The sequence below is a fragment of the Camelus bactrianus genome, chromosome 1, assembly GCF_048773025.1.
Source record: "Camelus bactrianus isolate YW-2024 breed Bactrian camel chromosome 1, ASM4877302v1, whole genome shotgun sequence".
In the NCBI taxonomy this organism is placed as follows: domain Eukaryota; kingdom Metazoa; phylum Chordata; class Mammalia; order Artiodactyla; family Camelidae; genus Camelus; species Camelus bactrianus.
Genome location: NC_133539.1, coordinates 112,143,686 through 112,265,581, shown reverse-complemented (window position 1 = coordinate 112,265,581; position 121,896 = coordinate 112,143,686). Strand labels below are relative to the sequence as shown.

Sequence of the window (121,896 nt, the reverse complement as noted above, 5' to 3'; positions counted from 1 at the left end):
CTCATAGACGTTAAGAAGGTGCTTGCATCGCTCAGGGAAACTGGTTATTCAAGAAATGTTTAAACTATTGCAGTGCACGTAAAGAAAGTAGCACACCCGGTCATCATCTGTCTAAGGAGCTCTTATCCAGGGATGGTGTCTGGCATCATTACTGAGGCCATAAATGAATGAACATGTCCCGTCCTGAAGCCTTGAACTTCTGCACACAGTGACTTAGATCATAGCATTACGGATGAGCATCTGAGACAATGCAGCCTAACTTTCAGTGCACCAGGCTCTCATTAGCTTTGGATGAGAGGAAGACGCAAAGGACTCCAGGCTCTTGGCTTTTGATTTCTTGGCATTTTTTTCACCTCCAAGGATCCTAGAGTCTTGACCCTAGGAGATGCAGATCTGAGAGAGAGGTAAGTGAGTTCTGCCTGGGACATTCAAGGGACTATCTCCACTCAATGGGAGGAGATGGGTCTGGAACTCAGGTTAGAAGCCTGAGCTGCAGATAAAAGCTCGCAACATGCCAGCGCGGTTTACTAGGTAAAGCCACGCAGCACGGGCCCAGGGAGAGCATGCAAGGCGGGAAGAGGCTGTAGGGCAGGACGACCCACCTGACAAATCGCAGGTGATGCAGAGGAGGGTGACCCGCTGAGGGACGGAGTTTGGTAGTGTGAGTGAGGCAGAAGCTGAGATGAGTCAACCCAGAGTCAGGGCTGTGTGGGAAGGGAAGTAAAGCCACGAGCAGAGGGAGAGGCTTGGAAAAAAGGGAGCAGTCAAAGGATTTACTGGCCTTGTAGCCTTGAACCTGTCACTTAACATCCCTCCTGAAACTTATCGTTTCATGTAGAACTGGTCAAGCAGTTATTTACCACCTATCGAGGTGCATGGTTCCCTTTACATCATGTCTTGCACGAAACCTAGGAGTTGCAAGATACACATTTCTGGCAGCAGAAACAAGCAGAGAGGCCCCTCCTCCCATAAACTTCACATTCTTCTTCCAGCTGCATGCCAGACCAACACTAACCACGGTGTACTGCTCCCTCAGGACAGCAGGAATGTGAAAACAGAACAGGACTGAAATCTATTAAGATTCATATCCATAGAAGTTTTACGAAGCTCACAAAGGACATGAGAAAAAAATGAGAATTAAGCGTAGCACAACCCTCAGTCTTTAAATTGCTTAGAGGTTGAATCAAAGTGCTTGAGTTAATTAGAATTTCCTTTTTGGGCGAGAGAACCTAGTTCAACAAAGCTATTCAGTTTGGCTATTGGAAGAGAAACTCAGTAATATATCAGGCTTTGGAGAAAAGTAATAAAACCCACTTATGATCTGAATCCTGAAAACCTCAAGACCCCAATTTACTTAGTCATGGATTCCATTCTTAAAATGTTACGAACACTGCAAAAAGGGGAAAAAATAAAGCCATACTTGTGCTCTTGAAACCTAAATGTTTATCCTCATATTTGTCTGTGTTATTTTAGCCTGGTGCTACAGCTCTGCAAAATAGGAACAAAAGCTTTTCTCTTTCTTTTCTTTTTTTAAAGTTTGAAACACTTAAAAATCCTTTTGAAAGAGAACAGTAATCATAGACTGTTACTGAACATAGAAAATAAGCTGCATTAACTTCTCATGCTTTGAGGTACACAGTTTGTGCTCAGCTACTGTGTAGTTAAAAACAAAAATACCCACATCTGAGTGATGGAGACCTTCTGGAATGCCCAGCACCACTCATCCTTGTTGTAACAAGACTTCTCTCTGGTTCTGAGACCTCCCAGGGTGGTGAGCACTGGCAGAGGGAGTGATGTGGTCTGAATGTTTGTGCCCGCCCAACATTCATTTGTTGAAATCCTAATTGTCTGATGTGATGGTTTAGTAGGTGCGGCCTTTGGGAGGGGCTTAAATCATAGGGCTGGAGCCCTCGTGGATGGCATCAGTGCACTTATAAAAGGAGCTCCAGAGAGGAACCACCAGACGACTGCAGACCCGGAGAGGTGCCTCCCCTGCCGAGCTGCACTGACTTCTAACTTCCAGGACCACGGGCGATAACTATCCGTTGTTTATAAGCTGTCCAGTTTACGGCATTTTGTTATAGCAGCAAATGGACTGAGACAGGAAGGGAGCCTTTCTTGGTCCAAACAGAGAGAAAGGTTAAAATCCTGGAGAGGAAGGCTTTGATTGTGTGTGGTGTTGGGAGGACGGGGCGGGGGAAGGTGCATTTATTCTCCGATGCCCACTGCTGGCACACTCCACAAATGTTTCCATACAACAAATGAACGCATTCTAGTTCCCATTTTGCTGTTAACTTGTTGTGTGACTTCAGGTAAGTGATTCTGCTTGACCCTCGGTTTTTTCATCTGGAAGGTGGGGCCGACCCCTGAGGTAACCCGCATGAACACAGTTCATGAACCCTGAAGCTCTGAGCACCTGAAGAAATAAGAGTAAGAGCTGGCTCTGTTTTGCTAAAATACTAGCAGATATCAACCCTTCAGTGTCAAAAACACTGCCAATATTTTCAGTGTCTTTCTTTTAATCAACAACTTTCTTTAGCTTGTAAAAATACGTGTTCTTCCCCAAAGGCTAAAGCTAATTTCATTATAAAATTTTTAAAAGTTGGTCTGGAATGGTTTTGTTTTTTTGGAATTGAACCTTATTTTATGAAGAAAATCTTGTTCGCTTTGGTTTTAAATAAAATGGAATTTCTAAGCTGCTCCACAAAGACTCATTTTTATGTGTAGTCTAGTAACCTACATTCCTGCTATTAATTCTAAGTTCTGACAACAACTACAGCCACACCTACTGCCACTAGTCTCTTACTGTAATTGATTGAATACGTACTACCTCGCAAGAGCTATGCTCCGCATTTTGTGTATACTCCCTTTAAGCTTTGTAACAACTCAGTAGGGAAGATAGTATTGCTTTTCCACACATGTAAAAAGAGGCTTTGAAACGTTAAGGGACTTTCTCCAGCTAAGATATAATAGAGCCAAATTTTAACCAGGTCTGGCTTATTTAAAAGTCATTGATGTTTCCACTATAACAACTAACTGACTTCAAAACACAGACTTATAGAACAACACAAGCCATCAATAAACTTAAGTCTATATTTATGAATATCAGAAACGTTGATTCATTTAAAAAAGAAGATTCGTTTTAAAAAGAAGAAAAAAGTTCATAATATCTAATTTTTCCAAAAATCCCTGCAAAATTTGCCTCAAATTACCACACTTAAAGCTCTTCCTTTTTTGGTGCAAATTTAATCAAGTCAACAATATATACTCTTTTGACATTTTCTAATTCAAATAATAGAACAGCCTTAATAATACTAAAAATGAATGTTTAAAAAGGCCTCTGAAGAAAACAATGCTCCTATGTACGAATAATCCTTAAAAGATTTAAAAAATAATGACCCCCCCCCATCAGGCATATAAAGGCTGTTTCTGCATTTTTCATCTTTTACATCATATATTCTTACTGATTTCCACATCAACAGGGAATAACTTGTTTTGTGGTAGCTGTTGAGTCTTTCCAGATTCTGCTACAGCTGTTACCTTCTGCTTAAGAATAAATAACTTGTAGTATTAACTCACTGACTGCAGGCAAGATGGTCAAGAAACAGGCAACAGAAGTTGGCTTGAAGCCCTCTGAACACACAGTTGCTCTCTGAAGTTCCAGTCCACACAATAGCAATTTATAGTAGCAACCTCATGCCAGCACAGTGAGAGAAATGTTAAATTTAGCTTATTGGCAGGAATAGCCTACCACAGCTTAAAAGAGTTCTACAGGTTTTAAATAACTTTGAAACATAAACTAATTTCCCACACTTCCTCCTGGGCAGCTTGGAACACGGGCAACTTGACACTCAGCCTACAATTAGAAAGTTTAGAGTGTGTAATCAGAGGAGCTAAAAGACCTTCAAACTGTGAACCAAAGAAATGTGCAGATTGCAGTCAGTCATTCAGGAGCTAATTATTCAGAATCATCCAGTATCAGCCAGAGTCCATCTAGCTAATCTCCTTCCTTTCCTCCATTTTCAGTCACTGATCAGCAAGATGTGCATTTTTCAGGAGTACTTATAAGAATTAAGCTGAGAGAAAAAAAAGCAAACTCTCCCATCAGCTAATAGTTAGGGCTCTAAAACATAGTTCTGGTAAAAAAAAAACTTCGGTAGCAGAGGGATGATACACCAGAATCACCCCAGGAACTGTTTCAACCAACTCATTGGTTTCGTTCAGCTTGTGAACTTTGACTATATGTATCATTTTGAGATGGGCTTTATGATTAATCTAAAGATCTTATTAAACCTTGCTTAAATTATCACAACTCTCGCAACTTTTAAATGAGGGAATGTGGAAGAGGAGAAAGTACTTCCACTCCAAATGCAAACATTTACTATTTCATGTGAAGCTTCTCTTCAGCATCGATTAAACATGCTCAGTGAATTCAACTGATTTACAAACGTTTATGCGGTAGCCAACACCCCTAACATTACAGTCTTGTTTAGTGGTGGTCTTGCTTCTGAGCTGCTCACCAACAGATGATTGGCAGGTTGGCTGGGTCTGAAAATAAAAGAATGGGAGGAAGGGTTGAGCGTACACAGGGACATAGAAAATAATGAGGCTGATTTGCAAGTGAGGATTATGAAAATCAGTATCCTCACCTTAAAGATACACATTGTGAATGATCCCAAGTTTTATCAAAAAAAGAAAAAAGATCAAGTTTTAATGAGGTGCAAGTTAGATTGTGACTCTAAATTATGTCACAGGATAAAAATGTACTTAGAGCTTTAATCTCCTTAGTTTATTTTACTGTCAACAATCATTTTACCATGCCACAGTGCACTTAATTGTTCTAAATGAAGACAACCTAAAAGAAGATAGTGTCTTGGTTACGAGTTCGAGTTCAAGCTTAGTGAATCACATATTTAAGCTAAAACAAAACTGAAACTTAACATTTTGGAAACCTAGGGTGTTTACATAGTTTAGTGGTTTGCCTGACACATTTTGGAAACCAGTCATTGAGTTAGTTCAACAGGCAGTCAACATTTCTTAAAAATGTTGTGTGTGCCACGAATTCAATTTGTGGGGAATCAAGGGCAAGTTTGAACTGGGGATTGATCTGATGAAACAAACGTTTTAGAAAGATCACATATCATGTTAGCAGTGATATGTGGATTATCTTGCAAAAGGGAGAAACCAGAGGCACAGAAAGCAATTAGGGAGGGATGAGGGCTCGGGTCATATTGTGGGGTTAGAAAGGAACGGGCGGGAGAGAGAAATGTTTTAAAGGAATGATCAGTAAGAAGGACTCGATAAAGTTTCATGATAAAGTGGCATTATTGATAGAAACAGGAAAGCTGGGAAAAGGAACCACTTGGAGCTGAGGAGTTGGATTTGAGGCTGGAACAGAATACCTTCAGTTTAAGATGAGGGTAGCTCATTTGAATGACTCCTGGATCGCTCTGATTAACTGTAAGAATCCTGTATGTGTAAGTGCTTCCTAATGGTGCCCACCATAATGTATGCAGTGGTTAGTTCTGAAAGAAGCAGTTTGTTATATTTTTACACATTTCCCTTCTGTTAATTAATACTGGGCAGGGTCTAACATCTATTCCAGAGAGCTGAGATTTAACTGTATCTTTGAAAGCTTTCTTTCTTCCACAATGAACACTGTCTCTATCTTATCAACATGCAGTCAACAGATTACAACATTTCATAGCTTGTCAGGAGATTGAGGGCCACACTTATCTTGCCTCATGCTGAGTTAATCACAGCCTGCCCTCATCTTTAAAATAAGTCACAGAGCCAGCGTATTCAGCTCAGTGTGGATTGCTGAATTCAGAGAATTCACATCTAAGCTTTCTTGTAAACAGGCCGCAGCTCCAGAACCAACAGGCCTATCCGTGGCCATCAGGGTCTGTCTTAATGTCACATCCTCTCAAAATCACTGTCCTCCTGCAACGCCAAACACCTCTGCCACAGATTGCAGAAGTCCTTTCCAGTCATTACGATGTTCGGTTCATCTTTATGTTACATGAGAATAAGCAATAAAATTGCATTTTTTAAAGTATGTGATAAAGAGGAAGCAAGGAGACTGGGAAATGGAATGTTTGATGTTCGATATGTTTAGTTCATAAATGCGAGACTCAAATTTTAAAAATATCTCTGTAACCAATTACATACATACCACAAAATCTAGCTGATTAAATATATCTTGGAGTAAATCAAAAATGTCTTTTTAAAAGTCTTGCTTAAATATTTTCTCCCCCAAAAGTATAAGTCGTATGCTGAGGAGACAAGTAGCTTCTTGAAGGCTGTGCTGGCACCCACAGTTCCCACTACAGTACTCAGTCCATAGGAGGGCGTCCAGTCATGACAGGAAGGGGACGAATTAAGTGCCTCGGTAACAGTCACAACAAATTGGTGACATCTCTACGATGTGATGAAAAGTATGGGAAATAGACTGAATCTGAATCACCTCAGGACATGTAATAGGCATTTTGATTTTGGGGGGAAATATTTACTAAGAGCTGCTTTTTCTTGTGATGTACCTCTTTCTCTTAAAAAACTTGACGAGCATCAAAACCAAACAACAAACTGATCAAACCATAAAAAAAATCCAACAAGCGACTGGTTTGCTTCAAATTACGATGCATCTGTAGAGCTGATTAATATGCAATCATAAAAAATAATGAAAAGCACATTATGATTCACAAACATTTAAATTACAAAACATTATGTATAGTGAAATTCTATTTTTGAAAATATAGATACATCAATTTTAAAATATGTATCCTTATTTATATGAAGGCAAACACCAAAATCTAAAAAGTAATTATTGCTGAGCAATGGGATCACAAGTGATTTTAATTTTTGCTTCTCTGTATTTTAATTTTTTCCATAGTGAACATATGAGAAAAAGTAATAAGAAAAAAATCCCCAATTTTAATTGCTTTCCAGTTAATAAAATATCAATAAGAAAAAAATCCCCAATTTTAATTGCTTTCCAGTTAATAAAATATTACTGCATGCTATTAAATTTCTTCAACATCTCTGATTTTCTTACAACATTTTTGAAAATAACTGCAAATTTACAAAAGATGATAAACATGAAGCCACATTATGAATGAGGAGAAAGTTATCTTAGCAAGCGTGGCCATGGTCAAAATTCTGGAAGATACAGTTTGTCCAGGCCTGGTTTCCAGGGAGATGGAAGATGAATGACAATGACTACTAGCATGCATTGAGTCCTATTATAACCAAATGCCATCCTAACGCTTTATATAAAATAGCTCTAATTCTTACCACATTCTGGAAAAGTTGGAATAATTATCTCCATGGATAGGAACTTACTTAAAGCTATACAACTGTTTAATAAAGTGGCTATACTAGAGCTGACAGGATATCAGTGAGACCAAAGCAGAGCAAATTTGGTCCAAGTAAAGATGGAGAGATGCTAATAAGCACGGTTTCGCTGCATTGTTTCTCCTAATCAATGTTTGGTCCAATACCACTAAGCCAGATGGCTGGTCCTTCAACAGGTGGGGCCACAGTTGACATCACTAACACAACAGATGGAAGAGGGAAGTATTTTGTATGGAGGAAAGATGCATTGAGCTTATCTTGAAGACACACAGATATGTGGGCAACCAGAGTGAAAGAAAGGGGGACACTTGCAGCTAGCTCAAGGAATTGTGCAAACTCCATGGCCTGTCTAAGGCATTCAGAGCTTACAGTGAGAGATGGTAATGGATGGTGGTGTGTCCTGTTTGTAAGCATCATCTGTCAGGTGGAGGGGAGTGTAGGCAATAAAGCCACACCAAATTGCCAGCCATTCTGCTCAGAGGCTGGGCAGTCAGCTAGGTTCATCAGCTCAAGAAGTCACTCCTGGTTCGTCAGCCTACTTCTGTGTCTTGGTAAAATAATAATGAAATATTCTTCTCTTTGGAATTTGTGACAAGTATCTATTTGTCTGTGTATCACGATCTAAATGTGTGTATGTATCTTGCTTTAAATCCATCTCCCTCTTTACAATCTGAATGCCATGAGGCCAGGGAGTTTTGTCTGAGTTATTTGTTGCTGTATTCCCCACACCTAAAATGATTCTTAATACAGATTAGGCTGTCAATAATATTTACTGAAGGCCTGAGTCAACGACGTCATGATCATCAAGTTGGCGCATACACAGCTGTTAACAAGAAGGCTGCCACAGAGGAGATGGCTGTGTTTGAGAACAGCAGTGGTTTATCGGCACAGAAACGACCTCAGGGGATGGAGGTAGGGAAATCAGACATTCCAAGATGTCAGCCAGAAGTCCAGCTGTGGAAGTCACCTGATTCTAGGTTGATCAGGGAAACTACGATATACGTTCAGTTCTATAAAAGAAATAGTGAAATTAAAAGGAAGACTCAAAATGGAGTTTGAGTAAAGGACCTCTTTGGTAAAAGACTGAAAGATGGATAATAAGAATTGACCATGCCAAAAAAAGTTTTTAAAAAGATGTGGAATGTGCCACTAGCTGTCAAACTGTCCCAGTGATTATTTTAACTATAGATTTTAATTTAAATAATATTAGCATCAATTTTAATAGATGCACACTTGCTGAAGTGATTACGGTAGCAGAAAGCTCATTTGGATCATGCCAATAGGTCCAATCAGAAAAGGAACCAGAATGTGGGTTGAGTGCGAGTGAGTGCCAGTGCGCAAGGGAGAATGAGAAGATATCCATGTACCAAGACTGCTGCCTATAGAGAAAGGTAAAGAAGAGCTGGAGCAGATCTTCAATGAATCCACAGCACAATGGGTGCAAAATTTTAAAACTGTGTCCTGGGGCAAAACTGCTCAATATTTCCCCCAAGAGCAGCAGTTTCCTGGTGAGGTGGGGAAGCCACTTGGAGTTGCTTTTACTCTGTAGTCTGCTTATCCTTTGCTGCCTTTCACTGTATCCCTTACGAGTGATGTGGTAGTTATCGCACAGGGTTCCTGGAATTAAGGGGCTCGTCATCTGATGTCTTCAGCAGAGTAGAGGTAAAAGTCAAACTGCAGTGGGTTCAGGGTGAAATAGGATGAAAAGAGCTAGGCTCAGTTAACTGAGAACACCATTTTTTTTTTCTTTCCCTCTCCTTTCTCCCTTTGGAGGTCACCTTGGTCTGCTCTAAGAGTTGAGAGAAGAGAATCAGGAAAAAAAAATCCTTTTCTAAAATATCAAAACGAATCTATGTATGTATATGCATGATGGGGACATTGTGCTGTACACCAGAGATCGACACAGTGTAATTGACTGTACTCTAATAAAAAAATCCTTTTCTGTTAATTTTTTTTAAAGCAGCTAGCACATAGTGATGCAAGGGAAACAACAGAAAATAACCCCACACTGGTAAGATCTTGTGAAAAACGAGAAAGAGACAGGTTAGCAACAGCAGAGTCTTCCAAAATACGAGGCACTGGGCAAGGAATTGCTAACTTGTGGGGTGGCCTTGGGCCAATATCTTAACTTCTCTGACCTTCAATTTCCTCATCATAAAAATGAGAGCATTAGGTTAGAAAAGCAGATCTCGAATGCTTGTCCATTTAAGAATCAGGAATTTGTTAATAAACCTAGTTCTCTAGCCTCAACTCCAGGATTTTGACTTAAAATCCCTGCACGAGGCCCAGGGACCTGCATGTTTTAAGTGAACCCCTCAGATGCTGTGATGCAGCCCTGACTCTGGGGATCCCTGACTGAAAGATACCATGCTCGTGTGAGGCATCTCCATCATAAAAGGAAAGCACCAGAAATGCTAAATGCACAGCGTGTAATTTCTTTTCTCTCTGTTTCTATTTATATAGTCCCCCTGAAATACATTCACAAAGTTTAAAGTAGGAATCATTTCATAAATTGTATAATTTAATCTGTATGCAATTTCTTCTGCTGTGAGTGAAATCAAAATTACACCTTTTTCCCCCTAGAAAATGAGGCTTAAACACAGCATTGCATTCTAACTAAGAAAAATAATTAACTTGTATTCACAAAGTAAAATGAAAAGTTGTCCCAAAATATCATGATTTATGAAATACAAGGTGGAGAGTAGAGTCTGAGAAATCAAATCTAGACTATTTCCATTCTCCTACTGAAAACCTGTTCGAAAAGGAGTGATTATATAATATGCATGCGTATTTGTTGACAAGGCATGCCTGCAGCTCCTGGGGCATCCGGGACTGGATGCCAGCGCTCTACTGAGCAGAGGCAGGAGAGCAGGAGGGGCAGCCCCTGTCCCCAGCTGGCGAGTCAGGCAGCACAGGAACCTGTGAGACCTCACATTCCCATACATCTGGAGAAGACAAAATGGTACCTCAGTGCAGATGCACATTCCCATACATCAGGAGAAGACAAAGTGGTACTCAGGTTTGCACTGTGTCTTTTGGGCAGCTCCTCTGCCACCTGGCATTTTCAGGATTATAGTATTTTATTAATAAAGATATCTTATTTTTCCTTAGTGGCAAAGATGCGTGACTTGATTGCATGACCATTCGGTGCGAACACTCCTTATCCTGTGAGATGATTTGAATCCAAGTGAAATAACGGCACTCATTTTTTTTGGCCTTGAACTTTTTGAAATTCAACTACTTCATGATTCATTTTACAAAGTTTTCCTGCCATCATTCTCCCTGAGCATTTAATCTGTTTCAAATTTAAGTTTACAAGGAGTACAAGAGCTTTGATGGCTCCATATTTATTAAGTGGAGATCAAAGTCCTTCTTTGCTTTATTTTTAGTCTTTTACATCTGCAAGGGATAACATAACATTTCAGATGACAGTTTTTCTTTCCACCAAAGAATTTAGCATGAGAATGCCTTCATTTTCAAGCATCTATTTTTCCTCTAAGCCTAAATGTCCTCCAAATTATAAGCATGCGGCCATCACACATGGAATTTCATTCAGTGTTATATTTCAGGAACACCAGGAATTTAACATGCCATTCTTTATTGCCACCAGATATAGTTTTGTCTCTGTTCTTCCCACAAAGCTCTTTTCCTAGTAAGACTGGCTTCAGGGCTTAGAAAAAGGTTTAGTCAAAGGTTTAGTCTTCCTAAATAGATCTTGTAGAGAAGACAGCTTTTGGTTATGCTGAGTTTGTGTTGCTTCTGTCTGACAAAGGATTATCAACATACTTAAAAGATGGATCACATATGGAGAAAAATATGTAACAGGCAAAAGATTATTGTCTCGATACGTAAAGACCTAAAACTCAGTAAGAAAATGAAAAGGAACTCAACAAAAAAGGGGGCAAAATATCCAAACAGGCAAGCGCAGAGCAGGGAAGCCAAATGGTCAATAAATGTAAAAGGGTACTCCAACTCACCAGTCATCAGAAAAATGCAAACTAAAGCAACAAAATACTATTTCACACAGATCTTAATGGCAAAATGTATAACGTTTAACAATACTGCGTGTAGGCCGGGAGGTACAGAAGCGGGAAATGGGGTAAACGGCCAACAGCCCTGTAATTTGGCACTAAACATCTTGGAGAAAAATTGACAGTAAATTTGGAAATGTCCATAGGCTGTGAGTCAGGAACTCACATCCAGGAATACATCCTAGAGAAACCGCACTTCTCTACAAGGAGCTACAGACAGCGCTGGTTATAACTGCAGTAGTAACTGCTCGTAACGGACGCTGAGAACAAGCCACCTGTGCGTCAGGCTGGTAGCTGCGACACTGGGAAACGATGGAACGTGCGCCGTGGGTAAGGTCTCTGGGTATCAACATGGATATAGAAAAATGACTGAAAACAAGTTATTGAACATTGTGTACTGTTTATAATACTATTTAGTAGATTTTAGGGGAGGGTATAACTCAAGAGGTAGAGCATGTGCTTAGCATGCGTGAGGTCCTGAACTCAATCCCCAGTACCTCCTCTAAAGAAATAATAATTAATAAACCTAATTACTTCCCGCAGGAAAAAAAGAAAAATAAATAATATAATACTATTTAGTGGATTTTAAACGATGCAGTCAGTATATTATTAAATATACATATATAGTAAAAGTGAAAAAAAATTAAATAAACTAAATTGCTGATTATTGCTGTCTGTGGGGAAGGGAGGGCGGAGTGGACTGAAAGAGGACCCGCAGGGCCTTCAACCTCATGGGTGCTGTTTTGATTTTCATTAGAAGATGAAACAAATCAAACAAAATGTTAATATATTTCACTGTCGAGAGGAGAGCACACTGGTTTCTGTTCTATCATTCTTTTTACTTCTCTGTATTTTTGAAAAATGTTAAAAAATGTTAACAAGTAACAGGGGGATATCTGGGAAAAAACTACGGACACTAAAGACAATCCTTTAAACGGTGAGAGTGCCACTTCGCAGGGCCAGTTTCACAAGATGCGATGATATTTCCAAAGCATCCTGAAAATTATTCATTATAAGGATCCAAAAGCAACTACAAGGGCTGTGCTTTGCCCCACAGAAAACTGAAGGACGTCGGGGAAAGATGCAAATCATAGAAATAAAGATATAAAATTTAAGTCTCCTATATTTTGCATCTGATCACAGAAATGATTCCTACACTCTTAAGTAACATACTCAGTTCCCCCAAATTCAAAGACGGCAACCTCTCCCAAAGCCATTCAACTATCAATTTATCTTGCTTTAAGCAACTTGTAACATAGAGCAGTTACTTTAAACCTGACTAAAATATGCGCAAATAAAATAGTACATTCCTTTAGGGCAGTCGCAAACTCCAGGCAGGTAATGTCTATGAATAAAGTGACTGTAGGAAAAAAAAGGAATGAATGGATGGATTAAAAACATGCAATTTATTTAGTCTGTCTTTGATTTTATAATATTGGTAGCCATGAGAACAGAGGGCTATTTCTCTAAGAAAAAAATCAGTGCCAAGTGTTACAGAAAATGGTGACTGACGCCAGGCCAGCACTGGAGCTGGGGCAGGGGTATGGGTTTTATGGTCCCTAATTCCCTTATAATGAGGGGAATACAGGTCCTGCCTTAACGAAAGGGCAGTCAGGCTCTGCCAACTGCTGTCATCACGCACACAGTGTTGTCACATCATCTGACTTTACAATGTAAGCTGAAATCCAGATTTTATGGTAAATCTACTAACATAATTTTAAATTGTTGATTGAAGAAGACTGGAAACAGCTCAACAGTTGAACAGTCATGCACTCAAAGGAATATTACGTGTTTGTAGAAAGGATAAGGAAGCTTTTAAAATACAAAGAGTGCCACGATACATTAAGTAAAAAAAGGTGAGGTGCAAAACAGGAGTATAGTACAGTGTCTATAGTGATGGAAAGGGGAAAAAAGTTATTTTGCTTATATTTTCAAAAAGAAAAATAGAATAAACCAGAATAAATATAGTCAGCCATGAGGGTGAGGTTGGTGGGAGAACAGAACACCAACTGAAGCAAGACTTCTGTGCTTCCCACTTACTATATAGTTTTGACTTAGGAATTATGTGTCTTATCTAAGGAAGAAATTAAATGAGGTCATAAGGGGAAAAGGGGAAAAGAATATCCCTGAATCAAGTGAATCTAGATGAACGCTGAGCAGGGCGGGATGGGGTGACAGCCCGCCGTGAAGCCCACTGGGGGCCTGAAACGCGCACCACGAATGCGGCTCTGCGGTGCGGTGTGGTCAGCCTCCAGACCAACGAAGAGTCCTGACGGAGAAACAGCCAGCCTGGTGAGAAAACCCAGGCCAGCTACCTGATATTAACAGCTTAGTCGTAAATATAGTCCATCCCACATTTAAGGAAAATCCATAATGTGGAAGAGAAAACCAGAGGAACAATATGATATGATCCAGAAGAAAATGGAGGTAATTCTTTAACAGACCAGACCAGACCACTGGCAAAGTTCTGATTAGTAATCCTATAGAGATAGAATGCCACAATCTTTACACAAGCATAAACCAATATGAAAGAAAGCAACCATGAAGAGTTGGGTATTAGAAATGATTATCAAAACAAAGGGCCCACTCAACAGGCAAACACGGTCAGCCCTCCATATCTCTGGGTTCCACATCTGTGGCGTCAAATAACTGTGAGTCGAAAATATTCAGAAAAACCCTCCTACACTGTTGGTGGCAACGTGAACTGGTGCAGCCACTGTGGAGAACAGTACAGAGGTTTCTCAAAAAACTGAAAATAGATCTACCACATGACCCAGAAATTCCACTCCTGGGTATACATCTTAAAAAAACAAAAACACTAATTCGAAAATATACATGCCCCTCAACATTCACAGCAGCATTATTTACAATTGCCAAAGTATGGAAGCCACCTTAGTGTCCAAAAGCAGATGAATGGATAAAGAAGATGCGGTGTATGTATATACAATGGAATACTACTCAGCCATAATAAAGAATGAAATTTTGCAACAACATGGAAGGACTTGGAGGGCATTATGCTAGGTGAAATAAGTCAGACAGAGAAAGGCAAGTACTATATGATATCACTTATATGTGGACTCTGAAAAATACAACAAACTAGTGAATAAAACAGAAAAGCAGCAGACTCACAGATTTTGAGAACTAGTGGTAACCAGTGGGGAGAGAAGGGGGTGGGGATACAGGGATAGGGGACTTAAAAAAGGGTTATTACGAGATTATATAAAATCATGTGTGTGAAACTTTTGAAAATTGTAAAGCATTATAGAATTTAAAGAATCATTCCATTAAAACAATGAAAAAAAAATGATTTCTTTGAAAAAAACTATTCAGAAAAGAATTCCAGAAGTTCCAAAAAGCAAAACTTGAATTTTCCTCACACCAGCAACTATTTGCATAGCATTTTTACATTGTATTAGGCAGCAGAAGCCTAATAAGTCTGGAGATGACTTAAAGTATACAGGAGGATGTGCATAGGCTATGCCACTTTATTAAAGGGACTTGAGCATCCTTGGAGTTTGGTGTCTGTGGAGGGTCCTGGAACCAATCCCCTGTGGATACTGAGTGATGACTGTATATATAGAACATTTAAAGAAACAAAACTGGCTAATGAACATGATAAATTTTAATCTCACAGTAATCAAGGAAATGGAAGTCAAAACTAGGTATTTTTCACCCATCAGATCAGCAAAAATAGCAAGGCTGTTTTAATTATCTTAGTTCAGGCTGCAGTAACAAATTACATAGACTGGGGGCTTAAATAACAAACATTTATTTCTCACAGTTGTGGAAGCTTCTCGTGTTCTCACAGCTGGAGAGCAGAGGAAACAAGCTCTTCTGGTCTCCTCTCCTAAGGGCACTAATCCCATTCATGAAGGCTCCACCCTCACGACCTAACTATCCCCCAAAGGTCCCATCTCCTAATACCATCACTTTGGGGGTTAGAATTTCAACATACAAATTTTGGGGGTGGTACATGGACACTCAGCCCATAACAGTAATCCAATGCTGCATAAACAAATCACTCTGAAAGTGTCTTTAAATTCTCATTCACCAGGTCTCCTGGTTTCTGTGCATTAGGAATTCAGTCATGGTTTGGCTGGGCAGTTCCAACTTGGGTGACTCATTCTTATGAAGCTACAGTCATTGAAGGCTGGACTCGGGGCTGGAGGATCCACTTCTGCTGCTGCCAAATTGCTGCTGGAGGTTGGAGAGAGGCCCCCAGGGAGCCTCCTGGCATAGCAACTGACCTCCTCCTGAGCAAGCAGTCCAAGAAAGCAAGGTTTTTCACAACCAAGCCCCACATATACCACATGGTCACTTCCACCATATTCTATTGGACACAGGCCAGCTCTAATTTAGTGTGGAAGGGACAACACAAAGACATGGAAGCCAGGAGGTGAGGATCATGGGAGGCTGGCTACCACAACAGCAATATTCAGTTCTGGCAAGAATGGGAGGAAATGGGAGCCCTGATAGACTATTGCTGGGCGTGTAAATTGGTGTACCTCATTTAGAGGGTGATTTGAGAGTAGACAGTAAGATTTAAAATGCAATATATCTTTGCATATATTCTATGTGAAAGACAAGTATATAAGGATGTTCACTGCAGTAGTATTGGCAATAACAAAAAAAGAGGGGGAAACCTATTTAAGGGAATGCATAAATTAAGGAATACGATGGTTAAAAAGAATGTGGCAGAGCTATGACTGACCACGGAAACAGCTCTAAGACACACTGTTAAGTAAATAAGAAAATACACTTCCATTTACACGAAAAGAAAAAACCAAATACGTGAATACTGATTTTGAGTGTGTGTTATGTCTGAATATGAAAATTCAGAGGAAAGCTCTAGGAAGACACATGCAAAAATTTTGACCGTTACCTCCAAAAAAATGGTGGCGTGTAGGGAGCGGAGGCAGCATTTCTACTTTATAATATTGTCATTTGAATTTTTAACAAATGGCTTTCATTATGCAAACATTTAAAATTGGTAAAGAACAGACTTTGAGTGACAACCCCAAATGCCCTCTGACATGGGTTTTCGTGGTTAGACTTTTATTTTATTAGATTAGGATAGACAGGTTATTTATTTTAGCTCTTCAGAGGCCCTTTCTGGCTGACTATGGATGCTGCTCCAATTTTGTTGATCTCAGATGATGTCTTTAGAAAATTAAGTGACTAGAGCAAGGTCTCAACCTCTGTTTTCACTTGCGGTGTCGTGATCAGGAAATGGCTGTCAGACACTCAGGTATTCGGCTGCTGGTTCTCACTCAGCCTCTCCGTTTCATGGGCACCAGACAGACCGCCTATGATACAGACCACTATCAGCCAATGAGACACCAAAGTCACTGGCACTTAACAGACACTGAAAAGGTGGCCATTATCAGTTTAGGTCCGTTCTAAATCTCGTATCAGAAATAAAGCACTGTTTTGGTCAGTATAAATGATGTACCCGAACACATACTAAGGGGAATCATGCCAATCATGGCTTGTGTTGGTTTACTCTTTCTTCCCGTGAGTATTTTAGGAAGGAATACTGCCTTGATCAGAGCTTGTCACAAAGTGTATGTGCTTGAACTATGAAATCAAAACACAATTAACTGTTGTAGAAACTTTTTAGAAATTTACACAAATACCAAAGCATATATATCTAGAGTAATCTATTACCACATTATAATTTATTCTCCAGAAAAGCTTCACTATAGTTAGAAAAATCATTGTACCTAATAACAATTTTAGTATCTCCCCAACTTGAACTTTGCCATCAAAGAATCTATATTCATGAAACGTTCATGAAACACCTACTAGAACAGCAGCCCACACACAGGTCTGCAACTCCAAGGCATCCTGACCCTGTGTGAACTGTTGAACCCGGCAGATCAGCAGACACAAAGACCGAGTGTAAGAGCGCGTCTTGCCCATGTTACTAATCCACTGCACTGCTTAGACAGGCCATTTAACTTCTCTGTGTTTGCGCTTCCTCGGTGAAAAGTGAGGCGTCTGGATTAAATTACATCTAACAACGCTTCCTACCCTGAAAGTCCATGACAACATGTTCTCCAGCCCTCCCTTAACCTGAGGCACTCCTTTTCCTTGTAAATCGATCAAAACATCAGCTGTAACTTCTTGTTCATCTTGAGAATGTGATTTCCAGCAAAGGGCTTACTTTAAAAAAAACACTGCAACAAAAAGCAGACTGTCTGTAAAATCCCTCGTGAGGCTAAAGTATAAACCCTTTTTAGGCAGCGAGCAAGGGCAGAAGGCTAACCAATCAGAGCGTGGTTCCAGGACCTGCTGCCGTCACTCCCTCGGTGCTTCGCATCCCCCCTTCAGTCACAACAGGCTGAGTGCTTCTCAAGTAAGACCCCAGGTGACTGCTATAAAAAGTGCAGCTAATATCAGGGCCAGTTTATTGAGGGGATCTGTACCGTCAGCCCCTCTTCACCCTAGTTACTCTTGCCTTACCAGTGTACTGTCACTAAGCTTTACACATTACTGAGAAGTGCCCTGTCCCGTACCTCGCGTACTATTTCCAAACTTGTCTGCATAATAAAGTATTAACACGTGTCAGGTACCCTGGGGTTAAAACTCATGGAACGCATTTAAGAAGTGTGCCGACTACTTTTCTCTTTAACAGTTCAGCTCTATAAAAATATAGGACATTTGAACTTTATTTTTCTGCGTAAAGCCACAGGAAAAATTAGAATGTTTCCTTTCACAGACAAAGTGCACTGAGTTTATTTTTATTACCATCTTTGTAAGACTGCTTGTTGAGCTCCAGGTTTTCTCACGAAGAGTGTTGGTCCATCTGATCATCCAAATACTCACCATGCTCAGACCAAACATCTCAAGACAGGGAAGAGACAAGGCTCTCCAACTTTATGTATTTGGACATTGTATGATTAACTTAAGAGTTTGAAAATTCCAGAAAACTTTCTAATATTAAGACATTACTAAATTTAGATGTACAAGCTACTTTTATAAAAAAAATGTAACTTTTTAGCAAGAAAGTGATCCTCAGCAGAGTTTGACTACAATTAAAAAGAAAATAAAAGACCTCTGTTTCAGGATTTTAGTACATATTCTATAATGCATGTAACTGTTCTACTGAGCTGCACAGGGTGAGAATGTCTGAGAACATACTTTTCTTGTCAGAAGATCTGAGAGCTCACTTTTCAGCATCACAAAGTCTTCGCGGACGGGCTGCTGCCACCTTCATGATGCCAGCACAACACCTTTGCCCACAAACACTTAACAAATATACACTAAATTTAACTGGAGAGGTTATAGAGAACACATACAAAAACTCTTGATACAGTGTATAAATGCTGAATGATGTAGTTACATAGTTTCAAAGTCAAGAATAAACATTTTATTCAATGAGGTAGATAAAAGTACTCAAAAGTAAACTCAAAAGTAAAGCATTTTCTGAAGTGTCCACAGATTACAGATTTATAATGTATTTTTGAATTTATGCAGTCACTGTTAAATATCTTCATAACTCTTGTCTATTCAAGCAGTTTTCAATGTTTAACATACTTATTAAAGATTTTTATTTAGCCAAAGTAACCACTAAGAAGATGTAACGCAAAATAATTCATTTTATTTCTTAAATGACTATGTATTTACAATCATAAAAATTTTCATGCATTGTAACTTATGAGATACTCTACTTTCACATTTATTAAAAATTAAAAATCTTAGGAAATGTAGTTCAATTACTTTTGAAGAAATTAATGGCTGATCAGAGACTGTCAAATTACTATTAGCAGCTTAAGATTTCTTCATAATCATGAATAGCATTTAATCACGAACACCTTCATTTTACTTTTAAAATCATACACTTAACAATTTTCAGATGAAAATCTCATAGTTGGGCAGTAAGACTTTACTCCAAATTATAGTCACATATGTAAGGGAGTTTTTAATTCGAGGTTTCATTATTGTCCATAGTATAAAGATATATTTTCATGAGGGTTACATGATGGATAGCCAACAAGGAAATATGCTAGCAGAGGGCAGCAAACTGACAGTTAAGCATGCACGGGACTGACAGACTACTTTAGAACACGCTAAGTCCTTGATTATGGCCAGCTTTTCTATAATGGTCAGGTTCTCAAAGGTCACTGAATTTTATAATTATCTCTAAACAATTTTCTTCATGGTCGTTTAAGCTTTGTCTAAACAGCTGGGTGTGTTGCCAAGCAACCACACCATCTCCTCTGCTTAATTCTGCTTCCAAAATAACTTCAGTGGCACTGGAAAAATCACCATAGGAGCGAAGAGTTTTATCTGTTAGAGGAAGAAAAATGACACTTTGCTTTTGGTAAGAACATAAAGAGAGAGTTCTGGGATGCATTTTATATATCTGCCTTATAGGTAAAAAAATCAACCCTTAGAAAATAAATAAAAATTATTCTTTATGGAGGAAATGTGCCCTTTGAAAAAGAAATGAGTTTTCTCCTTCCATTTGTGTTCCATAGTAAAAAAACGTTAAGCCATTCTATTACAATGAGGTTATATGGGTTTTAATTTAAACAGTTTTTTTTTTAACTGTAACAGTATGAACTCTAGGGTAAGAAAAACTCTTAACTACATCTCAAATAAGTACAATTACTCTTCAGAGTGTTAAATACACACGTCACAATTAATTCTCCAGTCAAATGCTTACCACCTGTCAGCTGTACTTGCACTGTATCGGATCGCAATTTCCACTGCACTGTTCCAGTCTCAAAGGTCTGACTACTTGTCCTAATGGAAATGTCATCTACTTTTAGGCCGACTGACCCACATTCAAACTTCCAGGAAATGTAAGCATAAGACGATCCTTCCTTTCGGGTTAAATACACCTACAGAGTTGAGAGAAAAAAGGAACTGTCAGAAATAATGAGGCTGTGCAGAAAACACATCCAGTCAAAGTCTCATTGTCACAGGTACTACTCACAGTTATTAAAAATCTGATTTTTCCCACTGAAAAGATTTTTACTTCTAACATCTTTTCATTTTATTAGCAATTTTTCCTATAGCATCTTTTGCTACAAATGAAAGAAATTATTTGAATGTGAGGGCCTCAGTAAGTATCGCTCTGAGGCTCCATGCTGCCCAGGTTCTGGTAAATCACACTGTCTTTTCAATTAATAAGTCCAGCTATTTAAAATGAACTTCATAATGAATCCTGCTGAAAATGAAGAGTCCTTTTAAATGCAGTTAGTTATTCCTTGATTTGTCTTCTTTTCTAAGTCTGGATTTTTAAGGTAAGCTTTCCTCGAATGAGATGGGCCATATCCTCTACACCATGTTGGTACCTCAGTCACTGCTAAGCAACAGTAATGCTTTAAAAGGTAATACCCAGGCCCCCGCTTGCCCCTCTGAAGAGTAAGCTCCCATGCCTTCATCATCAATGCCCTGACCGCTTCAAATGTACTGTTTAAGGCACCCGGGTTTACTGGCTGCCTCCAGCCCATCTTCTCTCACAGTTTAATCGACACTCTTCAAACACTGACATGGAAACTGACATCCATGGCCTTGGTCTTGTACAGGCAATTCCACTCACCCAGGCTCAAACCCCTAAGAACCTGACTGTCTCATCATTTATCCCTAATGCCCAAACTCCCACAATAATCCATGCATTTCTTTGAAAGAAGTCTTGGGGGGGAACCTTTCCTCATTTAGACTGCGCTTATCACCACAGGCAAGACTTTACACTCCTCTTTCTATAACTGTCTAATGCTTCTAAAATCCCACTTCCTTCATATAATTTGCTTGGTCCAGAACATACAGCAAGTACCTGCCTCATGCATTAAACACAAACTATTAGCTTTCATGGTCCTCCACAATTTCATCCCACCTTCAACTGCCAGTATTCCTTTACCCAAATGCGTAACTATTTTATTTCAGGTGTGCTTATATTATCTAACTTAACCAAATCACAAACTCTCCGGGGAAACTGGATTCATAGTTCTGGATTCATGGGATCTAATAAACAGTATTTAAGCACTAGAAATTTGCACATGTGCGCTCATGCACACACATACACACACCCGTTCAGAAACACCTAATCTACTTCTCAGGGGGAAATAACTGGAAGTACATGAAACACATTCACCATGGAAACAATCTACTCATACTATTCTAGTGTTCAGTCACCAAAGAAAAAGTCAATTACTGCTCGCATTCTATTGATATTCTATTCAGCAACCTACAGCTAGTTTTCTTCCAGGTTAAATACGTCAGCTGATTTGAGTTTTTAGAATCAGTAAGCTGGAGATAATAAACCATTAAACAATCACTCTCCAAGGAAAATGACTTAAAAGTCCTTAGACTAGATGTGTATACAGGTCTACTGTTGTTCTGCACAGCAAACCTCGATGTGTGCTACTGTTGAGTGCTTGCTCACGTCCAATCTCACTCCGGCACCTCTGACGCGTGTCCCCACCGCATGCTCCCCTTACAGCTATGTTTAAGGAGAGCCTGGGCTCAGGGCTGCACCCTGCTCCCCAGGAGCTGTCAGGTTCACCCATGCGAAACTACTGGGCACCTGGGACTATCTATAACTTAATTACTCCTCCGAAGGAGTGTTTAGTAAAGGGAGTCATCTGGAACAGATGAGCCAAACATAGAGGTTACTGGAAGAAAGGTGGTTGGAAGAAACTAAAAGACTGGGGGAGGTAATCTTAAGAATTAAACATACTTAAATTTATGCCTCAATATCTACCTCTACGCTTGTGTGTTTTCAGAGCTCAGTAGCTTCAAATGGCCCCTCTCAAAGTGTAGGCATATAATATATGATAGGCTGAAGTCAGGTTAACTTCCCATTTCTAGCTTACCCCAAGAATTGCTTCAATTGTATCAGGTGAGTCTGGTCCAGAATTGTTTTTAACTGTCAGAGGTTTATGATAGCTGTTGAACATGTCTGAGAATTGCTTTTTCTAAGACTTAACATTTTTCAGCCCTAAAGGCATCAGGTTTTTACAACTCTTAAGAAGTTAAAGGATAAGATGGAATTCATCACTGAATTCTTAAATGCTTAAATAAATCTTCAAACCTATTAGGAGCAAATAAAGGTTCTCTTAGACTAAAGAAACAGCATATGGAGATAAATCAGACCCTATTAATACTGGAAATTCATGTCATCTTTTTGATACAATATATTCTGTCTGTAGCATCTTAACCAACTTATTTAACTCAGCATTTTTAGAGATGGTAGAATGTTACCAAAAACAACTATATACTCAGTTTGGTAATTTGAAATGTACCAAAACAACAGGATTTACATAAACCTCCAATTGTGGTCCTGTCTAGGTGTAAAAGCAATGGAACCAGTAATTATAATTTGTTTAGGAGAAAAAAAACCTTTATAACTTCTCAAATAGTCAACTGTTTGGTTTAAAGGGGGAAAAAGCATTTTGGTAACTGGTTGTCCCTAACTCCTTGATTTACCTTAGACCGATGTTTGCCTGTTGGCTTGTTAAATTCACAGGTGTCAGTTACTGTGTGCAGCTCTACATGCTCGGTTCCGAATTGGTGGGACCGCTAAGGGATGAGTGTCATTACCCTACGTTAGCAGTGGTAGTCAATCGCAAGGCATGGTTTCTCTCCTACAGAGATCTATACAGCAGTACCAGCCCCCAGCTCAGGGATCCACCCTGCCCCTTGGTGGCCTCTGTCAGGACATAAAGGCACATCTCAGCCTGTGGCTGGGAAGAAGACCAGCGCACCTCTGGTTTCAGATCTAAGTTATCCTGCTCCACAATGTACACAGGTGATACAGGGCTGTGGCTGTGACCACTATTTTCAAGGTTGAGAACAATCCACAGGTCAGCTTCTTTCTGTATTTCACATTCTCGGGAAGATGTTCACATAAAGATTTTCTGATTACTACCTGCCAGGCTGGTCAGTCCGCTGCTTTGATTTCCTGGAGGTTCAGTTTGTACTGCACTGTTTGAAGTTGTTCGTCAGTATGCGCTTAAAATTCTCATTCCGCTGAGGCTGCTAAGATGAACTCTAATGAAGTCCACCACACAGCAGACACCATGCAGTCAGTCCCTCCTACAGACACCCAGCAGGGTAGCTGGATTTCAGGAAATTTTAATCCAATGCTGGCGAACTGTGTTGCTCATGAATCTTATTTTCGGTTATTCCAATTTTCTTCACTGAGGTCCAATGTGAACACGATCAGTTCCCACTGCACTTAATCTTATTAACATGCCTGCAGGCCCCGGAGCCACCTCTGGATCGCCAGCGTGATCACGTCCTTCCCTTGCCCGAACTCCTGCATGTCTCCTAGTGTGTAACTGCAAGGCCTGACACCTGCTCACCTCTCTAGTCAGCTTCCCAGTATTCTCCCCATATTCCCTCCGACTTCCTCTTCTCCAAATGTGCCAGATGTTTCTCACGTCGGTACTTCTGCACACACTATTTCTCACACCCCAGAACACCCACCCCTTCCACATCCTGTCCCCACACTGAGAAACTCTCTCCTCTAAAAGTGCACTCAGTTATTACGTCTTCTGCAAGGCCTGGCTCGAGGCAGTGGCTCATACTCTGTCTCACACACACCCATATTCTCCCAGCGCCCACCCCACTGATCTGAACAGCTGGTCCACGTGTCTTCCTCCTACACAAGTCTGTGCTCACCTTGGGCTTGCCTCTTAACTCACCATGATGTCCTAAGTGCGGAGCACAGCGTCCGACAACGCGCTCATTTGCTGAATGACTGAGTGACTCAGTTGTGGATGTAATGCCATACACCTAAAGGTGCTAAAATGACTCCAGTGACAAAGAGAATGATGGAACTGCTCAAAAATGCTGAGCATCTAAGAACACCCAAGGGACACAGTCTGCAAGAAGAGAGTATCCATGGTGCTCGACGTAGCCCCCGGCGGGTGCAGAATGTATGCCATAAACGCTCAACCGCTTTCTCATATCCGCCAAGCTTTACTAAACGTTCACCGTACCAGGCACTACGCTAGATCTATGAATACCGAGAGTACAAGAGTGCGCAGGAGAAGCCCGGGAAGTGTTTACAGTCTAGAAGGAGACAGTATAAACAAGCTATTCTCACATGTATTCATAGAATAAACGTCATATGGAGAGTACATGACACAATGAGTCGATTAGGGGAAAAAGGACCTGGGTGGCTGGACCGGAGGGAATGAGGCTTATGCTAAGTTCTAGGAACAACTCTAACCAAAAGGAAAGAAAAGAGGTTCTGTGGAGAGGGGGGCAGGGCAGGACAGCTGCAACGTGGCGAGCAGGGGGAGCCTGGTGCAAGGCGAGGGCGAGGCGGCAGCAAGGGCGGACCCCGAGAGCCTGGAGCGGCTCCTCACTGAGAGCACTCAGGAGCAGATGGGGTCTTGAGAATGTTCTTCTGGCCACAGCACGGAGAACATCTCTGAAGGGACCAGGGCGATGCAGGGAGACTGGATAGGAAGCTATTAACATCACTTTACCAAGATGTTATCACCTTCCTCCTAAAAAGTAGTCTGGTCTTCTTAGCGTTTTATGTTCAAGTCCAGACATCACTGAACAGCACATTTGCTAAGTAGCAAAATGCAGTGAGTGTCTGTGCTGCTGGGAGGCTGCCTCTTCGAGGGGGTACGAACCCGTTCTAAACACCTAAGGGCAGGCTGCATGCGATCTGTCACGACTCCTGCCTGCAGATCACTAAGGAAAGGTGTGGTGGAAATACGCTTCTACTCTTTAGTGGAGTTAGAGACTCCCTAACTGGGGACAAGCTAGAACAGAACCAAAAATACTGATTTAGGTGAAAAATTCAAGATTTAATGGCAATATACTACTTCTGAGTTATCCACTAGTCTCTGCAAGGGTAGTTATGATTCTAGTATTTTTCTTCATTTAGTACAAAATATTTTAACTGGAAATATTCATTCAGCTTTAAAAAAAAAGTATGTAGGCATAAAATTACTTAAGTAGGTGTTGCTTTGTATTTAATGGCCTTCACATCTCATCTACATTATGTAAATCCCCACACGGTACACCCTCTCTGGCCTCGATGATCTATGATGATCTATTTAAAGATCTCAACGCACGCCTCGGACTCCACGCTGCGTGCCTGCTGCTCCCTGCCTCACGAACACCCTCTCTGCTTTCAGCGCCCGCTCCAGTGTCGCCCGCTCCTTGGAGCCTTGCCCAGCTCCCACAGCCAGGTCTAATTACTCCCTCCTGCTGTTTCCATGGCAATGTGCGATCTCCTCATTGCTGCTCCCTGCATCGCGGTTCAGACGGCTCTTCGTGCTTCGGCTTCTCCTGTTAGACTGCGAGGGCAGAAACTGTATCTTCATCTTCTCATCCACGCAGCTGAGAACAGCGCCTGGTGCAACAAGCACCCAGTACACATTTGCAGATGAACAAACTCATCAACAGGACATAGAAGAACATGCCACAGATGAGGCCTGTTTCTAGGCACATCGCTGGTTTCTCCATCAGCACTGGGGCTGGAAGGAAGGCACGCTTTTTCTCCAGTTCAGCAAGCATAGACTAGTCCTTGGATAAATACCATGTCTATCCTGTCCTGCTTTCTTTTCAGAGCAATTTTTAAGGTAACGATAGTCTTCAGAAGTAGTTCATCCTCTCTCAGCAACCACATAGTCAATTACAGACACACACATCTTGAAATTTTAAAATTTATCTTGTTTTACACTTTATGCCCTTCTTTAACTAAAGAAGAAAGTACCTACATCTACAATCTCAATAATCCTATAAATTATTCTTGGCTTACTACAAAAAAGATGGTCAAAATAAGTTTAGAACAAAACACTATGATTAAAAAAAACCACAGGGACCTCACCTTTGTAAGCCTTTTATACTGATTAATGGCTGGTACAGTGATAACCATGCTGTAGATTCTCATATGCACCAGCAGCTGTTAATCTGTGACTCACTTTTTAAATCTATTCAGTGTCTTACAACTGAACAACTTCCCTTCTCACCCTTCACTCAGCAAGTTAAAGCTCCTTATAAGTTCATTCACTCCAATGAAATCTATCAGTAATATGGTTGGCTCTCCTGCGGTCATGCGAAAAGCTCTGAGCTTACTTTTGGTGCGTCTAAGGGGTAGGGCAGTTTAAAAGCAAAGCCTCTTTACTTGTTACAGATGACATGTGACAGTAACATTCAAGTTGTTATAATGAACTACTACACTCCTAGCATCCATTTCTGCTTTATTTTTTAAAACACAGAGAAGAAATGACCAGTATTGCTGCTCGATCATCCACATTCTTATGAAATGAAAGCATGTCAGATGCTCAGCTCTCGGGGACCGTGGACGAGATCTGCTGCAGTCCCTAACAGCCGGCCTTTAGCAGGCAACCAATACATATCTGTGAAGGAACTGGATAAAAATACACTCTACATACTCACGTGAAAATCAGTCACATGAGTTGGTCATACACTTGATTATTTTTCCCCATGAAAGAATTAAATTCTTCTTTGATGAAAATGGATACTTCCTTGATATAAACACACAAATTTCTAATAGACTTCTGATTAAACGTTGGGAGCAGAGTTTTCTTCTCCAGGTTTAAGGATTACTAAAAATAATTCTAATACCAGTTTTCACATTATGCACGGCTGGAAAATGAAGCCAATCTATATTTGTCTGAAAAAATGACTAAGGTTTGAAACAGTTCCATGCATTAAGTTACCATGTTCCAGTCTGTTTCAACTTTTCTGAATATGGACTCCATTTTCCACACACCATTCTCCCATCCAGAAATGGTTTGGTTATTAGTTGAAACTCGGACGTAACAGTTTTTTACAACATTATAGCAAAGGTGGAGCTGTTTAGAAATCTTCTCATTTTCAGAGGGGATGAACACGATTTCTTTACTCTTAAAAAGAAAGCAGAATTAGTTTTTTAATGTAATGGAAAACAGATACATAGAGGCACCACTATGTATAATAGTTAAGAGATTCCTTCAACTTCAAAATGAAAAATCGGTGCCACTGGAAACTGGAAAATATTTTATAGGTTAAATATGATCAGTATGATGCTGACACAGCATCAAACACCACTCAGCAGAAAACAAGAGATGTAAACTGTAGCTCTGGCTTACACTTTTGTGACTTAGTGTCAGCGTGAATTCATTCCTACACCACCACCATCTTTTAACTGGACTACTGCCGTTGTCTCCAAAAGCTCACTCTCCACTTTCAAGGCTTAACCTTTCCACAGAGCAATGAAAGTGACTTAAAAAATGTAAACTGGGATACATCACTTTCTTGCTTAACTCGCTCTGCTGACTTCCCACTGTACTGAAGCTCCAAACCTCTACCAAGGCTCACAGGGCCCTGAAAGGCTCGTCCCCTGCCTCCTTCTCCAGCCAGACCTCTCCTGTCTCTGTGCTCCCACCATGCTACTTTTCCCTCAGTGCCTTACAAGGGTCAGCTCCTTCCTGCCTCAGGGCCTTGGCACAAGCTGTTCCCTCTGTCTGGAATGCCATTCTTTCTACTTTTCATATACTTGATTCTTTCTCATCCTTCAGGCCTCAGCCTAAGGCCACTTCATCAGTGTCCTTTCCTGACAGTTGAAGGTAGGAGAGTGCCTGGAAGGGACAGCTGGACACAATCTTCAGCACGTCTGAAACTGCTACAAAAGCTCATGTCTTACCTTAAAATTCCAGGCAAATTTTGTATTCTACTACAAAATAAATCAACATTTATTTTAATGTAAATAGTCCCCTGAAATCACTGAGTGGCTCTAGAGTTTGAGAAAGACGATGTATCTATCCTGTGTCTTCACGTGCCCCTGACACAACGTTCCCGCCCCTCTGGACATGAGCACAGCAGCACTGCGGGTCAGGCCGTTCCACCTGGTGGGGGGGCCCTGTGCATTGCGGGCTGCTTGGCAGCGCTGACCCACTAGATGCCAGTGGTACCGCCCCTCTCAGTAGTGACTCCCACAATGTCCCCAGACGTTGCCAAATGTCTCCTGGAGGGCAAAATCATCCACCGTTGAGAACCACTGCTCTAGTCTGTGTCAACGTCTTGCTTTTTACTAATCAGTTTAGTAATCAATCAAGGTAATAGATGATGCTTTTTTTTTGTTAAACATTGGGTAGTAGGTATTAAACAATATAGAAATCTCAAATGTACAAGGATCACTAAGTAGACTATAAAACATCTTAGAGCTGGAAAGAGAAGAGTATTTACAAATGTATAAACAAAACGACAATCCCTAGTAGAGCCTGTGATTATTACTGCCGAACAGATAAGGTCAGAAAAAAGCAGTCTATCATTTTTAGAGAGTGACTTTATCACTATGAATTAGTAAACTGCACTTTAAAACAAGCATAGAACAATACTTCCCAGTTCATTTTTTTCTCTTCTTTAGCAAAGATATTTCAGAGCATTGACAATAAACTAAATGGAATTAAAATTTTAAGGTAGCATTATCTACTATTTTTACCAAAATTAACTGATTACTAAAGAGAAAAGAAAAATAAGTGTTACTGAACGTATCATTTATAAACTTAGTCTTTCATGAATTCTTTAAACACTAACATTAGGATAAAACTTTTTTTTTATGAAAATGATATCACCAGTATTTCCTTTTTTTCCGATTGATTTCAAGGTATAGTTCCCTAAATTTTTAGGACTGATATTTTTCAATATACTTTTAAAACGAACATTTAATTCTAAAGACGAGAATCATTTTTTAAATCCATGGTCCTCATATGGTCTCCAGTAATTGAGAAATTTTAGAAATTTTCAAAAGCGAAAACAATCTGGGCAGCACATGACCCAGTTCATATTTTTAAAGTTTAATCAATTTATATGCTACGCAAGAGGAAGCACACCCATCCATAAAAAGAAAAAGAAACGAAGACCTAAATACCCATGTTTTAAATTGAACACAGCTGTGAATTACAGTAGCTCTTTTAAATTGGCTTCATTTAGATTTATACTTGTAACTTGCACTGCATCAGCAGTGATCTGAAATATTTTTGAATTTAGACCTTATAATTCTATGGTTCAACCAATACTTCGAACTGCCAGCTAAAGATGATGGGATAAATTAAAAAGCAAATATAGTTTATTAGGGATAACTCACCCCTTAGGGACATATTTCTTTATTAGAGAAATTCGTTGTCACAAATTAAGAAAAACAAAACTTTGGAACCCTTTGATATTGCTACTGTGATGGATTATTTTCTTCTCAAGCACTTTTCATTACATATCTTTAGACATTTATATTAAATGCTTTTTAGTGAGTCAACTTTAAGCTTCCTAAGGGCAAAGGACAGTCTACTGCACGTCTTTAACGCCCATCACAGAGCACAGTGCTTTTCAGCTAGCCTCTAACTCTAGAAATTACACTTTCATTGTGCATTATTTAATTTCAGGGGATTAATCAAATGATAATATCTTAAAATAAGTTTGACTATGTAATAATACTCACATCAACAATTTCTAGCCAAAACCAGATGTATGCAAGTATATAATAAAAAATAAACATTTTGTTCAGCTGCATTACACAGATTCTATTATTTATCCCACTGCATTTCATCAAGTTTTCACAGAATTGAACAGGACTTCACAACACAGGATATCCAAAAGTTTAAAGAATAAACATTCAACATCATTAGTCAGCACCAAAATGCAAATTAAAAACCACCATATAATAATACTATATACCACTAGATATGCTAACAAGAAAAAGATCATAGGCAAAGATGTAGAAAAATCTCATTTGCTGCTGCTAAGAGTGTAAACTGGCACAGCCACTTTCGAAAACTGTTTGGCAACATCTGAATGTCCTCATACTCCACGACCCAGCTGTTCTGCACCTAGGTATGCACCCACCTGAAACGCATGCACACATTCACTGAAAACACGTCTGTGAATGTTTACAGCAGCACAATTTTTTTAAATTGAAGTACAGTTGATTTACAATGTTGTGTTAATTTCAGGTGTGCAGCAAAGTGATTCAGTTATATATATTTTTTTCAGATTATTTTCCACTCTAGGTTATTATAAGATACTGAATATATCTCTATGCTATATGGTAAATATATATCCTTGTTGCTTTATTATTTTATATACAGTAGTGTGTATCTGTTAATCCCCTACTCCTAATCTATCTCCCTCCCCTGTGGTAATCGTAAGTTTGTTTTCTATGTCTGTGAGTCTGTTTCTGTTTTGTAAATAGGTTCATCGGTACTATTTTTTAGATTCCACATATAAGTGAGATCATATAATATTTGTCTTTCCCTGTCTCATTATTTCACTTGTTCTGACAGTCTATAGGTCCATCCATGTTGCTACCAATGGCAACATTTCATTTTTTATGGCTGAGTAATATTCCACTGTGTGAGTGTTGATGGACATTTAGGCTGCTTCCACGTCTTGGCTATTACAAATAGCATAGCAGCATAGCTTTAAACTAAAATCGAAAAATAATCCAAATACCCAATAGTGATGCGGATAAATTATAGTATATTCACACAGTGGAATATTATACAGCAATGAGAATAACATACTATAACTATGCAGCAATAAGTATGAATCTCACTAATGTTAGGAGAAAAAGACCACCCACAACAGAGTACATCCTATATGATTCCATTTACATAAAGCACAGTAACAAGCAAAACTAGTCCAAGATGTTAGAGATCAGGACAACGGTCACTCTTAGGGGTGAAAGGTAGTGACAGGAAAAGAAATCATGGTTGTTTCTGACATCTGGTTGTCTATTTCTTATTCTGGTTAGGGGGTAACCACAATCTGTGAAAATTTGTTAAGCTGTACACTTACACTTTGTGCATTTTTATGTACTACGGTAACAGTTACACGGCACTAGAAATTTACGTAAGGTAAGCAATGAAAAAACTCTTTTAACTGCTTTGTTAAACTCTTATATGTAATTATACTATGCCAATCAATAATTGGTTCTCTTCAAATGTTTACATTTTTAAACAATTACTCTGAAAAGTTCATGGAAAGGTCATGGCCAATGCATTTTTCTGTACGTAAAGGGCACTGGATAGGAAGTGGGAAAGTGAGGAGATCATCACGCTGTAATGAGTTAAATACCTCTGGACCCGTTTCACCTCGGGCTGCTCTCCACGCCAATGACCCAGATATCCTTCCACCAAGTTCCCCAGGCTTAGGGCTTTTGGGAGATATAAATTCAACAAGCTCCACAATTATCCTCTGGAGAAGTTCTTTTCTTCTGTTTTCTGACAAAGATATTTGCCTCTGTAATTCATGTTTGAAAAAAAGAGTCATTAAAATTAGGGGAATATAGAGGTCCATCTCTAAGTATGAATATAATTAAGGCATTGCATTTTAACAGGATCTTGAAAGAAGTAACCACTTTTATTTTCATACACATAATTATTTGGAAAATAGGACACACACTGTGGAAACTTAAAACAATTTTACCAATTTTATGTGAAGAAATCATTTAACACCCATACTTCCCATGCCTGTGTCAGACCAACTGTCCTGCTAGCAACAGCGAGGGAGGCAGGACACACACACACGACACGCACATACCAACCCCCGTCTGAACACAGCAGAAAGCTACCGAGGTAGCCAGAACTGAGGAGGCTAAGATCCCAAGGGAAGAAATAAACACGTGACCTGAACAGCGCCTCTTCTCCCCAGGAATCTTATTAAGTGGCACAAAGAGCCAGGCACAGAACAGGCTAAAGCACAAAGCAGAATTTGCAGCAGTATTTTCAGTGCTGGGGAGTAAATAATTGGAGTTCAGGGCCTTCCAAGGCTCTAGTAAATACTCCAGGCTTTCAGCTTAGGCTCTCGGAAGGGCCACACACTAGAAGGAAAGTGAAATTCCAGGTAGAATGAAATCCACTTTGAGTCTCAGGCCCTGCAAGGTGATCCTCCCTACTCTAACTGCCTGCCGGAAGCAAAATTCATTGTTTCTTAAATCATGAAAAATAACATGCATCTATATAGTGAAACCTTCAGTGCTGCCGAAGTGGTATAAAATCAAAGCTGAAACTTCCCTTTTGGACTCCCATTCCTATTCCCAGAAATAGTCATTGTTAACAATTTCCTGTGCCTTGTTTCAGAAATTTCCATACATGGACAAGTGCTGAGTGTGAGTGTGTACAATTATATTCGAGACACAATTACTCTGAAAAACAAGGCAACATACTTTTTTTATGTCAAGTATCACATATACTGAAATTCTGTTTCACTAATCTTTGAGATGTGACAATTTAATGCAAAAAAACCCCACCCCCATGATATTTAAAATGAGTCCTCAAAATTTTCAACGAACAGGAAGATATTTAACATATTTAAATGTTTTTGTTTGCAAAATAATGCTACTATTTTAAGAACTTCAATAGGTTAAAAATTGGCTACTCCTGATTAAAGAATTTCAAATGTCCTCTCAAAAATGACAAATGCCCATCACATACCTGCTTATTAAGTCCATTAATAGTTTCTCGAAGTAACTCTTCCTTAATTTCTGTTCTTCTGGAGATTACCTCTTCATGTTTACAAGAATATCGCCAAGTGACATCAACCACCTTGAATTTACAAGATACAAATACTTAACAAGATTGCAATCATCAACCTTAATTTGCTAAATACCTAGAATGTAAGTAATTCTTAAATAGAATTTTAAAAATAGTATGCTTTGTTTAAAACCTGTGGGGAAAAAATTGAAAACAATGTACTTTTTATTCATTTTCTAATGGGTACACTTCCAAGAAAGACTATGGTTATGGGATAAAATTTTCAGAACATTTAGCTGTTTAAAATGTATCTACAAAGCTGATTTCACAAAATTCAACAAATAAAAACTCCATTTTCACTGTACTGAATATGTAAATTATGAATGTAAATGAATATATTATGAACTGATTTTTGACAAAGGTGCAAGGACAATTCAGTGGAGAAAGGATAATTTTTTTTTAACAAACGGCGCTGGAACAATTTGTTATCCATATGCAAAATGATGACTTTCAGTTCAAACATTAACCCAAAATGGATCACAGACACAAATGTAACGCTGAAAGTATAAAACTTCTAAAAGAAAATACAGGAGAAAATCACTGTGGTTTGGGCTGGGAAGCCTAGTTCTTTTGATATAATATCAGGAAGCAAGATCTACAAAAGAACAAACAAATATACAGGACTTCATTAATTTCCTCTCTTCAAAAATCATTGAGAGAATAAAAAGACAAGCAACAGGCAGGGAGAAAGTTTTTGCAAAGCATGTATCTGAAAAAGGACTTGTATTCAGGATACATGAAGACTTCTTAAAACTCAACAATAAAAAAATGAACAACCTAATTTTTAAAAAAATGGGCAAAAGAGGGCAAATGGATGGCAAGTAAGTTCATAAAAAGATGCTCAGTATTGTCCACAGGGAAACGCAAATGAAACTACAACGTGATCCCACCACACATCTATCAAAAGGACTCAAATGAAGAAGTCAGACGACAATGTCAGCAAGGATATGAAGAAACTGGGAATTCACACATACTGCTGGTGAGAATGTAAAATGTCACCATCACTTTGGAAAACAGTTTAGCAGTTTCTTAAAAAGTTAAACATACACCTACCATATGATTCAGTCCTTCCACTTCCAAGCATTTTCCAAAGAGAAAAGAAAGCATATGTCCATTTAAAGATTTGTGCTGAATGTTTATAGCTGCTTTACTTGAAATAGTAAAAACTGGAAAGCACCCAAATGTCCATCAACAGCAAGTGGATAAACAAACTATGGTACATTCACACAATGGAATACTACTCAGCAATGAAATACTGATACATGGCACACATGGTATGAATCTCAAAATAACCCCTCCCCCATCAAAAAGATTATATATGATTCTGTTTGTATAAAACTCTAGAAAAGAAGATGAATCTAGTCTTAGAAAGTCAATCAGGGGTTGCCTGGAGAGGGACGAGGAGGAGGGATAAGGAAGAATCCAAGGAAACGTCCAGGGATAGTGAACGTGTTCACTACCTCGCCTGCAAAGGTGATTTCACGGGCGTATACAAATGACAACATTTATCAAACTGTACACTTTAAATACATGCTGCTTACTTTATGTCAATTATACCTTCAAAAGCTGTCAAAAAAGGAAAAAAAAAATCTTATTCTTAGAAAACATTTTTTTCTCTTACTTCCTACCTCATCTTTCGAAAATGCTATGACATAGGACAGCTTCTTGCCCCACCCTATTTCATAGAGGAGCGGTTTGTCACAGACATCTTCACACGCATCACAGTGCAGCCACCGCTGCTGAGCGGGAGAATAGACTTCTGTCCAGACGTGGTCTACTCAAGTGAGAGACAAGACAGCAACAAAAAAGGAAATAGAAGTCAAGTCTGTGAAGCCAGAATGACTTCCAACAACCATATACAAATGCCCAAGATGAGAACCACATAATACTTTCCAATATTCTAAATTTTAATCAATAAGGCTGAACATTTTGTGGCACACAAAACTCTAGAACACTTGTTTTCATTTCTCTATCTCTTTGAAATCCTTGAAAATGTTTTGGAAAATCTCCTTTAATACCATTTTAGGCTTAATTAAAAACAATGTGGGTTTTATAACTCTAAAAAAGGCAAATATAAAGAACAGCATCAAAAACATAGGACTAATGCACACAGTTTGCTAATGTAAAGGCGTTCATTCCACTTTGAAACTGCAGTCTCTCTAGACCTCTAAGATGCAGACCAGCGAGCAGTCCAACAGAGGATCTCTGGTTACTGATGGTCTACATCTGACTGTAAGGGAAGGATAACTATTAAGTGAAGGTTTCATTTCATCCTAAGAAAACAAGAGAAATGCGAGTAAAAAAATCTAAGGAGAAGGAAACCCATTTTAACATGTAAATGACACAAGTCATAACTAAATAAATAAGAGTAACACGAATTTCATATGGTTTTCATTATATTTTTACTGTATACTGAATTAAGATTACTAAATCTTTTACACTACTCTCTACAAAAGTGAAGATTTCTACAGTACATTATTTCACGTTACTATCCATATAGAAACTGCATTACTAACAATGTCATGATAAACTGTTAATACAAGAATGTTTTAGAGTGAAGGGCCAGGCAAAATGCTAGAGGTACTACAAACATCCTGTGATTTCCATAAAAAAACCTGTGAGGCCACTATTACTGTCATTTTACAGAAGGCAAATGGAAACTCAGACTGACGAGACCAGACGGTGACAGACAGAGACGACACGGCCGGACCGCAAGCCCAGTCCCTACGTGTGAAGGCCTCCCGTCTCAGCTCGCAGCACATTCGCACCTGTGTAGTCCCACACGTAGCGCGCCTCGAACCCCAAGGCTCGGCAGCACAGCATGAAACAGTTGGCCCACTCGCCGCATCGTCCACATCTTGTTTCCAGAAGTTTCTCAGGATTATTATACCTGGTTTAAAACAACAACAAAAGCTCTGATTCATTATCAAAATCAAAACTTTGAAGAATTCCTATTACCTTTGTGCTAAACAATAGTACTTCTTAACTTCATATTCTTAAATAGTAACTAAAGAGCCTAGCATACACGAGGTACTGCGCTAGACTCTGGGGTGGAAATGATTACACAGTGGTACAGCCTTCAAGGAGTTTACAGTCCTGAGAGAGAAGGAAAGAACACAAGTAACTTAACTACATGGCAGGAAGAGACCCAAACCATACAGCAGGTGAGAATCAGTGTCACGGGCGCGGGGCTGGGGGGGTGTTGGATTTGAGCTGGACCTCGAAGGGAGGCGGGATCTGGACAGGCAGAGGGTCTCCAGGAACTAATCTGCTGTGAGCATCAGTATCACTCTAGTAAGTGGTATAATTAGCTCACTGTATTTAAAAGGCTAACAACTTTAACAAACCACTCAATAAAGATTTTAAAGCTTCGCTGAACTCAATTTTACTTAAAATACTATTTTTCCTTCTAATGATCATTTTGATTGAAATTTTATTCTCCTGAACTAAAGGTGCTTGCTAAGTTGGAAGCTGTTTTTTGAAATGTGTTTGCAACATTCTTTTAACAAGTTACTCCAATTATAGAATTATCAGCTGAAGAACATTAAAGTTTTGCATATTGTGTTGAGAAGGATTTGGGGCTGGTATGCAGGAAAAGTGCCCGGCTAAGCAGAGGTGTCGGCCACGAGCTTGGTCAGGAAGGAAACTGTTTCATGAGAGAACTGGCTCTGCAATGACAAGGTGGTCTTACATTAAGCAGATGCTCTTGCCTGAGCTGAGTTAAATGAATTTGTAATTTAAGTAATGTAGCTACTGGAAAAAGTTGTACATTCACATGAAGAAGTAACAGCAGACTTAGAGCATCCTATGCCTCCATCTCCTGTACACCACCTGTGCCAAGGTGAAAGGTCAGCTAATAGTGTTCATCCTCCCAGCCCTCTACAGAGAACAGCTTACAGAGACAAGCAAATGAAACTCTAAATAAATCAACATCTTTGCTGGCCTGTGCCCTTTCACGCTGCATTGTCAGTCCACACCCAACTGCCTAGCGTTTATGAAGAGGAATTTAATTACATATATTTTTTGTCTTCAAATTTTTGCAAAGTGCCTGTGAAAATGTATGCTGAGCGATGAAGTAACTTGCAATGATTTCAGATAATAACTGGATATTGGATTCTGTTTATCTTAGATTCTGTATATCACAGGACTGATTCCTGGTTAAGACAGAACTGTCCCTGAGCCCCCAAAATTGGATATTTCAAAAATGATCTCTTCTTGCCTGGTGATACAACCAAACTTTAGAAGCATTGCCAGTTAAGAATATCTGGTAAGAGACCTGTAAATTAATGGATGGAAAAAGGTAATAGAAAAGATCCAATTTCCTTAGTTTAAAATTTAGATGAGGGTAGGTTAGGTTGGTGGGGGACACATCTAATTAAAACAAATTTTGTCCTTAGAAAGAAAATACAGTGGAATTCCATGATACTACATTTTCACCTTCTGTATCTCCATCCTTCCACATTTCCATCTGATGACTTTAGGGACAGTATTGTATTTACTATCACAATGATCAGTATTACCATTTTAGCATTATATTATGCGCTGTCAGTATTGCTATCCAAGTTATCAAAAAGTTAAAATTTATGTATTAAGGGAAGAGAAATATAAGATTTACAGCACTAAACTGCTAGGACTACATTCAATTTATATTTAAGAGTCAACAAACATTTCCTATAAAAAGCCACAGAGTAAATATTTAGACTTTGCAGGCCTCATGGTCTCTGTCTCCAGTGATCAAGTCTGCCATTATAATGTGAAAACAGGAACAGACTGTAAGTTAATGAAGCAGCATGGATGTGTTTCAGTAAAACTTTATTTACAAAAATAGGATGTGGGCTGGACTCAGCCTGTCAGCCATAGCTTGCTAACCCCTGTCCTGGAGGAATACATTTCTAATAATTAAAATGAAGATTAAAAAGTTGATTTAATAAAGATTCTCTCCTAACCATTCCAATAAGAGATTATTCTGACTTCACTGTCCAGGGGACACTCACCTTGGGAATCGGTTGCTGAGCTGACACACGTCACAGAAATGATCTTCTACTCTGTTCGCACCCCACTTCCGCTCATCATCATTGGGGAACAGTGATTCACCTCTGGACTTAGTCTGGCCACCACATTTATTGCACACAATGTCATTCACCCAGTGAAAAAATTCTTCCTTAAACCAGTGTAAAAGCTCCAGCAAAAGAAAATCCTCATCATTTATGTTGGTACCTGAGATGTTAAGACAGAACCAAGTTAAGATCTAAAGCTGAAAAAACGAAAAACATCATACATACTTTCTTCTCAAATATGAAGCTGAAATACATGAATACAAACGATGACCTAAAGGGTCTTTAGAGATAAGATGCAGACAGAATTGCCAGGTGCCGCGAAGCAGGCTGAAGTGCAGGGACACAATCCACGGCACAGTCAGCGCAGTCGGGCTTGATCACCGCATCCTCCACCTGACACCACTCGCTCACAAGCGAGCCGGACACCAGCGCCTCTCAGGGAACTACCATCAGCTGGGAACTGATCCACAAGCACGCGGGAGGTAACAAAATAAGTCTGATTTTGAAAAACATTTTTAAACGACTATATTAAATTTGTTATTAGATATATACATAAGTAAATATGAAGCCACAAAATTACAGGCAGAAATCACAGAATTCTGGACACTTTAGAAATCATCCTATTAGCTTTTTTTTAATTAGTGGTTCAACTGTACAATATAATTCATCTATGAATACTCACCACAAAACACATAAAAGCACAACCATGTGTACACTATATGAAACAACCCTAGCAAGTAAGCATGACATATAATATTATATCCAGTTTATCAAATAAAAAATTTCTCTCAGCCGTATGCTAGACCATGGTATCTCTGGGAAGAAAGAAAGGAGAGGGGAAAGAATCTGGGAGGCATATAGAGGGGGCTCTCATTCCTATCTTTAATATCTTATTATTAATAAGTAATAAAACACATATATGAAGGAAATATATGGCATAATGTTACAATCTAATAAAGTCTGATGCTGGTCACAGGTGTTTGATATACTCTATTTTTATATTTATGTTTGAAATATTTCAAAATAAAAAACTACAGAGAATATTAAAAAGCCAAAAGTATATTATGTTCCTGAATGGGAACTACTGAATATTCTCAAGTTGTTAACTCTCCATAAATTTACTTGTACTTTAATGCAATCTCAATTTAATAAATATTAATAAATAATAAATGAAATGAATTAAATAATAAAAAATAATTTTTCATAAAATTTGACAAGCTAACTGAAAAATTCATGTGAAAGAGAAAATGCACAAAATAGTCAACACAACTTCGAATAAGAATGAGATAAATTTGTTCACTACACATCAAAATATATTACAAAGTTCCAATAATTGAAATATTGTGACATTGGTAAAGAATAGATAAATAGATCAATGAAACAAAGAGTCTTGAAAGACAGATTTCTAAAAGATACACAGTATTTAATAAAGTTAGCCTTTCAAAGTAGTTCAATAAATGGAACTGGGACAAGCAGCTATCCAAATATCAGATCTCTACTCCATTCATTCTAATACATATGTGTGTGTGTATATATATACACACATATACATACACACAAATATATAAATACTATATACAGAGAGAGACTATTATAAAAGTAATAGTAGAAATTTATGTTTATGACTTTGGGATAGAAAATGAAACACAATTATAAAATCAATAATGGGAAAAAACTCATTTTCTTACATTAAAACTTATAACTTTTGTATTTCAAAAGATACACTAAATGAAATTAAACAAAGAACACTAGGAGAAAAAATATATAATGTGTCTAATAAAGAAAAGTATCCAGAATATATAAAGAACTTCTATAGATCAGTAAGAATGTTAACAAAGCCATTAGAAAAATTAATTTAAGTCCACAAAAAAGTTCAATAATTTCTTTAAGTGGAAGCAAATACTCTCAGACACTTCTGGTACACACTGGAAGGTTGTCTGTTCGGCAGGGATCCACTGCAGTATAAAAGTACCACACAGCCTTGACACTTTTGTATCTGTCCCAGGGAAACAACTGTTCATGTATGCAGGCAAGCTTTACAAGAATCTTCACCGCAGCAGCTTTCAGAAGAGAGAAGAGTGGTAAACAACCTGGACGTCCGTCAGTGGAGATCTGCATAAACAGCGAATGCACACCGTACAGCACAGGGACAGGGGATGACTTCCAAGACACAATCAGTGAAAAGCACCAAGGAGCTGAATATACAGGAGATGATAAATTCTCTGTAAACCCATGCAACTTATTTATTTTTATAGATAACTATTTATGGGTGTAAATACAGAGGAAAAGATATGAAAAGGAACACATCATGTGATAACCGCTGTCACTAAGCAAGAGGGGGAGCAGAACTGATTGGCAGGAAGAGTTTCGCTTCCCTGCATAACAAGAAACTTACCAACAAAGAGATATTCATAAATGTTAGACTGAAAATGAACTTTTAGAAATACAGCACTACCGCCTTCTCCACTCAGTCCCTACAGCAGAGTGATCTTAAAAACGCAAGGTGGTTATGTCATTTGAAACCCTCCAGTGGGTTTCTGTCTCACTCAGAATACAACCCAAAGTCTCTCCTCTTCTTCTCTCAGCTGGCCCCTGGGGTAGGCTGAAAATGGCCCCCCGAAAGATATCCACATTCCAACCCTTATAGTCTCTGAATGTACCACCTACGGCAAAAACAAAACAAAACAAAAAGTCTTTGCAGATCCAAGGAAGTTAAGGATTCTGAGATGGGTTTGAGACGGGAGGGATTATCTGGGATTACCTGGGCGGGCCCTAAATGCAGTCACATGTATCCTTTGAGGAGGGAAGCAGTGGGAGATCTCAAACAGAGGTAGATGCCAAGGTGGAGGAGGAGACTTGAAGATGCTGGTCTTGAAGAGTGCAGAGAGCAGCAACCTGCTAAAGACTGCAGGTGGCCACCAGAAGCTGGCAGGGCCAAGGAAAAAGTTCTCCCTCAGGGCCTCCAGGGAGCGTGTCCTGCCGACACCTTGATTTTGGCCCAGTGATACCGACTATGGACTTCTGGCTTCCAGAACCATGAGAGAATAAATTTCTGTTGTTCTAAGGAACCAAGTTTGTGATAATTTGTTACAGCAGCCAAAGGAAACTAATACATCCCTTTTGCCCCTCTGACCTCTTTTTGTCGTGTTCCTTCCGCCACAGCCTTAACGCCCTCCTTGCCATCTTTAAACATGGCCAGCTCACTCCCACTCAGGGAGCCTTTGCAGTTGCCAGTGCCTCCACCAGAAGGAAATCACTGCTCTCAAGAGAAGCCTTTCCTGACAAGCCTCAGCAAACTGCACCCTTCCTAATCGCTCTCTGTTCTGTTGCCAACTTGTCGTCCCAGCCTTCTCACTACCTGCCATATGTAAGTAGCTCTTTTTGGCTGTCCCATCTGCAAGGACTTTGTTTTGTTTGCTGCTGAATCTCCAAGAACTGGAGTTGTGCTTGATACACAGCAGATGCTCAGTAAATACGAGAATGAAGGATAGAAGAACTGAACAAACAACCTCATACTATTAGTCAGACTCACTGCTGTTCACCAAGTAGTCATAATCAAGATGGGAAAGGAGGGGAAGGGAGACAGCACACTTTGGCTTCCATGCACTTGTACCCCGGGGATACGGCAGCCACTGCCCAGCTGAAGGAGGCCTGTCACGCAGAGAGGGAGGCCCACCCGACGGTCAGTGTACCTGGGCTACACAAGGTGCTTAATTACGGCTCAGAGAAATTACAGTGGGGTCCTGGCTGTACAGGATAAGAGCTCAGAAAGCTTAGAGATATGGGGGTGAAAGGAAAGTCTGACTTAGATGCTAAATTCTGTGAAGATAATATTTAAAGCGTGTAGAGCATATTTGTAAATTATCATCAAGACTTCAAATTAATAAATTTAGCATCTTCAAAAATACCATACAAATATAAATAGATTTCTGGTAACTTTTCAATGACAAAAATAAAATTAAGAAGTTTAAGCCTTAACTTCATCCTATGAAAACCACAGACATTGGCACAAATAGAGGGAGTAAGAAGAAAACCGGTAAAAACATCAGAAGAGGGAGGCCCATCCTTAGACACATCTTTAAGACTCAATATTCTGCCTCCCAGGTCTCCATAAAAATCTAGTAAGCCAAAATGTATTTTGTTATCATTTTTCCAAAATGACAGGGTTCTTTCTCTTCCAAAAGGATGTTTCATCTGTGTTTGGAACAATTAAACACGACAAACCTTCAGTCTTCCAGGCCAGAACCATCAAATCATGCTTCTCTGAGCCTGAACTACTTCTGGAGGTGCCGCCAGGGGGCAGGGCTCTATGGTCCCCATTTCTGCTTCAAATCAGAATACTTTTCCTCACTCAGAAACCCAGAAAAAAATTTTGTCTGGGGAGGAAAAAGGATGCATGAAGAAAGAAACCCACCAGCCTGGACAGAAGAGGCCCTGTCATCATCATCATCTCAGTGCCTGAGAATCACTGGGGCAGAGACAGCTTGTTGCCACACAGTATCTGCTTGTCACTTCTTTATTTAACAGAATTCCAATTTATTTGGGATGGCAGTGTGCCAGCTACAAGACTACAGGTTCCAGCCTCCCTTGCAGCTAAGTGTGGCCCAAGAACTAGGCTTCATGTGAGATGGCAAAGCAGGCTGATTCAGGGGAACAGGCTCATCTTAGAGGTGAACTTTTTTGTTTTCTCCCTTTCTTCTTTCTGATGCTTGGTCTGCAGATGTAATAGCTGGAGCTCTAGCAGCCATCCTGGACTGTGAGGTTACCCAGAGGATGGACCATGTATGCTAGAGTCGAAAGACACAAACCTAGGCCTCTGATAATGTCTTAGAGCTTACCACTAGCACCAGACTGCCTACCTCAATAATTTCTTACATGAGAAAATAAATACTAACCCATTGGGGTCAAGTCATTATTACTCACAGCCCAACGTAACTCTTAACTGATACACTCAATATGCCTACCACACCGCTTATTTCACCACAGGGTTAAATTTCCTTCACTTACTCCTCTTACTCTTTCAGCATCTTACTGTTTTCAACAACAGCACCATCCAATAGGACTTCCAGTAATAATGGAAGTAACTCACATCTGCACCATCCACTAGGGTTGCCAATAATCACTTGTGGTTACTGAGTTCTTGAAAGGTACTGAATGCAACTGAAAAACTCAATTTTTAGTGTTATTTAATTTAAATTATTTCAAATGTAAATATCCACATGTGGCTAGTGCGATCTTGCTTTCTAGAACCTCTACAATACTTCCCCTCCCCCCTCGTCTTTTCGATCTTGGCACTCTCACTTCCTTGCATGGCTTTACCTATCACCCTAAAGTATATTTCAAGGCCTGACCTCTTAGTGAAGCTCCAGGCCCCCACGTTCACTTTGGAGTCCAAACGATGTCCAGCAGGTGTCTTAATGCAGACACTTCATTTCCCCTCAACGCCTGTTCCTATTGACTCCTCTCATCTGCTCGTTGCCTAAATTTAAAACTAGGCAGTATTCTTTGACATATTCCTTATACGTACTTAACCCCATGTCCTATCAACTGTATAACCATCATCTGCAAATTCCATATACTCTGTCACCCCAACTCTCACATCCATCTCCTCCCTTGTAGTCACAATAGCTGGTTCACCTTATCTCTCTTATGTAAATTCTATTACTATTGTGTTTGAACTCTTCTCTCCCTGTACTCTCTTGATTCTGTTCATCTCACAAGTTATTGCTCTGCATTAATCTTCCTTGAGCGCACCTCTGATATCACGCACTTGCCAAAAGCTTCAATGGTTAACCCTGCTGAATTAAGTAATCAAGAACATTTGTCCTAGTAAATGAGTGATTATATAACATTTCTGCTCTATAGTCAATCCCACTAACACGATAACATCAGCCTTATGACCAAGATATGTTCATCCTTCAGATTTCTTGGTTCTTATTTTCTACTTCAAAATCTCATCACAAGTATCCTTTGTTTCATTTACCTCTAATTCTTTTTTAAAATATTGAAAATATAAAAAGAAATTCAGTATGCATTGCTCTGCCTGAAATTCAATGTCAACCAAAATACTGTCTCAGCCTACCTGATCCCTCGCTCCCTACCCCACACGCAGTCGGTTTGTATTACTCACTGTTACCCATAAAAGGCCTGCACTTTTCTAACTCCATGTACACTGTCCACCACATCTGGAAGAAAATCCCTGATCCCTGACTTAACATGTCCTTTAGCGTCCCAGGTTATAAATTCAACTTATCCTTCATGAACTTTAAAAAAAAGCCCAATCTTTCACTAATTTTCATAACACCATACAAACAACCTGATGTGTTCTTTCTCCCCTGCTTACAGTGAAACTCCATTATACTGCTCTTATTTTTGATGTGAAAGGATGTACAGTTGACCCTTGAACAGCTCAAGGGCTAGGGGTGCTGATCCCCCGTACAGTGGAAAATCCGTGTATAACTTTACAGTTGGCCCTCTATGGTTCCACATTAGTGGATTCAACCAACCTTGGACCACATAGCACTATAGTATGTATTTAGTGACAATATCCACATACAAGCAGACCTGAAGAACACCAGAATTCAAAGCCCCTGACACAGCAAACATTAACACAATTTAATTAATTGTGTCCAATTCCTAGTTAAACGGACATTTAAACCTTACATAAAAGGCCTGTTCATCTCAGTTCCTATTACCCAATACATCATATCCAACTTGTAACAAAAAATTACAAGGCATGCTAAAAGGCAGGAAAAAACTTGAAGGCAAGAAAAAAGTTTGAAGAGATACAGCAAGCATCAGAACCACTCATATATGGCACAAATTTTGGAATTAGGGAATTTAAAATAACTATGATTAATATGTTAGGGGCTATAATGAGAAAGGCAGACAACGTATAAGAATAGACAGGAAATATAAGCAGAGGGATGGAAACTCTAAAAAATATCTAAAGGGAACATTATAAATCAAAAACCCTGCGACAGAAATGAAGAGCGCCTCTCATGGGCTCCTCAGTAGACCAGACACACAGTCAGTGAGCATGAAGACAGGTCAACAGAAACTTCTCAAACTGAAAATCAAAGAGAAAACAAACACCTAGAGCATTCAAACGACCATGGGAGAACTTAAAAAATGGACCAGAACATCTAAGAACTGTGGGAAACTGAGGCAGAGATAAACACAGGATACCCGTTTTAGAATACCAGAAGGAAAAGAAAGAGAAAACGGAGGAGGAAAAACATCTGAAGTAATAATAACAGAGAATTTTCCAATATTAATGAGACACAAACCACAGACCTGGGACGCTCAGAAAACATCAACCTGGATAACTATGGAAAAGCTACACCAGGCACATCATATCCTGCAGAAAACGAAACACAAAGGGAAAATCCTGAAGGAAGCTGGGCATGGGGGGCAGAGGTGGGGGAAGCCTAAAGAAGAACAAAGACAGAGATTCAGTGGACTTCCCGTCATAAACAATGTAGGCAACAGAGTGAAGTCAAATATTCAAAGTGTCATTGAAAGGAAAGACCCACCAACCCAGAATTCTCCATCCCAGGGATATTATCCTCCAACAGCGAAGGAGAAGAAAACACTTTCTCAGAAAAAGATAAACAGAGGAACTTCACCTCTAGTAGTCCTGCCCTGAAAGAAACAGTAAAAGAAGTTCTTTAGGAAGAAGAAAACCCACGAACTTGGACCTGCAGACAGGAAGAGCATCAGAGAAGAAACGAATAAGACCTGTTATTTTTGTTATTCTTACTTAGTCTTAAAGTAATGACTTAAACAGTAACAGCAGCAGCGCCCTGGGTGACCCCAGCACATGGGTAAGTGAAACGAATGAGGGATGGAGGGAAGTGGGACAGTTCTGTTACAAGGTATCTACTCTACACGTGGAGCAGGATAATGTTTTCGAAGGTGAACACAGATTAGTTTAAAATGTGTACTGCAAACTACGGCAACTATAAAAAAAAAAAAACAGAACCCCCTAGAAAATACTGTATTAAGAAATGACTTAATGGATAAAAACCAATGATATAAAAACTCAAAGTAGAAATGCTGAAGTTGGAAAAACTGAACAACTAAAAGCCCAAGCCCACTAATGATGACAGTAATTATTGGCTGATGAATGTGGCAGGCATTGCTCTGAGCCACTTACATGGACTATTTCATTTATTTCTTAAAATTATCACTCCTATTTTCAAATAAAGAAACTGAGGCATAGAGATTAAATGACTTGCTCAGTGACGCACAACGAGTGGCAGAGCTGAATTTACACCCAGGCAGCCGGCTTCAATGTCCACACTCTTAATCAGTCTCTGTCCACAGTTCATGGTCTAATCATATGAATTAATTTTGGATATGGCTTTTCTCAGATTCACATTAAAATTCACTAACAATGTCATCCTATATTCCACAGACTAAAGTTCTACTGTTATCTATTAAAAAAAAATCACACGCCAATGATCAAGCTGCAAATACATATTAGAGTGGAAAAAAAGAAAAAAATTTAACAGATGTGTGCGTGAGGTGTATGCAATAAAAAATTACACTACTGTTGTACTTCTTAAAAATCCAAATAGAACTAGGTAAATATTTACATATTTGTAATTGCGATACAGTGAAAGGCACCATCTCAGGGTTTACTTAGCAATGATGTTATTGAGCAATGAATGGTTACGTAAAGCCACTACCTTGATCCAATTTTCTAGCTCTAGATAACTTTTCTTGTGATCTCCTTTTTAGTTCTTGGACTGGAATACAAGCCAGTGCTTTCTCCTGGAGAGCAGGGTTCTCATAGACCAGTACATGCTGAATGTTGGACCGAAGAACTTTTAGAATGACTGAATCACCAGTAACCTAATAGAAAGAAAATAGTGAAATTAGCTTTATTGCATATGCTATAAAAATAACACAGTGAAAAAACACTGGTTCTATGATTTCATAGATAAAGAAGAATGTATGGATTCACTGAAATATAATAATTATACTCAAAACCTTTGCAAAATTATTATTAGCAGACAGCCATATATATGTCACAGTCTAAAATATATCTATGTTTTCATCTGAATATATTATGTTATTGAGGATATATTTAAACAGGGACATACTGAATTCTTGACCACAAGCCTGGATCAAAATAGCACTCTGAACAATGCATCTGGCAGCCCTTTCCCCTTCAAGTCCCTGTAAATAACACTTTTTAAAAAACTTTATACAGCATTAGCTACGGAGGACTACTCTTAGGGCATCAGGAATTTTGAGAAATTCCCAAAAGAGGAAAGGCAGATAAAAATGGTCTAAAGGAAGAAACCATGCCAATATGCTCTCTGAAGAGAGAAGGTATAAAAACTAAAAAAAAATTCTCAAAATAATCCCAAGGAGAGAGGAGCCGCAGGATCCACCGAGCAGGAAGGGGCTTTGCAGTAAGCACTGAGACGACTGCTGGGCTCTGCACGGGGAACAGCCGGACATTCTGGTCCCCACCCTCCATCACTCCTTGTCAACAAAAAAGTGTGTCTCTGAGCAGTGAGGGAGGATGCTTAGATTCTCAAAAGGAAAGAGGAGTGTCCCAGCGGAGAACAGGTGCTGCGTGGCACAGCCCGCCTTGCGCCAAGTCCTGCCCTCGCAGTTGCTAGAACCAGATGCACTATTCACAGACGGGCGAGCAGGAACTCGCAAATTCCTGAGTCTGCAACAACCCATGTTGTTGAGAAGATGCACTGAAATCAACAGCAGAAGAACAAACCCTGTAGCAATGGCAGCAAGTACAGAAGAAGACTGAAAAAAGGCTATCTTTAGAAATTCAAGAGTATACTGTATTCAGAGAAAGAAAACTACGGGTCTTGGAAATAAAAAATTTAAACGCTGAAATAAAGAAGAAAGCACAGATGGTCTCAAAGAGCAGAACAAACAAAGCTAAGTGATCAATCAATTAGAAGACTGAGCCAAGACATTTTCTGAGACTGCAGTGCAAAAGAACAAATAGCCACTGAACATAAACCCATAACTGCCCAAGTCCAGCTAACAGGAAGTCTAGAAAGTAGAAAAAAAAATGGAAGGGAAAAACTTCCCACATAATGGAAAATTTCTGAGAGTTGTAGAAAGAGGCAGTATGAATGGAGAAAAAACAAATCCCCAAAACTAAACTAGGTATATAATAGTGACATTTCACAACAGAAAGGATAAAAACAAAATCCTAAAAGCTTTCAATGGTATCAGACATCTCATGGGAAACAACGAAGCAAAATCTCTGAAATACTGAGGGAAAATGAGAATGTATGATTCATACCCAGACAAAGTAATTATGAAGAATGGTAATATAAACACATTTTCTCATATGTAACAGTGCAGAAAATATACGACTCCCAAATCCTATCTAAATAAATTATTAGAGAAGTTTCTGTCCCCACAAAATATAATATAGCCAATATAAATACATAGGACATCAAGGAGTAGATGCCAGGAAAAAAGAAGCAGGGGTGAGTTAAGTAAAAACTAAACAAATTAGTAAAACTTAAATTCTGATTTTTATAAATAAACAATAATAATTGAAAAGCAAAATCACCTAAGAAAGGTGGCAGGGAAGGGAGTAGAAGGGTAAACCCATTCTGAGGTTCCTGTCTTCTTGTAAGATGTTGGTAGAAAAATATAAAGTTAATATTTGCATTAAGAATTTAAAGCCAATAATTAAGAGACTAAAAAGAGGATACTTAACTTCCTAACCTTTAGAGGGAAAACAGTGGAAGAAAACTTGATCAATCTAAACAAAACAAAAATAGAAAAAGAAAAAGAAAACAAAGGACACAGAAAATAAAATAGAATGTCAGAAATAAGTTCAAACATGTTAGTAATTACAGTAAGCAGGAATGGATTAAAAATAAAAACCATTACCAAATACTTTTACGTCAAGCACTGTATTAAGCACTGAGGATGGGTGCACAGAATAGATATAATCACTTTATAGCCTAAGGGGGGGGGCAGGCGTTAAATGAATAATAGCAGAATCATCACATTAAGTCAACAATGTTTGTGTGTAAATGTGTGCGTGTGTGCATATGCATTAAATATTGGAAAAATAATGGAGACCAAAACAAACAAGGACATTATCCTCACAGAATAAATAGTCCATGATACAGAAACAAACAACACTACACTGTCAGTTTACTCCATTATTTAATGAGCCTTTATTATTTTTAGGTACCGGGGACATGATGGTAAGTGAGACAGTTTATTCATACATGTGGTGAGAGTTACAGAGCAGAGGGTAGTGTAACGGCACACCAGGGGCTCTAAAACTAGAATTCCTTGTAGAAATGATATTTACAGTAAAATATGAAGGATGAGAAGCTAGTGACCAGGGAAGGGAAAAGACCATTCCTGCCAGAGGAACAACATGTAGGTAGCTGGGTTGTGTGTACCGGGGGACACGCTTAACACGCTGTAGAATGTCAGAGAGAAAGTCAGGCTGTCTAGAGCACAGAACCGAGGGGCACATGATGAGGGAGAAAGCGGAGTGTGGAGCCGGGCTGGGAAGCAGTGACAGGTCTGCTGCCTCTCCCCTTTGGAATGGAAGCGATCAGAGAGCTAAACCAGGGGGTGTTTTCAGTGTCACTCAGGCTGCCGTGTAGAGAGAGCAGGCATCAGAAGGCACAACGGGGGACAACTGCAGAACTCTGGGGGAGCGGTGGCTTGAACTAGCGTGGTGACAGTGGTGGCAGAAAAGTGAACGGACACACACAAAAAAAGTAGGAAGCAGAAACAAGTCTTGGTGATTGCACTGTGGAGTCAGAGGGTAGTTAGAAAAGTAGAAAAATACGTGGAAATGATCCACAGATTTTTGTTGTTGGTGGTGGTGGGGGGGGTAATTAGGTTTCTTTCTTCCCTTCATGGAGGTACTGCGGATTGAACCCAGGACCTCATGCATGCTAGGCATGCGCTTTACCACTGAGCTATACCCTCCCCCGCCCACAGATTTTCGATAAGAGCAACTGGGTCAACACAAAAAAACTAAATAATACTTAATATCTGGATCAACAGTGGCTCCCTCTCAGGCTACAGGAGTGATCCTGAGGGAAGAAAGTACCACAAAGCAGGGGGTTCACAGTGGCAGGCTCACTCCTACCTCTACTCTCATCATGTCACAAACTTTCGCAGTTCACATGTGCCTGGTTTAGTGGACTTACAGATTATACTATGGAGTTTTAACTGAATTAACCTTCAACCTGGCTTAAAAAAGATTACAAAGGCATTGAGGCTGACAGTAATGATGTAAGCACACTGCGGACTGCTTACCAGAAGAAAATGGCAGGGGTAACACATCTACTTTTTTTTAGCATGAGTCCCTTCAAGAGCTACATTTTAATGTAAAAGAAAAAAAAAATCAATCTACTGAGACCTGACAAAGTATGCCCCCAAATTCAAAATTATCAAGGGTATTTAAAAAATAGATTTATATCTACATGCATTAAATGATATAGTGTTAATACATTCTTAAAATTAAAACTATTATTTACTTTCTAGCTCCTCTTTACATTGTTCTATAACGTATTTAATACACTGGCATAGCAGCATATGTATCTAATTCATAAACAAGTAAATATACATTGAGAGGACATGCTCAGGAATATGATGGGGCACACAATTAAAGTATGGAGTCCTGCTAGTCAAGGATATGAGGGGTAAAGATGCAGGGATGAGCACAGGGGACTGTTTCTGAAACCTGCTGTGAAGAGGAAGGGAGAACGTAGGACATGCAGGATCCGGGGACATTCGTGTGCTGGCCTGTTTCTAAGAGCTTACAGGAAAGGTTCCTGAACATTGATCTGCCTGTGAAAAATGCAGGTTTCCCAGGTTCCCCCTCTCCCTTTCTGGTTCAGCCAATTTGGGGTTTGTCTAGGAATCTGCACGTCCAGGTTATTCTGATAACAATGGTCCACCCTTAGACGAAAACTGGCCTAAAGCAAGACACTCCAAGTGTTGAGAAGACACTCCAAGAAAAGAGGCAGGTCGAGACCGCACAGTTCACATGCGGTTCCATGGTGAACAGATGAGAAGGGACACAGGCACAGAGGAGGGACCGGCCCTTACTAGGCGCAGACACATTTGCTTCACCAACAGAAGGGATGGGGGCAACAGATGACTGAAACTTGGAGCAGACCTGCGATGAGAACGCAGGGTATTCACAACAGGAAGAAGTATGCTTTTTACCAGAATCGCTACAGGAACACAAAAAAACAGAATGTCTCCATTTTTATTTGAAAGAATTCCTATAAAGATGAGACACTTACAGTATTTTTTTTTTAATGCAGATTTTCATTTCCTGAGAGAGTAAGAACTCATCCAAAGAATTTTTACTTTCAATTTAATACTTTTTTACTCTGGCAATTACCTCATTCATTGTGGTTTTTAATGGCACTTAAATGGTCTTGAACAATAAAGCTTGGTTCTTGCCTTATTTCTTTATATATTCACTGGCACAACTCCAAAAAAAACTAAGTCATAGGAATAGAAGTTTGCTGATTGCCTGGCAACTAGAGGAGCTGGGTAACTATGCACATAAGGCAACAGTGAACTGCTTAAGAGCTAAAGTTACACGGAGTACGAATGGGTGTTTAATATGTGAAATCGGTCTGTTTTAGATCAAAAAGATTTTTTTCTTCATTAATCATACTTGGAGTCCAATTATTAGGTTTCTACTGTGAGATATTTAAGACTGTAAGAAAAGAATACAATGTGTATTTTTGTCAAATCATGTGATAGAACTAGTGGAAGCTGGATGAGCAAATTCACTTCTTTAGTAAAGGACAAGACTTCCCAAGTCCACTTGCCCTCTTTCTATCTTTTTACACTCCTTTACTTCTGTGGCTTTTAAGTTCAGAAACTGTTTTTTGTTTGTTTGCTTTTTGATTGAAGTATAGTCAATTTACAACGTTGTGTTAATTCCTGGGGTAAAGCATATTCATTTATACACAAACACACACACATATATATTCCTTTCCATATTCTTTTTCATCATAGGTTATTACAAGGTACTGAATATAGTTGCCTGTGCTATATATATAGGATCCTGCTGTTTATAGAACTGGTTTTTGAACAAAAGTTCTGTTAAATAAATTTCTAATGATAGTTTTAATCAACTTGTGACTTCAATAAACTTATTTCTTACACAAACTCATTTTTTCTGTTTATAACATTAATAAATGTTGCAAAAAAATTTCAGGAAATACTGAATGGCATAAATAATGTGAAATCACTCTAACTTCAGTACTCAGGGGAAATTATGGCTAAGATATCTGTGTATAGCTTTCCAGACCTTTAAAAATGACCATATTTATGCATGAGAATTCTTAGTAAGAAAAATTAAAACATTATACACACAACATATGTTGTTTAATATTGGAATTCTTACCTTTTTACTCACATAATTCTCTTCATTTCAAAATACACCATTTCATCATTTTTAATGGCTATTAAGAATGTCAATTTAAAGATGTGTCATTATTTTAATTCCTTATTGAAAGGTATGCAGGTATATTTTACCTTTAAAAATGGTTCATGGGCCAGAGGGGTGGGTATAGCTCAGTGGCAGAGCATATGCTTAGCATGCACGAGGTCCTGGGTTCAATCCCCAGTACCTCCATTTAAAAGATAATAAAATAAATAAAATTAAAAAAAATTCACAAACAAGAAATTGAACATTTAAATATTATGTCCAAATAGGAGATTTTTTTTCTCTTATAAAGATCGCATATAGATCCAGACTAAGAAGTTGTCCTATGAGATTAGTTTAAAAGTTAACTAACTCATTTTATTACTTATCATTACCTAATACTGTTATTTTTATGATTTCAAGGAAATAATCTCAAATACTTATTTTAAATAAATACATATATACCCATATACACAATAGGCAATAATTTCATACATATTCTATAGGAGTCATGTGTCAAAGAAAAGCATACATTTAGACCAGTTGTGTAATAACTGCCAAATGCTTATTTTAAGTAAATCATACTTCAGAATCACGTTTTCAACCTAGACAAGGTTGCAAAATTGTAAACATAATGCTTCTGACATTCTGAGACTATGTCTTTGAAGACTGCCTTGCTGTTTTGAACCTGCTTTCAGAAGGCAAAGGGTATGAAATACATAAAGGGTTATCAGGAAGGCATTTCATATAGGAACACTAAATACTCAGCATGTATAACCAGCAAATTTAAGAGTCAGTTGAATCATTAGGGAAATGCAAATTAAAGCCACAATGAGATATTACTTAATACTGACTAAAATGGCTATACTAAAAAAGACAATGACAAGTATCAGTGAGGATATTAAGAAATTGGCACCTTCACACTCTGCTGGTAAGAATGTAAAATGGTGCCAACAGCTCTGGAAAACAGCTTGCAATTTCTTAAAACATTAAACATAAACTTGCCATATAATCCAGTGGTTTCACTCTTAGGAATCTACCCAAGAGAAATGAAAACATCTGTCTACACAGAACCTGATATGTGGATATTCACAGCAGCATTGTTCATAACAGACAAAGATGGGAAACCCAAATGCCCATCATGGAATACTATTAAGCAATAAAAAGAAACAAAATATTGATACATTCTACAATACGGATAAACTTCAAAAACATACAAAAAGTAAAAGAAGGCAGAAGCAAAAGATTACATAGTATATAATTCTATTTACACAAAATATCCAGAAAAAGGAACAAAGTAAGTTTCTAATACATCACCATTCATTCCAGTACCTTATATCTTAAGGGAAAAACGTACTGGCAAACTTTAACATCAGTGACTATTAATCTTGTATTTCAAAATTTTACTTGATATAGTTTTAACCAAAGTAGTAATATATTAGTTATCAAGTTCATCAGTGCTCAGGATTTGTCTAGTTTATATGCAGTTAAATCTTTTGTTATCTCTCTTCTGCCGCTTGACTTTGGTGCATTTTAACTCTCAATTAGTATCCTCACTCAAAATGGGAAAGACAGGAGAACATAACTGTCAAATTCTGTAGTATGGCAATTAACAGTGATAGAAGCTTAAATAACAAAACACTTTTTAAAATGTGTATTTCAGTGATCCATGGAACCAGGAGTTGGCTATAAAAATGTAATTTCTCCTAACTCCCTTAAGGAACACAGTAAAAGAGACTTTGCCCCAGACACTAGAGAAATAAGAGTTAATATACACTAGCCTCCTAAGAGAATATGTGTTTGAGAAAGACAGTTTATTTTCTTCTAAACTCTAAATCTGTTTTGACAATAGAATGACATTTATTTCAGTGTCTAGATGCTTTCTGGACAGAATTTTAAAGACCTCAAACTATATCTGAACTGCAAGGTTAAGAAGTTTTTAAAAAAAGAAAGAAGTTAAAGAAGATTTGAAAATGTGAATGGAGTTCCTGAGCCAGAACACTAACAAAATAAAAGGACAGTAACTCTGTCTCTTCCCCTGCCGGCCCCTACCACCTTTATTCTTTATTTTTTTTTTAAAGACAAGCCTAGGGCCTTCCCAATCTACACTAAGGAACAACTACCAGGGAGATGAGGCTAAAGGCTCTAGAAGTATTCAGCTGGCGAAAATTAAAGGTAGATTTAACCACTGACTCTATATAAAGCTCCACTGTATGGAGGGCAGGGACAAGGTGTTTTACTAAAATTAAAAAGAGGATCTGAGTGTAAGCTGGTTATTGATAAAATTACTACAGAAAAATCATGAAAATTATTCTAACAGTGAAAATTTAGGAGCAGAATACTTAAGGACCTTTATTGAAAGGGATTTTTGTACACAGGATAATTTCCCACTAAATGAGATCATTTAGGTATGCTAAGAATGCCTGTAAGACAGTAGAAATTTGATTTCAGTTCTTCAGAAGTATACATGTGTATGCCAATCACTGAACTTCACTAATTTGCTAGCACCACTATCAGTAAATTAATGATTATTTATCTGAAGCCTAAAGAAGCTGATATTTTATTGAACAAATAAATTTTATTTTATTTGAAAATATCAAATATTTTATTGATATTTTATTGTGCTGATAATGGCTAGATTGTTGGAATTAATAATTCTCATGCTGAATGGCAGTAGGTAAAGCTTAGATAAGAAGTGTTAAAGCAATATAGAAAATCCTATTTCATGGCCATACCCCTGTCTAGCAAGTCCATTACTTTTTTTAGGTTAAAGACATATGCTAATTTGTGTAACTGATTTAAGTGCCAAGGCAACAGGTATATTTACAAATGATAAATTAAAGAAAATCTAGCTGCTTCAGGAACAGTAAACCACAAGGTTAAGATTTGAAAATACAAATAAAAGACAGCCATTTCCCCACTTTCGTTATAAATTTTACAATTTTTTAAAGAGCTAATGAAATGTGAATGTATTAGAACTGTAAGAATCAAGAATGACTGGGACATAAATTCAGGAATAAATCATAACATATTTCAAAGCTTCTGCTATTTCAATACTTTGAAAGGAGCAGTCAAGGAGGTTTAATTTTAACATTACCATTGGAGCAGATGGTGGATTTGATGACTGCCCTCCACTGTTCCCTGGGTGCTGGGTTAACGCATTAGGATTTGAAGACTGTGTTGTAGGAAGCTGGGTACTGGCTGCAAGCTGCTGAGGTAATTCCACTTTGTGGCTCTTATTCGAACCATCCAATCTGCTACTTCTCTCTATGGCAATCAGGTCACGAATTTTTTGCAGCTGTTCCACTGAAGCTTTCTTAGGAAAGATAAGATGTGTTTCTCCCTGGAATTTATAAAATTAGGAAAAATTTCAACCTCTGCTTTATACTGATAGTCATTTTATACAGTGAATATAAAATGGAGCCAATACTATAGAATACATCATATTTGAACATTCTTGTTTTCTTACCATTATGGCACTTTTTTTTTTTTTTAACCCAGGGAAAGGTATACCAAAATTAAGAAAATATGTCCCGTGGTTGGCATAAAATGTTTAGCCTATTTTATTGGTTCAAAAGCCCTTCAGAAAAATATTTTATCTTTTGGGAACACTGTAATAAGTCAGAAAGCCTCATAAGAATTGCAAAAATGCGTATTTCCATTTTCCTGCAATAGTATATGAAACTACTATTCTCTATGAAATTCCCTATGAAATAATGATACTAAACCAAATGAAATGATCATTGGTCACATAAAACCAGTAAGAAGTCATATAACAACTTTTGAATCTTCTGAACCCAAGTCTTTAAGAATAGCTACATGATTAGAATGTGTATGGGGTCCACTAATTGTTCCAAGATAACAAAAAGTACACTCTGATGGTCAATTCAAAACAATGGATTATTCTTAGTAATACAAAGGTGGTCCGAACAAAACAATCAAACAATGAAAGTCCAATTCTTTAAGAAGAGATTCATTTAATGAATTTGCATAATATAATCAGAGTGCTTTGAGATACAATAAACATTACAACAAAGCTCAAAATATAAAATAGTCAGCAAATTACAAAACAACAAAAAAGGGAAATGAAAAGACATTCAACCAAGTTTAAAGGTGATGCGAAGCAACAGTGGTAAACCAGTAATTCCACCAACTGCAAATGAGATAAAAGTTGTTACAATGTGCAGCAGACCAACTTGCAGACTGGGAGTGCTCGAATTAAACTCCACAACTGAGAGAGAAGGATCTTATTTCCCTGGTGATGGTAGACCCACAGGAATCCACTGACCAAGACATTACTCACAATGACTTGAAAATCAATTCTAAGTGAATCCTTTTTAAAAAGCTGGAAGAGGCCAGCCATCTCAATATATTATCCAAAAGAGCTGTAAAAAAAAAAAAAAAAACCTACCATTTGTTGTTTTTATGTGTTCTAGGTACCGTGCTAAGCATTTTACATATATTACTGCAAGAATTCTCACAACTACCGTGAAAGGCAGGTATCAGGTTTATCCCCACTTTTCATATGAAAATACGAAGGCTCAGAGAAGTTCAATCACATGCCTGATGCTACAGAATAACCGTCAAGAGCAAGGATTTCAAGTGCATGGCCTTCATCACTATGCTGACTCCACCTGAGACTGAACAGAGATCAAAGCCCGCAAGCTCCTACAAAGAGCTGGAATGGTTGAGCAAAAAATATTTCCACAGTTGTGATGATTACATACATGACAACTGGCACAAACTAGAACACAGTGAATTTTCCGACATTAGAAAGAAACCACCTCATATGCACGATGGGGTCTGGGAAGAGAAGCCAGACTGGTTTAAAACCAAATATGCAGGGCTCTGATCTCACACCGTTTGTGGAGCAGCACTGAGGATGCTGGGTGACATGCGGACAGAGATGGAAGACGAGCAGGACAGGTATGTGGGTCTCAGAGGGGCCCCGGAGACAGATGCTGCTCCTGTCTTGCTCCCACCCCTTCCACCTTTCCAGGACCAGTCCTAAAAAAAATATGATCATGGCCAAAGTGTCTACCAAAAATATTTAATCAACAGCACTGAATTTTCATAAAAGGGCAAAACTACAGGCTTAATCCATTAGACCCAACAATATTTTAAGAAATCAGTGAGGATTCTTGCATTGAACAAATCTATGTTTCTCAACACATTCTTGCTGAGATAATTCTCATTGCCGGACATGAGTCAACCCAGCCCCTGACCACTAAATGCTGGTAATCTCTTCCAGTCACCAAGACAACCGAAACCAGACTCCTCCAATGCCCCATCCCCACTGCGGGGGGTACAGCTCCCGGTGAGAACCACTCCACCAAGCTGGCCTGACGGGCCACAAATCCATCTGAATCCCAGTCTTTCCAACCTCCTTCTCACAATTTTCATAAAAAAGAATGCAGCCTCAGGGACAAGTGAGCCCAAAAATGTCCAGGATTTTAACGTACAACCAAAAATTTCAGGATAGTTCTTAGATTCCAACTTCATCTCAAAGGGCACCAAGTGTCTTTCTGGTGATGGAGTTCAGTTTCAGCTCCAGAAGCTAACACTGAAAAAAACGTTTACTTCATACATGGCCTGAAGTGTAAAGTTCAAAGCCAGCCAGAAATTTTCAGTATAAATAGTCTTAAAACATGATAATCTTTTCTACAATTCCATTTGTTCCGCACACTGCTGCAAGTCGCAGTTTGGCTTGTTACCTGGCACTGGTGACCAACCTTCAAGTTTGCCTGGGATCGACGGGGTTTCTGCGGTGTGGGACTTTCAGTGCTAAAACCAGGACAGTCCTAGGCAAACTAGAATGGTTGGTCATCCCTCCTGGCACTCAAATATTTGTTGAATTAAAGACAAATCTGATTCCACCAAATCTGTGACACTTCAACAAAGAAATCAGTAGTCTCCAGCTGTCATTCACTTAATTTTCCTGTCATTTGACTCTCAAAAATCTGCATTCTCTTGAACACAATCAGTAATGGTCTCAATTTTCCCTGTCTATAGTTTTAAATTCTTTATGCTCAGATGTCTGTAACCACAAGCAGATGACAACATAATTTATACCTCCATTCTAACCTCTCCTTTTGAATTATAGACTCATATATGCAACTCTCTACTTGCCACCTCTTCTTGAATATTTAAGTGTATTAGTTATAATTATCCAAAAAATATGTAGTTTTTTTCTCCACTGATACCAGCTACTCTCCAAGATTTTTCAATAAATGGTACTCTCATCCACTCTTCCAGTATCCAATTCCTTCCTTTCCCTTGTACTCCACATTGAATTTATCAGAAAGGCCCACAGACTCTGCTTCAGAAAAAATCCTGGACCCCTCTACTCCCCCATCTCCACTGCTGTCAGTCTTGAAGTCAACAATTACTCAGGGGATGCCTAAAGGCACTGGCTCTTCCCCGGGGGCTGGCACACAGGCGACGGCACAGCCACAAAGCCCTCACGGAACCCGCACAGGCCTCTGCCACTTCTCACGCAGACCAGTAAAGCAGCTTTCCAGCTGGTCTCCCTGCTTCACCCTTGCCCTCATCCACAACAGCCAGATCATTTTCTTTACAACAGCTAAAGTAATCTTTAAAAAATCCTTCCCCGCTTATAACCTTTCAGTGGCTTCCCAGCTCACTTGTAATAAAGTCCAGTCTTTATCACAGTTCTCGCAACCCCGTGCCCAGGCCTCTGCCCGCAAGTGGCTACCTTCTGAGCCTAAGCTACTCCTGCTAGAAGTCTCTTGCACATGCCAGTCTTCCTGCTGAAGGACTCTCACCTGACAGAGGGCTTCAGGTGCCTGAAGTGCCTGTCACTCAGCTCCCAGCTCAAACGTCACCCCCTCAGAGGCCTTCCCTGCCCACTCGTCCTCACGGAGCTGCCCGCCACCACATACGTCTTCCCATGCCTTCTCGGTGCTCACCTTTGTTTCCACATCTCCTGTCTGGCTGACCTATTACAATGCAAGCTGCACATGAGACGGGAACTGCTATCCATCTAGTCACTACCATCTCCCCAAAGTCTGAAACGCGCTCTGGGGAGGGAAGCAGAGAGGCGGGGGGAAAGCACCTCCTGCAGGAACCCAGCATGTCACCTCGACAGCAGTCACAGCCCCGCCCTCTGGGTCTCCACGACCTGTGCGACTTCTCCCAGTATTCCATAAACCAGAAATGGTTAAGCGCACACACAAACAGAAAAATTCATCACCTTGCTAGCTACTTTCATTGTGTCACAAGATGGACACATCAAACTTTTCTCTTGACCTAAAAACAAACAAGCAAAAAATAAATAAATAAATAAATAAAATTGAGATTCTTCCATCACAGAAGAGAAGCCTTATGTGTGGCAACTAAACTCAGCTTTTCTGTTTTCACTTGTTTCACTGCTTACTGGAGACAGGTGGTTGGACCCCACTAGTAATTCCTGTGCACCCACAGATCAGGTTTTAGCTAAAAGTCTAAAGCCACTGACTCAGTCCTTGGGTAGCACTGCATGTCTGACATTCTAAAGGACTGAGATTGTAAGAATTCTCCCTGTGGCAGAGTTGTTATATTTTAGTGTGATCTTAAAGTACATTTACTGTGACTAATCTGTAATGTCCAGTAAGTGAAGAAATAATTAGTTCTATAGTTTGCCAAAATAAACAGAAATACATTATCTTAATTAGAAATTATCTATCAACACTGTAACAAATGTTTGTACATAAACTGGGAAGAAGAAACTCTTGAACATACTTACCTCTTCAAAGCCCATTTCAAATAAACATTCAACAGCTCCTCTGACAGGCAAAAGTCTAGTAGAAAAAGTTGCGTTTCCAATCCGGATAGATCTGTATTTTTCATCATTAGGGTTTCTGATTAAAAAAAAAATTTGACTTTATGTAACAATTTATATTTTTCGCAGTGTTTTTGCATTCCTTTTCACAATTTATACTGACTATACTCCTACAAGGTAGTTCAGATCCCACCTTTAAAGAAAGAGGAAGCAGAGTCTGGAAATACAGCCTGATTTTGTGAACCTGACCACAGTATACACTTACTGTAGCATCACTGTTTAATTTCACAGCTGATAATATTAATACTGCCATAAGGGAAAGCCATGTGACATTTTATTTCTGTGCTGTTAGAGCTAGAGACCTTTACGAGTTTTTAGGTTGCTAAGAAAAAAATCCATGTTAGCTCCAGACAGGGCAGAAGGATTTGCTTCTTTTGTTCTGATGGATCTAGAATAGTGCCTGATGTGTGGATGGTGGTTAATGAATATTTATGCCGTGAATGGATAAAAGAAACTAAGAAGCCATATAAAAATGAATCAAAGTTCCTCAAAGACTTCACTTCTGACAAAACATGAACCTAGGTATACCTTTATAGTCACCTGATTTTTCTGTCTTCCCTAGACCAACCATTGTTTTTACTGCAAGTTCTGCTCAAGATATATTTTTGTCACAGCAAATATGGTAATAAAATAAAATGAAGATATGAATTTCTTTTACCAAGATAAAGATTTTGAGTAGTACACATGGGACCAGACCAGCACTTGAAAACCTTTTGAGATTTTTAATCACCTTGATAAATCAGAAAGAAAATAAAAGGTTAAAGATAATTACAATATTATACTCAAAAGACCTTCTGAACATAATTTAGGATCATAAGTAGGTTTCACATCTGATATCCACTCCCTTAAAATGTTAGTGGCTTCCATCAGCACTATATTAAGAAAGATGGGTCCACAGAAGGAGTGCTGAGATTAACCACCTATGGTATGTATGGAATGAGGGGGTGGACAAATGACAACCATCGTTGTTCTAAACTTGCACACGTTCTCTGGATACTGTGATATAAAAACAAAACTAAAAAAAGGATTTTTAATTGTGGAAGTTTCAACAAATTTCACATTTGTTTTCCATCAAGCAATTCCTGTTCCCAAATTGTCATAAATACCACATGAATCTTTTTTAAAGCTCTTTCCTTAATTTGAAAAATTATACAAGTTTATTATAGAATATTCAGAAACAAAAGCTCTAAAATAGTGTTACTTAAAATATCTGGATTGGTGCTGATCTACAAACTGTTTGCTACTCATTCATAAGGAGTGCAGAAACTGAGAGGATTCAGAAATTATTTAGTAATTTGATATTGCCATGAAATTTTCATTGTATTTTACAAAAGTTATAGGTCCACAAATGATTGGAAATTAAAAACAAAAAGACTCTTTTCCACCACAGGTCACTTGAAAATTACAGATAGTTGAGAAACACAAGGAGAAACAGATGCCTTAGTTTTATCCCATGTATCAGATCAGGTTTTTAAAATCTTGGCAATACTGACATACCAGGCGTTTGTTGTAGGGGAGCTGTCCTGGGCACAGTGACATACTCAGCATCCCAGGCTTCTATGCCACACTGCATCGTAAGCATGCCTCTCTTTCTCACCACTTAAACATTAAACTAAAAAATAATCGTACTTTTGTCAAAACTAGTAACAGGTAAATGAGGCATCTTTTCATGATATTCAACACATTCCCGATAAACCTATCAGTGCCACCAGGATGATATATCCTGGTGCAAAACTGCTTGAGCTATCTTAATCTATTTTTTTTCCCATTAGCTTCCAGATTTCTACGTACTCAAAGTCTTTAACTGGGCTTAATTTTCTAACTTTTCTTTCCTTTTTCACTACTGTTTAAAATTCCTATAAAACTTACACCAGTTGTTCTGACAGAGCTTATTTTGATACATGTTTCAAAGTAACTGTTGATGTAGCTTCTCTGCCCCAGGCTTTGTATAGTTTAGATGCTTCCTCTTTAGTTTCTAATGAGTAATTTTCTACTTTGTACAACATCTGTGGAGCTCACATATCATTTATCTGTTTTTCTTACTTATTCTCACACATCGCAAACAGATAAACAAAGGCAGTAACGTCCAGTTATCCAAATCCTATCTTCCTCTTTTTAGAAATGTTGAGCAGACCAGCTACAGTCTGGAGCACAGACTGGTGTGAAAGCCCTGCCTCAAAGGCTTAGACAAGAACGTGGCCATGAGGCCATCAGACCCCAAATCCATCAGCTCCCATTTCCTGCCCTTGGGAAAGGGCATACAAACCTGAATCTCTGGCTCCACAGCCTCATCTCAGTGTGGCTGCGCTCCTGGAACTCACCACTACTCTCCTCCTGCAGTGTCTAAACTACCCCTGAGGCTAAGTACCTCCCCCACAACCAATAACAACAAAATTTTAAAAATAAATAAATAAACAAACTACCCCTGAGGATCGCCTTTAGTCTTGTTTCATCCTTTTCTTCCATTAACTTAATTTTCTCTACGACTTTTCTCAAGTATTTTCTTTGATGTCTCTTTTTCTATCTCTGCTGACCATTAACTATTTCTTAAACTTTTGTTGGTTTTTTTCCCTACAACTTTTAGTAGTTATCTTGCTTGTTAGCAATTATTAAGAGGTTTCTTTTTCTGGCTGTGGGATGCTGCTGCTGAATAAATGGGGTTTGAAAGGGCAGCAAAAACTTCCTATATCTCACTCAACCATCACTTTGAATATATTTTGGTATCTTTATAGTTGTCCTACCAAATGGTTTTATTTATAGAAAAATTAGTCTTTGTTTTTACAATTGAGTAATAGGAAAAAGTCTTGCTTTTCACCTTAAAAGTCATAATCTACCATATTTCTAAAATTTTAAGATATGTTAACAATAAGCCTCCCACTGAGGCACAGCATTCCTTTCATCAGAAAAAAACTTAAATGTTTCTATTTCAGAAATGGTCATAAAAAGTTCATACTGTACAGCACAGGGAACTATATTCGGTATCTTGTAGCTTATGGTGAAAAATAATATGAAAATGAATATATGTATATTCATATATGACTGAAGCATTGTGCTGTACACCAGAAATTGACACAACATTGTAAACTGACTATACCTCAATTAAAAAAAAATGCTGAGAATTATGTGTATCTAATCATTCACTGGCCCTCTTCCTTTTTAGAATGCCTAATCCCATAGAGTTCTCATCAATGGAAATTTAGTACCTAAGTGCATCCTATAATCTTGTCTTTTTAGTACTAATCACAAAAGTTGGTTTGTAGGTCATTTAAAAAATTATTTCTAGCTCTGAAAATCTGTTATTCTGACTTACACGTAAAACTTTCAAAAACAACTACCTGCCTTTAGAACCAGCTGATAACCATCTCTGGCTCTAACTCTATCTTTACATGTAGCTGACAAGGGAAACATGTAATTTAGCTCAAAATAAAAAACTGAGTAAGAGTTAACAACAGATAACGTATGTGCCATGTCCTTCACTTCAATCTTTTGCAACAATCTTATAATATAGGTATTGTCCTTTCCTTCTAAAAAGGAGGAAACTGAATCTCAGACTTCACATAAATTGCCTATAATCGCCTTCTTAGGATGGTAGATTAAGATTTAAACCCACTGGTTTGATTCCAAAGCTTACATACCCTCCACCATATAAGATGCGAACAAACTCACTCATCCTCAGTTAACTACCTCGGTGAATTTCTCCAGGCATCAATAGTAGCGCAGATGAGAAACCTGAAGTTATTTCAAGTATTTTGAGTCCCCCCATTACCAGCTGTACTCCTGGCATTCAGTCATCAAGAACCTCCAATTCTTGCCTCTCCATTTTCAGTTATGCTTGGCTTCAGAGATGAAACCATGCCTTGTATCTCCTAACATCATTATTCTTACATGAAATTCTCATTATGTTTCTCTTTGGGTCCAGAAACTACAATCACTACAATCACTTTTTCTTGCCATGTCAAATATACATTCTCTTATCAAATTTTTGTTCTCAAAACTGTTCCACTTTAGATCCCCCTGCTATCTCTTCACATAAACATGTAAGTGTTTAAGCATCGTCTTGATATTGTTCTCTAGATTTTATGCTGTGGATATTTTCCATACCTATGTCTTTCTCCCAAACATATTTCTTTTCTTCAAAGGAAGAAACCACCTTCCCCTCCTGGCCCTTCCCAAACGCACCCAATGCAGTGTGTAGCCAGTAACTGTATGCAGTTTGCAAAGGAACTTGGTGGAAAATCAAATATGTTTTTTTAAAGAATGAATGAAGCACATTTTCTAAGGGACCCATGTGGAATAGCAATGAAACTATTACAGGTTTTTGAAAAGTTGAGGACAGCTCATCTTTATCTAGAAGTTAGTGAACTGAAAAAAATGGTTCAAACCCATGGCATGCTGTGCAGGCAAATCAGTGTATATTTCATTCTCTGATTTCATTAGCTTTATGACTCTTAATTGGGAAACAGGGTAAACATTATCTGAAGCAGAAATTGAAAACTTAACCAAAAGTATTATTTTCACTTGCATATAGTGACAAATACCACTGTTTAAAACAAAACAAAACAAAACCTGCTAATTAAATTCTCATTTGAGCACTCATCCTATAAAATACTATGCTATGCCAGACTCTGAGGCAGGAACAAGGGATATGGAGACAACATCCCTTACACAGTCCCTTATCTCTCACACTAATGGATTTTCTAAGACAGCAAAAGAAACAGAAAACCTTGGTTTTCTCTACCCTCGGGTAAGTTAGACTAGCATGTCTGTAACGTGGTGTGGCTTGAATCAAGAAGAGGTCTGAGGCTTTTCTGTTAAGAGGTCACTGGACTTGGAACTGTAAGAAAAGGCGGGTCCCCCCTCTCCCCCAAAGACTGAAGGAGTTTGAACTGTAAGAACATGAAGGAAGTAATACTATTCCTTAAGACGAACTAAAAAGGGTAGTTTTCCACACTATCTCCACTTACATGAGTTCCACACTCCTAGTTCCCTTTTTTGATAAAAACTTTTTAAGATGAGAAACATAAGCCATAGTAAAGATTGTAACATGAAATGTCAGCATGCCCAGCTTCTTCTATGAGTTTGGTAAACATTCATAATGATGATTATGATGCAAAAGATTTCCTTTCTCAAAACATCTTAATGTTAGTATTTGTGGTTTTGCTGCATTGAAAGCAGAAGTGAACCCTTATTACAAGGCCAACCCACTTTTCTGAATAGTGGGGTTTAAACAGCTTGGTGGCTTTCCAGGTGGGAGGTCCCAGCTGAAGGGCTCTCTGCTCATGAGTTCACTCATGCAGAGGCTTGTGGCATCCTTGTGCTCTGAAGAGCTGTTAGACCTTCCAGGGTAGAGAAGATGAGGTAGAGAAGAAGGTGTCACAGAGGAGGAAGACAGCCCCCACATAGGTCACAATTGTGCATCTCTGTACAGTGCACATGCTGCAACCCTCGTGGCATCTGGAGCATATCAAGGGCTCAATATATTTTGCCTTCAATTAACTTTTAAAATCATTAATGTTACCTATATGGACAATGTTATAACTGCTGCTGTTTAAAACATTGCACTTGTAACTAATGTCACTTAAAATTGGCTCACGTGAAAATCTATTTCTTTGAAATTGAGGAGGCTTTCCATTTAGACTCCATGCCAATATATCCACCACTTACAAGAGCAAGTGCACCACGGGCTGAGGGGGGACCGAGAACCTATATAATCATGGTGAGCCGATAAACGAGGTAACATCACTAAAGCACCGGCACCTGGTGCTCCTTTAACCCCGCTGCATTTCCCTCCCCGACACATGCCATCCCTCAAGACACCACACCATCTGATCTAAGAATTGAGGGGAGTAATGATTCAGATTGAATAATCAAAGTTGCTTCCCATATCCCAAAATCTGTTACGGTCCCTTAGAGATCTAGAAGTGGACTGGTGCTCACAAGAGAAAGAAAAAAATTACTTTTAGTCAAGGTTATCCTCACTAATACTACAGCAGTATTATGGTTTAGTATTAAGATAGTCACAAAATGCTGGGAAGAAAACATTCTGTCCATGACTAACTTCTGATAAGCATGTGCCAATTTAAGGCACGCTGCTGGGTAAAACTCACGCCGTGAGAATTAAACGCTGTTACCGCTTCGGTGCTGACACCTAAGACGGTTAAACGGCGGGACCCGAGGCCAGACCCCGGGGCGCGCCTTCCCGCCTCCTCTGCCCTGCCCTGCCCCGCCCCGCCCCGCCCCGGGACTCAGTTCGCCCCGGGCTCCCCTACAGCAGGTGTCAGGTCACAGGTGCAAAGAGACTCTCTCCCCTCGGGAGGGGCTGGGGCCGGCCGGCCTCTGGGCCCCTGAGCGAGAGCCAGGCCCGGGCCCCTCCCGGCCTCGCCGCCCCTGGCGCCGGCCAGGCGCCCCAAACCCCGGCGGAGCGGGCGCTACGCCCCGCGCGGCACCCGTCCCAGCCGCAGCCCGCACCTGAGGATGTTGTCCGCGTAGGTGAGCAACAGTTTGGAGGCCTCCAGGAAGGTCTCCGGGGTGTTCTGGCACAGCTCGGCCACGGCCGGGGACGCGGACCCGGAGGAGCTGCCCAGCGCCGCCGCCGCCATGCTCGAGCGCCGCGGCCGTCGCCGCGCCCCGCGCCGCGTGCGCACTGAGCAGGCGCCTCCGTGCGCCGCGCCTCTGCGGCGGGCCGGAGGGCGGGGGCTGGTCTCCAGGGGCGGGGGCTCGGCCGCGAGGGCGAGGGCTCGTCTCCAGGGGCGGGGGCTCGGCCGGGAGGGCGGGGGCTGGCCTCCAGTGGCGGGGGGTGTCGGCCGGGAGGGGCGGGAGCTCGTCTCCAGGGGCGGGGGCTCGGCCTTGGGGGACGAGCGGCTCGGCGGGGAGGGGCTGGGGTTGTCCGGCAGGGGCGTTTGCCTGGTCCCCGAGGGCAGCGGACTCGGCCGGGAGGGGCTGGGATTGGTCGCCAGGGGCGGGGGCCTATTCCGGTAAAGGCGAGGGCACTCCAGGAGGGGCCGGGGCTCAGTCAGGCGGACTAGGGGCTATTTAGGGGAGCGTCGGGGATTTGGACGGGGTAGGGGGAGGGCGCGGATCGTCAGAGCCCCGGGGCTTCAACCAGTCGGGGGCGTGGTCTTGGTCGTCCGGGCGGAGAGGCTTTAAGATATCTGGTGGTCGGGGCCGCGGGGTCGGGTGGGAAGGCTGGTCGTAGGGGCGGGAGACTTCGGGCAGGGCCAGCGAGTGTTGGCTGGTGCACCAAAGAAACCAGGGTTCCTCCAGCCCCAGTGCCAGCCCCAAATGATGCAGCCAGGCAGGTGGAGAACCCCCCTATATTTCCAACCACCCCCTTTTCCCAAATGAAACTATCCTACAGCTTCCTCGTAGGTTGTCAGGCCTTCTTAAATGTGCATGAAAGACCCCAGAAGGAAGGAGCAAACAATGTTCACCTAACGCATGGCTGTAAACACCGCTAGGTTTCTGCTATATGGATTCCTTTTAGAATTAAATAAATGATTGAAAATCTTTTGGGGGAGGGTATAGCTCAAGTGGTAGAGTGCATGCTTGGCATGCACAAGGTCCTGGGTTCAATCCCCAGTACTTCCTCTGAAAATAAATAAATAAATAAATAAATAAATAAATGAAAAGAAAATCTCTTTCATAAGCCCCAGCTCAGATAGTATGATGTCTCTGTAAAGAACTGATTTTCAAAACCACAGGTTGCAACATAGTGGGTTAAACTGACCAAAATAAAACACACAATAACGATGAAATAGAGTAGAATGGAATGGAAAGGAAATACAGCAAAATGATGCATCCCATATAGTAAGGGCATATATCAATTTGTGACTTTGTTTTCTGGGTAGATCATGTGATCAGTGTCCTTTATTCTTCTTGGAAGATGAACCCTAACCTCCTTAATTCATCCTCTGCCTCACTATGCTCTGTAAAGTGTACTTTACCAATGGCTTCCTTTCTTGGCAAAAATTCCTTTCCAAACCTCAACAAATATCTTTCTTGACATTATGTTTTTAAGATAAGTTATTTGCCTAAGTAGCTTCTTTAAATGTTATTTGCTTTTTAAATTTGAAATTTTCTTCCAATATCTCTGAGCAAAATCCTGAGCTATACCACCCACTTCAGTTACCATTCATTTGCCAGATAAATGTGAGAAGTTTTTTTTAATACATATGTAGTTTTGGGGACCAGCTTCCAAAAAGTGTGTTCAGCTGATAGTGTATTGCTAGTTGCTGTAACTAAAAATTTCAGTGACTTAACACAAGATAAATGGCTTTCTTGTTCACGCAAAAATTGAGTAGCACAGGTGTCCTTTGTCAGAGAGCAGCTTTCCTCCAAATAATGATTCAGGGCCCCAGGCTCCTTCCATCCCGTAACATAGAGGTCAACAAACATTTTCTGTAAAAGGCCAGATAGTAAATGTTTAAGGCTTTGTAGCCATAGGGTCTCTGTTTCAACTATGTAACTCTGCCTGTGTGGTTGTGGTTCCATCAGCAGTGCAGTTTATGCTTTAACAGCTCGGGGTGTTAGAGGCACCAACCCTCTGTGCAGTCAAAAGTCTGCATATAACTTCCGGGGTATGCATACAGGCTTCCTCTGTATCTGTGGTTCCATATCTGAGGAGTTCACTAACGGTGGACTGTGTGGTGCTGTAGTATTTACTACTGGAAACTATCCGCATATAAGTGGACCCGTGTTGTTTGAGGGGCAACTATATTTTAAAATGAACAGGTATGGCTGCGTTCCAATGAAACTATTTACCAAAACAGGCAGCCTGCTGGATTTAGCTTACTGCTGCCACAGAGCCTCAGAGACCTCTGCATTTAGTTAGTGATTGGGCAAAAGGGCAGCATCCCTGGTTCTTAAGCACATGGCCCAGAAATGAGGAACAGCATTTTCTCTACCACATTGCTGGTGAGAATGAAGCGCCATCCAGATAAAAGGGGGGAGATGAGGAAATGCAGTCCCTGGCTGGATGTGGCCACTCACAACTCTAAAGGATGGAGGAAGGTGCGGGGCTAGGGCTGCAACTAGCTGTCTCTATCACAAACTATACTCTCCTTAATTTCAGTTTCTTTTTTTCCATCAGCACATTTATTTATCCTTATATTAATTATATAAGGTTATTATATATTTTCTAGTATATTTTTTTAAGCAACAGAACACTTTTTTCCAAATAAAATCTTAAGAGGAAACACAGTATATACAGAACACCAGTGGAAGTGCTCTAGAAATGAAGGAGTGTGTGTGTGTGTGTGTGTGCGCGTGTGTGTGGCGGGAGGAGGAACCGAAGGTTATCAGTCCAGTTTTCCCCTTGACAGAGATAATGGCCTTAGGGTAATTTTGTGGGGAACATGCAACCACAGTTGAAAAGCAACGCCATAAAGTTAATACTGTGATAATAATGTACAGTCTAGAATATCACAGAAATCCTCATTTCAAGGGGAATTCAGTAAATTATTGTTTATTTTAAATCACCTGAAATTTAAATCCTTTCCAATTACTCTTTGAGTTCCTTTGAGTAACTACAATCTCTCTTGGATAGCACCACTTATGAAGCTCTTAGGGGAATTTATTATAGGGGACTTGACTCATTCTTTTCCCTCTCTGCTTCTTCCACTTAAGTCAGGTTGAAAATATTTTTATTTTTCAGTTTTCTTTAGAAAAGGTGAAGATATTAAGCTACTCTTAATCTCTTTATATCCCCCATTGCTTCAAACACATGAAAGGATGTTCTAGTATTCAATCAGCTTTGAACTTCCTATTCTTTCATTTCACTTTTCTTTTGTTCCAAAGTAATGATTTTTTTTTAAGGATTCTAGCTTATTAAGAACACCATTTTTAGAGCTGACACTATTCTTAAATGAAATAGAATAAAGAAGTAACTCACTAAAATTTCCCCAGGAGAGGTTTTGTCATAAAAAAAAGAAAATGTTGACCTCAATAAAGACCATCAGCAAGGAGAGGGGTTGAAGCCTTTCAGGAATTGATCTGGTGATTCACTGTCGTGTGATTACAGTAATTAACCAATAACTATTTATCACACACCTGCTCTGTGCAAAGCAGTCTGATATAGATAACATTAAGATACTTTTTATCTAGTAGGAAGGGCAAAACCAAGAATACCTTACATACAGATAGCCCATTAGTTGATGAAACAAAAAAGTTTTTGTGAAAAGAAAAACAGAAGTCATTTGGTAAGAAACACACAAAGTGGTGTATGAATACCAGCCAATATAAGGGTATGTATTTATGAATTCATTCCATAGTTCATTCACTCACCAAACATTTATGAAGCGGCTACTGAAAGCCAAGCACTGTGCTAGGCACTATGAAGCAGGGGAGGAGATGGGCCCAGGCCCTGCTTTCATGGGAGTCATTGTGACTAGTTACACCAGTAATATCAGCATCAGGGAATTCGGCAGAATATTCTCAGGCCCCGTCTTTAAAGGTGAGGCCCCGCAATCTGTGTGGTAAGCCCTTCAGATGATTTTGGTGCAAGGTAAAGTTTGAGAACTATTAGTTTAGAGGAAGGAAAATTCCACTGTGGTTGCAGTTTCATGGAAGAGGAAGAATTTGAACAGAACCCTTAAATTTGGAGGTTCATGAGGTGACGAAGAGGAGGACTTCCCAGCTGTGAGATAAACTGTCCCCCTGTCCCGATGTACAAAGGGACAGGATCCCAGCCACATTTCCCCCTCAACATCGTCTCCATCTCTCCTCCTTGCCGTTGCCTCAGTTCAGGGCCTCACCAGTCTTAACTCTCTTCCCCACGTCCATTCCCACATCTCAAATCCCCTCTGCACACTGCTGCAATGGTGATCTTTCTACACCACCCAGCTGATCATATTATTCTTCTGGTGACAAGTTTTCTATGGCTAATCTTTGCCCACATCGTACAGTCAAATGATGTCAGGAGTCAGGCAAGTAACTTGAATGTCCTCAGTGGCTTTGTTCAAGAAGAAAAGGAGGAGCAGAGACCTTCGTGAAGGGAATGAGGGAGCTTACCATTTCCTTCCTGGAGGAATTTAGATTCAACAAAAGAATGTTGCAGTCCATATTAGACCAGGGCTGCCCGCATATCATCTCTGACCTGCAGGATCAAATCCAGAGTTTTCAGCACGACACCCAAGACTTTTTCCTATCAGTCTGTGTGTCACTTTCACTCACACCTGAAATCCAACATTGGTCACGTGGAACTACTACCAGCAGTTTGTGGGAGATACCAGGGCTCCAGGTCTTTGTTCTACTCTGCCTGTGAGGATGCCCTTTTCCTGCCAAATTTACTAGCTACAAACATTTACTCATTTTCAAGATGCAGTTCAAAGTTCACTTGTTTTGAAGCCTTTTCTGACTTTGGAAGGTAGCACAGACCCCATTGTCTCCTTTGTGTTATTATAATAATTCTGTTACATTCTTCTGTTATAGCATCTGTTTCAGTAGTTTGCACATATCTGTCTCCAAGGCTGTCAGCTTCTACTTGACTGTGAACTTGAAACTTCTTGAAAGCAAGAACCATACCCTACTAATTTTCATATGCCAGCTTCTAGCACAAGTTAGGAAGAAAATGAATGTTGAAAGTACAAGCAAAGATACAGAGATGAAAAAAGAAAAGCTGAAGTCAATCTAGAAATAGATTAGTTTTGCTGGGTAGAAATCTATTTTAATAGAGAATGGGAATCATATCTGGAAAGATAGTTTTGAATCAGATTACAAAAAATTTAAGTAAACCTAAGTGTGACTAGGAGGCTATGGTAGTAGAGCCCCTTTGAAGATTTTGGTGCAAGAAAATACCCTGGTATTTTACCAAGGAATATGGTACTAAATTATATACAGCAATTAGAATATCATAAAATTTCTCGCCCCTTTCCAGACTAAAGGAAAGATCGGACTTGTTGGTGATTTGTCACTTCTTATCCAAGATAATTTTATGATGTTACAAAAGGAAAAAGAAAAGCATGTTAAAACTATGTGTTTCATATAAGTTTGGTCTCAAAGAAAATATCGTAGGCCTTTTCACACTATGATTTTAAAATATTGTTTAGCAATGGAGAGAGGAAAGAACAAGTTTGGGTACTTCTCACTCATTAAGTTTTAGTTGTATTTTATGACCACAAGTTTGTTTTAATTCCTCTTAAAGTAACTCTTGTATTGAATGAAGGTCGTGCTAAGAAGTGAATGAACAGGCCTTGGATCAAGGATGATTCAAGGTCATACTGGGCTTCCCTGAACTACTTTAGAATAAGTGTATTTCCAAACACATTTTAATCCAGTACTAACCAGGAAAAGCTAAGCTTCTCCCAAATTCTTCTCTAGAGCTAAAAAAGAAGGCAGAGGCCTTTACTTGGAAATGAGCGCTTCAAGAGCATTGCCCGGGAAGAAATAAATACGCTGAAAGGTTCAGATGCAGATTAAATGGCCAATCTTTTTAAAGAAGGAAAAAGGACACAAAACACACCTGGGACAGCAGGTGAGCAGTAGATAGTCATCTAAATAAATACCACTTTGTTGATTTCTTGCTTTTTTATATTTTCATGTTATTTTTCCCTTGATAGAGTCACAGCCAGCTCTGAGCAAATAAAACTTAGTGACGTTTTCAAACATTTAGAAATAAACATATACATTCTTCTTTATTCTATTCTTGTCTCCATTCTAGTCAGACATTGGGTGTAATATTTTGAGCACTGCCCCAGATCTGAAAACAATTTTTTAAATGCAAAAATACCTTTATCATTACAAAAGCATTATTTGTTTACTGGAGAAATAGTAAACAAGGCTAAGCAAAAGTAAGGGGGGAAGGAACATCACAATTATTGTTCATACTTGCAGATCTCCCCCCCCCAAAAAATCTTAAAAAAAAAAAAAGAAAAAGTTACAACTTGCAATTTCTAACATGGTTTCAACATCTTTCCACATTAATATTCAGTTATAAAATTGTTTTAACTGGCTGCACAGCATTTAGATGTATCACAAAATACACAACCGATTTCCTGATGTTGGGCATTTTGATTAGTTCTACTTTGTTATTTTTAATAGCTTTGGGAGATACAGTAATAACTCTAAGGATACAGTCACTTCTTTCATTCTTCTCTAGGATTCCAGTAGCATAGGATGATGTCCCTTTTCCCACAGCAGGGGGATGTTTGGGCATTATTATTACCAAAAAAACACACACACAAAAATCCTCTTTGATAGGCAAAAAAGCTATCGCTCCGCGTTACGTGCACGTTCCTGGTTAGTCGCTGAGGTTACGCGAGAGAAGCCTTCCCCAGCGCAGCCCACACCCGCCTCCTCCCGCGGTCTGACCTCTGCCAAGGTGACGCGGACGAAGGGCACCCGCCGGCCCGGCGCGCACGTCAGGCGCGCGTGCGCGCGCCTGTGCGGACGAGCGTGTGCGCGTGCGCGCGCCTGTGCAGACGAGCGTGTGCGTGTGCGTGTGCGTGTGCGCGTGCGTACGCCAGCGCAGCGCCGGAGACGCACGAGGCCGGGGGCAGGTAGCAGCAGCTGGCTGTTCTTCTCCTTCCGCCTTCCCCCGCGGGGTCGGGGTGAGGTTGGGCGCGGAGAAGGGAGCGGAGGGCCTGGGCCTGGCGTCTTTTCCTCTCGCCGCGCTTTCCTCGGGTGTGAGGGGCGGTGCGGGGAGTTGGCCCCACCCCTGCGCTCCCCCTTCCTCCCGCTCCTGACTTTCGCGGTCCCTGAAACCCTGATTATCTCTACGTTGAAGATCAAAACACTCAGCCTTACCCCAAGAATAGGCCCTGAAATGTGTTTTGTGTCGCCGACGCCAGGAATACTATTCATAAAAAGGCCTCGGTAGTCCTGTGAGAGGGTGCTTCCCGCAGCCTGGATCAGGTTGGGGGTGCCCGTGTGTTTCTCATTGTAGAGTTCTGTTGTGGTAAATGGACTGAATCGTCCTTTCACCTGTTTTGGAATGTCTGAGAGTCTAAAAAGGGTTAAGTCCAAACAGGTAGTTTGATGATAAGTATGAATTAAAATGACGTAACATTATTTTCCCTCTGCTCATTAACAGCTCACACCAAGCTCCTGAAAGAACATCTTGGCTATCGTTTCTTAGGCCTTTAAGCTGTTTACGCGACAGTGGGTACCTGCTGGGCGTGCTGTGGTCTGTTACAGGAATGTTTCTGATCATCTGAATCTCAACCATGCTGTCAAACTGCTTGCAAAATTTTCTAAAAATGACAAACTCTCCTCTAATACATACACGATTATGCCAGCGATTAATAAGTGAAAGGAGGTTTTCCGGAACTGCGCCGTCCTCCAGCTTGCGTAGGCGGGTTGTCATTACAGGCATTGGCTTAGTGACTCCACTTGGTGTTGGAACTCAGCTGGTATGGGATCGTCTAATCCAGGGAAAGAGTGGGATTGTTCCGCTGGTTGGTGAAGAGTACAAGACTATCCCTTGCAGTGTTGCTGCTTACGTGCCAAGAGGGTGTGATGAAGGGCAATTCAATGAACAAAACTTTGTGACCAAATCAGACGTCAAGGCCATGTCTTCTCCCACCATCATGGCCATAGGGGCTGCAGAGTTAGCCTTGAAAGATTCCGGCTGGCATCCCCAGTCAGAAGCTGATCAGCTGGCTACTGGTGTTGCAATCGGCATGGGAATGGTTCCTCTTGAAGTTATTTCTGAAACTGCTTTGATGTTTCAGACGAAAGGTTACAACAAAGTCAGCCCATTCTTTGTCCCTAAGATTCTGGTCAATATGGCCGCAGGCCAGGTCAGCATTCGACATAAACTCAGGGGCCCCAATCATGCGGTGTCCACAGCCTGTACCACCGGAGCTCATGCTGTGGGAGACTCCTTTAGATTTATAGCCCACGGCGATGCTGATGTGATGGTGGCTGGAGGTACAGATTCTTGCATCAGCCCTTTATCGCTTGCTGGGTTTTCCAGAGCCCGAGCTCTGAGCACAAACTCTGATCCTAAGTTGGCATGTCGACCATTTCATCCAGAGAGAGATGGTTTTGTCATGGGAGAAGGTGCCGCCGTGCTGGTGCTAGAAGAACGTGAGCATGCTGTTCAAAGAGGGGCCCGGATCTACGCAGAAATTTTGGGCTACGGACTCTCAGGTGATGCTGGTCACATAACCGCCCCTGATCCTGGAGGAGAAGGTGCCTTCAGGTAAAGACTGGTGGTTTGTTCCAAATATTTCTTCAGATAAAACCCTTTATTGGAGTTTCAACTTAGGAAAAATTGTAGTATTTGGCCTTAGTGTACTGTATCTCTGTTGTTTTTCCATGTTAGGCCAAACAGTTTTTTTTGAATTCTTTGCTTTACTGTGTTCGATATATTTGAAAACATTTGATTATCCTTAAGAAAACTGAATTTTTAGTAAGGACAGTGAAGTTGTGAAGAAGGCCATGTTCACATACCTTCAGTTGTGCTTAACAGCTGTCAGGGTGCTCCCTCCCACAAGCCTTTCATCAGACTTAGACAGGAAGGTTAACCCTTTGATCTAGATGCATCTGGTCTCTGCTCCATTTCAGCAGGGTTCTGCTGTTATTAAATTGGTGCGTCTCAACTTTTAATCGCTCTTATTAAAATGCAGAGTCTGACTATAGGTCTATGGTGGTGCTTGAGATTCTGCATTTCTCACAAGCCCCTAGGTCCTGCTGCTGGTCTATGGACCACACTTAGAAAAGCAAGTTGCTATCATTGTAGAAGACATAGTGAGTTAAGTAAAAAAAACAAAACAAACAAAAAACCCCAAGCCCCCAAAATCCCTCTGATAATATGTTAATATGTTAGTTAATAGTTTAGCTTACTTAGATCATATTGTGTTTTAATCAGTTAAATTAGCCACGGGTTGGCAAGCCTTTTCTCTAAAGGAATAAAAAATAAATATTTTTGGCTTTGTGAGCCATAGTCTCTGACCCTTGAACAACACGGGTTTGAACTGCTTGGTTCCACTTACATGCCACTTATTTCACTAAATACATACAGCAGTACTGCGTGATCTGCACTAAATCCGTGGATGTGGAATTGGGGATGTGGACGGCCAACTGTCAAGTTACAGAGAATTGTCCACTGTGCTGAGGGGAGGGGGCAGCACCCCTAACCCCTGTGTGGTTGAAGGGCCAAATGTATTTGCAAAAACAGGAATCTAGCCAATGTCATAGTTCACCGACCCCTGAATTATACTTTTTAGTTTTAGTGAGTAGTTGCTGGTGCTGGAAATGTCAAACATAGTAGCCAGCTAGATGAGGAAACAGTTATGTTTAGGTGAATCCTTTCAGCACACTTCAAATTATACTCTGAGCTGCCTCTGAAGGAAGTATATGCAGCCCAGAGATCAAGAACTAAAAGAGAAGGTGTTAACATCCGTGGGATTTTTCAAGGGTTTTCCCAGAGAAATGTTTTATTTTTGGATTTGTTTTTTTGGTTTAGCGTTATACTTCATTTATTTAGATTCTTATAGCCTGAATAAGAGGATTTTGAAAGGTTATTTGAAGCACTAAAGTAATGGTACAGACATTTTTTAGCTTACTGGGAAATTTTTTAGTTTATTGGCCAAGTTTTACATTTAAATATGAAAGAAAAAATTAAAATATAGTTATAAATTTTCTTCTCCCCATTTTAACTCTACTTACATACCCCACTGATAAAAAATTCTTAATTTTCATGGATTTTTCCTCAAGGACAAAAGGGCATTTCAAATACAATGAAAAGTTACAGATTATAAAATCCACAGGCTTGTATGTTTCTCACGTGTGATGAATCAGTCCCAGGTTCTGGGGGTGACTTTATTCCCATGCAGGTGGCATTCTTGCTCACATGTTGATCCAAGATGCTGTTCTATTACTAGAGCTGTTGTTAGAGCATAAAAAATTCTTTTCATCCGGTGTACTTGGCTATTGCTTTTACATAAGCCATGCAGATAATGAATTTCTTGTTAAAATTAAATGTGGTTCTGATACATCCAATTTCCTTTCCGATCTTGTTAGATGTATGGCTGCTGCTGTAAAAGATGCAGGTGTACGACCCGAAGAGGTATCCTACATCAACGCACATGCTACTTCTACACCGTTGGGAGACGCTGCTGAAAACAAAGCCATCAAACGTCTTTTCAAAGATCATGCACAGGCCCTCGCAGTTTCCTCTACCAAGGGAGCCACGGGACATCTGCTGGGGGCTGCGGGTGCTGCTGAAGCAGCTTTTACCGCCCTGGCTTGTTACCATCGAAAATTGCCACCCACCTTAAATCTGGATTGTACAGAACCACAGTTTGATCTCAATTATGTGCCACTCAAGGCACAGGAATGGAAAACTGAGAAAAGATGTATTGGACTCACCAATTCATTTGGCTTTGGTGGTACTAATGCGACACTTTGTATTGCTGGCATGTAGGTCAAATCATTTGTAATTAAATGTTGATTTTTTTTAATGTTATAAACTGCATTCAGTGGAGAAATAATATGTTTATATAAATCAATATCCTTATATATCCATACCCAGATATCCTTTACCTTTGTCAAGGTTTCTCAACCTTGGTGCTGTTGATATGTTGAGCAGGAGAATTTTTTGTTGGGGAAAGGGGAGGGGAGCTGTGTTATATTAACAGCATCCTAGTCTTTACCCACTAGATTCTAATAGCACCTCCTTCCCCAATTGTGACAACCAAAAATGTCTCTAGACACTGCCAGATGTTTCCAGGAGGTGGGGGGAAGGAGCCCCACATGAGAAGCACTGATCTGTGTTTTCCTGATGCTCTAGGTCAAACGACTCTTCACGACATTTCACCCACTCTTGTCCCTTTTGCAAACATTTGGCAAATAGCTGCTCTGTGCTAGGTATTCCAACTCCAGGCACACCATTCCCAGCCAGCGTATAGGGAAGGAGTACAAATACAACCGTGAGTTTCTTATCACTCGTCAGCACTCTTTGAATATAGCTGTCAGCCAGCAGGGATCTGTTTACCCCTTACCTGTTAGCTCTCTTATTCCTATTGTCTGTACTGGAATTAAGCAAAGTAACAGAATTTCCTTAAATTTCCAAGCTATCAGTGCTCTGAAAGAAGGAAGTGAAATTGGTTTGGCACTTCTTATTCTTTTTGTATGAATGGTGACACCTAGTGAGCAGTGGAGATGAAGGTCTTTGGGAAGTGGAGCAGAGCTTGGGGACACAAGCCACATCACCTCGCCCACCTCTAGCTTTGTTGCTGCTGTGGTAGATGGTTTTGTGTGCCTCCACCATCTCACCACAAGTGCTGGTGGGGCCTCCACCTCTTCCACCTTGGGGGTTCTCCCTCTGGCTGGAATTGTTGGGAGGGGGAGGGGGGCAATTTCCCTAAAGGCAGCACTTAACCAGCTAGGGTGGGAGGTGGATAAGCACCTTGGCCTCCTTTCAGAATGATACCTAATGTTCTGTATAGTTCCTGGGGTTTCCAGTGAGATAAAGCTTCAGTGCCCCCAACATTAACCAGCTCAGTAACACCCTTTTTATTGGCTTTTTTTCCCTTCCCTGTTCCTGCTCTGATTTTTAATCCTGCTCAGGAATCACTTCCTAAACAAACCACTTTGTTCTCATTTCTGCTTTCTGGGGAACTCAGACTAAGACGGGAAGTCTGTGTTGGAATGGCGGTTTATATATCAAAGGGATAAAGTTAATAACTGGGTAGATGGAATGTGTGTATTTCTGCCAAAGTGAACAGCATTCTCCACGTACTAATAGGCTGCCAACATTGTCTGCCCACTGACTTTGCTATATGCCTAAGACTCCAGCCATATTCATTCTGTTATAATCAGTTTTAAATCCCACTGGCATACAGTTTGTTCCACTAAAATTTATTGGGTGCTAACTATGGACCTGGTTTTGTTCTGGCCACCAACGGTAAAGTGATACATCAAAGTTTTGTTAATGCAGTAAGTGTCATGGGAAGCCATTTAAGATTTGGGGTGTTACAATGGTTTTGTAATGTATCAAGTTGGCTAGGCTGAACTGCATTTCCCGGAATTCTCTTCTCTGTGCTTTGGTTAGGGCCGACCACAAGAGATTCCTGTGGGATACTTGCACAGCGGTTGTGAAGCAGCAAGCGTTCTATAGCTCATACATGTCCTGGCTCTGCTGGCTGACTTCCTTGAGGTGAGACAGTGGCTGGACCTCCAGCTGCTTCACCTGGCCCTGGATCCTTCTTCAGTTTCCCTGACTCCTGGGCCAGGTTTGTGTTGAGCTTCATGAATGGCCCAGCTTCTGCCCCGTGCCACCAAGATCAGAGGCAGCAAGAACTGATAGACTTCAGTTCATCCTTACGGTTGTGCTTTCTAGCTGGTTATTAGAAGTTTACATCCACTTTCCCTTCCCGACTGCCTGCGCGGTGGACTGCAGTTGCCAGTAGCAGACGGTAATAGATTGACTAACAGCCTTAGAGAGACTATTTAGCCAGTTCTCATAACTGTAGGTCAAGTCCCTGTAACAAATGTCTAAATCTGTATCTGTCTTGGTGGTTCTCTCTCTGAACCCTGACTGGTACACGTGAAGATGAATGGGAGTTGTCAGCAGAAGATCACATTTCTTTTTACAAATACCACTCTGGCTGTAGACTGGAGAACAAGTTGGGGTGAGGCCAGATTCCTATGGAGGGGATCCAATCAGAAGGGATAGCAAGGAGGATGTTTTGACCCAAGGTTATTCTAAAGTTGAAAATCATGTTTGTTTAGTCAGTTTTACTAAGGCATACTTTATATATAGTAAATTGCACACGTTTCTAGTGTACAGTTAAGTGAGTTTGATAAAGGTGTACACAGACTTGTGGAACTACCTCCATCAAAATATAGAACGTTTCTATCACTGGAAAAATTTCCTCTTGCTCCTTTGCAGTCAATCCTCCCAGCTCCAGAGGAACCTTCTGTCACTACAGATAAAAGTTGCCTTTTCTAGAATTTTATGTAAATGGAGTCATACAGAATATACTCTTTGGTGCCTGGCTTCTTTCACTCAATTTTTTTGAGATTTATCCATATTATTGAGTGTATCAGTAGTTCATTCCTCTTTTATTACTGATTAAAAAAAATTTTTTAATCAGTATGGATACCTTTGACTTTTAATCTTTTCCTAATCCCTACTCAGCTTATTTTATATTTTACTTTATCTTACTGTTATTTTTTAAATGGATATGTATTGCCTTTTGAACAGAAGACAAGCATTTAAAATTTTTTTCTAGAACTGGGATAGCTTCTGAAGCAAAGAATCCTTTCTGTGAAAATCACAAATGTACAGGGATACAATTGTTCAGAGTTGATCCTTGAACAACATGGATTTGAACTGAGCAGGTGCACTTATGCATGGATATTTTCAATAGTAATAATACAGAACCACAGATATGGAGGGTTGGCTATGAAGTTATACAGATTTTTGACTGCACACTGGAGAATGGGTGTCAGCACCTCTCCTGCATTGTTCAAGGGTCAACTGTGTGTGTGTGTGTGTGTGTGTACGGTGTATAGAGAAAGGTAGATGTGTGTATAACAAGTTATACAACGCCATTGAGAATACAGAACTGCTAGAAATTTGAGAATTATTTTCAGTGGTCTAGTGCCAAGAGCCATATATCCTCCCCTCCCTCTGGGTCTTTATGTTTAAAAAGTGGACAACTTAGGATAATAAAAGTCATAATAGTTAGCTCTTATTTTAATTCAGTTCTGCTCTGAGAAGCAGGCACCAAGGCAGGATTTTCTGTGAAGGAAATTTACTGGGGGAGATGCCTGTGAAGGCTGAAGAGGATGAGAAGGCAGGGAGCAGCTTCAGGCTGTGGTAAGAGTCTGGCATCTGTAAAGAGTGGGAGAATGGGAATGAAGGATTAGGTAGAAGGGTCTCAGATTGAAGTCTCACTCTAAGAAAGTTTTGGCCAGGCTGACGTGCCCAATCTTGACCTAAAATCTCTTATCGAAGGGGCTGCAAAACTCTCAGGAGTGGACCTGCATTAGTGCCCCCACCCCTGGCCACAGTGCTGCCTGGACCCCGCAGGAGAGAGGAGCCGCCCTTGTACCACAGACAGCTGCTTCACCAGGCAAGTTTAGGGGGCAGCTCTCCTGTGGTTCCTGTGGGCCCCTCTTTCTGAAGGAGCATTTAGAAGAGAAAGGGGGACAAGCAGTAGCCCCTGATGCTGCATTTGGTTTTAGGTTCGCACTGGTACCCATCCTCTCCCTAAGCCACTATTCTTTCTAAGTTCCCCTGGCCCCCAGCTATTAGCTTGGCAGGCCTTGGGGCTTCCCCAGTCGTGTGGCTCAAGCCTTTCTTCCTGGGAGTGGGAGCCCTTGGCAGTCACACCACTCCCTTTCAGAGAGCACTTGCAGCTGTGTCCTAGGGCACCGGGACAAGAAGCCAGGGAATGCCAGGAGGCACCCAAGTAGACCGCCCAGATTCCACACACACTCTCCCTGTCCTGACTACAGAGCAGCGCGCCCACCTCTAGCTGGTTAGGGTCAAATACTACAACCAGTATGTTGACTTTCTGGTTTCCGGGCACAAAAAGTCCAAAGTGTCCTGGTGGTAACTACAGCTTGTTCAACGAGACACTTGATGTGTCCCCTGGCAAGAGTGTGTGTGCCCTTTGGAGATCAGGACTTTGAACGCTGCAGAGTCCAGAGTTGCAAGGATGGAAAGCATGAAATTCCTCATTGTGACTGGATCAGCGAGAGTGATGGTAAGTGGGGCCACTCCTGTTCCCCACCCCTCTTTGTCTCTGGACCTCTGTGTTCTTCTTATTGGAGACTTAGCCCCATGTAGAAGTCTTTGATTTAAGCATACGCTGCATCTTGAGGATGACACCGCATCCTCCGAGCTGGTGATTCAGGTGTGTCTTTGGAAGGCAGTTCAGCCTTCTAGGAGGCTGGTGCTTCTGCGTGGTGTGATGTCATACAACCCATGCCATATGCCCACAGCCTGTCTTTGCTGTGAAGGAGCTCCCCTGCTCAGTGGCGGAGCTCACCAAGAGGATGTGTGTCAGAGAAATAACCAACTTTCCTTGCCAACTGCATTATAATGAACTCGCATCAGATCTTTAACCATGCCCATTTTCAAGTCTTTTGTCATTTACAGACATTTGTCATGCTCTGATGCTTTTGCAAAAGTGTTCCTCCAAGAATGCTTCATCTTCAAGGAGATTCATGGAAAAATATAGGTTTCAGATAACTAAAATCATACCACTAAAATGAATAAGAATTTACAGAACTCTAATGAAAAACACTGTTCAAGATGACTATAATTTTTATGATTTTTTAAATTGGAAATGTTGGTGGTTCTTTTACGTTTTATTTTTCCACATTTAAGAAAACCTTTTTCCCCCTCCTAAACTATCAGCAGTTTGCTAACATACACCATTGTGAACAAAGATGAAACATTTATCTTTTTCTCCGTACCTGATCCCTCCTGAATGCAGAAGTCTTAGAACGAGTATTCTCATTTTCAGGGCAATCTAGTTACTTGCATAGGTTCAATAAGACTCTGTTCTTCTTGTAACAGGAATAAACTTCAGCAGCCTGTGGACTAAATTCAGCTCACCGGTGCGTCCTGGCCATTAACCCTTTGCACTGACAGTTGGGCTGTTCTAAAGGAATTAATTCTATGGCTTGGACAATGGGAAGCCAAGAGGTGGGTGGTCATGAATAAGCCTTTGTCGGGTCAGGATGTGTGGAGGGACGTGTGGATTCACCCGCAAAAGCCTGAGTCAGTCTTCGCTGTTTCCACCTCCCAGCTCATGAGGTGCTGACCCCCACCCCCTGCAATAAGGATGCTGATGCCCTGGCTCTGGTATGAGCCCTAGTAACTGACCCTTCAGTAGATACACGAGTAGGTGGAGTGCATAGGAAGAGTGGCCACTGTAGCACCTGGATGGGATTGTACTCTGCCAACAATCCTGGATTGCCCTTGAGATACAGTGAGTCAGTTAATGCAGCAAGAACATGCCCTGTGTGTTCTAAACAGTGCCCAAGGCAGCTGCCAAAGAAGCCTTCTGGGGCTATCCACTGGAGTTCCCAACCATTGGGAGGTTGGCAAATTTATTGTGTTGGCCCCCTCCCTCTGAGTGAGAGTTTTAAATATGCCCCGGTTCACGTGGACACTGCAGCTGCCCTAACCCAAGCTTTCCCTGTCACCACACAAACCAAGCTGCCACTATTAGGTGATTAGAGAAATTGAGTGCCATATACTGATAACCCTCATCAATAGTGGTCAAGGATCACATTTCAAAGGCCGTGGTGTGCAAGATTAGGCAGAAGAACATGACACTGAATGGAGGTTCCACCTCCTGTATAACCTGCAAGCAGCAGATTAAATTACTAGCAGGTAAAACCACCTTGGCTGGGTGGGCTAAGACACTGTCCCAGACTTTATGCATTTAAATAACCAACCAGTAGGGACCATATGCCAGACTGGGGACCCCTGTCAAGACAATCAACGTGGAAGTTTTGGGAGACAGCCATGCCCTGACTCTCACCTTGGATAAACCTGCTGTGCTGCTGAGAACCCCCAGCCCCATCACGCTTGGGACAAGTGTCCTCGACTGGAATTTGCAATGGGATGTCCCACCAGGACAGGAGAGTTGCTTCCTCCCCCTGCGTGAGGGGGAACTATGCAGTCTCCATGGGATCCTGTTGTCTGCTGCCAGCTGGGCCTGTGGAAACACACTCTTCCTGGATTGGAACGTGCACCATTGAGAGAGGGGAGAAGGTGGGCGTCCTGTTCTGGCATATCCCACCCCTAGTCTATCTCCCCATGCCTGACAGTGCTGTCTTCCTGGTCATGCATGGTATGCACAACCAGGTCAAGTTCCTAAAGCTGCCAACCTCCATCTCCTTGAGGCCAGTGGGGGGCACATTCTGTTTTCCCCTGGTACAGTCATTTGGCCACCATCTTTGTTCCCTCCATTGGCCTGGAGGTTATTACAGCACAAATAGAAGCCCTCAGTAAATTCACCCAGCAAGACTTACATGATAGCTGGCAAAGCCGGCCCTTACTGAATACTGAAATGTCCTTGGTGAGAAAAGCTGCCCTCTAAAATAAAATGGCCTTGGCCATTGTTACTGCCTCCCAAGGAGACATCTGTACATTGACCAGAGTGTCATGTAATCACACCTAATGAGTCTGTTAATGTGTCTTCTTTATTAAATCACATGGGGACACAGGTGAACACTGTGTTCATCTCCCCCAGAGCAGGAGATTTAGTAAATCAATGGTTTGGATCATGGGACTCTTAGAGTCGTTTCTTGTTTGGGGCATCATTGTTTTGATCTGTGTTTTCTCTGGCTTGTGCCTGTACTGCTGCTGTGGCATCTGCCTCCCATGCCGCCAGACAGCTGCCAGATGAGCCACCTCCATGCTAGTGAAACCCCTTGCTGACCTCCCATTGTGGAAGAGGGGGTGCATGTGAGGTTGTAAGAGCCGGTCACAAGGGCTGGAGTGTTGGGGAGGTCGTCAAGAGGACGGGGCCACTGGTTGACCCTCAAGCTGGCCCTGGGCGATCAGAGGCTCTTCACCCCCTCCCCTGTCCTTGAAATGTACCTCCTCCCACCATTCCCACAGTGGGAGTTGTTTTCAAGGATGCAGCCTTGAGAGAGCAGTGGGGTGTTGAGACCATCTAGGCTGGATACGTGACAAACTGGTTAAAGTCTCTTACAAACATTAAGATTAGGCAGTCAGGTGGGGAGATCTGCTCATTTTGTGGTACACAAGACAGGCTTCCTATATGTAAGCTCCCCCGCTTATTAAAACTGCCACCTGCCAGCCAGTTTCAGATCGCCCCCGGGAAGCTCCTGAATTTCTGAGCCAACACTGAGGCTAAGTTGTAAGGGAATCCATGCCGGTAGACCAGGTAGTCCATAAGCCTGCAGCTAGTGGTGCTGGCTGAGGCTGTCTGTCAGGAGAGGCAAACCCATACCTTGAAATTGGTGTCTATACCTCTGAGTATGAATCACAGGTACTTCTTTTTGAGCTTGGTTGGATATTCAGAGGCAGCAGTCGCTAGACTGTGCTAAGTAAGTGGAGGCAGCAGTAGCTAGATCCATTGGGAAGTGGGAGTCCATATTGTTGGGCCCATATGTACCTTCCATCTCTGCCATTGTGACTACTTCCTTCATGTGCCTTTTGTGTAAGTTCTGGGTGGCCAGTGGCAAAAGCTGATAGTGTCCACTGACAGAGTTATTTTGCCTTCTTGGTTGTTCAGTCCCTCCACCACGTGGATGCTTTCTGGCGGGTATAAAGGAGTGACACAAATGTCTTTACTCTTTGTGGACTGTCCACACGTTCATCTGCGTTCCGCTGCTCCAGACAGTCTTATCTCTGATCTCCCAGTTTTGTTCTTTCCAGACCCCGAGCTGAAGTCCAGACCTTTGGCCACTGTCCAGGAATGTTTGTATATTCTTACTTCTTGGGCTACTTTGCCTATACAAAGTGGTTGACCAGATGCACTGTTTGCAGCTCTGCTCATTGCAAGGATTTTCCCTCACCAGGATCTTTCAAGTTTGCTCCTTGTTGAAAGATAAACTGATCTTACAAATTTATTTGAACATCTTTTATTCGAACTGGTCAATGCCAAACCCCAAGTGGTTATGCGGCTCCACTGACGGGAGCTCAGGGACAGACTTCTAGAGAAAAGGAAGGCAAGCCAAGTGAGGCCGTGACTGACTGGCTCCAGCTGAAAGCCTTGGGGGGCTGCTTGTCATTGGTCTTCCTTGGTTTTGGTTCAACAACCTTGAGCATTTCAGGCTTCGATTTTGGTTTGCTGACCTAGGCCGCCAGGACGTCGGGGTCACCTCACTCTAACAGCCTCCCGTTCAGTTAATTTAACTCCCCGAATGCGGCTTTGATGCAGCTGCCCTCTATTTTCAATTTGAACTACTGCAAGAAATATGTAGGAGACAGAACCAGAGGATCTGGCACATGACCCCCTCCCTCTTCCTCCACAGGTTCTTTGCTTCTCCCTTAGTCTTCCGTATTTCCTATCCCCACCTAGAATATAAATTCCACTAGAGCAGGGATTTTTGCTGTGTATGTCCGGTGCCTAGAACAGTACCTGGCACAAAGTTATGTTGCCAATAAACTTTCGTTGGATGAACACATGAGTGAATCTCAGAAAACTGCTCCACCTATTGCAGGATAATGGGGCATGAGAGGATGGCCGTATCCCAGGCCTCCAGCCAGTCCCTGGTACATGCCCTGCCAAATGAGGGTCCTTAACTTCATGCAGGGAAGAATTCCAGAGCGGGCCATAGTAAAGTGAAAACAAGTTTATTTAGAGAGATACGTACTCCACAGACAGAGTGCGGGCCATCTCAGAAGGCAAGAGGGGCCCTCGGGGTGTGGGGGTGCTTAGTTTTTATGGGCTGGGCAATTTCATATGCTAATGAGTGAGAGCATTAGTCCACTGTTGGGGGGAGGGGCCGGGATTTCCAGGAATTGGGCCACTGCCCACTTTTTGGGCTTTTGGGTCAGCCTGGGGACTCTCAAGGTGCCTGTGGGTGTGCCACTTAGCAGCTAAGGTATTACAGTGAGCATGCAGTGAGGCCCAGGGTCCACTGGACGTTGACTCCTTCATCATCTTGGGCCTAGTTGGTACTAACCAGTTTCTGTTGTATCTTGTTTTTCTCAATGGCTGTGTCATTCTTTCAGTGGTTGTGTCCTGCCCCTCCCTCCTGTCTCGCACGGACCACCCGTCCCCACTTTCCCACATCTCCTCCTTCTGAAGCTCCGCCTGGTTGTGGCTCTGAACCTCCCCCTGCCGAGCGCCGCTCTTCACCCCCGCTGCTGCTTTCAGCTCTCCCTGAGTCACTGCCAGAGCCAACTTTTTGGTCTTCCTGCCTCCGCTTTGCACTGCTTTCCAAACACCATTCATTTTAGTCCTAGCTGCCAAATTGATCTTTTTTTTTTTTAATGTAAATTAAGTCATGTCATTTCTCTGCTGAATGAACAGCTTCCAATGGCTTTCCTTTTGACATTGGGTGACATGCAAACGCCTTCCCAAGGCCTGTGATCTGGCCCCGCCCCAACCCTACCTCCTACTGCTTGCATTCCAGCCACACTGATGTTCTTTTTCTTCCTCAAGTATATGGTTCTACCTCTGTTCTTGCTCTTCTCTTGTCCTTTTTCATTTATGTGCAAATTGGCTTCCTCCTGTTACTCAGGTTTCAGCTCTGGTGTCTCTTTTTGGAGAAGCCTTCCCTGGTCACCCAATCTAAAGTAGCCCCCCTTTTCCTGCTAATCTCTCTTTATCCCAGAACCCTGTTTTGTTTATTTTTTATTATTTTATTTTTTGAGGGGAGAGGAAATTAGGTTTTAATTAATTAATTTTTTAATGGAGGTACTGGGGACCTTGTGCATTCTAGGCATGTGCTCTACCACTGAGCTATGCCCTCCCCACTGATTCTTCACATTGCTTATCGCTATCAGAAATGACCTCCTTTTAAACGTATTTTTTCTAGGCTTTTTAAATTCCTGTTAGAATGTGAACTTTGTGAGAAGAGAAATCTTGCTGATCTTGGGAACAAAAATCATATCCCCAGAATCCAGCATTGTGTTGCATGCATGCATGTGCACACACACACCAACACAAACAGAAATGTCCGTCCTAACAGTAACTGAAAATGCCTCTGTTTCAGGAAGACAGGGAAAGACCAGGTCATTCATGGTCTTGGAAAACCGAGAGAGTTGTTATTAACGTCAAGAGTCTAAGTACAAGGGGCAGACCTCATAGTGTAATGCTTTTTTTCTGTCTGGTTCCTAGAGACTCAGCTTTGATCTTTGGGACCAAAGAGGAATGGTCATGGTTATCTTGGTTTCTTTAGAACTTCTTAAAAGCAATGCATCTTGAATTATGAAAGTCTGATTATGTTGTCTTGAACAAAAATGCCTTTAGCTCAGGGTTCAGCCAGTTTTTTTCTATAAAGGGCTGGATAGTTAATATTTTTGGCTTTATGAGCCATATGGTTTCAGTTGCTACTTCTCAATTCTGCCCTTGTAGTGCAAAGGCAGCTGTAATCAAACTGAAACAAGTGGGCGTGGCAGGACTTGGCCCGGAGAGGGCGTTGGTGGTGGGAAGGCAGACTGGCCGATGGGTGGTGGTGTCACAACCACTCCTCTAATTCTTTAAGGAAGCATATTCTCTGAAATGTTCAGCCAGCTAGTCTTTCTATACCAGTGGTGTATCCAGAAATTTTGCAACATAAAATCAGAAAGCTGGATTTCAGTAATGGAATAATACCAATAATTATAATAACAATAGCTAATGCTTATGTAATATGTCAGGCAGTGTTTCAAGCACCTTTCTTGATATCTTCTCATTTAATCCTCACAATTTATGTCCACTCGCAGGTAAGCAGTAAACCCAACCTACTGACACTGGGTTGTGGTGAAGGAAAGTGCAGTGTTTATTGCAGGGTATCAGACAAGGAGTCTGGGGCAGCTAATACCCTAAAAGCCTGAACTCCTGGTTGGGTTTCAGCAAAGCATTTTTAAAGGCCAGGTGAGGGAGGGGATTGCAGAGTGTGTGATCAGCTTGTGCACAGTTCTCTGATTGGTTGGTGGTGAGGTAATGGGGCGGTGTCACAGGGGTTAACATTACTAATGCTAAGGCTCCAGAAGGCCTGGGGACTACAAGCTCAGGGTCATCAAGTAGTTAACTTCTTCCATTTGGTGGGGGGTTTTCACATCTGTAAAACAGCTCTGGAATGTGCATTGGACACTGTTATCTGGGTGCTGCAGAGAAGAGCCACAGCAGAGGGTACGGGGGAGGTACCGGGTCCTGCTCAGTCACAACTATGTAATTTAGGTAACACTGATGTCTGCATTGTATGGATAAAGAATCTGAAATTTAGTGAAGTTAAAAAGCGTGTGCGAAGTCACACAATCAAAAAAAAAAAAAAGTGACAGAGTGGGGACACAAGAGTGTCTTCTGCCTCTTAAGGAGTAGGCTTTTAACCTCATGAATATACCACCTGCCCAAAGAGTGTTGCTGAGTCCAGACTCGTTCTGCTCGCTGCATGACAGGCCAATAAATCGGGAGATGAGGTGCTGGGGCAAGGAATGGCGACTTTATTCGGAAAGCCGGCAGACAGACAGGATGGCAGACTAACGTCTTGGAGAACCATCCTCTAGTCAGAATACAGGCTTTTATGCAAATAACGAGGGAGGGGTGTGGTTGATGGTTGCAAACTTCTTCCTGCAGGCATTCTTTGTTCTTGCAGCCAGCCGCATCCCCGTGGGCCAGGTCATGGTGTCCCCGTAAACCTCCAACAAAACAAAGGTTATTCTCTATTACAAGAGCAAGGGCTGAGAGTCTACCAGAGCTACCTACCTCTTTTGGGCCTTGTTCCCACTTCAGAGAAGGAATAATGCAAACTTTTCTGAACATCTCCTTTTGTTTCCTGATGGTCTCCTTTTCTTTATTTGGAAAGATGTGACTTATTATTATTATTTTTTTTACAGGTCCTGACAAATTAAATTCAATATATAAAGACTGATAACCAACCCCCAACTTGAAAATCAGAATGATTCTTTCCTAAGTGTATCTATTCTACTCTTTCCAGATTTAATCTAAGTGTATCTTTATAATTTAAAAAAATCATCATAGTATTTTAAAGGAAGAACCTCTGATGATGATGATGGTACATTTTTCATATGCCATCACATGGTATGTGATATATGCTCATTTTAAAAAAATTAAAGCAGCACAGAAGAGTATAGGTCAGCCCTCTCTCCACACTCCTCACCACTGCCTAATAATGTTACTGAACAAAAGTTCATGTGCCCTGTGAATGAAAAATACTGTAAACCGTATCAGTAAACAAAAAATGCTGAAGCCATCAAGTCAGAGGCTGCCGTCACCCCCCCAGTGAAGACAAGCCTGCAGCCCGGCCTCTGCAGCCACTCACAACGGTGCACCCTGAGGGGACTCAGAATAAGAAAGGACAGGATACTGGCCCTAGATAGCTGGGTGCTTGTCAAAGGAATGAATTCAATGAGCCCAAGTGTTTGCTCCCTCCCATACATAGAAAGGCACTAAATTCTTTAACTTGAGATGCCTGGTTTTCTTTAGTCAACAAGTAATTTTTTAATGTTCCAACTACCTGGTCTTTGTTGTAAAACTCCTATATGTCCTAGCTCCTCCCCTACCTCTTTGGAGCAGTCCCTGAGAGCAATCTGGGAGGCTGTCATCCTGGCTCTAGTCCTCCCGCCAAATAAAACATAACTCTCAACGTGTAGGCTGTCAGGGAGAAGTTTTTATACGCAAAATTTAGAGTGAGGGCTGCAGGGTGTGTGACCTTCTTCTGATTGGCTGGTGGGGAGGTAACAGGGCGGTGTTCCAGGAATCTCGTGCTCAGCCTGAAGTTACCATCCTCCACCTGGTTGGGGGCTTAGTTCCTGCAGAAAACCCAAAGGTATTGTTCTGTGTGTCCTTTGAGAAGGAACCAGGACCCTGCTTTAATCACTGCACTATAGTTTCTTGATTGCTCCTCTTCTGTTTCTGCATTCCCTTACTTGCCTGATTAGCAACTCTTTGAATCTGCTTTTTGGTATTTAGGAAGGTCTAGGAGACTGAAAACTTCATCCTGCAAATAAGAAACTACACCAAAAGGCTTCGGGGTCCAGGAGGGCCCCAAGGGTCCTTCTTGGTTTCAGTAACAGTTTATAACCTCAAAGTAACTGAAACATGTGTTGCCATTTTGGTCTGGCCTGACTTTAGTAAACAGCACATGAGAATTTCCTTTATCATTTTGTTACTGAGCAAGGGCTTTTGTGCCCATTGTGCAGAAAGCCAGACTCTGACTGCAGGTGTTTGCAGTGGAGTACGGGCTTATTCGCAGGTGGCATGCAAGGACGCTCATGCTCAAAAGACCGGAACTCCCCACTGGCTTTCAGGTAAGGGTTTTAAAGACAGTGTCAGGGGAGAGAGTGGTGGGATGTGTGATCACCTCATGGACCTTCTGATTGGTTGGTAGTGAGGTAACAGGGTGATGTTTTGGAAATCTCAGCCTTCTGGTTCCAACCAGTCTGGGGGTCTGTGTGCTTGTGGTGAGCCTGTAGTCACCATCCTCCCTCTGGGTGGGAGTCTTAGTTTCTGCAACTCAAAGGGAAGAAATTAACTACTTGATGGCCAAGACCTTCTGGTGCCTAGGAGTTGATAGTGTTGGCCGCCCTGTTACTTCAACATCACCAATCAGAGAATTGTGCATGAGCTGATCTCGTACCTGCCACTCCCTTCCCTCACCTGACATGTAAATATGCTTTGCTGAAACCTTTCAGGGAGTTCCAGATTTTGTTGGGCACAAGCCATCCTGTCCTCCTTGGTTGGCCCTTCAGTAGGCCTTTCTCTGCTCCAAAATCTGATGTTTCCGTTTGTTTGGCCTCATGGTGTTATGAGTTGCATGAACTTGGATTCAGTGACAAAAGAGATGTGTCAGCTTGTTATGCATCTCCCTTCAGGAGGAACTAGGAATCCTGTGACACTGTTGTCCCAATCATTAGCTTCTTGAGCCTGCACTTTGGAACTCAGGGAATATCTAGGAAACGGAAGTCTTTCCTAAAAGAAGAAGTGGGAGACATGGAAAGGCTCTTGTATCTGGGAGGGCCCTGCAAGGTCCTGCTCGTTTCAGTGTCTCCTTTTCTTTGATGCTCCTCAATCTTGAGGGGATCTGGGGTGGAACAATAAAAGGATAACATTTTGGATAGAGAGATTTATCATAAACTCAGCAGGGGAACTCAGTTTTAGAGGGACTCAGTTTCACTTTCACTGCTTAATTCCACCCTAGCCAAGCTCTGTTAAAGATGGTCTGGTGGTGGTTAACCTGCCTGAAGATCTCCTTGCTTTCCAGAGGGATGTGGCAGGAAGAGTGGGTGCTTTGGACTCAAAAGACTTAAATTTCTATCACTATCACTGGGCTTCACTTTGCTCATCTGCAAATGGAGTTGTTACTGGACCCAGCCTGGGTCTGCTCACCTGCAGCACAGCAAAGCCAATTAACTGACACCCGGTTGTGGTGAAGGCGAGTTCAGCATTTATTGCAGGGCACCAAGCAAGGAGTACGGGCAGCTCACACTCAAAAGAACCCTGCTCCCTGATGATCTCCAAGGAAGAGTTTTTAAAGGTAACATTTGGGGGGAGGGCTGCAGGATGCATGACTTTCTTCTGATCGTTTGGTGGGGAGGTAACAGAGTGGTGTTTTAAGAACCTTAATCATCAGCCTTCTGATTCCAGCCCACCTGGGGTCTAGTGCTTGTGCTCAGCATGTAGTCACCATCCTCTCCCTGGGAGGGGGGTCTTAGTTCCTGCAGAGCAACTCAAAGATATGCATCAGATTGTTATATATGCCCCTTGAGGAGGAAATGGGACTGTTTTATTGATGAACTATTATCACTACTTTTCTTGTTTAACTGCTTTTCCTTTGTTTCTGAATTCCCTCACTTCCCGAATTAGTAACTCCTTGTGCCTTCTCTTTGGAACTCAGGGAAGGCCTAGGAGAATACAGCATTTTTCTACAAACAAGAAGGAGGGACATGGGGGAGCTTTTGTAGCCAGGAGGGCCCCAGGAGGTGCCGCTTGGTTTCAGAGTCAGTAATATACCCATGCAACAATGGTTTTGAGCCTCAAATAAGGTTATCTATACACTAAGCATACCCTCTGTGTGATGAATGGCTATTTTGTTAAGAGCTGAGTGTGGGCTTTTCCATATTAATGAATTCTCTGGGAGCTTGGTTACTCAGTCCAGAAAATTGAATTAGTTTTGGATTTTATGATTATTTTCATAATTCTGTATCTATATAGATTTATTTTTATTATAGTGTCATCCATGCGACCCTTTATTAAATAGGGGAAAAGCTTTGTCAAGATAAAAAGCCCCATATCCAGACTTTAGGAATTTCCCCTAAAATAAGTGCTGTGGAGCATAGAAACGTTAACAAAGAAGCTTATGACATTCCTTCTGAAGAGATGAAAGATTAGAAAGCTGCCTCTCTTGGCTGGCGCAGGCCCACCCCGTCCTCGCAGCAGCAGGGGATTAGATGACCTCTGAAGATTCCTTGTAGCTTTGGTTTTGTTTTTTGATGTCTGTTTAAAGATTATGCTAATACTGCTGATGTAAAATCCTTTGTACACAATGATGGTTAAAAATACTGGCTCCCTGACCTGAATCTATGCCTGTCTGGTTAAAATTGTATATTTGAGATTAACAGGACTCAAATGCTCATGTTTTATACAAGCCATGGGGTCTTTTTTCCTCCTCAAAGAGATTTTTTGTTATTGTTATTTTGGATTAAAGCAAGAGGGAGAAAGTTGGTAAAAATGCATTCAGATAGAGAAGATTTAGCTTATTTTAATAACTAAGCTCAGCTTTTATATTGTGGGTGAGAAAGATGAATGAATAATAATGTAGAATGCAAAGACCCAGGAGGTAACCCCCAGCCAAGCTATCCACGGAGCAGCATATTAACTAGGAAAGCGTCTTTGAAGCAGAGAACAGAAAGAGTTCTCCAAATCTGTAAGCATGTATCTACTAAGTAACTCTTACAGTGCTTTGGGAGAATGGGCTCTGCAGCCAGCCTACTGGGGTTCAGATATTGGTTCTGACCTCTTATGCACTCTGTGGTCTTGGCAATGTACTTAACCTATTTGTCCCTTCTGTTCCTCGTCTGTAAAATGGAGTTGATAATGGTACTTACTTAGGGTTCTCGTGAAGGTGAGATGAGTTAATAAATGTCAAGTGGTTAGCATGGTGCCTACAATACAGTGTGTTCAATAATAGCAATTAATTCATAGCCTCAAGTATTATTGTGTTTTACTTTGTTTCCTTTTTGTTTTTGCTTCTTTACTTTCATGAAGAAAAATTTAAAAAATTTTAAAAATATTAGTATAAGAAACCTCCAGGTATTCATCAGCAGTTCTCCATTCATGGGTAATCTTGTTTTACTTAAATGCCCCTCACTTCCCTGCTTCTATTTGATTATTTTGAAACAGATCTCATGTATCACATATTTCATTTATAAATATTCTAGTACATATCTCTAAAATAAAGGTAGCAAATTATGGCCCAATGTCTGTTTTACAAATAAAGTCTTATTGGAACACAGTGAAGGGGTCCAGAATTTGCAATTGTGGCATAAAAATTATTTTGAACTGAAGTCATTTGAGAATAGTCTTTTTTATTTTTTTCTCTGAACTCTTTTATCTGCTTAAGAGCAGGGCCTCCTGGAAAAACTCAATTGTCATAAATCTTCTCCCCAGGAATTTGACAACCAGGGAAAACTGACTCTTGTTACAGATATGAGAAGTTGGGACTACATCTAAATAAAACAATTTTACAAGACTATGTCTGTCTTCTAGCTTCCTAAGGGCCCATTCATTTTCCCTAAAAGTCATTTATTTTCTCATAAGTACCCTTTCTTCCCCTCCTCTTCCCCCTACTAAGATAATTTGTGATTCTCAAATTTTAATCAGCTTTTTGAATCATGTTTTTCTGTGAACTCTTGTGTATGTATGTGGATAAAAATTTGTCTTTCCTCTTCCTAATCTGTTTTTTAATTGTTTTAATTCACAGGCCTCAGTAACTGAATCTAAGAGGATAGAGGAAACGTTTTCTTCCTCGACACCAGCTATGCCCATTCATTTGCTTATTGTGTATAACTGCTTTTGTGCTACAATGGTGGAGTTGAGTGATTGTGACAGACAGTAAATATTTTACTGTCTGGTCCTTTATAGAAAGAAAATGTCAGCTCTTGCTGTAAAAGATAAGGAGACTTTCTTTTTAAAAAACATAAATACAGTTCATTTTCACACCTAGAAACATTAATAATAATGCATTCATATTACCAACTATCCAACTGGTATTCACATTTCACAAATGTCTCTTAAATTAAAAAAAAAGGGGGGGTATATTAAAAAAAAAAGAAAGAGAGAAAAACAGGATCCAAATGAGGTCAACACATTGGTATCTCTGAAGTCCTTTTTAATCCAAAAGAGGCAGTCCTCTTTTCTCTCTTTCCTCTTGTAGTTTATCTGTTAAAGAAACATGCCATTTGTCCTATAGAGTTCCCACATCTGTATTTTGCTTGTTGAAATCTATGATGTCATTTAACATGTTCCTCTATCCTCTCTATTGCCTAGAACTTGGCCATTTGAACTGTAGACTTAACTTGATCCAAGTGTACAAGAACACACCCTGTTCAAGGGTAGTATACGTACTTTCATGAGATAGGACATAATGGCTCTTTTCGTGATGTTAGCAGACAGGCTGAGTTTTACAAATTGCTAATTCTGAATAAAAATCAGCAGTGGAGGAGATGCTTCTTTGAATATGGGAATATCCACCCACAACAGTATTGTGAAATTTTTCAAATTTACCCTTATTAACTGGGCACCATGGCAGCTATAACTAGGCGGAGATTAGCAGATCTTCACTGGGGGCACACCTCGGACTTCTGACTCTTCTAATCACCTTAAAATATATCTGGAATCTATCCGTGTCTTGCCATCTCTCAGGCCCCCGCCCCCCTGGTCCACATCGCCCTCATCTCCTGTCTACGTCACCGTAGTAGCCTTTTAATAAGTCTCCCTGCTTCTGTGCTTGCTTTCCTGCAGCTTGTCCCCAACTCAACAGCCAGAATAACCCTTTTAAAACCTAAGCCCTGTCACATGACTCCTTTGTTCAAACCCTTCTGGATAAATATTGAAGTCATTGCAATGGTTCACAAGCTTCTAAATAATCTACACCACTTCTGCTCACCCTACTCCTCAGTTGTCTCTTTGCAGACCCTTAAGAGCACCATTCCTATCTCTTCAGAGGGTCTTTGCACTGGCTGTTCTTTTTGTCTTTAGAGCTCTTCTCCCAGATGCCCACATGACCAGTTCTCTTGCCTTCAGGTCTTTGCTCAAATGTCCACCTGCTCAAGAATCCCTAGCCTGAACCCTCTTTTTAAATATTGCATCCTGCCTCCCACCTCCACACTACCGATCACTGTCACCCTGCTCTACCTTTTAATTTTCCAAAGTATTAGTTGCCTTCTAACATGCCTTATAATTTACTTATTTTTCTATTGCCTACATATTTGTCCCTGCCAGGAGTTAAGTTTCCTGATGGCAGGGTTCTTTGTTTTGTTGACTGAAGCATCTCGTGCCCAAGTCAATGTCTGGCACAGAGAAAGTGCCTAAACTATACTTGCTGAATGAGCAACTGAATTTCTGTCACTTCTACCTATAGAGAGAAAACAAATGTACCCCATGGACCAAAAGGCCTCTGACTCACGTGACCACCCCCTCCCACAATGTTTTGCTTTTCTTCCTCTTGGAGATTAGTCTGTGTATCAGGCACTGTGTGAAATATTTTCCAGTAGTATCTCCTTTAATCCTTCAAACAACCCTTAGGAAAATAAGTGCTATTATTATTTCCATTTTCAGGTGATGAAACTCAGGCCTGGGGAAACTCAGCTCTTGGCCAAAATCACACAGTTAGTAAGATGCAGCGCGAGAGCTGGAGCTCACATCCATCAGACACCTGCACCACGGCTTTAAACCGCTAGGTCCGCCACTTCCCCAGTGGGTGGAACTGCTCTGAGTTTGGTCATTTATGGGCTATTTCTCTGTTTGTTCATTTAACAAATATTTATTGAGCTCCAACTGTGTGCCAAGTCCTTGGGATATATCAGAGAACCAAATGAAAATCTGTGCCCTCTGACCTTTCATTACATCTACCTCTTTTCAGAGCCATGATTCCAGGCTAATGAGGAAGGGGGATCCGGCATGGTCCTGGGGGCCCTGATTTAGGTCATAGAGAACGCTCCCTCATGTAACGTCACCCTCCTTCACCCCAGCTTGTTATGGTATTCCGTCTGGGTGAGTTTTGAAAGGCCTACTTTCAGGTACTTTCTATTTTTTTCTGTCTAGATTTGTCCCCACTTTATAGATGAGAAAACCAAGCCTGAGATGATTTTGAGACTGTCTCAAAGTCAATTAGTAAATGGCAGAGCTGGGGTTTCTGGCTTCAAATTTTATGTTCATGACACCCTAGCAGCCACTAGAGAGGCACATGGTGAGCTAAGGGATGTGGGGTGGGGGGAGTGTTTGGGCAGCGTGGTAGATGAGAGGAACATTAAACAAGAAAATGAGGGATCCTGGGAGCCCTGACTTGCCTGTGTGTTTTCGGCAGCTCGGTAAGGGGGGCGTCTTTGTAGAAGAGGAGGTACAAGGGCAGGTCAGTACTTCTGCAGGGCAGTCAGCCAATTAGAAGAGCTAGAGCAGGGGCCATGCTGGGAGCCCTGCTCGGGGGACTCTCTGCTTGGAAGCATCAGGATATCTTTCTTCATACTGATTTCCAGAGGGCATAGCCTCAGAGGAATCAGAGATGGGTGCAGAGAAAGTCACTTGATCTGGGCCACAGCCTTCCACCTCACCTTGCGGGCCGGCTGGACTCAGCTGGGCTCAGGATGCAGCAGGTAACGTCTCCCCCTGGTTTAGACCAGAAATGTCTAAGAGCAAGGATTCTATTAGTTTACATTCTGTTCTTCATGTCTGCATTGGAGAGGGAGCCAGATGTAATAGAAAGAGTCTAGGCTTTGGATTCAGAAAAAGTATTTTTACATTGTGGCTCTGTCAGTTCCTACCCAAGTTATTTACATTCCGTATCTGTGAGGAGTCAAGGAGCTATCAATACTTACCTTGTAAATATTCATTCATTTATTAAGCATTTATTGACATCTATTATAAAGAACTGTACATGATAGGTGTTGGGATAAGATAATTTATATAAAGTTCCTGGCTTACAGTTGTTGTTCAACAACTAATAGATATTATTATCATTATTACTAATTGCATAAATAAATCAGCAATGTCTTCTAGAATGGTGAGAGTACAAATATTACATCAGTTAGCCTTCCAACTAACTAACTAAAGGCCCCAGCCTAGCATCCTTGTGAAGCGGTATCTGCCAGGGGGATGATGTTTTCCTCTCCGACTGGAAGTACCACGTCTGTCTGCAGTGGCCATGTGACTTCTGACAACCCTCGTCAACAGTATCCCAGAAGGAAATTAAGCTGGTTGCCCTGAATATCTTTCTGTTTCACGATGCCTGATAGGCATTCGCTAATAATTTTGACCTGGCAAAGAATCAGTCAGTAGAAAATTAGAAATTTTAATGAGGATTGTCATTAGCTGTTTCTTACAAATAATGGAGTTAAAATCTAACTCAAGATTCTTGGTAAAACAATTCTCACTTCAATTCTCACAAGTAATTATTATTTAGAGTTTATATCACTTTGTATTTCTTACATTTTTTCAATTATCTTTTCCATTATTCTTTGGGGAAAAAAACCCCAAGAAAACAATACCCTTTGAGGCATCTTAGCATGTTAATCTCCATTTCACAGATGGGGGAATATGAGACAGTTCTTTAGCCAACACCAATGTGTCGTGTTATGCTTACAAAAATAATACAAAGTTCTCCCTTAGGGATTGGCCACAACCAACATCTACTATTAAACAAGAAGTATACACACGTGCGCACACACACACACACACACACGGAAAGAAAAGATCCTCTTGGATTAATGTTTGTAATATTCAACGAACAAAAACAACTCTGCATGATTTCTCTCCAGAAAATTCATGTGTTGAATAAACCCAGATCAAAGATGGTGATTCCATCACCTTTTTGCTGGTTCCCTGCCTTCAGAATTCCCATTCTCCTCCTTGTCTTCTTCATCTACTCCTAATTCAGTGTCTCAATAATTCAGCCAATGTTTGCTGTGTAACGACCTCACAGCATCAGTTGCATACAACTATAAGCATTTATCTTTGGCTCATGTAGCTGTGGGTTATCTGGGCTGGTTTGCTCCATGCTGAAGGGGTGATGTCTACCCAGGGTATGTTTTTCTCATGGCAAAAGCCTAAGTGCAATAGCATAAGCTTAATGCAGAAGAACATTTTAAAAATTGAATTATACTCAGCTTACAAGTTACATTGTATCAATTTCTGGTGTACAGCATAATGTTTCAGTCATACATATACATACATGTATTTATTTTCATTATAGGCTACAAGATATTGGATATAGTTCTCTATGCTTTACAGTATAAACTTGTTTATCTATTTTATATGTAGTAGTTGGAATCTGCAAATTTGGAACTCCCAATTTATCCCTTCCCACTTCCTTCCCCTCCTGGTCACTATAAGTTTGTTTTCTATGACTGTGAGTTTGTTTCTGTTTTGTAAATAAGTCCATTTATTTATTTTTTTCAGATTCTACACAAAAGTGATACCATATGGTCTTTTTCTTTCTCTTTCTGGCTTACTTCACCTAGAATAATGATCTTCAGGTCCATTCATGTTGCTGCAAATGGCATTATTTTATTCTTTTTTGATGGCTGAGTAGTATTCCATTGTATAAATATACCACAACTTCTTTATCCAGTCATCTGTGATGGACATTTAGGTTATTTCCATGTCTTGACTCTTGTAAATAACATAAGCACATTTTAAATCTTTGCTGGTGGCTTGTTTCATTGGCCAAAGCAAGGCACATGGCTGTCCCAAAGTTGGAAGGCAGGGAAGCTTACTCCTCCCACCAAGAGGCCGCAGCAAGGGTTTGGATGCATTCATGGTGGGACCTGAGAGACAATGAAGTCCTGCAGACACAGGCAGCATCTTCCTCTTTCCCTCTTAGCTCATCTCCTCCGACCTGCCCTTTAGAGTGTAACAGTAACAGCAAGAGAGGGTCGCAGTAAGATAAAGTCTCAGCAAGAACATGGTCCCCAAGGATGTGCCAGGTAGAAAAGTAATACTTACGGAGGCTAGCCAGGGACTTCTCATGGATGTTAGACTTATGGCTAAAGCACTTGAAGATTTCTCCATCCCTGTATTTTAGCCCTTTGCCATGTGACTTGGAAGATCCTCTCATCAAGAGGTAGAGTCCGTTTCCCTGTCCTTAGAATCCGGGCTGACTGGTGACTGGCTCTGGTCCACCCCAGTCATCAAGCAGCTTTGCGTGCTCTGTTCTCCCCTTGCCAGCACCACAAGAGCGAGCCTAGGCTGGCTTGCTGAAGGGTGAGAAGGCCCTATGGAGGAGAGCTGAGGCCTCCTAGGTGTCTGTGCTGAAGCCACTGCCGGATGGGCCAGTGCACAGCCCACCCGCCCCCTGACTGCAGCCACGGGGGCGGGCTCAGACCACAGATGGCCCGGCTGGCCCATACAAGTGTGGGAAATAATACATGGCTGCTGTTTTGAGGGGCTTGTTAGGCAGAATTACTAACTTAAACACCCTGGAACTTCCCATCTCTGGCTGTTTTGTACCAGAGGATCATTTTTTTCCACATCCTACATATTCTTGGGGGCAGGCAAGAGGTGATAAAACACTCCCTGATGCCTTCTCTCATTGCCCAAACCTGAGACCCCACAGTTCAGGTGATTTTTGTGCCTGACTCTTCCACAGTAAGCATATATAGTGGGTATCTATTTCTTTAGGAAGATTATAAGATACAAATTGATTTTGGAGAATGTGATTACTGATGTGATAAAAAGGAATATAAAGCACACAGTGTTTTCTGTTCAAGCTGTCTGTCAGACGCATTCTGATTTCTGTAACAATGATAATTAATTTTAGCTGGGTAGAAAATCCATTTTCTTTGAGGAATCCGTGAACTATAGAGAAATTTGTCAGTAACCGTTGTCTGGAATTTTACTTTCCAGGTAGGAGGCACAATAATTTTACAACAACAGCTAATATACAGAAAAACCAACCCAAAATCGAGAAAGATATTTGGCACTGTTGTGTATTTCTGGAAATATGTCATAATGAGATTGAAGTCAAATAAAAAAGGAAGGGCCCTGATATCAAAGTTTTACTTTTTTCTTCCCTATCTTATTTTATCAGCACCAAAATGCTATATAGAAAGAGAAGAGTAAAGTTATAAGTGTGGTGACTCACAGTGCAAATTTTTACAATTATCAAACATTTAAGTGCATGATCTTTGAGGTTTGAGGAAAATGCCACTTTAGGAAAGAGTCGGGGGTTGCTCCGTTTTTGCAGTTAATCTAAAATCCCACTGTAAATTTTCTGTGGTTTAGTGTTTTGTTAGCAATATGTTTTCTGCTCCTAACTGAATTCTAATAGACTAAGCTTCACGTTTGTATTTCATGGTGTACTACTGTGGTCGGGCTCGAGTGCTGGTTTTAGTCTATCAAAGCCATGGGGAATGTTTCAAAGTGAAGTCTGCATCAAGTAAGAGACACAACAGACTGTTTCACACTGTTTTTATTTACACTGATACACTTATTAATCTACTTGGGAAAAAGTTTCTCAGACGTGGTGGTAGATTTGCACTGTTCCCTTCACACCTCACCTTGCATCCGTGCTGGAGGGCAGAGATCTTATTCTTCTTTGAAAATCAGGGTCTAGGAGATATGAGGTCAGTCATTTGGGGGTTCCGGGGGGTCAGCTTCCAGCAAACCTTTCTGTAGGGCCAATGGAACGTGAAAGATCCAGGTCCTTTTGCCTAGTGACCCTTTCTTGTAAGTTTCACCAATATAGAGCCTTTGCCTTAAAGTATTTCATGTGATGTGTTGGAATTCTTCCCGAGCCCTGGAGCTTGACAGGAAGTTGATCAAAGGACTCGATTAGCATGAGGGTCTCTTTTTAAATGACTCCCCTTAATTTAAAGGGCTGAAAATAAATACTTCTACCAAGAACGTGAGTGCATCAATTTTTGTGTTTTGTTCATTACTTTATATCCAGCACCTAGAACAGTACCTGACACATAGTGGGAACTCAATAAACATCTGTTCACTGAATGAAGATCTTGCTAGAGAATAGCTTCTTGTCTCCTGCAGGAAAGAATTTGAGAGCCAGGCATAGTGAAGTGAAAACAAGTGTATTTACAGAGATACACACTCCACTGATGGAGCGTGATCCAACTTGCTCAGAAGGGAGGGCGTCTTAGGAGATACACGTTCCACAGACAGAAGTGGGGCCATTTCAAAAGGCAAGAAGAAGAGAGACCGAGAGGTGTGGGGGTTTAGTTTATAGTAAAACCCGATCCACACTCCACAGACAGAGTGCGGGCTGTCTCAGAAGGCAAGAGAGAGAGTGACCATGAGGTGTGGGGTTGTTAGTTTTCATGGGCTCAGTAATTCCATATGCTAACGAGTAGGAGGATTATTCCAACCATTTGGGGAAGGGGCGGGGATTTCCAAGAATTCGGCCCCACCCACTTTTGGACCTTTATGGTCAGCCTGGGAACTGTCCTGTCCCTGTGGCTGTGCCATGAGGCTCAAGGTCAACTGGAAGTCAAATCTTCTGCTGTCTTGGTTCTACCCAGTCCGTCCTGTCCTCAGTTGCTGTGTCATTCCTTCAGTGGTTGTACCCTGTCCCCCTCCCTCCTGTCTCAAAAAGAAATTTGAAGAGGTAGAAACCAAGAGATCTAGGTGAATTCTTACACCTGCTGAAGAAACCCTGAACTGCTACCTCCTCCTTAGAGTCCCTGGCAGGAAACCACTGCCTTGGGAGAAAGCGTCACATATCAGTTATAAATATGAACATGTATTATACCTTCTTTCACTTTCCCTTTATCTGAATCCCCACTCTCCCTTTCCAGAGGCTCAGGCCAAGTTCAACCCCAACTCCAACATGGGGTCTTTTATGATTATTCCTCTCTCATGATCTCCCCTTTATCTGAATATGTGGGATCAGACTTGCCCATGGGAACATACTAAATTTGATATGCCTGTTGTGCAAACAAGTGAAGATATCCTGTCGGCAATTGAATAAATGTGGGTGGAGCTCAGACAAGAGAGCTGGGTCAGAGGAGCACCTTTGAGTCATCGGTCTATGGGTAGTGATGGAAGTCACAGAGAGATGAGATCACTCATGGAGAAATGTGTGGAATAAGAGGAGGCAGGGGTAGAGAAGCACTTCTCAAACTTGAATGTGCACATAAATCACCTGGGAATCTTGTTAAAATGGAGATTCTGATTCAGAAGGTTTGGGGCAAGATTCTGAATTTCCATCACGCTCCAGATCCTGGCGATGCTACTAGAGCACAGACCACACCTGGAAAACCAAGGAGGCAGGTAGTTGAGACTCAAGGAACAACAATATTTAAATAATAGTCCAAGGGAAAAAAATCTCAAAGAGATTGTTGAAAGTAGCCAGAAATGGAAGAAATCAGGAGAGTTATTGTGTCTTGGAGTTAATGGTCGAAAGATTTTCAAGACAGGGGCCATGTTCAACTTGGTCAAATGGTACTGAGAAACAACAACAAAGATAGAACAAGCTCTTTTGGATTTTCCAGGAAGAGGCATCTTTGTTAGAGCAGGCAGACGGCTAGACATGAGCAGAGAAAGGGGGGTCCGGGCCAAATGGCAGGAAATCATACATCTCGTGAACAGCAGGAGTCCTTGAGCAGACAGAGAAAGGCAGGAAACTCCAGACTGATAAGAGATCACACATTTTGGGGTGACAAGTGGCCTGGAGGCCGGCAAAGAAAGGGGGGAAAAGGTAGGAATCTCCAGTGTCCAAATGTAACCTTTTGCTCATTACACCCTCATTACAATAAAATTAGCCTTGCAGATTATAAGTTCCCATCATGCACTGACACCATGACACATCTGATCCAGACTAAATATGGTCAAGAATCCGTCCTCCCCTTGGAAAGGTGAGTTGGGATGAAAATCAGGAAATTCTACCCCATACTCAAATTGCCTGAGCCACTACTCACCGTAAGTTACTGTGTAACCTGTGATAGGAAAACAGCTTAGATTTATCCTGTCATTTGTCCATATTTGCTATAACTATATTCCAGAAAAATATTTCCTGGTCCACTTTCAACAAGTATTTAAAAAAAACTGAAACTCCTATTATTTAAAATCATGGTATAATATTGCATGAAGAAAAAAGAATTCTTGGACTTGGTCAAGTGAATCTCTGGGAATTCTCTTTGAAAGAAGATGATCTAGAGAGACGAAAATTTTAATTGAGAGATGAAAATTTTAATTGCTTCTGCTCGTTGGCAGATTTTGATTTTGTTTCTGTGGTATATTTTTCTTTACCTGTTGATTTTGGGATTTGAGGACATGATCTGTCAACAATTATTGACAAAATGTGAGGATATCTTTAGCTTCAACCTGTAATTTAAATTAATTTTTGTAGTCATTCATTATACTATTTCTGTGAGGAAGTCGTGATAGAGAAATGGAGAATCAGAGATATTAAGAAAATTTCTAAGTTCAAACAGATAGTAAGTGGCAGAGCTGGGACTTAAAACCTGCATCTTCCATATTAAATAGGAGGCTTTTGGCCACATGTGACAAAATAATTGGCTAATAGTGGCTTAAACACAAAATACCATTAGTAATCTCACAAAAACAGAAGACTGGAAGCAAGTGGTTCCAGGTTAGTTCAAGGAGCTAGACTTGTGTCTCTTTGATTCTCTTGACATGTCTCTCAAAGTCACAAGATGATTGCAACAGCTCCAGCCATCATATATTCACATTATAGAATCAATCCAAAGCAGGAGGAAAAAGATGGGAGATCTCTCTTTCTCTCTTTCCCTTCCCTCTCCCCCTCCCTTTTCCTTTTTCCCTTCCTCTTTTCCTGCCCACCTCTCCCACTCTGTTTCTCCCTCTCCCCTTCTCTGTTTCTTCTGTAAGTTCATCTCTCTCTCCCTCCTTCCCTCTCCACCTCTATCTCTTCCTTCTCTTTCACATTCTTTCCTTCTCCCCCTCTTTAATTAGGAGGTGTGTTTTTCCAAGAAATAATTCTCCAAAGGTTTCTTCATGGATCATATTGGCTAGAACTTGGTTACATTTTTATCTCTAATTGCAAGGAGGACAGAGAAAGTAAATATCTAGCACTTCTAGTATCCAACACCGGAGGCAGGTTTTGCTGTAAGGGATGACAGCGTTGCAAAGTGAACGTGGAGTTGATAACCAACAGTGTCTACTACATCTCCGTATTCAAAGTCCAGTGCTCTTTTAATTTGATCTCATCAGATTAATTTTGATTGCTCAGAATGAGAAGCAGAACTCCAATTTATTCATTTATTAAGAAACCATTTATTGAGAGTCTACTCTTTACCAGACAGTGTAGCAGATGTTCTGGGGCTTCAGTGATGAACAGATGCTGTTCTTGCCTTTAAGGGATATACAATCAGTGAAGGAAAGCCGGTCCCAAAGGAAAATGCTTCAAATGTAAATCAGTAATACATAAGTGCTGTCGTACTGGAAAAATGAACTACAAGAGTTTAGAGTAAAGAAACAAATACTACCTCTAGCTGGTTTTTGGGATTCAAAGTTTAAGTGAATGTATCACCAATTCAGTACTCACCTAGGAAGTCTGGCTGCTTGGTAATGATGCAAAGCTCTCGCAGTCTATGTTAACAGACAGACAGCTATCCTTATAGCTTATTTTATACATAGTAGTTTGTACTGCTTTATTCCATACCCTTATATTGCCCCTACCCCTTCCCTCTCTCCACTGGTAACCACTAGTTTGTTTTGCTACTTTTTTGTTATATTAACCAGTTTGCTATATTTTTTAGATTCCACATATAAGTGATATCATACAATATTTGTTTTTTTCTGTCTTACTTATTTCACTTAACATAATACCCCCCAAGTCCATCCATGTTCTTGCAAATGGCAAAAGTTTATTCTTTTTCATGGCCAAGTAGTATTCCATTGCATGTGCATATATACCACATCTTCCTTAGTCATTCACCTGTTCCCCTATATTTGGATTTTAAAGATGACTAATTTATTTATTTATTTATTTTTAGCACTTTACTGCTTCTGTAAAAATACTTGTACATTTTTAAAATAAAATGATACAGGGAAAAACAAGCACTGAAAACTTGACAATTGAGAGAAAACCTCCAATGACATTGTTTCAGATATTTCTTATCCATGTAACACATGTGGAAATATATACACATTTTATATGAATGGGTTCATATCATTCACTCTGTTTCTTTTATCCTTCCCACTTTACAATATGTAGTAGACATCTTCCCATTTAAAAAAGAAAGGATCTACTTCAATTTTAACAGGCATATACATTTTTATTTTCTTATATCATGAGGTGCTTAAACAGGTCTCTTTTCATAGATATTTAAGTTTCTAATTTTTCCATATTGTAATTGCTATGTTGCTGAACATTCCTGTGCATAACTTTATTTTTATCTTGTTAAAACATTTCCTTGGATAAATTCTTAAAAGTGGGTAGAGTGGATTGTGCCACTGGCTGCATTTCCTCCTCCTTGCAGGAGTGCCTTTTGCCACACCACTTTTCAGCACTGTCCCACTGTGGACAGTGTGTAATGTCCACCCCTGGGCTCAGTAGGCTGCCTTTGGCCAATGGGATGTTAGAAATGTGATGCAAGGAGAGTCTTGAGAAGGGACTTTGCAATCGAGCTTCTGCCATTGGCATAAGAAGGATATTTCTAGCTAGCCTACTGGTTCCAGAAGGACAGTGAGTGCAGAACTTCCCCAGTTAAGCTGATTCAATAAAGCTCTGAGTACATCCGAGCCACCCACCCAACTCAGAGACACGTGAGTGAACCCAGCAAGATCAGCAGAACCACACAGCCCACGCATGGATACGTGAACACCAAATGCTGGGTTTTGTATGCCAGTGAGGATCTGTGGCTGTTTGTTACTCAGCATTAGCGTGGCAATACACAATGGACGCAGTGGGATTTGACTATTTATTTTTCTATTGGTACGTATATTGATTTGCCTTTTTTTAAAGCCTTGATATATCTTTCTGTATTTTTTCAAAGTAGTAAATGAAGTTTAGATGAGGTGATAATGTTGGTCCATTACAACTATTTACAAGTAAAAGGACAAAACAAACAAGCAACGAAAACCTCCTTGATAGTTTCTAGACCTCATTCCTATCTTGGCCTATTGCATTTATCTTGGCTGTTTAATTCCATATATATGAAAATATTTTCAATAGTAAAAGGGATAATGAATAATCAGTTGTTCAATTACAGAAAGAAAAGGAAAAATTTTAATTATTCAGAACAGGGAAAAATTGCCAAATTGGTGAATCAAATTTATTCTTAAAGTTGGATTAAAAGATTATTAATTTACTTATATTTTTATCAGTCTTATCAACACTTCCAAATGCTATGTGATTAGTTTCTGACCACAGTGGGCATTTTTCTAAATAAATTTTGGAACATGACTGTGGCATTTTTCTAGCCCTGTGCCCACGGCCCCATGTTAGTGTTTATGCTGAACTCATGGAAAGTTTTTTTGTCCTGTCTTACTTTAGACTTTGAAATGAGATAATCAGTTCCCGTAAGTTAAACAGGATTGAATTTCACTGCATATTCAGCCCAATTATCCTTGTAATCTACTGATAATCCCCAAGCCCTACTGATGATTAGTGTCCATGGATTCCACACCAAGCCTTCCACCCAGAATTGTACTAAAGGTGTAAAATGGACATTTTAAAGTTCCACCTCCTTGCTCTTTCTCAAACCCATCACTGTTTGACTGCTTGATTCAGACCGTCAGCCTTGCCTCTTGGCTGCTTTACCTTCCCTGTCCAGTCAGAGTCCCCTGGTCCATCCCTTCAACCACATTTCTCACATCAGCAGTTCCCTTATCTGTTTATCCCTCCATGCCAACCCAGCTCAGGGCAACCCAGCCCTCCACAGGTGGACCTCAGGGAGGGGCACATCTACCATCCCCTTGGGCCCTGGCTCCACTCCACCAGCCCAGAATTATTGGCAGACGACCAGTGTGGAAGAGAAGATGGCCATCATCAGAGTGGATATTCCTCCACTTTCTTGGTTCTTAATCCAGACTCCAGACTTTCTTCTTCTCGGCTACCTTCTCTACTGTCATTAGTTATTCTTCTCACATGTGATCACATTGCTCCCCTGATTAAAGCATCCAGTGGATCTCTTCTGCCTGTAAATTTTGGGCATGGCATCCAAAGTCTTTCATAATCTGGTGGGCACCTATTTTCCAGGTTCATTTCTGCCTCTAGCTGTGGGGAACAGAGGAGGCAGGGAGGGATGGGAAGGTGACTGGGAACTCGAAGGAGCTGAAGGGGCAGCCAGGGTAGAACTGGCTGTCCATCAAGGCCAGGGGAGCGTGACAGTTTGTGAGACTCCAGGAAGGCACCCTGTTCCAGGGGGCTCCACTCTGCAGGAATAAGATTTGAAGGTGGAGGAAGGTATCTTAGGCTGGGTTTCTCCTAAAACAGAACTTGAGATATAAGTTTGTGTGAAGTCAGTTTATTTGAAAATGTGATCCCAGGAAATGGGTACAGGATGGCGGAATGAAACAGGAAAGGAGGGAAGTCAACACAACGATGCATCGCTGAGCTGGACCAGAGCTGGAGGCATCTTGTGTTGGATCCGGTGAGACTTCCTGAGGAGCCTTATGAAATGCATCTAACAACTGTTTTCTTGGGCACATGGTAGGGAATGCAAGAGGGGAGCATTTACTCATCGACATCTATTCCCCATGGTCAAGAGTGGTCTCACTGATGGTAACTTCCCTATACATCTGGATCAAGAATGCATGAATGCATGAATTCCAGGTGACTTGGAAGGCATCCTGGGTGAGCCTCAAAGGAATCCCTGGGCAGAAATCAAGACAGATACAGTGCAACTTAAGGCAAGGTAGAGCCCGGTCTCCCAGGGACAAAGGAGGTCAAAGCCTGCATAGAACTAGTAACTGCAGCATTGGATAAAGTAAGAGGCAGGGTTAAGAAGATTCTGAAATGTGCCCTAGAAGCATCTGATTCAGGAGATGATGTGCTGAGCCAAGAGTCATCCAGGGAGAACCACCTGAGAGACATGAGAAGTCAAGCCGGACACAGTCAATGCCTCTGCTCAGAACCTTGCCACGGCCCCCACTGTACCCATTTGTAAGAACCAGACTCCTCACAATTGGCCACAAGGACCTGATGTGATCTGCCTCCCACTTTGCCTGTCTGGCCTCACTCCCATCGGTCACTCCTTTCCCACTGCACTGGTCTCCTCACTGAGGCTGCGACGTGCTCCTGCCCCAGGTCACCTGCCTGGGCTCTGCCGGAATCACTCATCGAGGATGAGTGTTAGATTCCTAGGGGCCTAACTCTTTCTTCCTTCACAGATTTGTTCATGCATCACTCTTCCAAAGAGGCTTAGCCTGATCACCTACTAGAAAGGCTCTCCTACTGCTCCTTACCGGTCCTTCTTCCCGTAGCATTTCATCACTTCTAACACACTCTAAACAATTTCCTTCCTTATTAAGTTTATCACTTATTTTTCTGTCTTTGTCTACAGAAGGCAAGCTCCACAAGGGCTGGCATCTTTCACTGGTTTGTTGGTGACTGTATTCCAAGTACCTAAAACAGTGGCTGGCAAATGAGAAGTGCTCAAAAGATGTTGACATTTGGAATAAGAAAATGAAACAGCAACACTATGCAGTGGGAACCCTGCAGTGAGCTCTGCCCTGAGGGAAGGGCTCACGTTCTCCCTTTTGTGCTTCCGTGGGCTCCAGTCAATAGGAACACCAGCTGCCAGCTCCTCCCTGGAGTCTGGACAGCGATGGGCTAGAATTTTAACCATGACCTTCCTAATATCGAAATGCAAGTGGAGCAGTGGTAAAAAACCAAGCAATTTGTTGTCCTAACAGATTGACCAATGACATACCACAGCTGAGAGGCTTTGAAAAAAAGGCAAAAATCTGTCCCAGGGAGGAAAACAATTGTAATTGTGATGTATTTGCTCATGATACAGTTGTATGGTGCTTTAAATTCCTGAGTATCATGCCTGCATTGTAACAATCATTTGCAGTGGGAAGAGATTAAGATCCCCACCTTAGGAAGAAATGTTTATAGATATATTTTTACTTTTTAAAAAAATGCTTAAGTAAAATTCACATAATAGAAACTTCACCATTTAAAGTGTACAATTCAGTGGCATTGAGTATATTCACAAATGTTGTACCATGGCCTTTATCTAGTTCCAAAGCATTTTCATCATCCTTAAGGAAACCCTTTACTCATTACCCGGTCAATCTCCATTACCCGCTCCCCACAATCCCTAGCAACCACTAATTCGCGTTCCATCTCTCTGGATTTACTTATTCTCGGTGTTTCATGTAAATGGGGTCACACCCTATGAGAACTGCTGTGCCGGCTTCTTTTCACACAGCACGACGTTTTCCAGGTTCATTAGGTTGTAGCGTGGATTAGCATTTCACTCCTCGTAGTGGCTGAATACTGTTCCATTGGATAGTATACCACCTTTTGTTTATCCATTCATTATTGGATGGACTTTTGGCTTGTTTCTACCTTTTGGATTTTGTGAATAGTGCTGTATGAACATTTGTATACAAGTTTCCGTTTGGACAATTGGTTTCAATTCTTTGGGGTCTATATCTAAGAGTGAAGTGTACATTTATTTTTATCCACTTTATTCTAAGTTTACTTCCCGTAAGACACAAACTTTTTCTGAGGTGGCATTAGATATATTAGCTAAATTGGATGTTAGACCACATTAAGAAAAGTAGATTCATGATACGAGAAAGCAAAATATACATAAAACGCAAGTTCCACACAATGGCTACAATTAGATTGAGAATTTGACTCCTAGGTACCTGGCAGGTGTCAAGACTTTTCTAAGTAAGAAATGAAACCGAGAAGTAAAACATTTACAGAAGCCATGCAACTTAAAAGATGGGTTTGACTACACAGAAACGAAGAACTTCTGTGTAATAAAAGGGAAACAAAGTTAAAAGATTACTAGGAAATTGGAGGGAACTATTTGCAATATCAGTAACAAAAGGTCAATATCTATAATATGTAAATAGTACCGACAAATCATTAAAAAAATAATATATTAGGCATTTTGCAAAAATAAAGATTTGGGGTGGGGAGAAGAGTCCAGCAAATAGAAAACAAAATTTAAAAGACAGGTATTGATGGGAATATGGAGAAAAGATAAAACAGTGTTAGTTGGAGAGTATATTGGTGACCCTTTCTTGCAGGGCAAGCTGATAGCATGGTACTGGCAACAGATACGTAGACTGATAGAGATCAATGACACAGATAAAGGAGCTCAGAAATAAACCCTCACGGATCTTTGACAAAGGAGCAAAGGCAATTCAATAGAAAAAGGATACTCTTTTCAACAAACGGTACTGGAACAATTGGAAGTCCAGATGCAAAAAAAAAAAAAAAAAAAAAAAAAAAAAAAAAAAAAGAACCTAGACCCAGATCTTATACCTTTCACAAAAATTAACACGTTATAGTGAAACTTCAAAACACTTGAAATATAAAGGAGAGCTTAAAGGATAAAAAACAAATTACTTACAAAAGAAAGAAAATCAGAATGATATCAGACTTTTCATCAGCAATGCTTGATACATAAAACCAATGTGCAGTATATCCAGAATCAGTGGGACAGCTCTGCAGACAGAAAGAGATGGACACCAATAGAAGTCATGTATGCATCATTTGGCTACTAGAAGAGACATGCATTGCACCCTTCAGCTTGCAAGTCTTGACTTTAACTGAGACAGAAAACTAAATATTCAACCGAAGCCTGGAGATGGGATTACAATAAGCTTTTACGAAAGAGAATTGGAAATAGTGTATCCAGTTTTGGCTAAGCTACTTAAATACTGTGAATCTGGACACTTAGGATTTTCCTCAACTGTGTATATGTTCTTTTTACATCACCTGTGGCAGAGCTATTCATTTAATCCCTGTGCTACACTGTACTTATGAGAGAGCCTCTGGCAGCCGACAGGGTTTACTTTAGAGAAAGCCTGCTGGTCAGTGGGATTGCTCAGCTCTAGATAGCTCCTTCTGCCCCAAGACATGATTTCAGTGGAAAGGCTTTAGCTCAAAAACAACGTAGTTTAGCCGAGTCAGTTAATCAAAAAGTAAATTGCCAGGAGATGCAATTTCATCATGTGGAAAACTTTTGATGCTTTATCTCATCTACTCGCCAAATTCACTCTTGTAATTAAAATCACCCGTAGAGCACCAGATGGGGATTTTATGTAAGCACACAGAGAGGCGTGCCAGGACAGTAAAAGGAGCTTCCAGGTACAGCTGCCAGCTCTTCTGAGCGCGGCACTGGAAGAACCAAATGCCCAAGTGGGTGATTGTGGGTGCCTGCTGGACAGCAGACCCCTCTCGGTTTGCCAGTCTTGCAAATGGAACGGGAGGATGATTTGTACCAGGCATAGGAAAGCCCGGCTATTTAAAGCCCCATCCTGGGTCTAGAATGTTTTAAAAGTTCTTTGCCTCCTTTCCAGTTTTGTTTTGATCTGATTTTCCTGATGTGTGGAGAGGTTCTCTCTCCTCAAGCAGTTGTGGATATGCAGAGTCAGACCTTGGTTAAATGGATGATAACCTTCATAAAGACATAAAATCAGCAGAAACGGAATTTTAATCGCTCACTTGGCACGTTTTTAAGGTCAGCAGGCAGGCATTCTAGAGAATTGGTTAAATACATTTTAAAGCAAAAAGTCATCATGCAGTTTTTTGTTTTCTGGTTCCTTGAAGTTGAGTCAAATCTCAGAATACAATGATCTTGGATCATTGGGACTGTGAACAAATGCCCTATTTTTGTGTCCAAAAGTTATCTTGGGGCCCCATGCATTGAAAAAGAGTGATTTTTTGGCAGAAGGGGAATATAAATTTGAGAGAATAGTAGGGGACTAGGAAAGATGATAATTTTGAGTGCAATCCTCAGGTATGAAAAGGCAGGGAGGCTGGAGGGGCCTTCAGGCTGCACTCAGTGCATTATTCTGGGGGAGTCTCTCACTTAAAGGAGGTTTCTTCTTCTACCCAGGATGCTGCAGCCCCTCCCCAGCCTCCCAGTGTCAATCAGACAAGCGCAGTTTTAGATACTGTGCTCTTGCTTAAGGTTTCATTCAGAGAAAGAGCTGTTTGCCTGAAGAGTGTGACCACCATCACCTCGCCTGAGAATGACTTCAGGAACCTTAGTTCAGGAATCACAGACTGACTTACTTGATTTTGCAAAACTGTTTTCTTTTTAAATATGTTTAATTTTACCATTCCCCCCTCTCTTCTCCCAGATGTTTAGCAGTGAAATTCCCCTGACTTACAGTCCAATTTAACAACTCCTTTTGGAGAAGGAAACATAAGAAATAGAATATATAGGTACAGTTATTAAATTACTAGAAACAATAAGATAATTCATCAAGGAGTCCAATTATAAATTAATATGCCAAACCCAGCAGATTTCTTATATAAAAATATGAACAAGTTTTATATAGGCTGTACAGGAATTTATATAGGAAATATAATGGAAGAATATATTCTATTCTTATTGGCATCACAGAACATAAAATACCCAGAAATAAACCTAACAAAATGGGTAAAGGACCTTTTGGGAGAAAACTGTAGAACTCCATTGTGAAGCCATAAAAGAAGTCTTTTTGGTTGTAGTTGTTGAAATATACTTGGTTTGCAATGTTGTGTTAGTTTCTGGTGTACAGCAAATCGATTCAGTTATATGTAACCATAGATATTCTTTTTTTCATATTCTTTTCCATTACAGGTTATTACATGATATTGAGTATAGTTCCTTGTGCTAAACAGTAGGACCTTTTTAATCCATTTTATATATAGTATATATTGAAGGTTGTATCTGCTAATCCCAAACTCCCAATTTATCCCTTCCCCACCCTTTTTCCCCTTTGGCTACCATGGGTTTGTTTTCTACATCTGTGAGTCTGTTTCTATTTTGTAAATAATTTCATTTGTGTCATTTTTTTTAGATTCCACATAGAAGTGATGTCATATGATATTTATCTTTCTTTGTCTGACTTTCTTCACTTAGTATGATCATCTCTAGGTCCATCCATGTTGCTACAAATGGCATTATTTCATTCTTTTTTATGGCTGAGTAGTATTCCATTGTATAAATATATACCACATCTTCTTTATCCAGTCATCTGTTGATGGACATTTAGGCCGTTTCCATGTCTTGGCTGTTGTAAATAGTGCTGCTGTGAACATTGGGGTGCAGGTGTTTTATAAAAGAAGTCTTGAACACACAAGTTAAATACTACTTTGTTTTGAGATAAGACTGTCACTGTTTATCATGTTTTTGTCATTTAAATACAAATCGTGGAGATTTTTCTAAGATAGAAGATGAGTTACCGAAGTCCTTTTATCAGTTGCATAGAACTTTCCCAGATGGCTATACCCTGCCTGTGGTGAATATATTCCAGGTTTTCTGAATTGGAAACGTTTCAAGAACTTGCTCATACTTAAAAAATGATTTGTCGATGCTGTTCATATGTCATGGACATTGATCTTTTGTTACCTATGCTGCAAATAGCTTCCTCCAGTTTCCTAGTCATTTCAAAAAATGTCTCCCATTTTGTTGTACAGAACTTCTTCATTTTTATGTACATAATCAAAAACCTGTCTTTTAGGTTTCATGGCTTGTGTAAACATTTTACTTTGGGTTTTCATTTCTTGCTCGGAAAGCCATTGGCACCTGGCAGGTGCCTAGGAGTCAAATTCTCCATCTAATCATAGCCAGTGTGTGGAAACTGCGGTTTACAACTTCAGGGGCCCCTGCCTGCAGTCAGCTGGCTTTGGCTGTGACCCTCTGGGTGCACCTGTCTCCAGATTTCAGAGTGCTAGTTGCCTCCCTTCCTCTGTTCTCAGACAGCTCCAAGAAAAATCACTGACTTTCAGTTTGTTCAGCTGTTGCTTTTTGCAGGAAGAGAGTGATGGCTTTTAATCTTATATATTGGGACTGACATGAGAACACGTTTACTGTAAATTACTTTTATTTAAGTGCTAAGTAAATTTGTGTAAATGTAATTTAGTAAGAGAAGGAATCCTGGGTGAGGAGCAGCTCTTGGGGGTGGCATATCAGAAATTCAGTCATTTTAAAAATACCTTCCCTTCCTTAGTAGTTATAAAATTAACATTGTATAAAAGATTTTAGTGGAAATTTACAAAGAATAAAGATAAAGTTCTCAACAATCTTACTAACCAGAGATGACCTATTTGGACTAACTCATTTCCATCTCTCTCTTCCCACCCTTCTCTTCCTCCTCCTCCTCCTCTCTTCTCCTTCACTCTTCTTTCTCCTTCTTTTCCCTCGTCTTCTACCCCTCTTTCTTTTTATTTACTTATTTATTTTTCATTTTAACAGTACCTTTATTTCTACATTATTTTATTGTCTTCAAACTACTTTCATATACATTATCTAATTTGGTATTTCCTTCACTCAAAATTTATTTTTTTTAAAATGGAAGTATAGTTGATTTACAATGTTGTGTTAGTTTCTGACATACAGCAGAGATAGGAATCAGTCATGTTCAAAAGGGCTTTTAGACAAAGGTATGGAGTGGTTGGCTGTATGGGTTTGAGTTAGGGAAAGAGCTGAGGCTGGAAACTAAAAATTTCTCAGCCAGCAGACCTGTGTTATTTAAGGTCTCTGGTGAGCTCCTCTCTTCCTCAGCTGAAGTCCTCACTACATCCTGTAAGAGTCTCAATGATCCGCCTCGTTATCTCCCTGACTTCCACTTCCCCCTTCTGTCCTTGTTCAGTGAGCTTAAGCCACACGCCCTTTGCTCCTTGTTAAGTAAAGCAAGGGCTGCTCCTGCCTGACTGGCTTCACCCTTACGCCTCTGCCTCCAGTGATTTTCCTGAGTGTCTCTTCTCACTTTCTCCGGGACTCAAAATCACTACTCAATGGCACCTTGCCTAAAATTGCTTACCTAGAATCCAGCCACCTGTGTGGGCACCTTGTACCTCCCTTCTCCTCAGCATGAGTCACTATCTTACATGTTCTATCTGACAGACTCTAATTTCCATCTCCCGTTTCTCTCTTCGGACTGTAAACGCCATAGGGAAAGGAATTTTTCCTATTTGTTCTAGGTACACATTATAAAAGTAATAAGAAACAGGTGATTGCAGATATTAACTACTATATATAAACTAGATAAACAAGGTCCTACTGTATAGCACAGGGAACTGTATTCGGTACCTTGTAATAGTCTATAATGAAAAAGAATATGCAAAGGAATATATATATATATATATATGTATAATTTATATATGTATAAATGAATCCTGATGCTGTACACCAGAAATTAACAGATTGTGAATTGACTATACGTCAATAAAAAAAGAAACAGGTGAAAATAAGTTTAATAATATACTATATTTAGCCCATTATATCCGAAGTATTATCATTTCACTATAAAATTATTAATGAGATAGTTGACATTGTTTTTTATGTTTTAAGTCTTCAAAGTCTGGGGTGTGTTCTACACTCACAGAATATTTAGTTTGCACAAGCCACATTTCCAGTGCACAGTAACCACAGGTGGCTGGAGGTCCCCCCCGTACTGGGCAGTGCTGTGTGTCCTGCAGGCTAAGTTAAAACTGGGACATTTTTCTTGGGAGAAGTGGGACGTTATTGAAGGGTTTTAGGTAGTGTTTAGGAGTGACATGGTCAGCTTTGCTTTAGCACAAGTCACAGTGGCAGTGTTGCCGGTGACTAGGTTCGTGTCCCGTTGCAGAAAGAATTCAGAGACAAGACACAGAGATTAAGAAAGTAAAGTGAGGATTTATTAAGGGATGGATGGGACACTCTCACGGGGAGAGCGGGCAGGCTCAGGTGAGCAGCTGCCCTGAGTTTCTTTGATAAGTTGTTTACACAGAGTGTAAAAATGAATGGGCAGAATATTCACTGGGGAGGGAAGGGTTTGGAGTCCTAGTCCCTGATTTTCATACCAGCTTCCACTTTCCTAAGGGAGGAGGGATTTTTGTCCTTGTGTAGTCTGGATCAGAAGTGTCATGGTGTCGGCGCATGATGGGTACTTCTGATCTGCAAGGCTAGTTTTATTGAAATTTGGACATAATAAGCAAAAGGTTACCTTTGGACACTGGAGAGTCCTGCCTTTTCCCACCTTTCTTTGTTGGCTTCCAGGGCACTTGTCACCCCCAAATGTGTGGCCGTTTATCAGGCCAAAGATTCCTGCTTTTCTTTGTCTGCCCAGGGACCCCTGTTGTTTACATGGTGTAGGGTTTCCCACATTTGGCCCCGTGCCCCTCCTTTTTGGCCAGTTCCTGCCGTTTGGCCTGTGCCCCTCTTTCTCTGCTCGTATTTAACTATCTGCCTGCTCTAACAGCAGCAGAGTGGAGAACCAGGGGAGGGACTGGAGAGAGCACGAAGGGGAATTGCTTGAGGAGCCTGGGAGACAGATCAACTGAGAGACAGACGGAAGTGCCTGGACCAGGGTGTTGGCAGCAGGGAAAGACTGAAGACAGAAGATTCAGGGGACATTCAGCCAGTAAATTCCACAAGGCTTGACAACAGTTCGATGCAAAATAGACAAGATAACTTTATAAGTCAGATAATGATTTAATTATAATAATCTTTTATTCCCTACCAGACAGAAAACAGGTTTGACTGAAACACTGTTTTGAAGAGTTTCTTCTTTATTTCCAGAGGTCGGTTATGCTTGGCGTGGGGTCGTGAGAATATACTGGTTAGGACAGAACTTCAGGTTTTAATGGGTAAATCAAACGGCCACATGATGGTGCCAAAACCTTGGTAGTCAATATGGCTTTTCAGACCAGCTTGCAAATCCCTTCTACAGAAATGTTGCCACCTTGGCTTAATTATTTTATTTTAAAAAACAAACAAATTCATTGAGCATAAATAAATTTTTTTTGTATTTTTCAAAATAGCATTTTCTTTCTAATCATGTTCTTAAATCAATAGGTAGACCTGACTTAGTTCTTGTTATTTTATTCTTGTAAAATTGGAGTTTTCTAACCCAGACTAGTACATTCTCAGAGTTGTGCAGAACAGGGATGAAAGTCTATATTTTTTAATTTAAGAATGCTGGCCTCATTTATTAGAGAATGCAGAAATTTGTCCATAATACTTTAGAAGGCATACTAAGCTTCAATAAAAGATATTTGTGACGCTCATGAACCCAGTTAGCTCCGGACAGCATTTGAAATGGTTAGTTAGAGGGCATTCTGTACCCTGTGTATAGGAGACTCTAAATTAATATTTGCTGACATGGTGACAGCAAATATGAATTAATGAAAACCGGAACCACCTGTTGGCCAGAGTCTGTCACTTTTTCCAAATTAAGTAGCCAGTTTTTATCGAATGAAAAATCATGGAGTATAGAGACTTGGAAATGTTAGAGATGTAATTTTTAGCACACCTTGGAGACCCAAGAAGGGGGTCATTTATTCCCTGAACAAACATTCTCTGAGAGTTTACTATCAGGGCTATAATTTTAGGGTTGGCAAGTGACCCTTAATGCCATTACATAACCACCTTCTAGAAGTGTAAATGCCACCAAGAGCCATAGGCACAAGAATTACCAGGCATAAGCTCTCACGTGCTAACAAGATCTAGAATCGCAAACTCCACCAAGACCCCAGAGGCCTTCTCCAAGTGCTGGTTCCACAAAGTGCCAGAAAACACCAAAACCTAGAATTGTATGTGCCTTTAAAGTGTTATGGACTGCCATGAAGTGTCAAGACACTGCTAGTGTCACCGACATCTAGAAGTGCAAGTTCTACCAGTTTCTAGACCAGAAGTCAGCAAACTGTGGCCTGCAGGCCTACTGTGTGCTCTAGTAAATGAAGTTTTATTGGACCATATGACACCTACTCATGGACACACCGTCTATGACTGCTTTCGTGCAATAACAGCAGAATTGACTAGTTACACCAATGACCTTTTGTCTATGAAGCCTAAAAATCTTTACCATCTGACTGCTTAAGGAAAATGTTTGCTGACATTTGCTCTAGACCCCCAGTTGCTCCCAGTCTATAATCACAAGTGTCATTAATTCCTAGAATCAGATTTGCCTCAAATATTTTAAATCAAAGTTGCTACCAAGTCCAACCAACATTGAGAAGTGCAACTGGGTCAATGAGTAAACTTACAGAAAACATCTGAGAGGAGTGATTGAGCACTGGCAAAAGTTGCCAAGAGGGTTTCTAGACTCCATCTTTGCCTTTTGTATGGAATATTAAATAGACAAAAATGATAGGTTTTATCAAAATTCTCATGTTGTTATTGACTATAATTTTTGACCTTTCTTAGGGACATAATTTTTGTAAAAGAAGAAATAAAGAGGAGAGGAGGAAGTAATATATTTTTTATATGTGAACTCTTCTTGGATATTAATTCTCAGTTTCAGGAGTACTGATTTCATTAACCTTGGAAAATCAGAGTGTAGGTAAAGGATTATGAATATAAATGAACTCAGAGTTAGAACTTGTCGACATCTACTTTAAAGAGCAATCTAAATCTGTCAGATGGGAAGGGGCTGTTGTGGCAGGTTTGGTGACTAGGCTGATGTGAGGGTTTGAAGGCACAAATATTATGTCATCTAACACTCATTTGTTACTTGTTTAATTTAAAAGCTAAAAAGGAAAAAATGGTCACCTCTGGATTTGTGGAGCAGATTAGAGATGGACCAACAGCGTACTCAGATCTGGGGTGAACAGATTAGTTGATATCTGAGACTTAGAAGTCCATCTGCAGATGAAATGCCCCTGGGAGTGAACACAAAATCAAAACTATTTCTGTATTCAGAATCTCAGGAGATCCTTGGGTGTCATCAAAAACAAAAACAAAAACAAAAACAAAAAAACAGCAAAAGGCATGAATTAGAGTCTGAAGTGCTAGTCCCCAATTGTGTGTCATTGGGCAAGATGCTTAAGTCTGAACCTCAGTTTTTCATAAAAAAACTGAAGCTCATCACCGTCATCACCATCACCACCTCCATTATCACCATCATAATCCTCATCACAGCATCCTCACTAGTACTGGGAAGCTGCTTATTATGGGTCACCTTTGCCTAGATTATCTCTTTCAATCCTCACAGAAAGCAAAGATTAGTTTCCTCTTTTGACAGATGGGGAAATTGAAGCTTAAAGTAGAACTGACTTTCCCGAGCTCATGCAGAAGGCAATGACTGAACTGGGCTGCTCCATGGCCCATTGTTTTAACCCTGTGCTAATGAAAACTCTGCTTCTGTAACTTTTCAGAAAGAAATTTCCAAAGCATATTAATAATTACAGAGTGTTACTATCTTTTTATCTGGTAATCTCACTTCTGGGAATATTATAAGAAAATACGCCTATAAAAGCAGATAAAAACATTCATTGCAGCATTATTTCTCCTGGTAAATTATTGGAGACTTCCTAAATGTCCAACAAATGAGACAAGAGTAAATAAATAACGAGACAGGACACAGAATCTTAAATATTCACCATGAGGCCTATTTAGTAATGGAGTATAATTTTCACATAATTCACTCATTATGTGAAAAACTGGAATTTACCATTTTATCAACATATGATGCTAATTCTGTACAATTTTGCATATGAGAAAAGAGTAGAGCGATACAAATAAAAATGTCAAATATTTTTTCCTGAGGGGGTGATATTTTGGGTGAATTTTTCTTCCATTATTGTCATTATAATCTGTATGAAAAATGAATAAATTTGAAATTTTACCTATATACACCTGCCTGTGTAACTCATAGAACTGATACAGGAAAATGAATGTGGGGAGAGAGGACAGCTGTATCCCAGGTCTTGGGTGAGCCCCTGGGACATACACCGCCAAGTGTGGGTCCTTGGCTTTGCACAGAAAAGAGTTCAAGAGGGAGCCACAGTTGAGTAAAAGTAGATTTACTCAGAGACATACATACTCCGTAGACAGAGTTTAGGCCGTCTCACTCAGAAGGGAGAATGGCTACGAGGTGTGGGCTTGATAATTTTTATAGGTTCCAGTAACTTCATATGCTAACAAGTGGCAGGATTATTTCAACTACTTTGAAGAAAGGGACTGAGTTTCCTAGGAATTGGTCCACAGCCCACTTTTTGACATTTTATGGTCACTCTTGGAACTCTCCCGGCACCTGTGGGAGTGCCATTTACCATGCTAATATAATCCAACGAGCGTATAATGAAGCTCAAGGTCTACTGGAAGTCAAATCTCCCGCTGTCTTAGGCCTCAAGGTCTACTCGAAGTTGAGTCTCCCACCATTTTGGTGTTAATTGCCGTGTCAGTCCTTGAATGGCCGTGCCCTGCCCCCTCCCTTCCTGTCTCAGAATCATTGTGAAGATCAAATAAGAGACTGTGTAAACTGGATAAACTGTAAGAGAATTCAAACCCTCCCATTCAAGAGTCAGGCTGGTCTACCTAGGAGTAGAGCTCTTGCATTTGAACCAAGAGGAACCCTGGGTTACTAGGACAAACAGGTTTGGCGGCTCTTTTTATCCACTCTCACCATCTGGTCCAGAGGCCTGCAAACTAGGGCCCACGGGCCAAATCCTGCCTGCCATTTTGTATGGCCTGTGAGCTAAGAATGATTTTTACAGCTTTAAGTCGTTCAAAAAAAAAAAAAAAAAAAAAGAAAGAAAGAAAGATATTATTTCATGACACAGGAAAATTACATGAAATTCAACTTTCTGTGTCCATAGTAATGGCTGTATTATGGGGACACAGCAATGCCTGTTACTTACTATCCATGGCTGCTTTCCGGAAGCAGTAGCAGAGTTGAATTGTTGCCATAGAGACCACTTGGCTCACAAAGCTGAAAATGTTCACTATCTGATCTTTTACCAAAAGAATTCACTCACCTCTGATGTAGGTCAACTCGGTTCTCCAAATCTTGTCCTGGCC

At 40.6% G+C, this 121,896-nt stretch overlaps 2 protein-coding genes across 6 annotated transcripts; one reads left to right on the top strand and one right to left on the bottom strand.

The window, feature by feature from the left end:
• Positions 1 to 18,967: 18,967 nt before the first annotated feature.
• Positions 18,968 to 66,875, bottom strand: NGLY1 (N-glycanase 1). 3 transcript variants are annotated; one of them, XM_074371311.1, is made up of 12 exons: positions 66,693 to 66,873; positions 60,129 to 60,243; positions 55,482 to 55,727; positions 46,647 to 46,812; positions 37,891 to 38,113; positions 35,665 to 35,786; positions 34,525 to 34,670; positions 32,798 to 32,908; positions 31,440 to 31,604; positions 27,050 to 27,235; positions 20,056 to 20,233; positions 18,968 to 19,676 (listed from the first exon to the last, which is right to left on the bottom strand). In XM_074371311.1, the coding sequence occupies exons 1-12, from the start codon at positions 66,821 to 66,823 to the stop codon at positions 19,501 to 19,503; spliced, it is 1,965 nt and encodes a 654-aa protein (XP_074227412.1). In that variant the 5' UTR covers positions 66,824 to 66,873; the 3' UTR covers positions 18,968 to 19,500. The 3 variants fall into 3 exon arrangements, with proteins under 3 accessions (XP_074227412.1, XP_074227425.1, XP_074227421.1); XM_074371324.1 differs by lacking the exon at positions 20,056 to 20,233 and having other exon boundaries at positions 66,693 to 66,875; XM_074371320.1 differs by lacking the exon at positions 27,050 to 27,235.
• On the top strand, positions 66,496 to 77,692 carry OXSM (3-oxoacyl-ACP synthase, mitochondrial). Of its 3 annotated transcripts, XM_074371347.1 has the most exons (4): positions 66,496 to 66,713; positions 72,540 to 72,693; positions 74,251 to 75,363; positions 77,187 to 77,692. In XM_074371347.1, the coding sequence occupies exons 3-4, from the start codon at positions 74,384 to 74,386 to the stop codon at positions 77,587 to 77,589; spliced, it is 1,383 nt and encodes a 460-aa protein (XP_074227448.1). In that variant the 5' UTR covers positions 66,496 to 66,713; positions 72,540 to 72,693; positions 74,251 to 74,383; the 3' UTR covers positions 77,590 to 77,692. The 3 variants fall into 3 exon arrangements, with proteins under 3 accessions (XP_074227448.1, XP_074227436.1, XP_074227442.1); XM_074371335.1 differs by lacking the exons at positions 66,496 to 66,713; positions 72,540 to 72,693 and adding an exon at positions 73,579 to 73,717; XM_074371341.1 differs by lacking the exons at positions 66,496 to 66,713; positions 72,540 to 72,693 and adding an exon at positions 73,629 to 73,768.
• The last annotated feature ends 44,204 nt before the right edge of the window (positions 77,693 to 121,896 follow it).

Coding starts and splice junctions, on each gene's coding strand:
- NGLY1 (XM_074371311.1), bottom strand. CDS start 66,823: ATGGCGGCGGCGGCGCTGGGCAGCTCCTCCGGGTCCGCGTCCCCGGCC. Junction 34,671..35,664: donor CTACGTGTGGGACTACACAG/GTGCGAATGTGC, acceptor TCACTTGAGTAG/ACCACGTCTGGACAGAAGTC. Junction 31,605..32,797: donor TTAATGGACTTAATAAGCAG/GTATGTGATGGG, acceptor CATGAATTACAG/AGGCAAATATCTTTGTCAGA.
- OXSM (XM_074371347.1), top strand. CDS start 74,384: ATGCTGTCAAACTGCTTGCAAAATTTTCTAAAAATGACAAACTCTCCT. Junction 75,364..77,186: donor GGAGGAGAAGGTGCCTTCAG/GTAAAGACTGGT, acceptor CGATCTTGTTAG/ATGTATGGCTGCTGCTGTAA.